General features: G+C 40.8%; 3 protein-coding genes across 9 annotated transcripts; 1 reads left to right on the top strand and 2 right to left on the bottom strand.

The window, feature by feature from the left end:
* Window positions 1-11,395: 11,395 nt before the first annotated feature.
* On the bottom strand, window positions 11,396-48,247 carry TGFBRAP1 (transforming growth factor beta receptor associated protein 1). Of its 3 annotated transcripts, XR_004060588.1 has the most exons (13): window positions 48,191-48,247; window positions 44,355-45,056; window positions 37,492-37,686; window positions 36,371-36,525; window positions 30,943-31,025; window positions 24,626-24,967; window positions 23,266-23,323; window positions 21,838-21,981; window positions 20,731-20,877; window positions 19,275-19,434; window positions 17,232-17,665; window positions 15,739-16,615; window positions 11,396-12,907 (listed from the first exon to the last, which is right to left on the bottom strand). XR_004060588.1 is itself a non-coding variant. In XM_030945023.1 (12 exons), exons 2-12 carry the CDS (start codon window positions 45,037-45,039, stop codon window positions 16,427-16,429), a joined length of 2,592 nt encoding a protein of 863 aa, XP_030800883.1. In that variant the 5' UTR covers window positions 45,040-45,056; window positions 48,191-48,247; the 3' UTR covers window positions 15,196-16,426. The 3 variants fall into 3 exon arrangements, 2 of the variants coding, with proteins under 2 accessions (XP_030800883.1, XP_030800892.1); XM_030945023.1 differs by lacking the exon at window positions 11,396-12,907 and having other exon boundaries at window positions 15,196-16,615; XM_030945032.1 differs by lacking the exons at window positions 11,396-12,907; window positions 48,191-48,247 and adding an exon at window positions 47,983-48,131 and having other exon boundaries at window positions 15,196-16,615.
* A 3,630-nt stretch (window positions 48,248-51,877) lies between these two features.
* Window positions 51,878-60,574, top strand: C1H2orf49 (chromosome 1 C2orf49 homolog). Its single transcript, XM_030961237.1, has 4 exons — window positions 51,878-52,033; window positions 53,893-54,059; window positions 56,370-56,742; window positions 59,024-60,574. The coding sequence occupies exons 1-4, from the start codon at window positions 51,896-51,898 to the stop codon at window positions 59,078-59,080; spliced, it is 735 nt and encodes a 244-aa protein (XP_030817097.1). The 5' UTR covers window positions 51,878-51,895; the 3' UTR covers window positions 59,081-60,574.
* A 2,061-nt stretch (window positions 60,575-62,635) lies between these two features.
* On the bottom strand, window positions 62,636-88,023 carry FHL2 (four and a half LIM domains 2). 5 transcript variants are annotated; one of them, XM_030955689.1, is made up of 7 exons: window positions 87,824-88,023; window positions 81,825-81,964; window positions 77,419-77,598; window positions 69,969-70,143; window positions 65,050-65,219; window positions 64,227-64,413; window positions 62,636-63,506 (listed from the first exon to the last, which is right to left on the bottom strand). In XM_030955689.1, the coding sequence occupies exons 2-7, from the start codon at window positions 81,840-81,842 to the stop codon at window positions 63,355-63,357; spliced, it is 882 nt and encodes a 293-aa protein (XP_030811549.1). In that variant the 5' UTR covers window positions 81,843-81,964; window positions 87,824-88,023; the 3' UTR covers window positions 62,636-63,354. The 5 variants fall into 5 exon arrangements, with proteins under 5 accessions (XP_030811549.1, XP_030811556.1, XP_030811575.1 ...); XM_030955696.1 differs by lacking the exon at window positions 81,825-81,964; XM_030955715.1 differs by lacking the exon at window positions 81,825-81,964 and having other exon boundaries at window positions 77,529-77,598.
* Between the last annotated feature and the right edge of the window lie 33,892 nt (window positions 88,024-121,915).

Genomic DNA, 121,915 nt, shown 5'->3' with positions numbered 1-121,915 from the left:
TGAAATATCTGACCTTGCCCAGAGCAATATCATTAAATCCAAGCAAGATAACACTTGTACTGTGTCTTGGTCAGGAGCTGTCTAAAGCACTTCCTGAGTTCTTGTGGAACAAGAAGAAAAATTCAGGCAGTTGAAGCACATGTGGTGACAGAAAACTAATATTTCTTATTTTAACGCAAGCAATTATAATTATATATATATATATATATATATATATATATAAATACACGTGTTTAAAACAAAGAAATGGGGTGTTTTATAGCCCAGGAGCTCATCTTGAAGTCTTTTTTATCATACAGTAAATGAAATTCAGACCTAGGTATTTTGAAGGACTTTTGTTTGAGGACCTACTAATGTGCTCTGGGCTAACATCAGGTGACCAGCAGAGGTCTGTCAGGATGTTTTTTACCTCATGTCAAACATAGGAGAAGATATGAAGCCCAGCTGACTTTATCTACCAACTGACAATTGCACATCAGTCAGGGTGGCTGGGGGGCCAGGAGGGGCTAAGGAAGTGAGAGCCAGCGGGTAATGAGGGTACACAACAATTTTCTGCACTGAACACAAGAAAACAAAAATTAATTTTTGACAGACAGTAAATGTACTCTTCCTTTTTTCCTGTACTTGGAGAGGAACTCAAAACACTTTATATATAGGTCCCATTCATGCAGCTTTTTCGTCCACATACTTAACTGGGCAAATATTTTAAAATCATCATTCTCTTCCCCTTTTTTTTCCCCAGCTTCAAGGGAAATCAGTGCCTCAGGGGCACATGCAAGCCCTGTCTCTGGTATGATGCTTGTGCCATCCAGTGACCTGGTGGATGGCAGCTGCCATTGTCAGGAATGAGATGATGCAGCCTGCTGGGGAAGCCCTGGGGGTGTCACAGGCAGGGCTCTGCTTTGGGCAGGGCTTTTTCCTTGCTTACCCAGCAGCCACATGCAGCTCCTTTATTTCAGTTCTCCTTTGTGCTTGCACAGGATCAGTAGCACTGAGGAGGGAGAGTAGCCTCATGAAGAGGATTATTCTCCTTTCTGGATCACCTTTTCCCCTGCTGTACTGGCTGCTGTGTACTTTTCCCCAGTACAGTAGAGTTTTGCTAGGCCGGAGTGCCATTCACAGCACACTTCCCATCCTGGAGATTCTAGTCAGCGGTGATGGCTCTTTGTTGCTGAGTATATGTGAGAGCTAAATTGAATGTGAGCTCTTGTCTAATATTTAACAAAGCACATATTGAGTTAATGACTAATGTGTCATTATTGCAGGAAGCTTTTAGTTCCAAAAGGTTAAGTGGTTCATTTGAATATTGCCCAAGTATCTTTGCCCTGTCAGGGTGTTTTTTCCCCTAAAATTAATTTGCTATTGTTGTGATCATGTCTGACAAGTGGTGGGTAAAAGCAAAGGCAGGTTATGGGGGTCTGTTTCCACGACATTGTTTTACTGGTTGGATTTATTTAGCTGAGCATCTCATTTGCATGGGCCCTTATTCAGGGAATAAAAGCTGTTTGTGATCATAGGGCATCTTCCACTGAGAATTATTTGCATCAGAGGCAAAGGACTTGGGGAGAAGTGATGGGAAAGTGGGCAAAGTTAATGGATCCAAAAGAAGTTACCAGAGCTACAAGATGAGACTTGCTGTGTTTTCACAGGTAGAAGTAGGCTTAGGAATTATTGTTAAATATAAAATGGTAGTGGTTGAGTACTAGTAAAGCACCATAGAAACAAGTTTCTCCTACACTGATATTAATCATATGAACTGTCAATGACAAGTGATCTTGAAAATGGAAAAAAAAATATTTCTCCATGTTATATTGCTTGTGTTGAGCTTTCCTCTATTTGAATGAATTTTTCAGTGAAGAGCAGATTCCTCTTAAATTGGTTTAGCACATATTTTTCTATTAATTTGTTGAGAAGGGGATCACACATGCACATCAAATGCACAATGTCCTGCTTTGCTGCTTCCAGCCCAGGAGCAGTGTGTGAAGCTGTCATCTGAAGCTTGCAGGAAAACCACACCTGTTGCAGTTTATCAGTCCTTTTTTGCCCCTTTTATGGTCACTGTAGCAACTGCCGCCCTACAACAGAGTGGAACACCAAAGGTTCCTCTTTGGCTTTGTAACAATGGCATTTTTAGCATAGCTGCTTCACAGGTCTGCATGATCCAGCTGTATTTTGAATAGATTATGGATTTTCTTTATTCTGAATCTTCAGTCTTTTAAAACTATTAATTACCAATGACCTCCAATGGTTCCACCTCTCTGGAAAGGAGAACCAGCTTAGCACAGCAATGTTAATACAGAGGAAAAAACAATCTTACTTTCAAGGTAGTGGGCTTGCTTTTTTTTTTTATTAGTTAATTTATTAGAGTTTCTACATCAACTCCTTGAATTAGGCAAGCTTCTTTGTTTTAAATCATCTGAACTATTTTTTCTAAATCATTTCTCTAATGTCATCTGAATTAAGGTGACTGTTTAATTAAGACTTGCTTGCAACTGAAGGTGAAATGTAGATAAATTGAGGTACCTCCTGGTTACATATTGTTTTTTAATTTGTTAGATAAAAATGAAGCTTCTTTTCAGCTTTTAATTCAATAATAAGATTTGCCTTAAGCATTGATAGGGAGAATATTCAGGAGCTAGACTGAGAACAGATATGTCTTTGTGCTAGTAGAGGGATCTAAATTAGCAGTCATCAATTAATTTGATACACTTTCAGGCTTCTTAGTCCAAACACCAAAAAGCTTGGACTTTAAAGTATTTTTTAAAAAGCTTCTTTAAAAAAATTTTTAAGATATTTCTGTGGGCCTTTGAGTAGCCTGGTATGTGTTCTTGCAGTGGAGTGGTCCTGTCCTGGAGCTCGTCTGTGCAGTTAGAATTACAGGACAATTACTAAATTCCTTCTTCCTCAAGAAACAAACCCATTTCCTCTTTGTTTATTTTATAGTCTAAGCTCAAAATGTTCTTTCAGATGGTTCTCAATGGCTCCCTGGGCACATTTTCAGCCCAATAACTTGTATGAAACTCAGCTTCACATTTTTAACTTTCAGGAGTCCAGAGAATTTTGATGAAAAAAATATTTTATTCTGCATTGTTTAGAGTACTCAAAGGAGCTATTTTCTGCAGGAAAAAAAACCCCACTTGCCAGTGTGCTCTTGTGCCAAAGACCTTTGCTTCCCAAGTCCAGATCTTTACCTCTGGCTGAGAAAAATCTCCATGGTGGTTATCAAAGCACTGTAAAATCGTATTGATTTTCCATGCAAGTAAGCTTTGCTAAACCAGGCTCCTCTGGGCACCTCAGCATTGCAATTCTATGAAAGGATCAGCCTTCTTACTGTGAGTTTGGTCCAAAAATGAGCACAAGGAAGTATTTTTTGTAAATGTGCTCTAATTCATGCAAAGGCATTATCCTCTAAGAGCTAGTGAACAAGATCTTACGGGAATTACCTGATTTCAATCCTTGTTCACTATCATCCTTCTTGGTAACATTTTTTCCTGCCCTACTGCATCAGTAGGTCGCTGCTTGTGGTGATATCTCATCCCTTCTGACACCCAAAAGTGAAACACATGATCTGCAAACCTCCTCAGAGCAAGGTGTGTCACAGTTGGTTGGGCTGCCAGGGAAAGCACTGAGCACAAAGCAAAATGAGCATCACAGGAATTCCATACCTTGGGCCAAGACATGGAGTTATTCAAATGACCAGGGAACAAATGTTCCTTCACAACCTCAGGACCACTTCAGGAGAGACACCAGGGAAGGGTGACCAAAAGATACACCCACATTAGAACATCTCCTGCTTCAGAGCAGAGTAAGATAAAGTGGCTCTCATTTCAACAGACATCTCACATTTCAATAGAGTCTGTAACAGACACAGAACCCTGGGGGTCACCACTCAGGGATGCAGTAATGTGGGAACCAGAGCAGCAGCTGTTCCCAGATGTGGGAAGTGAGTTGTGTGGGAGCCTCATTTTTGTGCCCATCCCTGCCTGTGCTGTGGGGCCAGACAATGCTGTGCTGAGGCATGAAGCAGCGTGGAGTCTGTTTTCCTTCATGGATTTGGAAAGGTTTGCCTGTTGGCACCACTCTGCATGAGGTGTCAGGGGTCATTAATGGGTTTTATAGACCTAAACCCCAAATGTATCCAAAGAAAATGCAGCAAGCTGCCAGCCTCAGTGAAAAGACAACATCCTTCTTTTTCATGCATGTCAGAGACCCGAAATTGTTTTTGCAGGAAGGAAGCTGAAGGAGGTGAGTGGCAGAGTGAAGCTGCCATGTCCATGGTTAAAGGCTGGCTAACACTCCTTTGCCTACAGCCTTCTCCATTGCATCACTCGTGATTTTCCAGAGGTATCTGTCCAGCCGCAGCCTGCTGAGTTTTGCCTCTGACCATGTGCATCTCCCCTGTAAGCGCAGCAATTCCCACTGGAGCCGTTCCTACTGCCTGCTTCTAATGGCTCTGTTCCTCTCCCCCTAGCAGGCGGTGCTCCCGGCGCTGCCGGAGCCTCGCTGGGTGCTCTGGGTGCGCGGGATGCGCTGGGTGCGCTGGATGCGCTGGGTGCTCGGGATGTGCGGAGTGCGCTGGGAGAGCTGGATGCGCTGGGAGCGCTGGGAGCTCTGGATGCGCTGGGAGCGCTGGGAGCTCTGGATGCGCTGGGAGCGCTGGGAGCGCTGGATGCGCTGGGTGCGCTGGGAGCGCTGGGAGCGCTGGGTGTGCTGGGCGCGCTGGGGGCTCTGGGTGCGCTGGAAGAACTGGGTGCGCGGGATGCGCTGGATGCGCTGGGGGCTCTGGGTGCACTGGGTGCTCTGGGTGCACTGGGTGCTCTGGGTGCGTGGGATGCGCTGGGTGCGCTGGTTGCACTGGGAGAGCTGGATGCGCTGGGAGCGCTGGGAGCTCTGGATGCGCTGGGAGCGCTGGGAGCTCTGGATGCGCTGGGAGTGCTGGGAGCGCTGGATGCGCTGGGTGCGGTGGGAGCGCTGGGTGCGGTGGATGCGGTGGGTGCCCTGGGTGCAGTGGATGCGCTGGATGCTGCCGGGCACCGCCCCGCTGCTCCGCAGCCCGATCACCCCGCCCCGCAGCTCCTGCATCCTGCTGGCTCAGTCGCTTGGGCAGATGTGCATGATTAATGGATTATTTACCTTTTGCTGCCTGATTATTATTTTTCTGCCTTCTAACCTTTTCACTTTTACAAATATATTTTGACTTTGAAATTCTGGGGATTCCACTTATAACCTTTATGTTTATTGGTGAAGTAGCTATTATTAGACTGTTTTTCCTGTTCTTTCTAATTCTGGGGTTTAATTATATTTTTCCTTCTGCCTTTTCATACAGGTGCAGTAATTAAATGGCATTAAATCTGTTTCATGATCATTAAGTAGGCTCGTTATTGTCCTTTTTGTATATAAAGTTGTAAATAAGTCAACTTTCTAGTGAATCTGCTTGGTATAATAACTTTGTCATCTCACTGAGACGGTGATGCTGTGGTTGTGCACAAATATCATGAGTCAGGTATGGTCTCTGTCCCTTCCCAGCCACCAGCACAGAGAGGTCAGGGTGACAGGAGGATCACTGTGTTTGAGAGTGCAGCCCAAGGCTTGCAGATGGGATGAGCCAAGGGGAGCAGAGGAGACAAAGAGGGGAGAGATTTTATTTGGCTGTTTGGACCACCATTCTCCATGCCCTGGTGCCATATGTGTGTGCCTCCAGCCCTGAAGGTAGTCCCAAAAGCTGAGTGGGCACTGAGGGAACCTTATTTTTCCCCTGCATTTTCTTTCTCTTGCTCTGTTGTGGCTGTTCTCCTCTATTCTCTTTTTTAAAAACATCCTGAATTGTGCTGAACCTTAAATAATAAATGTAACTACTTAAAGCACTGACAACTGCTCAGGTACAAGTTAATTTTTAAACTCAGGCTTGTAAGCTCAGGGCACTTGGATGAGACCCCTGACATTTTCTGTGGGCATGGAGTTTTTTCAGAGTTACTAAAGTACTGTTGATGGGAGAATGTAGTGTGACCTTTTTCTAAAACACTGTCTAAGGGGTGAAACACTGTATTGTTGCAGTGTGCATAATTTCAGAAAGGCTGAATTAATCAGCTTTGTGTGTTGGCTGTGCGGGAATGGAACTTGCATTATTACAAGACCACACACTTTAAAATATGGTTGTGGAGACAGCAAATGGAATAGCAATGCCCAAAAGGTGACTAGGGTAAGGAGCAGGGAGCAAGAAGAGGGACTTCTTGCCAGCTTAACTCCACAGTGTTAGAGCTCTTTTCCAGCTAAGGCTGGAAATTTATTTTCCATGATTATATGAGAGGAAAAATGTACTCATCTTTTGGGGCATGTATTCAGGTTTTAAAATTTTCTGGTATGAATCGACAGAGAGTGACAAGCATGACCTGAATAAACATTGTCTCTGCATGGTACTTGGTTCCTTATGCTGTGAAAGATAAAGCTGCCAATCTTTTTTATTGTGTGGATTTGTTTGGGGACTTTCACTGGTGCTATTAGCACATGCTGCTTCTAAGGCCAGGTTGGGTCATTTGATGGAGGAAGAGCTCAAGTGCAAGAGTAGTTGTCTGGGGCATCACCAAGTCAGCTGAATGCTGTGAGTCCATCTTTCTCTTTTTTTATAATATTGTTATTTTTCCGCTGTAGGGTGTGTGGCAATAAAGTTGGTACCCATCTTTGATGCATCTCTTTGCCCCTGCACTTCAGGAAGAGCAGTGTGGGTACTGTAGATGTCTCCTTCTGGCTGCCCAGCCTCCCACCTGCTGCTGGGCCTGGCTCAAAAAAAGCCTCCATCAGAAAAGGATGAGTAAAGGACAGCCTTGGAACCAGCTGGTTTTGCTGCACAGCTTGGCATGTTTGCCTCTGACTTTTGTGCCCACCACAGTGCTGGAGCTGCTTCTCTCCCTCCACAACACCCAGCATCTGCTGGGAGCAAAGTTATGCTGGAGAAGACTGGTTATAATGGCCGGGGCTGGTTATACTGGTGAGAACTCCCACTTGTGCTGGTGCTGCCTGCTCTCTTTACATTGTGGTTATATCACCTACTGGAAAGTACAATCAGTGAGAGCACAGTTCTAGAACCACCACTATCACTTCACAGGTAAGGCATGACAGTATTCAAGGAGAAATGAGGTCATTTTCTACCTTGGGTACAGTTTTCTCCCCCTTAAATGTTACAAAGAGCAGGAAAAATCTTTGTATGTCAGAGCATTCCCAGTGCTCTGAAGCAGGAGGACAGTTGTGTAAAACTATAGCAGGCAGTGATGCATAAAATAAGCATATCAAAGCTGCTAGGTTTTTCATGATTTTCATTGCTGAGACTACCTGAACAAGGCATTTTATGAGTTTTCTGGGATGGATCTGACCTGATGCTGCAGGTAGCACACAACACTTAGGTGCTGGGTTATGCAGCACTCGAATACCTGGACAAGACATGAAGAATAAATATGGACAGGGCTCATCCTTTCCTCCACGTCCCCCAGCCTACCCCCACCAGATTGTGTGATGCAAGTCCACAGGCAGCAGGGCTGTCCCCTTGGCTTCCACAGACCTCTGCAGAGCTGGACAGAATGTGACAGGACTCTTTTTGGCATTAAAACAGCAAGTCAATGTATGAAAGTGTATGAAAACATTTAACACAAAAAGATATTGCTACCAAGTTAACAGACCATGAATTGTTTTAGAGCACAGTTCTGCTTTTATTTAATGCAACATTGTTTAATAAAGTCAGGAATCTCTGTTTAGTTTTCCCTCATTTTTATCTTCTAGCATTTGACTAAAGCCTAATATCAAAGTGTGTGAAGTTGATACAAGACTGGAGGGAAGAGTCATTGAGCCCAGGCAGAGGGAGTGCCCCAGGCAGGGCCCAGCCTGCACTGCCCCAGGAGCCACACAGCTCTGCAGCAGGGAGGACATGGAACAACAAGGTGTAGCCAAGCAAGGGAAGGTGGCCAGGGACCCACAGAAGCCTGGGGACAGAGCAGCCTGGCAGCCCCTGAGAGCTGGAGGAGTGTGGTCCATTCCAAGGCAGAGAAGGGGCTGGGTAGAAGGAGCTCTGCAGCTTAGGAAGTCATTGATGTTTGTTCTGCTTTGACAGAAGTCAAAACCTGACTTGACAAGACACAAGGTGGGGAATTTGTTTGCAAACCTCTAAAACTTTCTCCTTGCTCAACTCCTGAGCTTTTTCCATTTGAAAATGGTTCTGGTTCATGATTTCATGAGGCCTGGCTTTTGCAGTCAGAGCCCACTTGGTGCTTTTAAGGGCATTTGCTTTGAAGAAAGGCCCTGTCAGGTCTTCTCTTTGGCTGCCTTCAAATCTTGCCATGGCATGGCTTCAATCAAGAAAATCTTCCCCTTTTCCTGTCCACAGGGAGGAAAGTTATCAGCAGAAGTGATTATTTGTATGAAACACTGCACACTCTTGTGATTTGATATCAGGCAGATGGGAAAAGCAAAAGTGTAGGGTATTGAGGCATTGATAATTAACAGCAGCTTAACAAGAGACTCCTCCCTCCTCTGGGATTGAGATTTCTTTGGTTTGTAGTTTTTAGTTTTGACCATCTGTGCTGGTTTTGGATGGGATAGAGCTGATTTTCTTCACAGTGGCTGGTTTGGGGCTGTGTTTTGGGTTTGTGTTGAACACAGGGTTGGCAATATAGAGATGTTTTTGTTATTGGTGAGCAGGGCTTACATAGGGCTGTGTGGGGCTTGGCTGCTGGTTGGGGTTAAACCATGACACCAGCACAGCTGTAAGGCCATTCACATTACAGAACCAGCAACTGTGAGGAGAAGTACTCCTGACACACTGACTGGAGTATCTGGAGGGGATGTACTGAGTGGCTGCTACCCAGAACAAGAGATTTCAGGAAGGTTTTGAAGCAGGAACACTAAAACTTCTGCTTGACAAATCAGCATGTCACAAAAGGCCACAGAGATGCTTTGAAATGAGATATGACAAGTTAAAACCTAAAGATGGATCAAAAAAGGACAGGAATGAAAACCTTCTTTTGCTTTGCAAATACAAATCCCCAGTGAATGACATCTTTTAAAAAAGCAGATACAAATCCATGCTGTACTCCTCCCTCCCCATCTTCAACTGCTTGTGATTCAAGTAGAAAAACCCCTACTTCTGTCACACTCTGGGAGCTTTCTGGCATGACACTGCAGAGTAACCTTGTATGTTAGAGGGACTAAAAGGATTGAAACATCTTTGCATGCCGTCTGTGACTTTCAAACAGATATAAAGAACTTGCGTTTTATTTGAATATACTTCTCCAGGTTAGAGAGGCACAAAGTACATAATCTTGAAGCTGTCACCAGTAACTTGCTAATTTTCAGAAATCCCCTGCTTATTTAGTCTTTCTGTAATATTTGCAAAAAACAACAGAAAAACCAAAACAAACAAAAAAGAAAACAAACAAAAAACCAACCAACCAACCAACCAAAAAACCCAAAAAACCAAACCACAAAACAAACTAAACTATTTATTCAAGACAAATGTACCCTTTTGTCACCTTGGTTTTTTAAGATTTTCTAAGCCTTTTGATGTTGACATTCTTGTAGTGAGCTTTCTCACACACTTGCTGTAAATAACTCATTGTTTTGCATTCCTTTACGGAGGAGGAGTTGATAGACTGTTGGTTTGACCAGTGTCATTGGAGAGGTGTCACTGTCACCCTCCAATCCGCTGTCACTTTTGTAAAACTATAAATACTGGAGTCAGAAATAAAACTTCCCTTTTTTCCTTCACCTTGAGAACAGTGTTGTGTTTGTGTTCTTTCGTGTCCTATAGCGACACCCTTTAGCCTTTTACCTTTCTTTAACAAAGAGTATTTTGGGTGTTTAAACAATACATGCCTCTGGCAAAGACATGCCAAGACACTTGGACCCCTGCCAATCTGGTTTCAAGCTTGTCAGCACTGGTTTAAAACAAGACAAGTAACCTGACACAATATGACCCTGCATCAAGTTGGGCTTGGACAACACCATCTCCAAAGAACCCAACCAGCCTAGATTTTTCTAGAATTTAACTTGCACTGGGATGGTCAGGCCCCAGTCAATGCAAATAACATGTTGACAAGGTGGTCATGGGACAATATCTTCAGGGGATTATTGGCAATTATAGGCATTGGTAATGATGCTCATGACTGCTATTGGATTTTGAGACACTGCAATCAGCCTTGTTATCTACTGAAAACCTGCCATGTGTTCAGCCATCAGCCCTCTTCTGGCAGCCCTGGCCTCTGACCCCATGCTGTCCTGTAGCTACAGTTGTTGCAGTGAACTGGACCTTTGGGACTCATTTCTGCCTAAATTCAGCTATACTCTATTGATTACTTGTCTTGGAAGGGGTTGCCATCTGGATGATTAGCATGAACCATTTTCTAACCACTGTCTAGAGGCAAAACTAGCTGAAATCCCACAGGGCTGGAGTCACAACTGGGTTTGGGGCTTAATGCTTTCTGAGTTACCTTTCTATGGATGGATGGATGGATGGATGGATGGATGGATGGATGGATGGATGGATGGGGCAATGCAAACCAGGGCTCTCCAGAGTGTATTTCCTGCTGGCTGAGCTAATAAAATCATGCTTGTTGTGTTAGTTGTTCATTCCTTCCAGCATCATGCTACACTCAATATTTGTATCCCTAACACCCTCTGTAAGAGCACCCTGAGCACCCACCAACGTTCCCACAGCCTTCACTTCAGCCAAAGGAACAAACTTTACCTGATAGGGCTGTAGAAACCTTGCCAAGGGATCACAGACCTGAACTTCAAAACAAGAGCCCTTCCCTGAAACTCTGACTGTTGGATTTTAGCCCCTCTGGATCCCCAGTTAAGCTGTGCACACAACCTGCCCTCAGCATCCAGGGGATGCCTGCAGCCTTGCCAGTGCCTGCACTGCCTGGCAGAGTGGGGCTGGAGAGCAGCTGAACTAGGTCACACCTGCATGCCCCTGAACACTCCTTTTCTGCACTTCTCCTTTGCATTCCTCTCTCAGTCCCCTTAGAGATCATACCAGCTTCCTTGGCTTACCACAGACTCTTTACCAGCCCTCACCACCCATCCTTTCCTGGGGCTTCCTTGTCCTACAGTGCCACTGTGGTGGCGCTGGGCAGCAGCTGGTCCTTTGGGCCTGAAGCCAGGGCCATTAGTCCTGAGCAGGGAGGAGGAAGATGAGGAACACCAATACCTCTGCCTTCTGCAGAGTATGTAAGCACCAGCCTCACTTCCACGTGTCAGGGATCTGGCCCCTCCGTCAGTGACCCTGATGAATCCTCTATTCATCAATAGATAATCTCCCTTCACGTGGACACTCACATTCCAGGGTTTATGTATCTATGAATCCGTGACAAATGTAATTAAAAGATTTTATTTTATTAAAAATTGACATATTTATACATTTGTACATTCTACATACTGCTGTGTATGTTCACCAATATAACCACTAAGTCCAAAAGCCTTAATGGTACAAACTTCCATCTGAACAAATTTACTGCAGGGGAACTTCAATTTAGAAATCAATCATACATTACAGAATGTTATTAACTTTTCTTCTTTTTCCTTACAAAGTAGCAGCACATTTAACTACCAGTGTTCACAAGGCATAAGCCCCAAAGTGTTGTACAGCAAGAGAAAAATTAATTAGCTAATACAGGCAATAGGAAGAGAGCTCACAATGAAAATGTATTAGCTGCTGCCTGTTATGAACAGCAGGATGTTAATAAAACACTTAGAGCCATGCTGAATAGAGACTGCAGCAAACCAGGAAGAGTTATAAAATAAAAAATTACTTCTTGATAGAACTGTATAAAACAAAATATTTTTAATGTCATTCAGGATGGGAGTCCTGTGAAGAACTGATGTCGTTATAAAGACTCAGCAGTCAGGATAATGCTTGTGTGTTTAAACAAGTAATAAAGTTCTCAGAAAACATACTCACACTCAATCCCTACCACCACCTTTCCACAGCTCACATCAGTAGGGCTTCATGTGGCTGAGTAATGAAGTGACATTTTACTGAAGACAGATCTGCTCAGGAGTCCCCCAGACCTCTCAAGATTTGTACCCATGTCAGTTAAGTGCTACAAGAGTGACATTAATCAGGTAACAAAGGCTGGAAAGTTTCTGGAGACTGGGAGCAAGGGGAGCAAAGAGAGAAATTCTCACTGCAACATGGACTCCTGTGCAACCTGAGCCACCTCGGGATGGGCTGCCTGAACAAGTCAGCTCATAGGTATCTCTGGTGTGCCCTGTGTAACAAACCCCAAAGGCTCCTTTTCCCCTGCCTTTGACAATATTACAAGAATACTGATCTCAATGTGACAACTTATCCACTAAAACAAAAAAAATGAAGATGTAACTGAACTCTCTCATGAATATACAGGCATGAATATAATTTTGAGCAGAATGCCAGATTCTGAGCAATTTTTTTTGATTAGGATTTTTCCTCTTATTGACTGAAAGAGAGAAAAACTGCATATGATGACATACACACATCATAGGTAATTTTTACATGAGGAAGTGTGGAGATATGAAAGTGTAGAGGAAAGTTTAACAAGTGCTTTCTGTATGTACCATCGTCTGCAGCAGTGAATGCCCGAAAAAAAGGTCAGAGCTGCAATATTTCAGTAACTGGAGGTTCCATGTTAGACCAACATGTCTTGATATCTGCAGAGGCATCAGTGTGAGAGAGTAATCTCATTTATTATGTCCTGAATCACAGACACAATGTCACATTAAAAAAAATCTGCACTACTGTTTCGGTTTTGACACGAAGTTGGAGGAGACTCATTGGAAAAAGTGAGGGAGATGAATTTCAAATAATTTAGCAACAGCTAAATTAAGGATAAATATTCTGGCAGAATCTCCACTCTCCAAGGGCAGGTCTTAGACTCCACATTCCCTAGTTGGAGATAAAAAGATCACATCAAGCCTTGTTTCTAAACTAGAAGAATGGTCAGAGAAATATTCCTCTTTCCTGCCTCTCCTCCTCCACATATGCATTCAGCAACTAATACCCAAATCTGGTTCCTTCCCTACTCACTCCCTCTGTGCTGCTGCAGCCATAACTTACCAGAGTAGCAATGCTGGCCCAGCATTTCAGGTACATAAACCAAGAATCACCAAACCAACAGTGCCAAAACAAAAGAAGGATCGAACTCAGGTTCCTCAGGATGAAGCTCTCTTACCCAAGGGGTGTTCAGCTGTCCCACTTAATGAAATTTGAATGCAGAACTTTCATAAATTTCCTGGTGACAAAGCCCAGAGCACCACCCAGCACTCTGATGTGGGCTGACATCTCTTCTAGTTGGGAATATTCCCAGTTGCTCACGTGCTGGACACACACAGGAAGAGCACTGCCCACCTGCCCTGCTGAGCTCTTGCTCTACCTCAGCCTCCCACTGGCTTTCTTTGCTTTTTCCTTTAGTTATTGTGGGATTTCCACATTAATGCATTCAAATAAGTTCTAGTATAAAATTTAACAAAGCAACAGGGAACAATGTATCAATTTTTCCAGTCCACATTTTTGGGGGACCGGGTTTCAAAGAACTAGATGCCTCCAATTTAAGTATCAATCCCATTTTTGATTGCAGAAATACTGGCTTCCATTATTCTGATTTCTGTATTTGTTCTGTATGTACAATTATTGGTTTTGCTGCATTTTAGCCAAAGTACATATCTGCAAAAAGATACTGACTATTAATAAAGGGTTATTTAATCTTGTATAGACATACTTTTTCTTGCAATAGCAACTGAGAACTTTCCTGAGGTCTGGAATGATATGATTTTTATTCCATTGCAGCAGTAGTTCATTACTAAGTGGGTAAAATTACTCTAAATCATGGAGAAGGGTCTGTTTTAGTACCTCCTTAATAAACAGAAAAAAAGAGCATACTCAGGATGCTGGAAGCAAAAGAAAGTATTTCTTTAGAAATGCATGCTAGTGTTCACAAAAGGGTCTTTGTAAAAATCACTTCCACTCTTATCAGCAAGTATTTTGAGGACAGGGGACTACAAACTTTTGTATAGCATTAGTGCCAGTTGTATACACAATGTTCAAAAGCCATGACTACAAGATAGAGACTCTGCTTGTACCAGTGCCACAGCAGAATCACTCATGCCAGAATTGAGTCAGAAATGCCCACACTTGACTTCTTTTGAAGTGCCTCTCACTAAATGTGACTTGCATGTCTTAGTACAAAGCACTACAAAATTCCTTACTCGGGCTTTCAAAAATAAATAAAATTCAGCACAACGGTTATACTTTCCTAATTTCAAAATTAGGAGAAGATTCAAAGGTTTTTTGCTTTAAAGCAAAGTACTCCACACCTCGAGTACAGCTCTGGGACCCACAATACAAGAAAGATGTTGAACTGTTGGAAGGAGTCAAGAGTAAGGCCTCAGTGATGATCACAGGGCTGGAGCATCTCTCCTATGAACACAGGCTGAGAGCTGGGGCTGTTCAGCCTGGAGAGAAGCTCTTGGAAGACCTTACAGCACCTTCCAGAACCTGAAGGGAGACACCAAGGGAGCTGAGGAGGGACTTTGTACAGATGCATGTAGTGATAGGGCAAAGGGGAATGGCCTTAAGCTGAAGGAGGGCAAATTTAGATCAGATATCAGGAAGAAATTCTTTACTGTGAGGGTGGCGGGGCTCAGGCACAGGCTGCTCAGGGAAGTTGTGGACAACCCATCCTTGGAAGTGTGCAAGGCCAGGCTGGATGAGGCTTTGAAGAACCTGGTCTAGTGGAAGGTATCCCTGCCTATGGAATAGATCTTTAAGGTCCCTTTCACCCCAAACTAGTGCCTGTTTCTGTGAGAAGAGATGGATATCCTCTTCCCCTGGGTGAGGTCTGGCTGCCCCTTCTTGGAGGCTGCACTGCACACAGAAAGCAGCTTCCTGAGCCAGCCTTTCTGTACAAGGAGGCTGCGTCAGGACAACACTGAGGCCCATGGTGTGACTCTGGGCATCCTGTGTGGGGCCAGGACCTAGACTCCATGATCCCATTGCATCCCTTCCAACTCAGCTTATTCTGTGATTCTAGAAAGAACCAAGCAGATGCTCCATTTTGCTGAAAGCCTCCACTGCTTTGGAATTCTGAAACAGGGAGAAGCCATTCCAACTCAGCTGCATGGGGGTCAGTAAGCCTGGTATTTATTAGAGCTTTACAGAATTCAAAGAAATGCTTTCAGTTTGCAGTACTTAAGTTTATTTAAAGTTGTCATTTTTTAACCTCTCTTGGGGGAAGCTACATCTCTTAAATCAAATTCTTTAAAATGGTTAAATAGCAATGTGAATACATATGAGGGCAGTTAAGTAAGGGGTTTGTGTTATTTGAAAAATTTTAGTTCACAGAATATTTAGTAGAATATAAAAAACCCAGTACCCCTGTAGTGCACTTTTGTAGATTTTTTACAATTTTATACCTTCTCTCTGTGGTTTTGATTGCACAAAGTCATCCATAAGCACTAAAACCTATTTTTGTGGAGTTCCAACCTGCCTAAGTTATGTTATAGCAAACACTTAGCACATCATCTGTACATTTATGTATCAGCTACATCTTAATCCTCCAAAGAAATGCTAGAATGATAAGATCAATTTATTCAACTGTATGTACAGCATATTTGCATATTAATAAATAAATCAGTATTAAAGTCAGGGCCTCTTTCCCCATATAAAAGTGACTACAGTCTGACCAGACAAACTTACTTTCTTTTTTCTTCCAAGCTCACCTGTGTGATTGAGGTTATTGGTTTCCACTCAGTACATTATAGTAACTGCAGGAGCAGAAACCTAACAGAACAGTGCTTACATTTAAATTCCATATAGAAGATGGATGGGAAGGAGGTACTAAAAAGTGCACCAAAAGCCAACATTTTGTAGAGCAAAAAAATTGAAGTTGAGAATGTGATCCTGTGGAAGATAATCCAGCCCAAAAGAAGACATGCTGCAGCAAGCACTAAAATCGATGCACATCTCCATCTTCATAGTAAGCTGCACGATGCCAATCTTGTCCCATCACTCTTCAAGAATTCCAACTCCAACAAATGCCATCTTCCCCTCCACAAATTTATCAACACCACAGTCTGTGTAAAGTGACAATTCTTAAAATGACTGTTTGCCTTCACTCAGTAACATTCATCCTCATTGTGAAGAAAAGGCTCCTTTTCTTTTAAGTGTTTACTCCTATTCACAGAAGAGCCCATATTTGCACCTCTCCATGTGTGGTAGTGAATTTTCTTTTCTATCTACATTCATTAGAAATCAAAAAGATAAGTAGCAGTATTTTATATTTACTGGAAGTCTTCCCATTAACCCAAAAACTAGCTGTCCACCTTGATTTATACTTAAAGTAGCTGCACTTTTTTCTTTCCAGCCCACTTTCAATGGGGTATAAGTCATGGGAACTGTAGGAATATTTCAAGTCTGATTGCTGGAGCTGGGAGAATGAGGAGTCACATTGGAATTGAGATGTCTGTTTGCAGCACAGTGCGTGTGGGCCATGCTCCCATTGGGGTATCTTACAAACACAGGCTCACAGAAAGGATTTTGGCACACCTGACAAACCTTTTTGTCTGAAAGAAGAATCGGGGCTCCTTTTTGTTTAACCTAAAAGAGAAGGGGGGAAAAATTCCAAATGTGAATGTAGCAAGAAAGGAAGGGAAATGATGGAGCATAATTGCAACTATACCAAATGGATAAAACAAAAACAATTTGAAGAATCTGCTATAAACTCTACACAACATTGTCCTAGCTAGAAGAAAGCTTCACAACTGAATTTACCATTAACAAAATCTATGAACAAGCTTCAATTAATACTAAGCGCTGGAGAATTTTTTTAAACAAACTTTGACAGATGACACTGTAAAAAATTGAACTGGAAATTCTGACAATCCCTCCTAGTGAAAGAAATGTTAACTGACACTTGTTAAAGTTTCTGCAAGAACTTTGTTAATCTGCAAATCCCAGACTCACTTCATATTCATCCCAGAAGCTCACCAAGGTTATTCCTATTTCAAGGGCCCTAGTTACCTTTTTGTTTTACAGAGAAAACATACAATTAATTTTGAATCTAGTAGTCACGGCAAAAAAAAACCTGATAAATGCCAAAGACATGAAGACAGTTTTTGTATTAATTCTTCAAACTGATTTTGATTACTGTATATCAAAGGACTCAACCGTAAAGCTTCAAATGCATTTATTTAAAAACACCCCAGTAACCTACCTTCTCATGCTTGTAGATTAAGTTTTCAGCTTGTGCTAACCCAAGTGCCACCTGAGTCATTCTTTTTGTGTGAATGCTTTGTCTCACTGCTCCAGCCAGGAATGGAGAGAGGAGCTGCACTGACCAGCTGTCAGGCACCACCTGCAAAACCAGACCTGCATCGAATTCCGCAGCATGGTTATTCAGGAGATCCACGGCGGCCATGACGAGCGTGCAGTCCGAGGTGCCCGGGGTTAAATACACGGACAGCAGCAGGTGGAACAGCCTCCGCCTGTACTGCAAGTCTCTGCTCTCAGAGTTCCACATGCAGTACTCTTCAGCAGCATGGAAGTCCTTTAACTCATGGACAAGGATATGCAAAGCCTTCTCGTGTTCTTCTAGTTTCCCATATAAAATTGCACTTTCCATATGAAGGTCTGTGCCCTGGATTTTGTCTGTTAAATGAGAAACAAGGCAATATTTGCTCAGTGGAGGAGACAACTGCTCCCTCTCCCAGCCAGTGCAACTGTAGAGAAGGCAGATGTTTGTAAGCACAGGAATGCTCAGATGTATGGAAACATCTCTAACAAAAGAACACCACAAAATATGGGACAAAGAAATTAATATATGATCAACCACAGTCATTGACACCTTTTCAATTCTAGCAGACACTACTGTAAGATGAAGCTGCAATATTTTTAACCTCTGCTTCTCCCACTATTATAGGAGGTCACAGAATAAACTCCATAAAAGACAATAAAAATCCAATAGTACTTCCCATTAAGAAAAGGACACTACAAACCCTTAATCCAGTTTAAAGTTGAAGTGTCAGCAATAGGCAGTAAGAATAGTAAGTTCATCTGGCATTTCAAAATAAAGTAGAAAATAATCTAATTATTGTAAAAGTGATAAAGATTTGGCATAGGCCTATGCATGGAAAATACAACGTGTAAAATGCATGGAAATACAATGTTTTTCTCACCAAAATGTTTTGGTTATCAGGAAGGAACAGACAAGCTTGCACTGATCTCACCTTCATGTAATGTAAGAATTGTCATGTAAGAAATCTTTTATTTTGAAGCACATGGATTTCAAGAGAATAATCCATTTTGTAACTCTTGCCTGGAAAAAACAGTTTAAAAACTGACTAAAAGACAAAAAAACCCAAGAGTTTCAATGACTGTGCTCCATTTATACGGTATCCATCACATAACATTTTGCTGCCTGAAAAGGCAAGGAAACATTAAACTTTGGTAAATTATTTTAGTTGCTACTCCAATAAATGTTGCATTTTTTATTTCCACTTACACTGGATTTTTTCCCACTGAATTCCAAAAAATCATTCCACATCTTTCAGTTCAATAACAAGTCACTTCTCTTTCATCCACTATTCCATCATTCTTCAGCCATAATCCTCCATACCACAGAAGATTTAAACACTTGGCTTGCTTAATTGCACTGTATGTTTGCATTCCAGTGGATGAAACATTGAAGATTACCAAATAAGCATTGACCAAGGAAAATATTTAGCTCAACTGCTGCTTGCCTTATACCAACAGTAACATGTAAGTTGCACTTTTCACCTTAAAAGGTGCTCATATTTTTATTTAACATGAACCCCAGAGCGAGTTTCAGGGTTATGGGTAACAAGCCCTTGGCAATTAGATTCCTTAAAGTTTCACTTCCACTCACTAGAAGCAGACCTCTTAAAAAATAAAGTTGCAGGTCTTTCATTTGCAAAAGGTTGTCATGTCAAGTCATGCAAAAGTTCCATGATCATTTATAAGAAGGTGACTATTAAGAAAATTGTATGCAGATATTTGTTCTGGCCAATTGGCATTTTGTCTCTGGTGCAGTGGCAAACATACCATTGGAGCTAGGAGACCAAGGACAACACCACACACATGCTTTCTAAATTAACCTGTGTTTGTTAGAAATACAGCCTATCAAACAAAAACACAGAGAAACTTTAGATCTTTTAATTTTCTAACCTTGAAAGGACTATTATTTTGTGTCCAGCTGGGAATCACAGACAGCATTTATAACAGATAACATGCAACCTACCTAAAATAAAGCGAATTCTATAAAGATCAGATTTCTGAAGCAGACTGCGAAGTTTCAACAGCAGCTCAGTTGTTTCTGTACAATTATCTGTGGTCACAGATTTTAGCTGAAGTATTGCCTCCAAGTACAAGACAGCTAGATGAGTATGGTACTTCTCTTTCTACAGATGAATAGAACAATGTTAGCTCAGTTTACAAATCTCTTGGCCCCAGCAATAAGAGTGATGAATTACATACATACTTAATTACATACAAACGTGTTTTAACTTATTTAATTTGAATTAATCACAAAGGTTTTTGTCCATACAGACAGGTAACTTAATTCAGAGCAGCCTCACAAACTACACTGTAAATACAGGATTCCTCATATTCAGATATGTTCTTTGACCTTTTCTATTTATGCAATAAAATCTAACAAAGCCACCAGAGACAGAAAAGCACTGTGAAGGCACAGTGCTTTTTCTGTTATCCACAATCCAATATTCATCCAAATAAGATGATGAGTTGATGGTTTTAAACATTCTCACTAAATCATTCATTCACAAATAATCTAGTAATTTTTAAAGACCAAACTGATTTATAATCCAGCATTTACTAGCAGGTAGATTTAATTGTAAAGTATTTTCACAAATATTTTACAAGGCACTATGTTTAACTCAAAAAGTTTGTTTGGAAACATCCATGACATCAGAGACAAGTACATTCATCAGTCATGGTGTAACAAACCTGCAACACCAGTAAGGGAAAACCACTGATCTGATGTGCATTTAAAGAATGTGAATTAATGCACTGACCATCAGCTCTGCAGAGTTCACCTCCTTGCTTTATTTCCGGGTTAAAGAACCTCTCCTGTGCTTAAAATGTTTCATAGCCAAATACAACATTTGGCTGCTTTTGTATTGAGCTAAAGCTCCCAAAAGTGTAATACACTGTCACTTAGGACTTGTGAATGCATCTTTTGAGCACTCAAAATCAAGAGTGGTTTGGAATTCTAGTAAGGCGTGCATGGTTTATTTTGATGCTCAAAGCTCTCTAGAACAACAGAATAAAACATTCTCACTTGTAAAAACTGAATCAGCAATTTTAATATATTGCTGCCACAGTGCAGTAGGATCAACCTGTTGCTGATCATTTTCTATGATCTTACCAGAAGAAGATTTGAGCTCCATCAAGTGAGTGAAATAGGAAAGTATGCAACAACCAGACGTAACCCCTTAAGTCTGAGGGGACATAAGCAATTGTTTTGCTATCACAAGCACTGCAAAATTCAAAATAATGAAGGTATCCACTCCTCATCTTTTACTTTAATCTTAAAAACACTCCTACACTACTCTGAGTACACTTGAAAGACTTCATATTACACCTATTTCTTCCGGACATTGCCTATTTTCAGCCTTGTTGATCATAATCTGCAATCTGAATCCTATGCCTACTTTTACCATTCTCACAGAACTCACCTGTATTTTTCTTTCCAGTACTAGATGTTCTAGATATTTGACACGTGCTTTAGGATATTTGTTAAGGCAACTAATGATATCATCTGGATTAATGTTGTTTTTCTCCTGTTCTTCCAAGGGCCTTTTAGTGAAAATCTGTACACCAACCTAGAAAGAGTTTATTGCATTTAGGAACTCAATGGCAACTATTTTATTAAATAAATATTTAAAAGAAAAAAGGAATAGCACTATTGTTAATACATTATTCAGGAAGATAAACACAAAACCTTGCTCAGCACCACAGGATTACACTACCCTGTGTTTATCTTGACCTCACTCACTCCTATCTGCATACCTCAATTTGTAGCGTATACACTGTCCAGCCTATAAACCTTGGCTTGGGCACAACTTCCACAAAAAATACTGAATGGATTTGCACAACAGAACAAGAGACTTCAGCCTTTGCAGCAGGATAGCTCAAATTAGAGACCAGAATGTTCTAAGCCTTTTCACATGTGATGATATACACAGAGCAAGAGACTTCAGTAATTACCAAACCAAAAGCTTAGAAATGTGCCACTGCACAAAATAGCTATGCTTAAATTAATATAAATCAGGGAGTGACAAGTTCCAACAGCACAGACTGTCTGATACAGCACCAAACATCACACTTTTTTTTTATTTTGGCAGATGAAGTTAATACTTCTAGCAATGAAATCTTGTCTTGAATGGAGGCTATTTATTCCATGTCCTGGTGTACTCAGATGCCATCCATCCTCTTTAAAATAAGAGGCAGCAGCAACAGCTAATCTGCCAGATGATTTATTTATTTTAAGATTCAAAAATTATCTTACTTAATATGAAGAAAATCAAAGACATGCTGTATTTTTCATGCCCTAAACTTTATTTTCAGAATAAAAAGAGGCAATTATCACTAGCACTTGCTAATAGAGGGACTTGGATGAATTGAGAAACTTGCACGTTTTCTTCTGATGATCACTGTTTAACTGGCATTAAACATTCTGCACAAGGTCCAATCAGCTATCAAGAAAAACCAACATTAAGGAAAACCCAAACACCACTGCAGGAAAATACTGATATTCTGTTAAAAGTGTATCAATCACAAACCTCTTCATTTTTTTGTAAAATCCATTCAGAGTACTTCCACACTAGCTCTTGGTCTGAGCAGAATGTAAGGAAGTCTACTATGTAGTCATAGAGATCTGAACGTGTAGAATCTTGAATGTCTCCATCAACTATTTTCACCCATAACTGCAACAAAAACACACAGATTAAAGTGCTTAAAACATGCACCAGCTCTTCCGCTCAAAATTTATGTCAGCTATTAAAAGACTTAGTCCAAGACTTGTGGAATTAGAAAGAGTTGACAAGAACACCAATTGCAAGGAACATTGCTGGTCACTCACTTTCGCCATCACGCCCTTCTCTTGCATCTGGCACATTCACCCAACTCAGACCTCATATCATGTGGGCTCTCATTCTGAGAGTGACTAAAGGAGGTACACTAATCACAAAGAAAGCTTTTATCAAAAGTCCTTTTCTCCAACACATGGTATATTTCTCATGTGTTCTGCGTGTGCAAGATGAAAAGCAAATGATACAAACAATTTAGAAGAAAAACTGGTGTTCTGCTTTTCTTTTGTTTTGACTGAAGAACTACAAGTACCAGGTGATATTATTTTTATATACATTTTAATTGGAATTAAATGTACTACACCTAGCAGACCAGTTTACCAATAAACCTTGTTTTTTGCAGCACCAAAATTCTTCCAAGATTTCTTGCACATGACAGATGTGTTTTTGTTGCCCTTACCTGTTTTCTTTTCAGGCCATTCTTATTATATAACTGACCTGAATGCATTTGATTGGATTACAGTGTTTAATGTGCTCAAAAAGCTGCACAATAAGGCAAACTTAATATACTGGATATTGTCTGAGACACATCAAGTACATTCTAATTTCTCTAGATGGAGTTTTTCAGATAGGAAGAACAGAATTATTTAATCTGCAGTGTACAGGCCACAGATAGAAGGTCCCCAAAGGGATTACTAACCCATCTGAAACCCACAGATCTTGCAGAATGTGTTCACTCTTCCTCACCAGGTAAGCAAATAAACCCTCAGTTGCTGTCAGTGTCTGCCATGAGAATACAATGCTGTTTTGCTGCATGTATACAAATCAATCAGCACAGGGCATGCTGCTTGAGTCCCATAAATATATTTAAAAGTGATTGCTTGATTGTTTTAGCACTTTTGTCCATCTTTTATGAGTATAAACATATGCTCTGGTATGTACAGTTTTGCTTTAACAAGACCATACAAGCATCTAAGTAGCTGTTAACTTCAGTAAGCTCTTCAGACTTTTCACATCTAGCATATTAATATATTCAAGGAAGTCTTAGCATAAGTTTCAAGTTTCTTATAAACACACACCACAACTTTTCAAACAGATAAATTACGACCTTGGATTTTTATCTCAGAGATAAAACAGTATTTTGGAACGGTTTTCAGGTGACACTAAAAGCTTTATTCTAACCTGAAGTGCTGCAGCATCCTGACCATTGTAGTGATACAGGAGACCAAGTGCAAAATACCTGTAAAGAAAGAGAAGATAATATTAAAATTGCTAGAACATTATGGACTGATTAGCACAGAGTACCACAAATAATGGCTTACAATGACATGTACATGGCCTTGTCTACACTTCAACAAGTCTCTCTAGGCTGTTTATATGAATCAAAAGAGAGAAGTTCTGCCCTAAAACTGTCTCCATCACTCCTGTCCCCAAGACAGTTTGTAGTTACCAGATCCAACTTATATCAAGTATGTGCCCAATTAGAGATGCTTCCCATGCCGTTCTGTCAATTTTATGTACAGACATTACACACACCTCCAAGAACTATTCCTCCAATAGTTCATCAGCTGTCATTAAATCATATTTTATTATGTGTTTATTTAAAACTCTGTTTTACTGTCAGAAACAGTTTTCTTTACTGTGGTATGGAGTCAGGTCAGGCAAAGAAGAGCTTTGTACAGTGCAAATTCATTCAATGAATAAATGAATGCATGAATTCATTCAATTCATACTTGCAAAGGTATGCCTTGCAAACAACACTTACCAAAAGGTTTTAACAAAACACCTGAAATAAATGAAATCACCCCAAATATAACCACAATTAAAGACTCTTCCTCACCACTATAGTTGCTACTACTGCACCAGACAGTTTAAAGCTAAAGAAATGAAAACCAAAATAGACATACTACATAAGGCTGGAGTTTGCATTATACACATTTACTATCTAACGTTTCCTGCTTAATGATTAATTCTCTGGCTGCTGGCATTTCTGGTTTGAAGTCATTTGCAGTCATCTTAAGGAACCTCTTTCTGGTCAATCAGTGAAATATAGAAAGTTTGCAATTCAGAAGTAAGAGCTCTTTCCCTGAACAAGCAACTACAATTTTAAAGCCACTAACTGGTTAAAAGCTTTTACCTAAGGTAGTGCATGCTTTAGGGCATCTTTTCATTCTGTCTGTGTACAACTACTGCAGCCATTCCACTCTTCCATTATCTCAAGGGCAAACATTTAACTTTTTTCTCCCAAACTTGTACCAGTTCTTTATTTTTGTGTTGGATACAGAAACTTTCACGTAGAATTCTGCATTTACCAGGGTAAGACAATGCATTTCCTTTACCTTAGACTGTCAAGTAATAGCTTTTCACCAACATTTTTAAATGCTAACAATGTTAATTCACACTGAGTTGTCTTTTGGACAAGTGTAAGCACAGGAACTACAAGTGCTTAAGCATATTGTTCATATTGTTCAATAAGCCAAGAGCATCTAAGGCAATTTTCCCTCTGGTCTAGAAGGTGCAATTATAAAAAAAATCCACTTACTTTTTGTGTTTTTCCAGCCAGGCAGCACTATCTGTTAAAAGACAGAAGTTCTCTGAAACTAGGAGATCCAGCAGGCTCTCATGATTTGCCTCTGCATACAGTTTGAGTAAAGCAGTGTCAATATCCTCCTTGTAGCCATTTGCAACCTCAGTGCTGCGGACTTCATTCAAGTAACTCATGAGGAATCGTTTGCATTTTGTCATCTTCTCCTGGTCCCCTTGGGTCAGCTGGTTCAGGTCGGCGTACTCGTGCAGAGGGGGATGAGACCGGATAAATGAAGAGGAAGTAGGCAACAGGAAGGGGTACAGAGAGATCAGCTCCCGGACATCAAGCTGGCCGCTTCTGCAATTACAGTGTCAAACTAGATGAAGCAAAAAGAAAGAAAAAGTATACATAGGCACAAAAAAAAAGTGTGCTCACATATGCTTAGTCAGGACACTAGCATGTAGGCAGTTTCTGGAATAGTGTGGGTTTGCTTTCTGGAGGGGCCCCCTTTGGAGGTTTTCTCCCAAATTTGCCCTAAACCAGGACAAAAATGCCCTAGGTTGACGTTATGAGGCTTGCATCCCCAGTTGTCTCTTCTGTTTATGCTATATATTATGTTCTGTGCCTTCAAGACTGGCTCTGAAAAGCAAAGTTTTGTTTTGCTATCAGCCTGCTCACTCCCCCACTGTCAGCGGGACACAGACAGCACAGTACATAGTGCTGCTTTTGCTTTTTGCTCTTGCTTTTGCTCCTGATTTAGCTTGTTAGTTAGTTTAGCTAGGCAGTCCGAATTTTCTTCTTCCTCCTCCAGACACTGAAAGCCCTGAGAATTCAGAGACTGGCCAGCCTTTTGCTTTTAAGCTTCCACAGCTGTTCTCTGGCACATACAAAATCAGCTGAACAGCCCTACAGAAGTCCTAGGACTACCCTAGACTTCATCCATACATTATGGGAGCTAGTCTTCTGTTGGCAAAAAAAAAAAAAGCAAAAGTGAACCCTTTCAGGTAAGCCACAAAGACTTTGTCAGTGTAATTCTGGAGACAACAGCAGCTTCCTGTACAAAACTAAAGCTTTCAGAACATGTGTATGCATGATGAAAACATTTTCCCCAATCCTGAAAAGCACCAGATTCCCCACTTGGCTCTCTTCTTACAGAGGTTCTGTAAGCAAACCACGGATACTGATTATGCATCCATTTAACCAGTAAGTCTGTTGAACATGCAGAGGCCTTGGGTGGACATCTATGGGGGCTCCTCTGGAGTGGCTTTTCCACTTCAGGTGTGAAGGACACCCTATACTTCTATTCAGCAGCACGTTGTAACATAGATATGTCACACAAAACATTTTTCTTTCAGCCTAGATTGAAATTCCTCAAGCTTTTAAAGAATGCATGTTATGACAGAAGAATTTTTTTTCCCACACATGGCAAACAATCCCTAATTTTCACTGCTAGAGTGAACTCTCTTTCCAGGCCTTGCTTTAGAAGAACAGCAAGCAAATATCCTGATGTTTTAAAATAAAATATCCTGATATTATGAAATATCAGGATATTTTATAATATTTTATTTCACTGTCAAAGATTTTATTCAGAATTCACGTTTAAAAATTAGCATTACTGAAGTGCAGGAAATATTGTTGCTGGAAAAAAAAATCAAAATTAACTTGACAGTTCTCTAAAAGAAGTCCTGTTTAGTTATTTTGCTGCAAATAGAACTTTTTAAAAATAATTCTTATCTACCTGGTGATCAGCCAACTCAAAGACTTTCTCTTCACAACTTTGATTGGAATGAATTCCAAAAAGAAACAAATGATAACACAGAATTAGAAAAGCAGCAGATTTCTACAGGTAATAAAGTGTGAAAGGTCATCATAAATAGGCTCTTCCCTTCACTACAGGCATGCCCTGCATTGTTCACTTCTTGACAGAGACACAATTCCACAACCATCCAGGAAATATGAACTAGTAGGAGCCATCACCATGACAATCTCCATTTAGAACTTTGCTTTCAAGTTAATACAGTCCCTTGGCTACATAAATCCATACCAGAAGAAGGAAATTCTGGGAGAAAGCAGCAACAGCAAATTTAACAGCAGCATCCTCTCTTCTAGAACCTAGTGACTGCAAAGCACAGGAGTAGCAACACAGACAATAGAGAAGAACCACAACAGACAAAACTGGGGAGCTTTCCCTTGAAGAGAGGTTTGAACAGCAGGTTTTCCCAATTCCTATAGAGAACTCCTACTGCCTAAAGCCCACCTCCACACTAGAAAGACCCACCTTTAACAGAGGGTAAAGCATTCAGGTCTACTTCACAGATTTCTTCAGCTGAAATTTCTTTTAATCCTTCTTTTGGGATTTGGCTTTGAAATTCTTAGATCTACATTATGATAAGAGGCAGAATAACCCAGAAGTAGCAAGTTCTGTCAGTGGCATGACCTGATGGTTCCAAGAATACTTGAGTTTTCAGTAGGAACTTACCACAGTAACAAAACTGCAGTTTTAGCTACTGCAATTACTCTGAAATTTCAAGTCCTGAGATTAAATATATTATATGAGATTCATTACACTAGAAAATGAATCCTATTTGAAGAAAGAGATTTTTTTCCTCTCCAATCTAAATGAATCTTTCCCGATTTGTTTGAGAACAAAAGTCAACTCATAATTTGAATAACACCCACAGGCTGCTCAAAATTTGTGCAGAAAAAAAGGCGTCTTAAGAAATCTAGATAAATTCAAATACAAACATCGATTCCCTTTCTAGCTATGCTGTCAAATATTTGGAGATGGCCCTAAGCTTGAGTTGGAGACTATGACCATTGAAACAAATGATGTTAAAAAATGTTATATTTAATATGCCACTTTTAATAAGTTTCAAAAACATTTTCCAACTTCTACAGTACCTTCTGAGTCCTTTAATCTTACCACCCAAGTTTTCCTAGACAAGGAAGTAGTCATCTACCTTACCTCCGACTTCACAGATTCTGGCCTCAATGATGATCTGTTTCCAAAAGGAGAATCCACTTTAAACTTTAACTAGCCCAGAGCCTGGGCTGTGAATCACCTGTGGTTCTCTCAGCAGGTCTGACTCAAGTTTAGCTGTACAGTTTTGTTCTCCCCACAAGAGTGGCAAGCAGCAATCAAGCAGCCTCCTTAAAAGCACTACATTATCCACAAGCTTCTTCAGAAAAATACCAAATACTAAGCAATGACCCCACCTGCACAAATGGCTAACATTCAGCTCAAGGTTTATGGCCTCTGGGATTTGTGGATGTCTTGTGGATCTTTCCATCACATCTGGACAAAACTCTTTTAGAGCAATTAGAAAGGATCTCATCTCTTTCAAAAGACACATCTGAGCTTTCAGCTTCTAGCATTTCAGGCTGAGCAAAACATAGATCACACAGTAGAACACAAACTCTTGAGACATCAGTGTTGTGAGGCACTTGCCTTTGAGCAATTCTGCATTAATTCTCTTTGGGCTTCATATATATAAACAATGCAATAGGAAGAATCTACAAGTTTTCAGGAAACTTGACCTAAATTCAGACCTTTATATCTACAGGTATCAGAGACGCCAAAGAAACCTACAGTGTTAACTGCTTTGCCTAAATCCCACTGGCTGTATTGGAAGCTTATATTCTTGAATCACATTTAAGATGCAAAACTCATATCATTCCTATTTTTTATTTTTCCAGGTACAAGTACCAGCAATTTTTTTAACCTTTTCAGTGTAGGAGAGACTTATACCTAAATTATCTCTATAGGTTTTCCAAGGTGAGAAATACTGTGCAAAGAGTGAACATTTTTATTTGTTAGAAAGAGTAAAGTTTAGAAAAATTCCAGTATCCAGTGGGTCAGAGGGCAAGCAGTATCTAACCAGTAAACACTGAAGAGAACTGGTTTCCCTATGACAGCTACCAAACATGGTAGCTGTAAGGCATGGAAAATTCAGCAAATGACCTCCTATAAAGCACTGTTTGGTATAACCCTAATGACAGCAACACAAAATAGCATAACTATAAATCACAACTGCAAAACACAATCACAATTCTGTTACTGCTTTATAGCAGAATTTGTCAGACCAAAGAAGCCCTACTGTTACTTTTCACTCAGTTTTAAGGCTAATGAATCCAGCTGAAGAAAATTATCCTCCTTATGTTGAACTATTTGAGTTTCAATAAAGCTACCACATTCTTCCTTTTTGTCAACCTTCTTCAGTATTCAGAAGCATCAGCATTAACTAAGAAGAACGTGGCAAATTATTACTATTAGAAGTTCCAGTCTTTAAGAACTATGAATTTATGCATAAGATAGAACTGTTTCTTGACAAGGTTATCCAAGAAGGGTAATAATGCAAGAAAATGAAGATCTTTAATCCAATATAATTCCCCCTGCTAAACTGTAACTGTCAAATGTTTTCCAAGTAGTGAGACAATCTCACTTCATATTTAGCCAGGAGCAGGCCCACATATCACACCAAGATCTCTGAGGTACTGCTGCTACCCTGTTTCACTGCTTAACACCCTCTTTCCTCAGGTAGGTACCAAGTTTCCCTTTGACATTAAGATTGAAGTGATTTCTAAGACAAGGTTGAAACATTTGCAGAGTAACACACTGGGATGGGAGGAAGTGCTTGCATAGACTGCCACTATCTTTCCCATTTTGCTTGTGAGCATCAGTAAGTTTAAAATGAACAAGATTGATTGAGACTGTATCAGGGCATACGCAACTGTTACTCTAACTCAGTGTACCCACCAGAGCTGAAAATCAAGGAAGCTGATTACCATAGCAAATGTTTTCAGAATCACCAAAATACTCTGCTTAGCTTATGTATGGCTGGACAGAAGAAAAGCACAGAAACTTTTTCTGGCCTTCTTCCCTGAGCAGACATCAGCAATTCATTCATCAGCAAAACTGTTCTTCTCCTTTGGAGTGGCAGCTTTCAGAGGAACGGAACACCCTGGGATGCTGCCTGAGCTGTACAATTTGTGGCTGGACAGCACATTTTCTCATGAAGCATGTTTGTTTCTACAGAGGAGCTCTCTCAATTCTATTCATTAAAGCTTATTTGTCAGATGGACTGATAGTTGGATGGAAGATGCATAAGCAATCCTGGCTCCTTCCACAAGGTGGTAGAACCCCTGAAAGGATACATTTCTCTCTTTTCATTGCTCTTAAAATATTCTTAACTATGCACCACTTGTACTTCTGCTTCAGATACACAACCCAGAGGTCAGACATACAAATGTCTGAAAGATAAGGGTGGAGAAAGACTGCAAGTTTCTTACTAATGACAACAGTTACTAGGTGATAGAGGAAGTGGTTGTGGCCAGAACAAATTGTCTCTGAATGCTGTTCAGCCTTTCCTGTCATTCCCTCATCTTCACTCAGTGTACACTGTTCATCCAAGCCCAGTGTCTCTCATCATACTGGTGAGCAGGAAATAAACTGGCAAAGTCCCTCACCAACAGCAACATTCCTCAAAGCATTTCCATAAATCCAAGGACAACTTTTTTCCTACACTGTAAATATGCTTACGGTATATTGAAAATTGTCTAACCTTAATCCTATTCCATAGACTCTAAACTGATTTAAAGTGAATTTCAGCAGATAACAAGGAGAGTTATTTTATGTGGTCAGCATGCATTCCACTAACTACAGACAGCGCTGCATCACAGAATGAGGCATGGCTAGCAGAAATTAAATTATCAGGTAGAATAAAGATAACAAGCAGCATTTTCTGAATGAAAGTGGAATATCAAGGTCAATTTATAAACAAGTGACTGCTGAAATGGCTAAATTGGCAAGGTTACTACAGACTTCAAGAACAAATCTGTCTTCTGGAAAAGGTCTAGCAGAACAAGTGCTAAAAAATTCACTACCAACATCCTCATAAAAAATAGTGCAATTGTGTCAATAATATTTAAATTGTAAGTAATGTTTAAGTTATACCTTTTGTTAAAAGTATTAAAAAAAAAAACAAAGCAATGTTCATGCTGTAAATCACAGCACAGACTCAGTGATAAAGCCTTGACCTTCATGGGCATAAAGTAAAAAAACTCCATACATACAAATATATATTCAAATATACTCCATACTCAAATTCGTAGTGCTACTGTGTGTTAGCATCCCAAAATAAATCAGTTGCATTAACTCTTCAGCTAAAAAGTTTTTTCAGTGTTACTCTGTTCCTAACCCCAACAAAACCATTTTATTACAGTGAACTCACGCCTACATCAAAAAACATTCAAGGAACTAAGTTTTTCAAACCAAGAACACTAACTCCTTATTTAAAGAAGGTAAATGAATAAATTTCTTGTCACACAATTACCTGAAGAGTTCTTTTGCTTCAAGGAACTGAAGCTGTGCAAACTGTATAAAACCTGCTTGCTGCAGGATTCTTTTGTACATTACCTATAAAAAAGAAGGAGGGGAAAAAAAAAGGTTTATTATATTTGTATTTATGTAGTGCTAGTTACTACTGCAATAGCTACCTGCCAAAAAACACCAAACAAATCATCTTCAGCCACATCTGACAAGTCACAAGCAAAATAAACCTTGATCCTCTACATTTTAAATTATGTACCTGAATATATAGAATCTGCTGCCCAGACTCATTTCTTACACAAATGTGTGTGAACACAACACTGCTCATGAGTACTTATTGAAAGCAAAGTCAAACAGCAAGTTTAAGTTTTCTTGTTCAAACAATGACTTATCTGACATCACATCGACTTGCTGCAAGTTTTTTGAGCTATTTGCAAACATAAAAGCCAATGGTTATCTTTGAAGTTCCCCACAATTCAGTAAGTGCAAAAAATAAAGATGGTCCCACTTGACCACACACTTCCTTCCTGTCTCATCTCTCTGCTGCAAAACAAAAAAACTACTTTAAATGATAGGTGGTTATTAAATCTGAATGGTCAACCAACTACCAATTATAAGGTTAAATGAAATCCTTGTGCTCAGAATATTTCCAACAGCAAAAGAGAAGTACTAAAAGCAAGGAACTTAAACTGTGCTGTGCAGAGCATTCCCATTCGTGACAACAGTGGTACTTTGGCAAATACACCCAGCTACCTTCTCATGTCCTCAATTTTTCCCTTCAGTTTGCTCATGAATACACAGCTTTCTAGTGTTTCACACTGTATATGAAGGCTGGTACTTATATCAGACTTAAAAAAATATTTTCAATAAAAATACCCAGAGAAACTACAATACAATGGGAATATATTCCAGGAAGGAATTGCTGAAGAGCACCAGGCCTCAAGTACAGTGGACTGATACTCTGACTGATGATTTTTCACCCTGATTAAAGGTTATGGATTTACCAACAAAAAAGCTTGGTTTCAGTCCACTTAGTTTGTGCATGCTTTACTTATGGTTTGTCTAATGGAAATATTTAATCTCTGTTGTTAGCAAGTCTCTAAAATGCTTTGTCAGGTTGTGGACCTTTTCTTGCCTCCCCAGTGCATAGGAGAAAAGGGGAAACAGAGTAATGTTATCAGGCACAGTTTTTCAGATAAATGTAACAATATAAAATTAAACAAACAATATTTCATGGCATCTTTATACTAACTAATGCTTTACATTCAATGTAATGATTAAAAATAGAGTTAACTAAAGCTAAAAGAGAATTCAATTAGCTACAAAGTAAAACTTCTTTGGGGGATTGACTCACAAAACACCCAGAATATTTTGGATTTCTGACAGTGTTATTACACCACTACACAGTAACCTGTGAATCAATGAATACCTACCTGGTCACCTTCCTAATGACACCACTGAAGGATTAAATTCTGCAAATATTTGCATCTCATGGCAGCAGAAAAACGTTAAAATCCATCCTGACTTTCCAGGGAAAGACTTCTCACCCCACTGACTAGTATCAAAAGTAGATAGGCTGCCGTTTTTCCCCCCACAAAGCCTGTTTTCAATTTTTGCAATAGAGCGATCACTAAAATTTACATATTTAGTTGATTATGATTTTGTAATAAAGTTTGAATTAATTTCACTGAAAGCACTGCTTGAATTGCAGAGCAATTCTGTACAGCATCTGTACAGCATCTTTTTGACAAAAAGTGGAAGAGTTCATTGATAGTGTAACTATAGGCTGAAGAAACCAGTTTTAAATTTGAACTGATAAAGTGGTATTCACTTTCATTTAAATGTTGACATAGCTTCAATTCTCCCTTAAAGACATGCAACAAAAAATTACAGAATATCTACCAATAGACACTTTCTGAACTTTTTTAAGATGCAATGATGAGATAGGCAGCATCCAGGTAGATTTTTAGCTGACAATATAAACACTAGATATTAAAATGTTCTAGGGTAAAGAATATGAAGGAAAACAGAGCAGATTATGGAAAATCCAATATTCCCTTTCTCACAGATTTTTAAAAATGGCCTAGACCCTACATGTCAAACACAAAGAGTTAAATTCTGTTTATGACAGAAAAAAACCTTCAGTTCTTACAGATAATTTTGTCAGATCTGGAACAGGCTTCTTTTAAAAAGGTACTAAGCTACACCCAGTCAAAATTCAACACATTGTTTAGTCCTTTATAATTTCTGAAGAACCACCATAGGACTTGCAATTCTTTAGGCAAATTCTGCACTGTTGATTAAATTCACATAAAAAACAGGCTACAAAAACATTACAAGTTTTGTATTAATTCATATCTGAAAAAGCAACAGGAAAAAGAAAGATGACTGCTGAAGCCATGATTGCTGTAGTGAAGTCTTAATTCTCTCAACTGCTAAAAAAATCCTTTCTAAAATGGTCAGAATTACCAACTACATTGTCCAAAGGAATTTTTCTAGAAAGTCATTTTATCTTTTGGTCAGATTTGGGTGCAGCTAATATGTTTTTTAAACTAAAAAGAATTAGGAAGGGCAAAAAAAAAAAAGAGAGAGATACCTATGCAAGATGTGTGTCAATCTAACCAAGGTCTTCACTACCATCAACCATGATTTCTGCAAACGTCAGCTGTCCTGAAAAATTAATAAGTAGTATTCAGTTATTTCATGGTAGCATGGTAGAAAGGCCTTTGTATTCTATCAAAAATTATATCCAGCAGAGATATACATCTCCTCGGAGCACTTTTGCTTAGCATTTTTTATCTAGCAGGAATTCCTGATGCTCAAAAACAAAGAAATTTTCATCTGTTATGGCAGAGCTAAATTCGCAGTCTGCGGGAACCACAAGTCAAATAACAGGTTAGAGCTTCTAAGAAGACCTGCTACTTTTCAATAACTAAATATTGACTGTACAAATCATTCTGAGAGTACAGGACTTCACTGCTGCTATTCCACCACCATTCTGCATTACCAGCATATATAGATATATGTTTATGCTGTTATACAGAGGGAGAGCATACCCATGTATGCATGCAGTGACAAAGTACTGAACTGCAGGGAAAAATCCCAATGGCCTCAAGATCTGCCTTACAGTGCCCTGGGTTCAAGTGACACATAAGATGGCAACAGCCATTGAAAACTGCATTATGTGACAAAGAGAACACCGTACTTCACAAACCACACAATAATAATCACTATCATGTATGGATAGATTGTAGTGGCTGGATCAAGTGCCTTAATGCCAACCCTATTAACTCCATCCTACTGCTCGTACAAAATGGCAAAATGAGGCCTCTGAAGGGTCAGCTGCTCAGGATTCAGTAATGCTTGCAAACAGATACCAGAAGATACCTATTAGAAAATACAAATTTTCTAATAGATATGATAGCTATCCGAGGATAGCTCTCAAAAAGCAGTTAGAAATGAGTGCTGTGTGGTCAGTTAAAGTATGTCAAAGAAATATTGCAAAAACGTATTTAAGGTGTGTAATTTGATTGAGGTCCATCAGATTTACATTACACAAGACTACAGCAAAGAAAGACTGATGTGCCTGTAACAAAGCTGTAATGAAAATATCAGGTATAGAGTCCCCTTGGAAAGCAAACTCAACATGTTACATTTCCAGCTATAGACAAGCTCTGAAAAACTGAAGTAATGTCTCAACAACTAGGCCAAGCTGAGTCACTTTAGTAGGAGTCAGTGGGAAACTCCATCAATTCAAGAATTTGATAATTGGTTAATATCAATTTACCAATACAATCCAGAAATAGAACAGCTATTTTGCTGGCAAGAACTATGTTTTCTGGTTTTCAGCTGCAGCATTGAGTTAAAATAAGTGAATACCTTAAAAGCCCACTAAGTTAGAAAGAACTTAAAATATTCTAGGAAACTAATTTCAGGAAGACCAACCCTGCACCCTTAAGATATTTGTGAAAAGAAAGTAACATATTTTAAAAGCTGAAAAATTCTTAATGCAAGAAAACTGAGGAGGAATAAGATTCTACATTTTAGATAATGAACTGTAGTTCATCCAGTGGCAAAACACAGAAAGGCATTCCCACACTAAACATACATGAAATGTAAAGAAATAACTAGAAAATTATAGGTCATCGCACATCGAAGACTGATTAGATTATGTATCCTACCCTCACCGTGAGATTTTTGTTTGCTTCTTTAAACAGATTGGAAGGGAAAAGTAGGAAGTGAAGATGCAAAGCAAAACATGCTGGAAACTGAATTCTGTAGCTGCCTAAATACTTTTAAGCTTCAAGTACTTTCAGGTAGTTAGACCTTCACGAAAGGATGGGAACACTTTTCTCAACGAGCTTTTTAGTTCCAGTAGTCTCCCAACTACTCATTTAAGAGAGGAGTTAAGGATCAAAATGAAAGCTGATACAAGTTTCATTTAATGATTGCCTTTTGGGCCTTGACTGAAACTGAAATGAAAAGGAATTAGAAGCTTCTTGAAATTTAAAAAACAAAAAAGATCCTGACAACCAGAATAGTTTTGAACCATTGCAATCCTGTATCTTCCAGAGTCATGTATACCTTTCTAAACAAACCAAAAGTAACACAACTGTTTTAAAGGCAACAAAATGCTCCAAAGTATATTAAAAAAAGAAAAACCACAGATTTTATACAGTTTACAGATCAAACTTTGCTTTTACAATAAGAAAGAAACTGAGTCAAACATTCATTCAGCTACACCATGAGTAGAGATGTCATGCTGCTTTTTACAAGTCTCTAAATAGGACAAAATACAGTAGAATATGTATGGCAATATAAATCAGGGGTAGAAGGGAATGAGTACAAATCTTTAATCAACACTGTAATCAAAGAGTTTAAGACACAAAAACCTTTAAATCTGAGTTACACAGCAGTACAAGCACTACTTGTAAGAGCTTGGAAGTAAGATGTATTTGCTTAAGATTTCCCATCACCTAACTTTGAAGTTAAGTGCTACTGTGGAGTTTAGTATATGGTGAGAATCTTCAATAAAAAAGTAAAATTTCAAAATTCTAATTTGAACTAAAGAATACATTTTTAAACAGCAATAGCAAATAATAACTGAATCTAGCATCAAAGAAGCATCCACTGGATTTTCTGCCACTAGATTTCTGGTTATGCTTTGTTTTCAATTCTCTCAAGTTACAAAGTTGAAAAAATTCAACAAAATCCCAGAAGAACAACAGCATTCAACCCTGCCAGAGTCACAGCTTCTACAAGTACAAAACAGTTTAGCAGAATACTTATTTCCTCAGGCTGAAATCATAAAAGGTGTTACAACTTCTCTACAATGTAAATTCCTCCCACACATTCTCCAATCACTTGACCAATGGAATACATGACCCCACTGTAAAATTTCTGTTATCATGAAAATTAAAGGAAGGACAAACCTGAAATTTCTCTTTTGGAATATTCCTTCGAGCTCCTTTGGCTAGAACAAGGGCTTCTTCCACCCTGTGGCTAGCTAAAAGATCCTGAATCTGTTTTTCCAAAGGTAGTGGCACCAAGATATATACACCCTTGTTAGTAGCAACAATCACCTTTCCTGGACAGAACAAACAGATATATTCAATTTACAGCCTCTACAGGAAAAAGCAATTTCAGAAATAAGCTTTAAAATAAACAGTTTAAGATATAAGAACTTAAACAGGGTTAAAGTCCCCAAAGGGACCTTTGCTGCTACCACATTTACTTGATAGTACAGTTTACCAATGAATTCCACCTCAGAATTAGAGAAGTATTGGTAAATTTATTTAGTTACAGCAGATATTGTTCCACTCAAAGGAAGAGAAATTGGCTAGAGTCATTCAAGATGAACTAAGCTGGTAAGGCCACTGAAATTATTGTCCAGATTACAGAGAGTATGAACTTTTAACTAACAGGTATTTCCTCAGGCTTATGTTTGAAAATTTTAAGCCATACATCAAATCTAACAAGAAATATACAGTTCACAGTGCTAGAGTTTGTAGTTTTTCTGGAAAAAGAATTAGTAGCATAGTATATTCCACACTTAAGAGTTCTCAATTGAAGAACAGATCAACAGAAATTTTTGCATTTTTTCAGTTACCAATTCTATGTGAAATACCCAATTTTAAACCTCTTATACAGATATTTTAAAAGATATTTTTCTTTTGCATTCCCTTCTAATATGTAAGAATTTTGTCAGGATAGTCAATGGACAAATACCTGTAGATCACAATTACTGAGTTGTAGCATGAAATTAACATTGCTCCTTTGAAAGAAATAATCAAGTTAGAAGAAAAAGCTCTAACTCCATAGACTCCTACCCAACAATTAACTTGACAATTACAGCACATTTAATGAGCATACATTTTGTTAGAAGTGCAGAATTTTGAATTACTGAAGTCTGAAAGGAATCTAATGAGCATAGCACTTGCAACAAAAGTTTCAACAGTCAACACACTTGTTATATACTTTGTTTTAAAAACAAACCCAAGTGACTTCAGTGGTTGTTCCAGAATTACTGATGCAACAGTGTTCTTTTTAATACCTTCAAAGTCCTGTAGAATGTGACCTTCTTTAAAGGGCAGGGTTTGCTTTTGCTGCTGGTCCAGCATGCTGTGCACCGTAATGAACTCATCATCGAGAGCAACCACGTAAGGAAAGCACAGAGCTGCCCCAATCACGTTCTCTGACCAGTGCACTGGGGCGCGCTGTGAAATCCCATCTACAGTAGCAAACATGCCTAAAAAAGGGAAAAACAAAGCCTGAGGCTCATGCTAGTTGAGGATTGAAGACTGTTCTTCCCAACACAAAGCAGGGTACCAAGGTACAGCAATGGAAAGTCTCAGAGCAGGTGCAGTATCAAGGCAGCATGATGACAACACAACACACCTCCCTGGACCTGACAGAGATGTTGGTTAATTCAGTTCAATTTTTTTTTTATTCTTCTTCAGCACAGGAGGAGACAATGCCAAAAACAGATAAGAGATGAATACTGAAACAAACTAGCAAGAATTATTCAAGTTTAGTACATTTAAGAGCTTTCTTAAAGGAATTATGCCATGTAGTTTGAATTCATACTAGAACAGTAACATTTGTTGAGACTCAGCTTTCAAACAATCTTGCCTTAGTAGGAGCTGCAGACCTGCACCACCTGACCTATCTGGCAATGCAGATGTGTTTGTTCTTGTAGTGTCCAATGACTACAGAGCATTTTAACAATTTAAACAATACAGAGCATTTAAACAATTGTTTACTTACACTTTTTCACTTTTGCTACAGCCAACCTTTTCAGAGAACAAGGGCCCAGCTCCTTGGGGTGAGTCACTTCCTGTGAAGCATCTGCATTTTCAATCATTTGAAAAAATGCAGAGGCTGTGTATAAAGCAGCAGAGTAAAGACTTTCTGTTATTACAGTGATAACTCCTATGCTGTCTTCAGAATAACCAGATTAAAGCTTCAGTTAATTTGCAGGGTGTTTTTTCACAATGAAAAAACCTTTCCTCATGTCTATTCTATCCTCCATTCTTCTCCTAGCTTAATAAACTTTTAAATTTTAAATTGCTTTAGGACCACATGCCACTGGTTCTATTCATATAGATATTTCCCAATTCTGAGACATTAACTGAAGAGAAATTTCAGTCACAATTTTCAGGCCTAGTTCCATAAATATTTACCAGCACAGTGTAAACTTCTGTTCTAAATACGAGTTCATATCCTTTAAACCAAGAATTCTCAGGCCATTAAAAAGACATGCCCATGAAAATTGATCTTTGGCAGCAGTGAGCCACTTGACAGCTGGCAGAATAAGTCTGAGCTCTAAAGAACAGAAGAGATTAAAAGATTATGTTATTCAATTTACAAAATCTCTTCCAAACAGAGGATAATGAGGCAAGGCGAGCTGGGTACAAGTACCTTCTTGGAATGAAAGAGAAAAAAAAAAAGTAAAACAGAGAAAACAAAACAGAAGAATGTAAACTTTTACAGAACTCCAGTATAGAGACCAAGCTTTTGGATCCCTTACAGTGGCTTTCAAATGATCAGCCCTTTCCCCTTGACTAAGGGTTCTTTTTCACTACAATGATCAGCTTTTCAACCAGAGCACCTTGCAGAAAATTTCTAAGTTGTAATATACAATTCCTAATTTACTCTACAGATCTTGATATTCTTAGGACTCAGCAGTAAAATTTTATGTCAGGCAAAATGTGCTGTCCAGTTTTAAAGGCTTTCAGTTGTTATTCCATTATATGATCCCACTTCAAAACATGGGAGAAAACCTGCTCTAAACATATGCTAACCAGTAGTAAACTTAGGGCTTACTATATTTGAAAGACTAATTCTTAGGCTTTTCTATTTCTGTGATGTTCTAACACAAATTAGAACTTTTTTTTTTAATGAGAAAGCTCTTTTTAAGGTAATTTTAAAAATCCTTGGTGGAAGTGAAAAGGTATGCATTCCAGTCAATGTCTCTCTACATCCCTCTGCCTTCAATAGCTAGAGCTTCTGTGGCAGAACTATGCGTTTTCTGTCTTCATCCAACTCTCACCTAAGGATAACAATAAACATAACTACAACCAGGAACCACAGCCTTTATAGTACAGGAATGCATCTGATGAAACTTGAGATGAGGCCAGCAGCCAATTCCATATTAAAAATTGCATAGTCTACCCACGGATTACAAGAGTTACCTGAAACAAAGCTACACTGTTTTCAGCACCAAGAGATACAGAAATATTTTGTATCATCTGCAAACTGTTGAAGGTGTGCCCTTCCCTACCAGTCATGTTGTTAAAATGATGTTAGTATTGATCTCACATTGGCCCCCTGGGCTACAAGACTAGTGGCTGGCCTCCACCTGCACTCTGCATTACTAACTACAAATCTTTCAGCTGCGCTTTCAATCCACCTCAGCTGTTTCTCCAGCTCATTCTTCATCTGTTTGTCTACAAAGGATGTCACGGGAGAGAGCATCAAAGCCTCGCTAAACTTCACAGGATCACAGCTCCCCTCATTCGCCAAGCCGGCCTCTAATCACAGAAGACAGTCTGGTAAAGCAATTTCCCCTTTTTAAATCCACATGGATTACTTCAAATCACATTCTTGCTCTTTGTATATTTGGAAACAGCTTCCAGGATTTTCTCAGATCGCCTTCCTGAGGGATCAGGGTAGGGCTGGCTGCACTTCCCTGGTTCCTTTCTCTTGATCACCTAAGGCAGGAGTGAAAACATTTGTTTTCTTCCAGTTCTGAGGAACATCCTCTGATGATCACGATCTTTCAAAGATAATAAATTGGCCTCAAAATGACATTGACCATCACCCTCAAGCATTCATGAGAACATCCCATCAGGTCCCACGGATTTGTCTGCTCAGTTTATTTACATGTTCCATAACCTGATCCCTCTCTGCTGAGGGCAGATTTTCCCATTGTTCCTAAGGGCTGATGATTCCTGAAAGAAGGTCATACCAGTAGACTGACATAAAGAAGGCATTAAGCACCTCAGTCTTTTCCATGCCCTTTAGCATCAGGCCCTCCACCTCATTTAACAGTGGGCTTCTACTAGCCTTCCTGTGCTGCTGATATGCCTGTAGAAGCTCCTTTTGTTGCCTTTCATGGTGTTCAGCACAGTCAATGCCAGATGGACATTGACCTCTGCCCTGGGTTTGCACAGAGTTAATTTTCTTCTTAGTAGCTGTTTTGGATTGAGATGTTTTGGTGTTTTGGATGGAGTAGAACAGTGCTGATAACACACTGATGTTCAACAGAGCACACCCCTTCATCATCTCCTTGGTCACTATCAGTGCACTCTGGAAAACTCCTGGCCTCCTTGTCTGCTGCTGTGCTGCCCCTTCAGAAGGTTAACTCCCATCTCAGCTGTTAAAACACAGCTGTGCTGATTTCCCAGAAAATGTGAGAGCTTCCACTACCATAATGTTCTGTAAAGACTTCTTTCTCTGCATATGCCTGAAGCAGAACTTCTTCAGCTCTGTTTGCTGCTTATGAAGTCTCTTATCACACCACCCTGCACTGATTTGTTTGCCAACACAGCCTACCACCATGCCTAACCTAAATCCAACTCACCATGTTCCTCAGTCAAGATGGCAAAACCACTTTTGCCTCACTTGACCTGGTGGATTCCATCTCTTCCTTATTTAAGGATCCATAGTCCTAAAAGACAAAACCCATCACCACAAACTGTACAATCCATTGGTGATTGGTACAATCCAGGTACTCCTCCTCAATCCTTCCTTACCAGCAGGATTGATGAGAAAACCCCCATCTCCAATATCAGTGAGCTTCCCACTATTATTATTTGCTAATTCCTCCTGGTGCTACTGCATTGTACAGGCTCAGATGATTTGTTGGACAGAACTTCCTGCTTTTCATCTGCTACTGTAAGCACTGAGCATATTATATGGATGTAGATCAGCAAGAAGAGAAAGAGAATTCTTCCCATTATCAGAAGTCATGAGTTTCCTGTGTCAGCCACCACAGAACAGCAGAGACCCAGCCTGTCCTTCCCCTCTGTACAGCTGGAGGTTGAAGCCTCAAGCCTGGGTCCTGGAGAAGATTCAATTTCCTTTTTGCCATCTCTGGTGCCATGCACTCTGCTGACCTCCAACTGCATCTCATTTACTCGGCAACAGAAATCCTCAACCAAGCACACATACAGGCAAGGCCAATATTTTTCCCTGGTCCAGTCTCAGCATGAGGCAGGAGGCACTCTGCTCAGCTCAGGGTGTGAGGAGATGCACCCTCCACTGGGAGCTCAGCCTGAGTCAACACCTCAGACCTTCTGGGGCAGTTGCTCCAGCTGGTGCTGGGAAACATATCCTGTGCCAATATCAAGAAGTGTCTGCTGTAATTTTAAACACTTAAAGCCTCTGTACAGAAGGAAATCTGATTAAAAACATGCAACAAGAGCTTCACAAACTAAAAAACTTAATTTTAGTAAGCAGTTTCATACATATCAGAAAGGATTTCTTATTTTCAACTGTAAATTAACTAATTAGTGAAGAAGCACCAAAAATGAAGTTCCTCCTGCTTTTGAAAGAAAGAGCTAAATACTAACTGCAAGTAAAGACAACAAAGTGCCAAATGGCTAAGGATCTGCTATGAACAATTCTAACAATCAGTTTAAAACCCAGTGTACAGATAAAGAAAAAGGTTACATAGACAAACTCATAGATGTTTTACATTGATTATCATTTTAAGCACTTGTTTTTTGCCAATCTAAATTCCAGTCTTAACTCAAAAGAAAATTAATACAAATAAGTGTCACTTCAAGCACTCTAAAGCCAAATACATTAATGCAGAACATCTCCACCTCTGTAAAAGAGGTTGAACTTAGCACAGATGCTCTACCAACTGCCAAACCAGCATGCCTTGATCAATGAGACATATGAAAGCAAACAAAATTAGAACTGAAGATTTACATCAAACCTTTTCAAGTCCATGCATTCCACAGCACAGGCCCACCTGAGACACCAAGATACACAATGCTTATCTACTATAAAGGTGCCAAATCATCTTCATAACTTCAAAGAGACAAGTGTTAAATACACTAGGAATTGTACCAAGGAGGAACAGCAAGATGGATAATACTTAGTCAAAACATCACTGGGGAGGGAATAGAGAACAGGAAATAGAAAAAAGGTGAATTAACCAAAGAAAAACTATACAGTTGATAGCAAATAAGGTCTCTGAGGCAGTACAAGAAAGACCTTGCCCATATCATGAGGAAAAGAGTGGTTTATAGCATATTTACAGCAGCACAAGTGTACTTGCTTAAGATCTCCCATACCTGACATTCTACTTACACAAGGATGTTGTACTTTATAAGTAACCTCCTCTTCTTGTATCTCTCTTACAGTAGACATGTATCTCTCTTACACCAGAGACACGTATCTCTCTTACACCAGACAACAGCAAAAGTCAGACTAAATAAAATTCTGATTCCTAACTAAATACAATTATGTTTTTGAAATTATATTCTTAAAGACAAAAAAAGAGAAATTACTTGAACAGAATCTAGTTTGACATGTCTAAAAAATTCTTAAAAATTAAAGAAAGAAAGGAATCTTCTCAGAAAATCAGCTAATTGACAAATTTTAACTTCCCTAGCACTACTAAAACAGTTAATGTCCAAAAATGCAGGTCCATATTTAAAAGAACCAAGAGCTTTAATAGGAAGTGGGCAGCCAAATGACTTAGAAAAGCACTGTATCTGAAAAAAACCCCAAGTTCATCTGGGAACATCTTTAACTCACATAAACTCAAATTCTACTGAGAGTCTACTTCTTTAGAGAAAAACTGGTGAGTTGATGTACATCTTGCATTCTGGTCACAAAGCAAAATTTCAATATAAGCAATGATTTTCTTTGGAATTTATATGGTACATTTGATTTTCTTTGGAATTTATATTAAAAAACCAAAACCCAAATTAAGAACCTAAATGGCTGTGAAATTTGTGCCATGCTATTCCTAATGTTTCAGGGAAAATACATAAACAGTGTCTCCTGAAAGGAGAGTCATATGGCAAACAGCATGAAAGCATTCTGCCTGTGGTCTGTCAGCTCTGGGATCTTGCAGCTTTTCCAAAAAAAGCTCAAGATTACTGACTTCACAGCATATTGTCCATTTAGACAGATTACCATAGTCCTTACAGTCATCTCTTAGACAAGAGCATGATTTCACACGATTTAACTTTGGTTTTGCAAACTTAAACTATCATTTTCTGTTAACACAGAGCTGAAAAATACTACTAAAAATATTGAGCAAATGAGAGCATAAAACTGGGTAGAATCTGATAACACCTACAGTTAGGACAGCATTTACTTTTATAGGAGGTAGGATGCAACTAACTTCCACTAAAATTTCTTACTAATACTATAGCACAACATACCTTCTTGTGAATCTGTTAAAATCTATAAAATGGACTTCATATGAGCTCCTCTGAATAGCAAGTGAGGAAAAAATTAATTCACCTACACTAACTGAGCAATTTTGTAGCAACGTCCACAAACCCAGTCTCCCTCATTACTACACACTGTCTATCAATCTCTGAAATTTCACTTGATACCCAACAATTTTTTTTGCTAGGGGTTGCAAGGTACAATGAAACGAAGCTTTGATTGAAATAAAACACATAATGAGAATAAAAATAATCACAAAATCTTGTGCATTAACAAAAAAACACTTAGTGTGGTTTTTTACACGTATTATAGAGTTATAATAGTACTAAGAATCAAAAATTTACCATCCCCCTTTCTATCTCAGCATTCCAATAGAGACCTGTGAAGGAAATCATCATTATTATGCATAACACTTAATTTGTAAAGCTTTGCTTCAGAAATTCAGAGAAATAAAGAGAAGTTATAAAAATTGCAAAAAATTAAAATCCTTAGTCTCACCTAGGCCTCCAGGGCCAGCCAACAGAAACTCTTGTCTGCCTATTCTTTTCACAATTGGCCGTTTCTCATCACTGCAATAAGGAAATAGGTCCTGGGAGACGCCAGTATTGTAATTCAAAATTATATACTGTGTAGTAAGGGCAAGGCATAAGTAGTAACCATCTACAGCCACAGCACAGGGTTGTTCTGGAGTAAACACCTCCTTCACTATCTGGACTCTGTCTTCAAACACCATGAACATTTGAATGGTCCGGCGCTTGACCGAAATAATGCAAACTTCAACGCAGAAAGGATCCCCACTCACAGGGTTTTCATTCAGGGTGAATGTCACAGCTCCTTTGATCCTAGCACCAGTGGGGACAGGCTCCAAGTTGATCATGTTCACTAGTGTTATTGTGTTGTCACAGAGCACAAGCAGTCTTGTGAGGGCAGAGGCTGCTTTCAACTCGCTCACAGGCTTCTTCAAACCCAGGTATTTGTGTAGTTGCTTGGTGGCAGCAAAAGTTATTTTTCCAGCTGTGGATACCTTTTCATCCAACAGGAAGTGATAGATAAAGCAGTCATTGGTTCCAATATAGAGGTTCTTCCCACAACACTCAATGCACTCGATGTTGATGTAATTTTTGTCTCCCATTAACATCTCCCGCTCAACAGCAGAAACGAGCTTGAAAGCTTTAACGCTCATTGTGTCTTCTGGGTGATCTAATTAAAGAGAAAAAACCACTACTATTTACCTCTGCACATAGAATCAAGTATCAGAGAAAGCAATTTAACATCCACTTATACAAAAACTTAACTACTGCATTTTTAATAGTCTATACTCTATTTCTAACCCAACTACACAAGCCAGAGCAAGCACATTAATAACAACAGAAATTAATCAAGTTGTATGCTTCCACTTCTAACCTATTCTTAAACAGATTCACAACAGCACCCAGCTATTCTGAAGTGATGCTTTGTCCACAAGTAACCAGCATGTTATTGGCTCTCTCAGGCATTGGCACTACAGGAGGTTATTGCCAGTACTTAGTTACTTACAAACCTGTCATAGACAGGTTTCTATCATCTGTACACAAAAACAGACAAGTTTCAGGTCTTAGATTTCCTGAGAGGCTGCAAGGCCTCTCAGGAAATTTAGTGCTACTATTTAACATGTCATGCTGCTTTACACTCCACTGTAGGCCTATTAATACACAGCCCCTTCACAAAATATCACAGGTATATTCCATTTTAACCCATATTTTACATTCCTTAGTCTCCAGCAATAGAAATACATACTTTCCAAGCCAGTTCAATAATAACTTACAGAAGGTATCATACAACTCTTAATAAAAGTTGTTGGTTTGGGCCTGCAGCTTGTTGATTTTGTTAATACATGCAGAGTGCATGACCCATAAAGCCTTCATTAAGCTCAAGACTCAATATCACAGAAATTCAGAGGGTTTCTGTTCTCCACTACCATAATAATTCCAAAAGCTTGTCTTTAAGTGCTAAACAGCACTTCTAATATTTATTCTACAAACTATACCTACCCCTCTCCAATCAAGCATTGTCAAGGGACAGATGCAATTTATGAAGCAGATAATACTGTTTTAAAAACAATCCATGTGTCATTCCATCCTTTTCACTAAAATCCTTTCTTTAGGATTTTTTCCTTCTGGGAAGCTGAAGCCCCAGAAACAAGATGTAAACAATAGATTGTCTGCTGCTGTAGAATGCAACAGGTGGGTCTGTGATTGGTCTCCTGTGGAAGTTTTAGTTCAGTGACCAGTCACAGCAGAGCTGGCTTGCAGAGTCTCTCAAGGCCAGCTTGTGCGTTATCATACTTTACTTTTCTTAGCTTAGCTTTAGCAGCTTCTGGAAACTCTCCCTTTCTTTTTCTTTTTAGTACAGTTTAAATAGATGTATATATCATAGAATAATAAATCAAGCCTTCTGATCATGAGTCAAAGATCTCGTCTCTTCCTTCATCCCAAACACCCTTGTGACCACCGTCACATCCATGCAATTTTATTATACTCCAGACTTGTGTTATTGTTGTAAGAAACCAGCAGACAACTGTGTTCAACACTCCAAAGAAGAGCAAATGAGAAACTGCTGGCTTTGTTTAATCACTTTTTAATTTGTCATGACTGGTCTGTAATGCTCACTGAGCCAACGAAGGCACAACACTAAACATCTCAAACACACACAATTACTTCTGCTCCATATGTACAGTGGTGGTGCAAAACATCAAATGAAATCTCTGTGGACCAACAGAGAAACCAACATCAACAAACTAGTCCTGTAAACAAAATTGAAACTAAACAGAGACAAAACAAATTTAGTTTCCAATTACTACATCTAACAAAACCCTTTGTTTTTGCAAGAGAACACTAAAAACTATGGTCAAAAATTTCTGCAACTGAGTTAGAAAAGATAAGGTACACAACTTGCAAGTAATCATGAAATAAAATTATATAAAACTAAGATTATGGCTAAAAGCAAACCATACTCCCAAGATACAGTAGTAAGCGTTAGTGCCAAATCCTTCAGAGTTCATTTTTTGGGTTTTTATAAGAAGTTAAAAAGATTTTAGTTTGGGCTTCCATGACATTTTCAAGTTCTATCTTCAGCTGGTGTGCAAATTAGTGTTATGATCTTCAACAAAAAAACCAAACAAACAAACAACCAAACAAACCCAGGAAGCACTAGAGAAATAGCTGAGGGTAAAATGACAATGCAAGTCTGGCAACACAGCCACCCTATTCTCCAACATGATTAAAAGAAACACAGCATTTTAAGTTAGAGAGGACTGCCCAGAGGTTGACTGCCAAAACAACCCCAACAGTTCTTAAGAGCCTGTTTGTAGCCTGAAGTGATAAACTACCGTCTGCAGAGGTCAGGCAGCTTTCACACCTGAAGCTGCCAAGGGCTCAGCTAATGTTCCTGTAGCCCAAAGTAAAAATGTGAATATGTGCCACTGAGAAAAATGCAGAATTCTACTCCTGACCTAGATGTGTTAAAAAGTCCAAAAGAATTTCCTAAATCAAAGTTGATGCAAATTAAAAGTATGAAAGAAATCTTAACAGATATATGACTCTTGAACAGAAAGAACAAAAAATCCATAGTGCTACATAAGTCTGGTAACAAAGAAATGAAAACATCTGTTCTAGAATAAAAAAAGATGTGAGAAAAACCTTTTAGGAACAAACAGTGCCAACATGCATGACCTGGACATAACCTCTTTTTTAGCATTTCTTTTGTTCTCATTAATGAAACCTTAGGGGCCAGTGAGCACTGCAAAGGAACAGGTTCCACAGAACATGCTGTTCTTTTGAAGTGCAAGAGGCCACCCCATAGTTACAGATAGTATTTCTTATACTACATTTAGATGTAAGAAGCCCGGAAACAAGATAATGGGGATGTTTTCCTGTCAGAGAAAAATAAAGCAACAGTCAAGAAAACTATCAGTCTAGTAGGCACTGATTTTTAAGCGCAATAATAACCCCGCACGCACTCATTTCCTGCAAGAAGTGGGAAGCAGCTCTCCCCCGCTCCAGTTAAGCAATAACCTTGCATTACATTGTGCTCTCCCCGCCTCGGAGAGCAACACCCTGCCTCCCTCACCTCCGCTCCGCTCCCTCACCTGCGCGCACTCCTGCACCGTGCGCGGGCTCCGATTAACCTGTGGCTACAACTCTCGGGAGCCGCGGAGCCCCGGGAGGGCAGGGATGCGCTGCCCGTCCCCTCACACACACCGCGCGCAGCCAGGCCCGCCGCCGGCCGGCCCCGGTGCGCCCGCCTCCGCCCGCCCGCCCGCGCACGGAGCCTCTCCCGCCGCCCTCCCGCAGCACCTGCCGGCGCACAGCGGAGCCGGGCCCGCCGCTCCGGGGCCTCGCGGTGCGGTGGCGGCGGCCGCGGCCGCCTCGGGGCGCGCTGGGATCCGCCGGCGGCGGGCGGGGGACGCGCCGCTTCCGGTGCGGTGCCGGCCCCGCCCCGGCCGCGTCACCGGGCACGGGCAGCGGCGGCAGGCGCGTCCGGTCACGTGCGGGAAAGCCGGGCTGCACCGGCCGGGAGCGTTCCCCTGGTGCGCCCCGGGGAGCTCCGCAACGCTGCAGCCGAGAGAAGAGACTGCATTTATTTTTCATCTCTCTCTCTCTCTCTCCCTCTCTCTCTCCCGCTCTCTCTCGCTCTCTCTCTCTCTCTCTCTCTACCTATCTACCTATCTACCTATCTACCTATCTACCTATCTATCTCTCTCTCTCTATATTCTAATATTTATATGCATATATTTATTTGTATATATATTAAAATAGATACATAAGAGAGTCCAAAGCCTTGGGATATGCACACACACACACATATATATATGGGAGATGCTTTTTTCAGGTTCCCAGAAAGTGCCCTCACTCAAATTTGATTTAATAATAATAAAAGTCTCATATCTATTCTGAGACTTACAATAACGCTGTTTGTATATGGTATTTTATATATTATATGTCTCATATATTATAAGAGACTTATACTACTACTATTATTTATATAAATAAATATATATATATATATGTATAAAACTCTCAATTATTAAATGTTAGCAAGATAAATTACTTATCGGTAGAATTGCCTTGTTAAAGTTTAGGGCTTGACATGCCTCAGTGACCTAGGAGGAGGTTAACACAGCTTGGCGAGAAGGGTGTGCTCCTGATAGTGGACACAAAGAATGCAGACTTTGTGGGCCACAAATACATCTGGCAGAATTCCCAAGATAAGGAAGAAACTAACAAAGCCTGCTTATCAACTCTGCTGGAATCAGCTCCGACTGGGTAAAAGGTAATTCCGGCAGGGGGAGAGCTACAATCACTGACTCACGGCCCAAGAAAGCCACCGGCTCAAGAGAAGAGGAAGACTGTGCAGGTTAATCAGCATGAGAAACGAGGGAATCATTGACCAATAGAAGATTAATTAATAAAAGAGCTATGGAATTTGTAGCCAATGAACATTAATGCCTTTGTTTGCTAAAATATGTAAATGGTAAGTTTTGATGGTCATCATGCTGGCTTTGTGGGTTTGCTGCCCAGCACATCTTTCTGCACAGAACTGTAAATAATTTAAATTTCTCAATTCTCTGTGTGGATTGACCTCTTGCTCACTGAGTGAAAGAAGCTATTTTGGGACAACACATTCACCTAATGAACAAAGTAAAGAGCAAGGATCAGAACAGATGCAAAGCATTTTTTTTTCTAATTGTAAAATCTTAAAAAGAAAAATAATAGAAAATGGTACCTGGTATCATTTATTTAAAATTACCCTATTGCATTAACAAAAAAATACAAAAACTAACTCTACTATGAAATGCAATAGGATCACTCAACAAATCTATGAAGACAATATAGCGCATTAAAATTCTATTATTTTTACAGCAATTGGAAAACAAGCATTATATTTTTATCAGACTGTTTGCATTTCATCTCTTTCAGAACTTTATTGTGAGAGGACATGCTTTGGTTAGTCAAAGAGAAACTATAATTTTGGATACAAATGCCTACAAAGTAAATAGTAACTTAAGAAAATCACAGAGTAAAATTCTTGATCAGCACAATGAATTCAGTTAGCAAGGATATGTTTCTGTGAGGCAGAACTTACAAGTTCTTTAGGAAGAGGGAGATGATCCATGTAATTTACAAGAAAGTAATTTCATTCATTGAAATAAGCACCAAAATCCAGGCTGAACATTCACCCTAAAAGTTATATTCATTTACAAGATTACTTGAGTTCAGTTGATTTTGTGACATAATTGGCTGAAGTGAGAAATGAATGAGAAAATGAAAATAGAATAGTCTATAGCTGTGTGCCTGCTGGGCACAGAACTATGAAGTTGGGCTTTGGGCAGCCCTGGCACCCAGCCTGTGCTTCCCCTTGGATGCAGCTTCCCCGAAGAGAAAAAGCACAAGGGAACAAATTGTATATACTGCCAGAAGACACTTTTGAGGAAGCCATATGATATAATGTTACTATTTACTTGTACACTTAAATAATTTTTAAATATTGAAAATTTGAATTTATGCCTTTTGAAGTGCTGCATATATGAAGGCTCTAAAGCGACATACATAAACATGGTATCTTCAACTCCTTCCACGTGGATGTACTTTTATTGTGTTACATTGTTGTCTGTGCCTTGCAATTCTGTAAAATGCATCAAGTACTTCAAATTACCTTGTAATTTTATGTTGTAAAAACGACATGGTTATTTACACATGTAACCATTTGTAATTCTCTATTCTGCTTTTAAACATGCAAGCGGGTGACAAACTCCAATGGGCAGGCAGCTATTGTACTTCGGAATTGCCAAGCAGCTTTTGTTGTTGCCTATCAAGCAGCATTAACCAGTGGGTGTCACAACTATGGGCAGGACAGAGATCGTGTTTAACTCCATAGCAAAGATCCGGCGTTCATATTCTGGTATGCTGACAGAATGACAATAAAAGAGATGTTCTCCCCGTTGGTTCCATGCTATCAGCTGGGTGGTGACCTCACCTTATCAGCAACACCTAACTCCCTCAAGGGCAGAGAGGCCTTGCAGAGAAACCCAGACAAATTGGAGCTGTGCAATCACCAGCTGTATGATGTTTAACAAGGGCGAGTGCTGGATTCTGCACCTGGGATGGGAGAACCCTGGATCTATGGAGAGCAAGTTGAACACAAGCCAGCAGTGCCAGCCAGGAGGGCCAACCCTGTCTGGGGGCCATCAGGGGTGCCAAAGCCAGCTGGGCAAGGGAGGGGATTGTCCTGCTCTGCTCTGAGCTGGGGCAGCCTCACCTCGAGGGCTGGGGCAGTTTTGGGTGTCACAGTATAAAAAAAGACATAAAGCTATTGGAAAGCATCCAAAGTAGGGCCACGAAGGTGAAGGGCCTTGAGGGGAAGCCGTGTGAGGAGCAGCTGAGGACACTTTGTTCAGCCTGGAGGAGACTGAGAAAAGACATTATCATGGTTCTACAGGCTCCTCATGAGGGGCAGGCACTGATCTCTTCTCTCTGGTGACCAGTGACAGGACCCAAGGGAATGGCCTGAAGCCATACCAGGGGAAGCTTAAGTTGGATATCAGAAAAAGGTTCCTCACCAAAGGGTGGTCAGGCACTGAACACATTCCCCAGGGAAGTGGTCACAGAACTAAGCCTGACAGAGTTCAAGCATTTGGAAAACACTCTAAGACACGGGGCGTAATACTTGGGGCTGTCCTGCGTAGGGGCCGGAGCTGCACTTCGGTGATTCTTGTGGGCCTCTTCCAACTCAGGATATTCTGTGACCTGTATGTTTCCCCTGACCCGGCTGCCCCGCGGAGCGGTGCCGACCCGGCAGGGTGCACCCCCGGCTGCCCCGCGGAGCGGTGCTGACCCGGCAGGGTGCACCCCCGGCTCCCGCTGTCCCTCCCCGCCACGCTCCGGCGCCGCTCCGGCCCCGCTCCGGCCGTGACGCCACCGCGGCGCGCGGCTGCTCCGGAGACGCGTTTCCCTCCGCGCGCGGGATTGTGGGAGTCCGGGAAGGGGCCGCGGGGGAAGAAGATGGCGGCGCAGGGAAGGGCCCGGGCGGGCGGCGGCGGTGGCGAGGAGGAGTGCGGGTCTGGGCGTTCGGAGTCGGAGCTGCTGTTGCTGCATCCGGAGCTGCTCTCGGAGGAATTCCTGCGGCTCACCCTGGAGCAGGTGCGTCCGGGGAGCCGGGCCGGGCGGAGCGGCGGCCCCTGAGGCGGGGCGAAGAGAGTCACGGCGCTCAGGGAAGAGCAGGCACCAAGTCGGTGCTCTGGACACCCTGAACTCGCAGAGAGGAGCCTCTGGCGCGGGAGATGTCTCCGTGTTTGCAAAGGGGCTGTGCTTGAACACCGAGGGTGCTAAAAAGCAATTTGCCCAAATCGAGACAGTGTTTGCATACAGTAAAAGTGGCTGTGGAAGGATGAGGTTTACACTGTTAAAGTTGCCACGTCCATACCCAGTGTGTCCTGCTCTAGGTGACCCTGCCTGGGCAGGTCGGTTGGACCAGATCATCTCCGGAGCGCCTTTCCAACCCTAACAGTCTGTGAGATAAAGAAATGCAGCCTGTGTAATCCATCAAGCTAATGCTTTAATGCGTAAATATTGATACTTGATAGTTGGAAAATAATTGAGTTTGAAAGTGGGTTATAAACAGTTTAGGACCATAAAAAGGTTTATTTGATGTTGTTTGGAATACTAGTTACTACCTTGGCTGAAAATTTCAGGTGCATGAAACAACAGTAATTAAAGTTTCAGGGTGTTGTATAAGCTGAAAGAATTTTCATATACTTTTGTCCATGCAGCCTATACAGGCAGGTTTCAGGCCAACATCAGAAGTCATGGAATGTGGCCAGAATCAGTAGTGGCAGAGGCTTGACCTGCTCTTGATGACCTCAATTTGTAGGATGTTAGTGGAGTCTTTTTCACACCCCATAAATTTAGCATGAGGTACCAAGAAATGTTCACAACCCAATACACAATTAGAAAGAAAACTGGTGTTCTAACTGGTGGTTCCTAGAATCACAGTTAGGGTTGGAAGGGACCTCTGGAGATCATCTTGTCCAAACCCTCTGCCAAGGAAGGGTCACCTAGAGCAGGTGACACAGGAACACATCCAGGTGGGTTTTGAATGTCTCCAGAGAGGGAGAGTACATGACCTCCCTGGGGAGCTTGTTCCAGTGCTCTGCCATCTTTAATCTAAGGAACTTCTTCCTCATGTTGGGATGAAACTTATCTCCATTATTCTTGGGGATTTGGGGAAAATAACACAGTTCTACATCCAAAAGTTCAACTTGCATTACATTCTAGTTGTCTGTTTTCTAGTCATGTGAGAAAGAGCTCTGGTATTGTAGTTGGATTCAGGGAAGCATGTTTAAGAGTGCATGAAAACATCAGCCATCAACAGTATGTCTATCATAACTTTTCCCTTTTTTGGCTGCTGTTTTCCTTGGGAAAACTTGCAGTATTTTGGGTAGAGAGAGGCTACAGGGTTGACCTGTGTGGGCAAAGGTGAATGACTGCCCAGTGTTGGTCACAGCTGGGTCCATGTCTCTCACACTGTTGAAGAAAGCAGCCCATCACACCCCTGAATTTGAAGCAGAGGAGCTCATGGCACTTGTGCTCAAATGCACTTAAGGAGCAACAGACACTGGGGGCAGGAAACTCTAAAGGACACACAGGAAGGGGCACATGAGGAGACATGTGAAAGAAATACACTGGCAGGTGGTGGAAAAAGAAACCACTGTGCACTGACCAAAACATCCTGTGTTTCCCATTGCCTCACTGAAGGGACAGGATGAGTGTAATCCACACAGAAAATGAAGGAAGCTGACAGTAGGAAGGGAGGAGACCAGGCTGTTCTTGGCACTGAGCAGTTCATGGCCCCTCCAAACTGATCATCCTAGCCACCCCTTTACTTCTGGAACCTTGGCCCAATACAATACAGTGGATTTTGAATTAAGAAATTATGCCACTCAGATGGCTGAATGTTGAATTTGTCATAAAAATAACAATTCTTTTTCTGTTCCCCACAGAAAAATATATTAGGTGAGAATGATGTAAAGATGGACAAAGATGGGCTCACTGATCTCTATATTCAGCATGCCATTCCCCTGCCTCAGCGTGACTTGCCAAAAAGTAGATGGGGGAGAATGATGGAAAAGAAAAGACAGCAAAATGACTTGAAAAGTGAGAAGAAAAGGTAATTCAGCTTTATTGGGCTGGACTTGGACAATTTAGGACAATGCATTTTGTTTAATCTTTGCCTGATTAGGGAAGCTTGTACAGCTTTTGGATATTGTTACAGTTTACAGAGAATGCTGTGTTGGCTTGCCTGTGTCAGAAGTGTTAGATTCTACTACTGCAAAAATAGAAAAAAGGAGAAGATAATTTTTTTTCTTTTGTTATTTAAATGTTATTAATGCTATCTAGCTTATAGTGCTTCTTTTCACAGAATTGTCTCTTATACTTCCCCTTTAAGTCCTGAAAGGCTGCAATAAGGTCTTCCTGGAGCCTTCTCCAGGATGAGCAGCCTCTACTCTCTCAAACCTTTCCTTATGATCATTTTACAACCCTCCTCTGGAGCTGCTCCATGTCCTTCTTGCAGAAGCTCCAGATTCCTGGTGAGGTCTCACCTGAGCAGAGTAGGGGGTGCAGAATCACTTCCTTTGACCTGCTGGCCACGCTGCTTTGGACATGTTTGGCTTTCTGGGCTGTGAGCACACGTTGCTGACTCGTGTCCAGCCTCTCATCCACCAGTATCCCCAAGTCCTTCTCAGGAGGGCTATTCTCAATCTCTTCACCCCCAGTCTGTATTGATCCAGAGAACTGGTATCATTCCTTCATCGCCCAGAGTGTGTTTATAATGAGTTATTGGTGCATTTCAAGGTACTTTATAATGAGGAGAAAGGAAATATTTTTTGTTTCACTGTATAATTGCTAATTAATAATTGTGTTTGCAGTGTTTAAGGAAAGTGCTGAAAGCATATTTAACCATGCTTTCTTCTGGACAGGGGGGGCCCACTCTGTCTAGAGTGAGGAGTGCATGCTGCAGCAATTTTGTGTGTCTGTTTCAAAAATAACATTTCCTTTCTGAAATAAATATTGTCTCATTTTAAAAATCTTTCTGTTTGTATTTGCTCAGAAACAAAATCTTCTTCAAAAGTTTGTTTTACTGAATCTTTTCTCTCAACCTTCCACCTGCCCAAGACTTTGACATGTGATATGCATGAGTGGTATTCTGATATGTTCAGCAGTAAATCTTGAGGAAAGGTGGATGGAAATTCCTGTAGTTTTTCTGTATTACAGCTTGTTAATGTCTTGAGTCTCTTTTAGCTTTGCTGAGGTTTCTAACTGTGAAGAGCTAAACAAATTCTGTCAAGTGATTTGGGGTTTTTTAGATGTTTTTTTCAGATTTTAGGTGTCTTTTAAAATTGTAGCAGTGGCTAAAACACTGAGCTGCCTTTTGTCCGGTTTATTTTCCATGTGCATAAGAGGTTAGAGTACCTCAGTTTGTTTACATCTGTGGACTTGAGGATGAAAGTGTGAGGTTAAGTGTTTGGGCAGGAAACTGTTAGTGTGCTGAAATAGATGCAAAAAAGTTTTTTTATCCAAACTGAAAATTGAAGTTTTTAAACATATGTCTTGATGGTGGTTTGGGTTTTTTATTTGTTAAATCTGCACTTTCCAAACACTTTCTCTTTGTCATTTTTGAGCATCGCATTTTTAAAACTCTGAATTCATATAGTGTGAGTTATGTTGACTTTGTACTTTATTTTTTTCTCAGTCAACATATTTTCTGATAATAGTGTTTTGATATGACCTTGATAATATTCCTTTTAATGAATCCGTGATTACTGAACTGGCCTGCTCTGACTACACATAGGTTCAAAGGCACAAACTATTAAAATAATTTCATTAAATCCACTTAAGGTTCCTATTCAAAGAAGACTTATTTTAAAAAGGTGTGGTTTTTTCCCTTAGTGTTTTTGTTTCTTAGCTAACAATCTTTTGGATTTACCTTAACATTATGATTTTGAATAAGAGTGGAAACAGGGAATTTTAGAAGTATCAGAATATGAGATGCTGTTCCTGCAGGTAAAGCAGCACACTGTTCCTTAAGTACTCATCTTTTGAAATACTTCACATCTATTATCTCTGTAGTTACTCTAGAGTAACTGCAGTGGTAGAAGCATGGTGACTTTGGTTGTACAGCTATAATTGTCTGCTTAGACAGTTCCTCACACAACCCTTCTTGCTGAGAAGCACTGCTCCTCACACCTTTAATTTTTGGAAGTGATTTTTATTGCTTTTTATTTTTATTTCAGTATCTGTAAGTGTATATAAGTATATTTATTTAAGTTTGGAGTATCTCAGAGTTTAATATTAATATTTTGGGATGTATGTTTTCTTCAGGGAGGATAAAATTAATTTTCACTACTCATGTCATGGATATGCTATTTTTTGATCATCTAACCTACCTTTCTGTGAATTTTATGATTTGTATTTTCAGTGTTCAGACAGTGGAAGGTTTAAGGAAACGGCCATTGATTGTATTTGATGGCAATTCGACAAGTACAAGCATAAAGGTGAAAAAGACGGAGAACGGAGCTGCCGATCGCCTGAAGCCTCCTCCAGCTGGCAGCACTACCAACACAGTTAGGAGATTATCAGTTCCTTCCAATGCCTCCACATACCTTTCTGCCTCCAGTTTGTCAGAGGACGCTAAGCTGGGAATAAGGAATAAGGAGGCTCAGCAGAACAGTGTTTCAAAGACTGACAGCAATGTGTTGACTGGTCTGAAGGTTTACCCTTTGTCTCCAATAGCAGGAACTACTGTTGTGAAGTTAAAGAGGTCTGTTCCAAAAGAGGAATCTGATTTGCCGGTATGTTTGTGCGGTATCTCATTTTGCAGCTTTTTTTAAATTGAGATTTAAAGAATCTAAAGTTAGAACCTTGCAAGAGTTTTCAGGATGATTTTGTTTTGGAGTCATAGTAGAGTGTTGGCATCTTACTGCAGGGGTTCCATACTGTTGTCTCCTTATCACAAAAGTTTCATACCCTCTTGGTGTTTCTCATGGGCAGCTCCTCAGAGCACTGACTCTTTCTTCTTCACAAAGTAGCCAACTGGCTCCATTTCCCTTCTCAACCAACCAACCCACTCTTTTATAGCACTCTTCTTCTCATTGGTTATGGCTATGGCCTGTTAAAGTCAGGCCTGTCCTAATCTTTGATAATTGGCCAAGCTGCAACTCCGTCCCTTACTCTCTACACTATCTTTGTTTTCTTATATTCTATCCCCCTCCAGTAGAGTATTTAGAAACAGTGAGTATTAGTAAAGTGTAGCTAGTTTGGGAAGTATCAGAATGAAGGAAGTTTGTACTTGTCAGTAGGAAGCTTCTGTGTAGGTAATGGTGCTGAGTGTAGCTGCCAGATGGGACAAAGAGCAGTGGTTAGTTTTGGCAATGGTGTGATTACAGGGCTTGTCAATGAGCAAGGAGCACTGGGCTATCTCTTAAAAACATGCCACAATACAGACATAGGTCTTAACACTTGTGTTGTATTCCTTCATGATACAAATGAAGGAGTTTTCACATTTCCACTGGAATGCGGAAATATCTGGAATAAATCTGGGCTTCAAAGGAAGAAATAGAAATATCTATTGAACTGCAGGGGGAGCTTTAGATATACAGTGTGCAGCTACGTTGATTAGAATTTTCCTAAGACATGATACTGAACTTTGTTTTCTCAATATTGCATCATGAGATGCAATAAAACATTCATATTGATAATAATATATGAAAATATTAATGTATTTTTTAAAAATCCTTTAATGAAAGAATGCAGGTAATATTCTGCTGCATGGATTGGTACATTTCATCAGACTTCTGTTAAACATGAGTACCAAAACAACATGGCTGTTGTGAAAGACAGCTTTAGCAGCTTTTAAAAGAATCATGGCTAAGGCTCTGAATGGAATTTATGCTTGAGAGGTGTGTTTCCTACTACCAGTATTACTAACTTCTTTCAGTATTTAGAACTCTTCCAAATATTGGTCAGATGTAAACCTACAGAGCTTTTGAAGCTTGTTTAGTATACACCTGACAGCTTCTTTGCATTTAATTTAAATGTGCTGTTGAATAGAAAGTGATGCTGTCAGGAAGAATCAGTCTACTTGGCAGATAGCTGTAAAGCCTGATCTATTTTTAGTGTAATGACAGTAAAGGCAACTGTGTCTCCAAGCAAGTGACTGTTCCTTGATGTTCAAGAAAAATTTAATGAATAGCACAGAACTGTCCCTATTATCTTTGGGTCTAATTCCCTTAAACCTTTCAATGGTTGCAGTCCACAGGATTCCTGTAAATAAACTAACACTGAAAGTATTTTAAAGAGAAGAGCGATTGATCTCCAGATTGTGCTTCCTGAACCAGTGTGTTGCAGTATGCTCTTGAAAACTCATATACCTGTATTTTCTCTGCTTATATGAACCTTTAAAGCTCTAATTTCTCAGATTTTTTTTTATTATTACCTTAGACGATGAAAGGGAATTATTTTACCACTTCATCTGCCATTTCTTTGCTTTGGGCTTTCCTGATTTTTACAGGTTTCTTTGGGCAGGGGGCCTTGAAAGATGAGTTCATCTGAGGCTTTGGCAATTATTTCTCTTCTTTTTATCCAGGTCATTACAAAGGAAGACCAGATTTTCTTTTTCTTCTTATTAATGTTTTTTACTATTTGATGAAAGTAAATTGGTTTCCTAGTTGTGTATTTGGGGAATTTTCCCTATACAAATCCATTTCAAAAAGTATTTTAAGAAGACAACCTGAAATAACTTCAGAAGTATGTTTTGAGACTCCAGTATGTACCTGCTTCTAAGCTGCATAACTGAAAGAATTTTTTGAATATTTAAGAATATTTAATTGTAGGTTGCTGAAAACCAAAACACATGTATGATTTGCAGGTACTTAAATTCATTGGCTCTATTTTTATCTTCACCAGAGAAATTCTGTGATATTTAGCTTTCTCCACAAGATGGCAATAGAAAGCTGTTGTGGTAGCCTGTAGCTGAACACTGTAATAGTACCAGATTGAAATATGCCAGATTAATGACTGACTCCTGTTTGGACAGTATCTCTAAGAGTAATTATATATTTTCTTGTATTCCAGAATGACCTAAAGCCTTCAGAAGCAAAGAAGAAAATCCAGCATGTTACATGGCCATGAAGTAGCTAATGGTGCTCGAAACATGAATATTACTTCCATATTTTCAAATAGATAGGTCATATTTAAACAGTTGAAATAAAATTATTTTAAAATTTACAGACTTACAGAGATTCAGATTGCTGTGAAGTTTTAACAAGTTTAACAACTCCCTGTTGTAAAGCTGGAGTCGCTATCACCAGTCACCTTAAAAGTATCCACTCTTGTACACCAAGTAGTTAATTACTTCTTTAAAAGGTGGTGATATTACACTATACTAAGCCCTCCACTCTTAGTTTTCAGGATTATTATAGTTCATCTCCTCCATGTCACTGTGATTCACACATTGTTTCACTAAGATTCAGTTTTATTCCACATCTGATTAAATATTAAAATAGCTGTTGAAATTTAGAGTGATCCCTAGAGCCTTCTTGGCTTTAAAAAGGTAATTAATTTAGGTGATAAAACTGACCATTCTGCTGATAAGATAGTCTACAGACATTTTTTTTCCTTTTTGTTGCACAGGAGTGTAGAATTTGCAGTGCAAGTTAGATTGGTAATAAGAGATGAACTATTTTAACAGCATTACTTCAAATTGAAGTTTCTCTTGATATATGAAACAAGGAATGCACAGATGGAAATACATGACTAGACTGATATGAAACTTCGAGAGGAAGTAGTGAATGGATTAGTGCCACGTTCTCTTAAGTACACTGGCATAGTTTTTACATGCTAAATGTAAAAATGTGCTAGTGTAGGAAATTTGATTGTTTTCCTGGTTACAATCATGCTTATTGATAAAATATTGGGGAAAACCAATGGAATGCAGGCCAGTGCTTTCTCAGCCTACAGACAGTTGAAGAGAGATGTGGATAGGAAGACAGAAGTACCTTGAGAGCATTAACACATGTAATTGCACTTTAAAAAAAACCCCACAAACCTGTTTTCCCTTCCTGTGATAATTTAAGATGGATTTTGGTTTTCTGTGAAATTTGGTGTTTCATCTGGATTATTGGTAGTGCCTCACAGGGCAAAAATCCAATTAAGTTGGTGGAAACATTTTTATTAAAACTCAGTGGCTCAGGGTGAAGCCAATTTAGATCAGTTTTAGATATGGATAGTAAATAAGAATAATAAGAATGCTCCCAGATTTGGTAAAACAAAAAAAGAATCAACTTCTGAATCCACTTAGTTAACCCAGTAAAAGAAGTTTGGTAGTGGTCTGAAAGCTTGTTTACATTTTTAACATTGTTTTATATTGAAACCAAAAACTGTAGCTTAGTTCTCTGCTTTACAGAAGTTCTTCATTCACTCTTACAATGTAAAAGGCACCTCTTGAATGCTGTAAAATGGTAAGAATGTGTGTTTTGAAATGGTGTGCTCTCTCCCTTTTACTAAACACTTGTGCAGTTTTTGTACTTGAGTACAGCAAACTTTAACGTAATGTACATTTTTTTATGTAAAGACTTGTCTTTTAAGTAGCCTTATCCTATTTAAATAAATTAAATTAAAAGCAAACAAAATAGTGCTGCCTTGTTTTTGTGATGTAATTAAGCTTATTAATTTTATACAGTTATACTTCAGTGGACTTGATGTAATCAGCATTTTAAGGGTAAAAGGGTCAGTAGCTGCTTTGCAGCTGTAGCAGCAGTTAGTATCACATGAAGTGCTGGTTTTTGCACATGTGTAACAGTCTGATGGGAATTTTGTTTTGTGGCTGGCTTCCTGTCAGTGGTCTAGGATGTATTTTGTGTGGTCCCAGTTGCTAGGAGCATGTGTGTGTTGGTATGTGTTAAGGAGGGATATGCAGAACTGCACTGGAATAATAGCATCATGCTGCTCTTGCATGGTAGCAGTCCTGTTTCCAGGCTGGGATGCTTTCCAGCCTTGCATGTTTCACCTACCTTTCCCCAAAGCTGGGGCCATTTTGCTACCTGTTGTAGCAGTTGGGAGGCAAGGTGCAAGCTGTGCTGCTCCTACTGCCTTAGAATCATCAGTGTTGGGAAAAACTTCCCAAGGTCATCAAGTCCAACCTTCAACTGAATTCCACGTGCACACTAACTGTATCACAAAGCACCATGTCTGTGTTTTTTGAACACTTCCAGGGATGGTGGGTGACTCCACTATTCCCTGGGAGTCTGTTCCACTGCTTTACCACATCCAGTCAAGAAAATTTTCCTAATATGTGGCCTGAACTTCCCTTGTCAAAATTGGAGGCTTTCTCCTTATCACAAGCTGCCTGAGAGAAGAGGCCAAGCCCCACCTTGGTATGATCTCCTTTCAGGCAGTTGTAGAGAGCAGTAAGGTCTCACCTCAGCCTTCTTTTCTCCAGGCTAAGCAACTCCCAGCTTCAGCACCTTCCATTGCCCTTCAGCTCCATTGCCCTTCTCTGGACACACTCCAGCACCTCTGTCCTGCTTGTAATGAGGGGCCTAAAACTGAGCACATGACTCAAGATGTGGGTTTTCATCAGTGCCAAGTACAGGGGCACTACCCCTTTAGCTCAAAGGAATCTTTCTTCTCTCTGCAAAGCACTAGAGCAGAGCTGCAGTGTGCTGGGGATTGGCAGACCCCTGAGGAGAGAGTGAGGAGTTTGCTCACCTTTCAGAGGTGTGGATAAAGAGGGATTTTTGTGGCTATTGCTACAGCTTTCATCATAGAATGAAATCACCAAGGAATAGAATTTAATCATTCACTGAGTTCTGATTAGCACAGTGTGCACTTCAAAAATGTCAGCCAGCCAAGTTCTTCAAATGGTGTGCAATAAACTAAATCTGATCTGATACATCTATTTAGATGGTTGAATTAATGAGGGGAATGACCTGTGAGCACTTTGCACTTGGTACTAAGAGACAAACTCAAGGAGCAAACTTTCCCTACCCAGTAGCACACAGAGTAAGTATATTCCTAAATATTGATTTCACATCTGAAGATTCCTGTTGGAGGTGTGACATATTTCTTTGCTCCTTTTTCTGAACACAAATGAATTCCATCTGGAAGGTGTACTGGGACTGTGCATCATAACATGGCCATATTTCTTGCAGTTTGCTTTGGGAAAGGGTTTATCTTCCTTTGTATTATTTCCTTTTGATGTTACTGTCTTGCTAGCACACTGTTGCTGACAGTTGCTGCTATGGCAAACATAGCAGAAATTATGCTATAACAAAAAGTATTATGTATCCCAATAGAGAACAAAATTAAAGCGTGCCCTACTATAGAAGTTAAACTTCTGACTTTTGCAAAGATAGATGGATGTCTTTTGAGTTGTCTTGACCTCCTTGCTTGCTGAGAAGAAAAATATCCTGGGCTTGAGTTTAGAGCCTATGAACACATTTTTATCAGCTGCAGTCAGTACAGTGTGTGTTTTCACACACTTGTTCATTTTTGCTGGTAGTTTTCCCACTGACTTCAATTAGTAAAAGACTATGTTGTACAGCAGGGCCCTTCTGAGAACTGTCTAAACTTCACACTCCCAAAAATTGGGTGCAAAAAGGGTTGTGTTTGTATGCATTGTGTTTCTTCAGAATGTGAAATCATTTTTGTAAATATTATGTAAATACAATTAAGCCACAATCACAGTTTTGTTTTAAACAGTTTTATTTTAAACAGTTTTATTTTGAAAAATACAATGTGCAGTGTAATGTCAACTAACTGTAATACTGACACTGTCAATCAGAACTTGTACTTCACACAATGATCGCCTAGACATGCAATAAAATATGTACCTGTCATGAAGCACTCCCACTTCCACTGTTTCATCATTATCTTTTTATGGCATGTCACAAATCCATGTACATTGAAACATGCTCTACTTTTGCAGTCTTTCTACAGACTTGACAGCACACTCTTGTCACATAGCTCAAGAACACCAGCCTTATTGGAATTGAATGGCCTTTGCCATTGATTTCAGCGGGCAGAAGGCTTCTGGATATCCACCTATTAATGTATTGTGTGTGGCCATTGTTATCCTTGAACTGTATCACTTGCTTGTAACTGGAATATTTTTAGGAAAAAATCTTAAAAATGGTACGTTATGTCAAAAACAGCCAACTAGTTTTACATCATGGGTTTTGCATTCGTTTTTGTTATTGGTAGAAATCTTAAACACCAACACTGCTATTAGAGATTCTCAAGATGTTTTCCCTCCAGATTTGGAGAGTATAAAGAAAAAGGTTAAGAAATGTTAATAGTACAGTGAGACACAGAGTGGCAAAGCTAGCTCTGAACATCCACGTGTTTCAGACTATATATTGCAAGCACGGCTTTCCTCCCTTCTTCCTCACCCCTTAGTTTGAGCTTTAAATATCCTTTCCACATTCAGGGCAAAGGATGTCATCCCTTTCTGTGAGGAAGCCACGACCCACCAATGAAAGGGAGCACTTCTTACAGTTAAAGCAATCATTATGCCACTGCCGTTCTTCAAAAGAGATGTACTTGGTTCCTCCGAGTCCTGTTTGAAAAGCAAAATCATTCTGTTACAAGAAAACAATGGCAGGTCAGCCATCAGGTCATGCAGACTGACATGGAGATCTGACACACAGCAGTGAAAAGATGCCATTGTGGCAATTCTGTTTGTTGCTGTGCTAATTTTGCCATCCTTATTCTGTAGTGACTAACATTTTCGTTCTCAAATACTTCTGTTTCTTTCAGCAAAGTTAATGAGCAAGGCTGTTATCCCTAGTGATAATGGCAGAAATTAACTTCCAAGGAATGGCCCTGCAACATGCAGCAGAAGAAAAGCAAAGCACCTGACTCTGAACAGAATTCTGGTAGTTTTTTACAGAATGTTTTATGGCACCTGAGTATGTTAATTTATGTCTTGTAGAGGTGCATTTTAGATAATTAAAAAAGAAGTCTGTCATGTGTCATGACTTGATTCATAGTTCTGAAGGAAATATGAGGTTAGTAAAAAAGCATTCCAGAATTTGAGGCTATGGCAGTTATCATCAGGTGTATTGAAGCTGTACAAAAGAAAAAAAAAATGGGAAAAATGTCTCAGTAGTAATTGTCTTTTGCTTAACCTCAAAAATGGCTAGTTGGAGTTCCATGAAAAGATTTAGTTGGGAATCTCTCGTACCAGGTCAGACTTTTTGTTTAGTTTTGCCTTTAGTAGCAACTCAACACACACAACAGCCACAAAATGTAAAAGCACCAGCCACGAGAGACTTACCACTGATTGGGTTTGTGCATCCAGCACACTTTTTGGCGTAGAGGTTGCAGAAGCAGCTCAAGCAGTATGCAAACTCATCCCTGGAGGTGAAGCGCTGTCCAGACAGCTGCTTCTTGCACGCAGTACACACGAAACACTCCTTATGCCATGGTTGCTCCCGGTAGGTAACGCCTCCTGTGGTGATAGCCTGTTTTAGGAAAAAAACAAAGACAAGAAAGTGTTTTCTTAAGAGTGGCAAGTTTGTCTTTTGATTTGGTAAAGAGGAAGGTTGATGAGATTTTTGCAGGTGGGAGGAGGGGAAGGAGCCTTAGCAACAGCAAGATTACAATTTTGCTTGGAGTTGACCTTGAGAAAATCATGCAAGTGCTTTATTGTAATTCCTCATTTATAAAAAGAAACCCCATGCTAAAAGTACTTTATTCTGCATATATTGTAAAATCTCACTCTCAACTGGACTCTGTTTTTCAAGCTACTCTTTGTATGTTGCTTTTTGTATGTGTTTACCAGAGTTTGTCTCATCACTGTTCCTTCACCTGTCCCTTTCTTCATGGTGGAGGAATTACCTGATGTGTTTCAAATTCCTTCCTTTGGGAAAGACTGGTTTATTTCATATTTTAGATGAAGTATTTACTTTCTGCTTCTCCTGACTTTGTCACGGAGTTTTCTTTTACAAGTAAGTGGAACTGTAATGACATAATCTCTTAAAACCAGTTAATTCTTAATCTTTTCACACATACAAAAATGAGATATTCTGCCTACTTGGATATAAAATGGGATGGACTTCAATCCCTTAGGTTTCACATAAGCAAAATAAGAGCACTACCTTCTTGCACTGGACACATTGCATGGCAAACTGCATTTCATAGCAGGGTACACAAAAGTTTTGATTGTCCTTAGGGATGAAGCTCTTTGTCCCAATAGGCTGCTGGCAGCGGCAGCAGATAAAGCAGGTCTCGTGCCAGCTGTTGCCCTTGTATTCCATCTTCCGAGTGCCTGTAATGAGAGCAGAGCACCAAGTGAACTTCTGGAAACCAGAGCAGTTTGTAGCTCTGGTTTGCCTGGCAGCTGTCTGTCAGTCCAGAAGCATTGCAGCTGTGAGCTAGAGGCTATTTAATGTTTCTACCAGCCTTGCATGACATTTGGTACCACTTTAGGTTTTCGGAGATCTCTTCTCCTGCAAAGAAGAGAAACATCTATTGCAAATAGCTACAGCCTAGAACAGCTTTTTGTGGTCTTATTAGGCAAATAATGAATTCCACTGCACAGGAAGATTCAAGAGAATTGGACAGACACCAATATAAGTTGCTGTTAGTGCTGAGTGGAGGTCAGGCCATTCCTCATTAAAGACTGACTTCATTCATTCCACATCTGTTTTGTGTCTTTCTCATATAGCAGCAAGGTGCCTGGTTAATTACAGACTCATAGAATGATTTGGGCTGAAAAACACCTTAAAGATCATCTACTTTTAAACTCCCTGCCATGGACAGGGACACCTTTCACTAGACCAGGTTCTCAGGGCCTTATCCAACCTGGCTTTGAACACTGTCAACGATGGGGCATGCAATTCCTGTCAAGCACCTTGCCTCCCTTTCCCAATGAAATACAGGCTCTGTCTGAGACAAAGGATTATTTCATATCTGCTCAGGAGCCTTTTTCTTGTTCTCATTGAGATTGTATTATAAGTTTGCAATTGTTTCCAGCTCAACAGAAACTATCCTAAATGTTTTTCTGTCTCTTGAACCTTACAATAAGAAAAAAGCTTTCTCTCTGTTTTCAGTTGAATTGAAAATATGGTTGAAATGTGGAATTTAAACAATCCTTTTATTGAAAAGCAGAAAAGTGGTATGGTAGTTAGGAAATAAATGCACTTCTCTTGAACAAAGTTTTAGGGTTCAGATAGTGTTCTTTGCAGATTCAGTGCACTGTATGGCAGGTGGACTCTGAGCTATTCCAGGAAATTGGAGATGCCCTATTAGATAGATAAATTTATTCGCACACAGTGTGATTTCTATGTACCAGTTTGAGTCAGAATATTTGATACTGGCCAGAAGGGTAAACAACCAAATGCAGTTCCTGCAGTTCTGCATCACTCCTGGAGTCTGTAACAGCAAACATGAAGTCAAATACTTGGAAGACTGACAAGCTGATCGAGTTGGCTAATGATAAAGAACCACACTAATGCCTTTGATGCCAATTCTCTCTGCCTCTATTACTGCAGGCTGAAGTTTAACCATTTTCCCTTTCTCAAGCATTAATTCATCTTTGTTTACTAGTTACATATTTTTCTTCTTTTATGATCTCATTAAATTCTTCTGAGAGGCATACTTCAGGACTTATTTGGTGGATATTTTTGGTTTTTAAATTGACTTGCATCAGTAGTAAGTGAACTTTCTGCTACTTACATTCTTGAATATTTCTGTTCCTTTTTATTAACAGACACCTTCTAAAAATTATGCCCTCTCTATGCTGGTAACTTCCTATATCATGTCAAGGAGCAGATAAATCAGTCCTTGAAAGAATAATAATTTGGAGAAAGAAGATGTGGATTTTTTTTAATAGTCTAGAATTTTATTTTTACATTTGCAGCTGTGCTCTCTTCGGGATGGTGTTGTCATTGGAACTCAAAGAGGGGAGAGCACTGTTTTGTTAGCTACTAGACTGAAGTCAGTGTGAGTTGGGCTTGCAGAAGGACTGAAAGAACAAGCTTGTAATCATTTAAATGGACACCTCATGGTAAAGTTTCCATAGCTTGGACAGGAGCACTCTGTGCTGGGTTCAGAACTGGCTGGATGGCCAGGTCCAGAGAGTGATGGTGAATGGTGCTGCATCCAGCTGGTGGCCAGTCACCAGTGGTGTCCCTCAGGGCTCTGTGCTGGGGCCAGTTCTGTTCAATATTTTTATTTATGACATGGATTATTGATGAGGGGATTGAGTCTTTTATTAGTAAATTTGCAGACAACACTAAGCTGGGATCATGTGTTGATCTGTTGGAAGGTAGGAGGGCTCTGCAGAGAGACTTGGAATGCTGGATGGATGGGCAGAGCCAAATAAGATGAAGTTTAATAAATCCAAGTCCCAAGTCCTGCATTGTGGCCACAATAACCCCCTGCAGCGTTACAGGCTGGGAAGGATGTGGCTGGACAGTGCCCAGGCAGAAAGGGACCTGGGGGTGCTGGTTGACAGCTGCTGAACATGAGCCAGCAGTGAGCCCTGGTGGCCAAGAAGGCCAAGGGCTCCTGGCCTAGAATAGTGTGACCAGCAGGAGCAGGGAGGTCATTCTCCCCCTGTACTGGGCACTGGTGAGGCCACAACCTGAGTGCTGTGTCCAGTTCTGGCCCCTCAGTTTGGGAAGGACATTGAGACACTTGGGTGTGTCCAGAGGAGGCAACAAGGCTGGTGAGGGGCTTGGAACACAAACCCTGTGAGGAACAACTGAGGGAGCTGGGGGTGTTTAGCCTGGAGAAAAGGAGACTCAGGGGTGACCTTACCACTCTCTACAGCTCCCTGAAAGGTGGCTGTAGTCAGGTGGGGGTTGGTCTCTTTCTCCAGGCAGCAGCTGACAGAACCAGAGTACACAGCCTTAAGCTTCGCCAAGGGAAATACAGGTTGGATATTAGGAAAAGTTTTTTACAGAAAGAGTGATAAAGTACTGGAATGGTCTGCCCAGGAAGGTGGTACAGTCATCATCCCAGGATGTGTTTAAAAGAAGACTGGATGTGGCACTCAGTGCCATGGTGTTAGGGCATGGGTTGGACTTGATTATCTTTAAGGTCTCTTCCAACCTAGTCATTCTGTGATTCTGTGATCTACATTTTGCTTTTAGTGGCTCAAAGCAAAGGGCAAGTTTAGCACTAACAGTCTCCACGAAAGATATCCAATCACATGCTGGTTCTTTCAAAATAAATTATGCTTTCACTGGTGACCATACTCCTCTGCTGTAGCTCCTGTGCTACGGCAGTGTGCTGTGTAAGCAGAAAAAGCATGGTGAGTGTACTGCTCTCCCAGTGTGGTGACATCTCAGCTATCTTGGGTAAGCATCTAGAGACCAGTGGGTAATTGCAAAGCTTACAAAAATTAATTTCTTCTCTTCTGGGTTATAAGAGAAGCAGTGATTCCGTGTCACTGAATCCAGCTTCCATTACTACGTATACATATACATATACATATACATATACATATACATATACATATACATATACATATACATATACATATACATATACATATACATATACATATACATATACATATACATATACAATGTATAACTGGCACAATAGACAAAAAGTGATCCACCCAGTAAATCACTGATAATGGCAATGAATCTGATGAGCAGTACTAAAAGTATATACACATAACATTATAGAATCATAGATTTATAGAACAGTTTTGGTTGAAAGGATCATCTAGTCCAAGGCCCTGGCAGTAAGCCCAAGGCCCTTGCAGTAAGCAGGATCATCTTCAACTTGATCAGGTTGCTCAGAACCCCATCCAAACTGACCTTGAATTTTTCCAGGCATGGAGCATCCACCACCTCTCTGGGCAACCTGTTTCAGTGTTTTACCTTACCCCCTCATTGCAGAAAACTTATTCCTTATACTAATCTAAATCAAGTCTCTTTAATTTAAAAAAAGTTACACTTTGTTCTATTGCAACAGGCCCTGCTGAAAAGTTTGTCCCCACCTTTGTTACAGGTTTGTTACAGGTCCCCTTTCAGTACTGAAAGGCTGCCCCAGAGCCTTCTCCAGGCTGAACAATCCCAGCTCCCTCAGCTTGTCTTTATAAGCAAAGTGTTTCAGCTCTCTTTGTGGCCCTCTTTTGGACCTCCTCCAACTGTTCCATGTTCTTCTTATGCTGGGGCTCCCAGAGCTGGATGCAGCACTCCAGGTGGGATCTCTCAACAGCAAAGTTAAGGGGCAGAACCACCTCCCTTGCCCTGCTCCCCACAGTGCTTTAGGTGCAGCCCAGGATACAACTAGTATTCTGGGATGTGAATGGACTTCCTGTGTCATGGAGTTCCAGCTTTAAAACTGCACTGGCTATTCCCAAGCATGTCAATTTTTATTTCTGTGTCAGCAAAATGGGTGCACATGGAATAATAGATGTTTAAACTCATAATAGATAGGGTAGTCTGCTTTTAAATATTGTCGATCTATTTTATCATCAAGCCTTCATTTTTACACCTGAGGAGCAAAAGGTTGCGGTTTCCTCTTTTTATCTGAGATGACCAATGTCAGAACGAGCTGACAAAGTAACTAGTAATCACTATGGAGCGTGTATGAGGATTCTTCAAACTGCCTTTTAATATTTTATTTCTGCACTGATAGCACTTCAACATTAAGGCCTTCAAATCATCACAGAATGCTATAGTATTGTTGTAAGAACAGGTTTTAGCAATCTAATACTATAACCTCAAGTTTCATGTTAAAAAAAATAGCTCTTTCCTCTTCCTTCATATCTTTGTGCTCAAGAAAGACTTCAGAGGCACTTTGATCAATTTTCCATCTGTCTGAGAGAAGCTAAATTTTGAGTAATTAGACCAAATTTTCACATGAATAAAAGTTCTTCCATGAGCCATTATGGACATTACATGTTCTAGTCATGGAAGTGGACTAAAATGCACCATCACCAGTTTTTTACATAGTTCAGCATGACCTAGTAGAGATAGTCAAGGAGAAATATTTCTCACAAATATTGCTGAGTTTGGGCTTGATATTTAGTCCAAAAAGTGAACATCCTAACCTGGCATAATTGTCTTCTTGCACTCATTACATTTGGAAGAGTATTCATTGGAGTAGCAGTCAGTACAAAGTAGATGTTCCTCTTTTGCAGCAAAAGGTTTGTCCACCAAGGAATTCTTGCACTGGAAGCAGTGGAAGCAGGTTTCATGCCAGTGGCGGTCCTTATAAGACAGATCCTGTAGAAATCCAAAACCACAGAGTAAGTGGAATGAATAGTTTGCACAACTGGAAGCTCAGAGAATGCAAACACATCCAAATCTGAACTCCAGCCAGGAGCTGGGGCTGCTTTGAGGAAAACAAAATGTTCTGACAAAGGTGAACTTATTTTGCTGTGATAACAAAGAGCAGCTCATGACAACTATCAACCCTTTTTCAGTTCAAGGTACCCTTTTTGTTTGTGACAGAGGAGCAGCTAATTTCACTTAGGTATTTCCTTTGAGAATAAAGCCCAGCCTTTGAGTTAACTTGTTAACCTGACAAGTATGATAGACTTCCCCTATTTGCCTTATCTATTGCTGATTTCTAGTTCATTTCATGGATATTTACTCCTGAACAGAAATATTTTTTCCCAATTGCATTCTGGTTTTTTTTTTTGACAAGTTTACACCAAGAGTGGAATGAGTCTGATCTGTTTTGGGTTTTTTCCACTACAAAAAATTTTTACTGACTCTTGTGTTTTGGTTTACCTATATTTCAGATGTGGATTGTACTGAAAGGTACAAGACCACATTGTACCTGCATCCCGTGATCCAGAGTACTGGCCAAGGGATTAGTGTGGGCATGTTAGTATTTAAAATACTCTTCACAGTGGTTCCTTTGGTTACTTAAAAGAAACAGTCCTTCTCAAAATTGTGACCTAAAACAGTGGATTGTGCTTTTTAAAATTTAAGTTAAAGTGGCCTGTACATGTAACACTTGAACAGTGTCTTTGGACTTCAAACAAAATAGAGCTTGGATGATTACAAGAGCGGTGTCTACCCCAAAATATGGAGGCTCTGGTTTGGGTTGGGAGTGTGAAAGGCTAGAATTGTCATGAATAGAGAGTATAAAAGTTCAGCTGAAATAAGTTCTCAGGTTCTAGCTCAAGATCTACTCTGTATTTATTGCAGGCACTAAACTAATCAGGGTAATTGAAGGAAAAGAGCGAGTGGTAGAATAATGAATTCAAATTTTGCAGTTGTGTGAAGCATCACAAAGGGTACGTACCTGATCTGGCATAAGCTGTACTATGTCAGTCAGTACAGTCACAGGTAACTCCAAATGTGCAATCTTAGGCCAGAGCAAGATACCACAGATTTGGGTTAACCTAAAATAACAGTTTGTCTTTGGGAGCCTTGTTCTCATAAACAGCTAGCTGGAAACACTGAAACAGTTTCATCTAGCTCAGCTGATATGTGGTAGCTTGTTAAACTTTAGTAATTTGTGTCAAAATTTGACTATGAAATTAAACCTTTCTGTTTGGACATCTGTGCCACTCACCTAAATTTTGAATCATGGTGAGCAACAGTTTTCATCTCTGAGATTGCGCTCTGTGGTAGAATATCTTAGACTTCCACTTTACATCTTTCAGACAGTTGTTTATTCAGCTTATCTATTCATTTCAGCTAAATCCTTTTGAAACAACACAAATTTCTGACTGTAATATTTTAATATTTTCTAATAGCAAATGAAAACCAATCTTCTTTGGAAGTTACTTACATTTTTTTCTTCTCTTTGGGGGAAGTTTAACAGCCTAAATCTGGTCTCATATTATATTTTCAACAGAAAAAATACAATATGCAGTGTTTTCCAAAATAACTAAAATTTGTCTTTTAGAAAGTAGAACATCAGATCTGATCTTCTTTCTCTTGTAACATGATGTATTCAATTATTTTTCCTCATTACCTGTCATTTCCTGGTTTTGCAATTTTCAGCAAGCTATTTTTTAATATCCAAAATTCATGTGGTGATGTATGCATATTTTATTAATTAAATGATACCCTGAAGATGGCACATGCCTTTTAGAAGAAGAGTAATGAAGACAAAGATTAGGTGTCAAAGATGAAAGATTTGATCCCTGAGTCAGTTATGATGGCAAGATTTTATAGGCAGTTGCTGGGTAGGTGACAGTAGCAGATATTTCATCATGATGAAGTCATGAAGCAAAACTAAACAAAAAGTACCCCAGATAAAAAGTGGATTGAATAATCTTTAGCTTCTCTGGATTACTATACATTGAATGTAGAGAGAGTCTAAATGTCTGACTTTGACAGTAGAATATTAGACTGATGAAATGGATATTGCTTTCTTTCTCTGAATCTGTCACATCTGAAAGCAAGCTAGTCCAAGGTACTGGTGAAACCATTTATGCATCATGAGTGTTCTTAGGTCACTGAAAAGGAGGTTTGGTCTATTGCAGCATGTTGTATATTTTACTGGAGGCTTTGACTTGTTCATAAGCTATGGATGTATTGATCTGGAACAAAATCTACACTGAAATCTACACTTTTTCAGTGCAAAAACTGACTGAAAGCATTCTGAATGTCAGGCTGCTCCTCTGTTAAGCTGAAAGAACATCAGATTTAGTCTAGGCATATGAATTCTAGTTTATGCTAGCTGATTGTAACCCAAATAAATCTGTTCCAGCAGAAGGTACAAGTGATATACAACTAATTCCTGTTGTGTTTTCCCTTATTTTCATTATGACACCCACAAAGAAAACTTTGACAAGATAACTGTTAACATTGGCAAGATCAAGTTTTACAGCTTCTCCCCAGCTCTCTATAGTTTTGCTCCAGCATGGTTCATTTGGCCTCTAGGGTGGGACTGCGTGTGACTTAGAAAAGTGTGTTTTTAAAAAAAAACAGAAGACCGCCTTAGACTAGGGTTAGCAGTTAACTGGGTTAAGCTTGGGCTCCTCATACCCTGCATTTTTACTGTCTTCTCCTCAGGCTTTTTAAGTCTAAGCAAACTGAAGCCATTATGCAGTACCATTTCTCTTGAACAACAGGGTTTGAACTCCTCTGGGTTTCAATAGGGGCCCAGTAGGAAGAAGGAGATTAGAGAGTTTATTACCAGAACAGTAACTGTATAAGTTGTTCATGGCTTTTTTTACCACAGTGGTCTTTTCAGAAGGTTTAATGTAGGAAATGGGCTACGCCAACTAAATGCTGTGCAGATTTTAGCTACACATACCCTGTAGCAAAACCCTTAAGTACTTTAGACTGGCACATACCTATAAAAGTATGTGGAGAAAAGGTAAAAACAAGTGATATTGTGCTGTACTCAGCCCCTTATATGTGTGAGAAATATTAAGGTAATCATCTCTTTTACCATTTCACTTCACAAAAACTAGCCTGAGATTCAATAATGAGCTGAAAAAGTGTTGCATGCTGGGACAGGGTTTAAATATTAAAAATGAGAAAAATAATTATTTTTTCTCTTTCCTGATCCTCATTGCTGGAGGTTTTATTTCTTGTTTAGTTTATGTGTGAGAATGACCCTTTTGAGGCATTTTTGGCCTGCGTGCTGACACAGTAGCTGTATCTCACAATCCACTCAAAATTTAATTTGCACATTTCACAGAGAGAGTTTTCACCCCCTTCTGCTTGGCAAAGCCAACTTGTGGACTGCATTAAACACAGGATTACTGAAGGTATTTCCAGTATTTGCAAGGTTTCCATATCATAGGATCTGCAAGGAAAGTATTAAAAAAGCCAAAGTCAACCAAAAGTAACCCTTCAGCAGTTAAGCAAATGTGTGCAAGATGTATGGATTTCCAGAAATAAGCATGAAACTGTAGGTGTGGTGAGCATTCACCAGGGACTTAGCCATTAAAATGACAATTTTTTTCTAGAAAAGTAAATTTCTCCTGTAACCTGTTGGCATATGGATAATGTGTAATAGGTATGAGAGAAATAACGTTGTATTTTCATACTGCCTGCTGGTGCCTCCTACCAGTCAGTATATGAAGCTTTTAATTTGTCTGTGAAAGTTTTGTAAGCATCAGCTAGAAGTGTTTACAGTTAATGAAATGGCTTATGCCCAAAGGTGTCATTCAGACATATGTTGTCATTCTGAGATCTTCTGGTGGCAAGACTTGTTCTTTTAAAACAAGGAACAAATTAGTTATTACTCAGTTAAGTTCACAGTTACCCATAAACTACCTGAAAAATTAGAAAGATAGTGAAGAAATTTCTCCCCTGACTTGAATTCACGGTAAGTTTCTCTACAGCATTGCTGCCTTGTGGGCTCTCTGTGCTATAGCTAATACACAATGTGAAAATTCAGCATCAATTTCATCCTCTCAGGGTCCAGTGCTGTCAGAATTTGAGTATTACAAGTGTCCTCTTCTCAGCACCTGTGTTTTCACTTTGTTGTAACCCTGTCAGTTATAGGAGGTTTGATTGTAATTGGGAGGGTGGGAAAGAAGGAAATTAAGAGTATCTGGTTCTTGTTGGTGAGGAAGGAACAGGGAAGTTTATAAATATGATTGTTTAGTGAAAGATTTTGAGAATATAGAAAAAGTAGACGAGATTGAAATGAAGGCAATTTTTGAGATTTCTTAGCTAATGAACAACGGGAAAACAATAGTGTAGCTGAGCAAGTAATCTCTTTCTTGATGAAACAATACTTTCTTTAAGTAAGCAAGTCTAAAAGTCAGAAGAAGACCTTGACTGCTTGGCAGGAGAGGTCTAAAGAGTAGTTTTTAGAGTTTAAAATGTAACACAATATAGTAATGTAGTGATTCTTATAAGCTGTATGTAAATGCTATAAGATTTGTATCTTGTATTAGATTAGTTAGTGAGAATCAGAATATTCAACACAGAACATGATTTAATCTATTGTAACGAGAACTTCGCTCTCTTACTCTTCTCTTGTTTTTACTTGCTCACTCTTCTATGCTCTAAGCTTCTCTCACTCTTGCTTTCTTTTTTTTGCTCTTCTTCGCTTTCTTTCAGCTTTGCTCTGAGCTGCAGCTGGCAGCTCCCAGGAAAGCTCTGCACTCACGCCTTTGCAATAAATTGCATGTCTACGACTTAGCTTCAGAGATCTCTGTCTCCGTCCATCCCGACCGTGCAAGAGACCCCGACCCACTCCTACAGTTGTCTGTGTAGCTTTTCTTAGTGAAGAGAAATAATGGTGGCCAAGAAGGCACTTGTGAAGGAAAATCTGATGTGAGAACTTTGTGGGACTTTCCATGTTGTAATGTGGATGTAAGTGTGGACACTGCTGCCAGATGCAGAGGCCTGGATGTGACCTTTTCTCATGACACTGTCACTCCATTAAATTTTTTATTCCAAATGTTACAGTTTTGGGTTATGTCAAGCATACAAACAAATTGGAGTCAATTCCGTCTATACAATAAACACACTGGTTTCATTCCCAAATGTAGTACAATTTCTCTTCTTTGTTCAGATGAAAAAGTATGTGTAAAAAGATTTATGTAAAAATGCATATATATAGGTGTGTGTATGTGTATTTCTTTTTTACTTATATACCTGCATATTCATACAGTTTAATGAGGAGAAGCCTGATTTTTTTTGTGACTGTTTGATGGCTGAATTATGCTCAGTCACAGTGTACACACTTCATCTGAAACTTATCTTGTGGCTGAGGCGCATGTAAGGGCTCTCTCAAATGTGTTCTCTAGTGTCTATTACTGTCATTGAAAAACTACTTCAGTTTTCTTCTCAATGAGAACATTCATAGGATCTCTTTTTCTACCCAAACACAGGTTTTTTTCAGAAAACTTGCAGGAATTTAAGTTTCAACTTTTATCCATTTATCAGAATTTACTAAAATTGATCAACAGCTTCAAAAACTACAGCATGAACAGGCACAAACAGCAGTCACAGAAACAACAAAAGGACATGTTTGTTTCTGGCACGCTTTTTAGATCTTTAAGAAATCTTTATTTACTATCTCTTAGTTGTGTTTTCCACATATAGTTCTGGTTTTTACATAGATAAAATATTCTTAGATTGCAGACAGTGGGGTTTTTTTTTTTTTTTTTCAATCTGTTATTAGAGTGTGCTTCACTTGAAAGTAAAGAAAAGCAGTATATCGGATAACACCCACACTCCCTAAATACATAAATCTGGGTTGAAAAGTTCAGCCTGATTAATTCCTGAATACTTTGACCAAGATTTGTTGAAGCTGGTCCAAGTTTTTAAATTCTTGACTATCAACACATGGAAATATCTTCTCAGGGGATTAGAAAGAGACCTTAAAACAAAAGCACATTCTGGAACACGGCAGGAATATTTTGCTTTTTCAGGTCAGGCCAGGCCAGCTGTATCTCATCTCTAACCTGAATATTTATGAGCTGTAGGAAAGCTGGCAATTTTATACCTTCTTACAGATTATTGCCAGTTCCCTGTCTTGGTGGTGAAAAATTTTTTACCTTTTTAAGGCTTCTGAAAAGGACTTTCCTACTGATTTGCCAATAGGGTGTTGTAGATCAATTTGGAAGGTATGAGGCATTTATTTTTTCCAGTGTGAGTAAGCATATATTTTTTTATCTCTGAAATAGTGATTGGGTGGTAGTATCACTAATGGGAATTAGTTCATTTTTGTAGAGGAATGGATCAGCAATGGGAAATCAAAAATCAGATATCCTTGGGTTGTGAAGAATCCTATGGGCATGCAATACAAATTGCAGTTCTATTGCAATCTTGCTCTGTCAGTGAAAATCTTGCCCAACTTCGAACAGGCCAATTTTATGCAAGGAGGATGCATATCAGATGAAGTCTGTTGGTAGCTGTGTAACAGACACTTCACTGGATGGCTCCTCTGTCCTCATTCAGGCAGGCTGAAACTGGCATGAACTCCAGTTGTTTAAATTTATTTAAAAGAAATACAGGTGGTCACAACTATTCTGTTCCAGGCAGGTGTTTCCATGTCTTGTAGCAGTGCATAACTCAAGAAGGCAAGGCCTCTGCTCTGTCCATCCCATAGACTCCACTATCATCATTCTGTATTTAAAAGGTTAATTTTTCTATCTCTATCTGATTTGTTATTTGAGTCAGCATTAGCTGGATTTCTGTGAGCTCCAAGTTAGCACCTTTGCTTGAGTGTGTGTCTCTTGATGACCTCAGAAGTGTGGTCACTGCAAAGCCAGCAGTGGATTAGCTCCCTCTGACCCAAAAGCAGGCCCAACCAGCTTCAGTCACCCTTTCAGATCCCAGCTAGCCCTGAGGAAAGGCTCACCCAATGAATCAAAGAGAATTTCTTACATCAGAGCATCGGATCATTCTGCGCTTTACAGGAGTGCATTTCTATTACCATGCTGGGTAAAGAGGGGTTTGCCAAGTGAAACAATAGAAAACAGATACTGGGGTCCAGAAAACATGCTCTGCCATCAAAAGAAACCCCTGTGTAGTTGTTAGGCTGGATCCTTCCAGATCTCAGAGCTCTGTATCCAGGCTGCTCTCTCAAGATTTCTGTAACAAGACACAAATCCAACATACCTTGCAGTCAGCGCCAATAGGTTTTTGGCACTCCTCACAGGTGTTGGAATAAAGATTTTCATAACATTTCACACAGAAGGGGCTGTCCTCCTTCAGGATGTACTTCTTACCAAATAGAGACTCTTTGCAGTAGTGGCAATCAAAGCGTTCAGTCATGTTGGTGTCTGGAGCCCAGCTATCCTGCCACAAAGACAGGAACAAGCACATGTCAGACAGAGCTACACTTGACCCAATCCCCCAAGAGATGTTTATTAATTGTTTTTCACATTGTACCTCAATTTTAATCCGACTTTCAGTCAAATAATTGAACACAATAGGAAAAATCTGGGCTATAAATTTTGCAGTGCAGCCCATCTAAATTAGCCATCTGTTGATCCATCTTTGGCCAGACCTAGTGCTAGAGATGAGAGGAAAGATTAAACCCTGAGTGTGAAGAATTCTTGTGGGATTTGTAAATGGAATTTGACCTATAGGTCTGCAACCAGAAGGTGTTTCTCTAGGGGATGGAGGGAGTCAAGTCCATTAAGAGGATGAGCCAGCTAATCTTCCTTCAGAAGCAACATCTCCTGGATAAGGCAAGAGAAAGGTTTACATTGCTAGTAAACTTGAGTCATGCACAGACTATCAGGCACCACAGTTATGTGCTTCTGCACCTTCCTTCTCTGCATTCTCAGTGGGCCAATGTCTGGCAATCATTTCTCCACAGGCAGACACCAGCCCTCCATCTCTGCTAGTGCATGGACTGTGGGGGCGGAAGGTGTAGGATTGGTGACTGTGTATCTGATTCTCCTCTGATGCACCTGAAGAAGTTGTCCAATAGCTGTAGTGTATTGGGACACAAATGGGAGCTGGCTCCTGGGTTTTCTGGCTCAGACAAATGTAAAAAAAATTACTAGGAAAGGGAAAAATCAAGTAGAAGAAACTGTATATAATGTTTCAGCTTGTCTGAATTAGGGGCAATTGATGTTTGCTCCTCAAGTCTTGTTACAGCTCTATCATTTTCTGGATGCACACGCAAGCAAAGATGACACAAATGTCTTTGATGAATATTTATTATTGCCTGGGACAATTTATTTTGGGTTTCATGACAGTCATCACCTTCTTTCTTAACCTGAGGCTTGCAGCATGTGTTGCACCTGAAATCTGGAGGGTACATCTGGAGGAGGGCATAGCTGCCTGCTTAGGAAAGGCAATTTCCCAAGTAGAAAGTACATGCCACCTGGACTGCATGATCTTAACTGCCTGCCAGGCTGCACCTCCTCTTTAAGGCACATCTGATCTATAAATCCTTAAATGTTTTGAGTACTAATAGCTTAAGTGGCTACCTCTGTCTTTCATGTGCAAGTGACATTTACAGCACCTGCAGTCCTTTTGCCAGCTTCAGCTCTCAGTTTTAAACAAAATGTTACTTGCTTAGTGCTCTTGGCACAGGTTGCTGATTTCTGGAGTTTGTCCTCTCCCTCTGGCAGTGGGAGCCACCCATAGGGCATTCTGAAATCCTGAGTTCTTCTCCAGGATTTCAGTTTTTATTATTATCTTTCATTCTGTCTCGCTGGGATATGATTAAGGTTTTAGAGCTGTCTGAATGGACTAATTTTATTTTTAAATGGCCAATACACTGCTGAATTTTGTGGTGACTAGCCCAGACTGAGGGGTGAGTGCTTTTACTCATGTGAAGTAGGTAAGTGATGTCTCCAGTGCTGGAAAGTCTTACGAATACTAAGTAACTACTAAAGAAGAGAGACAAACTAGCAAGCCCCAAAATATGCCTGGAAGGAAGCACAAATCCTGGCAGCTGGTCTTCTGTGCTTCTGACAACCCAGGACTAGCAGGGCAACTGCTTTGGCCTTCAAAATGGTCTAGGAACTAAGTAACTTTCTTATCCCAGAGGGGAACTGGGAGTATGTAGGGTGCTCTTTGTCCTTAAGGAGCAGAGAGGATCATAGGACTGATAAGAAGACAGAAAGTAAGAAGATGTGCTGGAGAGAGAAGTGCAATGACCACCCAAAGCTCCCCTGTAGCCCATTTCCAGCAGCAGCAGCTAGCAATGGAAGTATAAGGCAGGAGAACAGGGACAATACATAGGGACATTTCCGTAACAATTGCTTCCAGCAAGTTAGTCTTCTCTTGAAATACACCTGCAGTCTTTACCAGAACATTTAATAGATGATAATGGATTTTCCTCCCTGTTTTGAGCCTGTTTACACCCCTAACCTGCATAATAGGTTTGGACTTTCCCAGGAAAGAACTAGTCAGGACCTAATTTCCTTCTGGAGTAATCTCAGCAAAATGCAGTCAGGCCAATGTACACTGAGATATATGTGCAGATGTATGACTAAGACTGAGAGGATTGCTAGCTTTTGTTCAAATAGCCTGTATTTAGGACAGAAATATGTACTTTTTACCTATATTAGGTATTTTTTTCCAAATGATAGGATTTTGTTGCCCATTCAGTGTGCATTATTGCTAAGTTAAAATGTGAGCAGAAACCACTTATGAATTTGCATTTGTCACCCTTCTTCAGAATTATTTCTTTCTAACCCTGATTTAAAAGTAGATGTGTGATACTGAAGAGTGAAAAATTTCTCTGCAGTCCTGATGTGTAAAAGCAAAAACTATAGAGTGTGATTCCTTTACAGGTTTATACCATTTCATCCAAAGCTACTAAATGTTAAATATTTGTGACTTGTGCTTTGTGACTGGAAGAAGGACTGTTCCCTTAGAAGTGGACGTTCCTGTCTCTTGGTCACAGGACTTTCCCTCTTGAGTGCTGAATTGTCTTCTGGGTGGATTTCACTGGAGCAGAGGCAAGCATAATATAATAGATGTATTTAATAATTCATATAATAATGTAATAATTCAACAATTCAAAATAATTCAGCAATTATTTAATACTTGCTTCCATGATTTCAGAAAATACCTGGGCACAGCCCTGCAATCCTGAAAGAGATCTAGTTTTGTTAAATGTGTTTTAAGATTGTCCCAGGGGATTGTCCCCCTCACCCTGAGCAGGGAGAGGCAGTCCTCATTTCTACATCTCAAACAGATTTAGGGATGAACTCTGCTCTGTGAAGACAATGCAGGGACAGCTCTGGATGAGATTTGAGGAGCAGCTGTAGAGATCTGGGAAACTGAAAGACAAGATCTGCATTTTGGCTTTAGTTTTGTGAATCTTTTATTGGATCTGGGAGCAATTTTGGATCCAATATATTTTAAAGTTAGGAATTCAGGTTCATGTGGTTTCATTCAGTAAGCTGGAATTAAGGTTGAAGCATCCCAAAATTCCAGGCTGTTTAAATCCAGGTCTTGGACTGAATCTCATGATCTACTCTGTGCTATTTTGAGCATATTGTACAGAGTTTTTTCTGCTCCAGAGAGAATTAAGTGTGAGGTAATAATGGGTCCTATCTAGTAAATACTATAAGGAATTTCAAACAAATAATTTCGCTGTTGTCTTACAATCAAGGAACCTAAAATCACACTGAGCAATATTTTTGCCTGTCACTTTGTACACATGGTCCTTTACATTGCCAGTCCATTAATTCCTGTTATATAAAATCCCCTCATGTTTAGCTTAGTGCAGGGTATATGCACAGTTTTGGACTTTAAGGGGAAAAAAAACAAAACAGGAAACTTGGATGGCTGTAGATGAACACAAATTGCAATTCAACCTCCTTGCCATTGATCTATTTCTTTCTCTTGTGTTTGATACTTGTTGACCATAAAGAGCTGTGGGACAGAGGCTCATCATTATTACAGCACTTTGTGGTTAAAGATCTTTAGATTTTATTACTGTAGTCATTCTATACTTATGCTTTTTCAGATTCCTCTCAACATAATCATGATGAAGAAATTGATTTTTTCTGCCATTCAGTCTCCCTCCTACAGCATCAGACATAGCAAGTACATCTCCGAAAGGAAAAGAGCTTTCAGTTGTCTGCCCAAAAGAGAAGCTACAGCTTATGCCAAATGTTAGTACTACCCACACTGTGTCTCACAGGAAGAAAGAATTGGCAGGAAAATTAACAAAAAGTTAGTAGACTGACTCAAAATCTATGCTTCTTTCCTCTTCTTTCCCCGTTGGCTCAGTCTCATTTTACTGGCAGTAATTCCTAAAGTTGTCATATTACTGCATAAATATTAGGGCTCATCATGTCATTAAGAAATAATCCAGTGTTCCCCCATCCCATGACACTACTGACTACTGAAAAAGCAGACCTTGCCTGCTTCTTCAGCTGTGTCTGCAAGCCTAATAAATGCTGTTCTGTCCATCTCTTGTTTCAACTTTTCATAGGGGGTGATGAGCACTGAGAGGTGCAGATGCACAGCACAAGAGAGAGAAAGAGGCCAAGGGGAACAATCTAAACCATGTAGGAGTTGTTTAGTTTATTCAGTGAAGTTCTGACCTCTTGTTGTAACAGCATCTGGAGACACAGAATGAAGCCCCTGTAGATGCCAAAGGAGGACTTGCTGTTGACTGAATTAGCTGAGTAGCGTTGGGGCTTTCTCTCCCCATGCCCCTGGATCAGTATGTTGTGTTAGCCATCTGCATAGGAAACAGAAGGTCTTCCTTCAAGATGTACAGGAATTTCTCCCACCTGACTATTTTTCCAGAAGAACAGTACACATGGAGAATTTTCTATTTGTTTATTTCTCTTCCCCTGATGAAGGAAGATTTGTGTCTGGCAACTCCAGTGACATGAGCCATGCAGGTTTGGAGCATTTGGAAACAATTTATGTTAATGCTCCAAAGGCTAAAATGAAAAGATTTATTTACAACCATGAACTGACAGTTCAAACGACGCTGGTCTTTCTGGCAAGAAGTGATTTTTTTCCTTGCAATTTAGCCACATTCATTATCTGTCATCTTGTTTCAGCAACAGGAAAACACTTGGAAGATCTAAGCATCTTTCCAAACCAAACCATAGGGCCATGCGAGGGGAAAAGAGGGCAATCAAATTTTATTTATTTTTAATTTACTTTAGAAAAATCAGGAATGACCATTTTCTCTTCATCAAAAACCAGGAAAATTGGTTTAATATTTGAAAACAATAGTAATAATAACATAAAATAATAAAAAAATTGACCCCAAGTAAAATATCCCAGTCATGCCTTTAGATGCTAAATTTTAAAAGCTACTTAAAGAAAAAAAATCATTTTTAATAAAGTTACCTTGCAATATCCTTCAAAATTACATTTTTTCCAAGGTTTTCCAAGGGTTTTTCCAAGGACTCACCTTCCTTGGAAATGGCTGACTTATTTTGTGTATGGTATAACATTCTGATCTGTTTTTTAGAGGTTTTTTTAATCTCTGTAGTGCAATTTTCTGACCAGACTGCATTAACCTATGTAGATAACCAAAGCATACCTGGTTCCTGTCTGGATTGCACAGTCAGCTTGTCATGAACTGGAAAGTGGATAGTGTGCTGGGTAAGATTGTATCCTTAGCAGAACATAAATAATTTTAAAAAAATGAAATAGAAAATGTTTCTTGTGTGGCAAGGCTCCTCATGCATCTGGCTAAAGTAATCCCAGTTACAGCAGCGGAGAAGGAGCTCTCCACTTGTGGTTCCTGTGTGGTTTATTGTGTTTAGCAGTCAATAAAGATCTGCTCCAGTCTAGAGCCACTCCAGCAGTGGTAGAGCAAGAGCCAGTAGTAATATCTACAAATGCCACAGAAGAACTGAGCACTGACACTTTGAAATGGTACCCCACAGATTTTGCTCTATGGTCTATCATTTCAGTATCTCAGGCTGATACTGAAATGACTGGAGGGTCTATGCTCTTACCCATATTCCTGCACACAATTCAGTTACAAAAGAAGAGTGTTGAAATAACCTGGAACATGAAGACTTAAATCTGCCACAGCAAGGAGGAGCACAGTTCAAGTGGAAAGGCTTGCTTTTATTTTGTATTTTAAAGCCTTTTGAAATTGCTGTCCTCCTTCTTTCTCTTGCAAAATAAGCAAATGCTTGTTCAGAGGAAAGGTCAAGTACTTGATCCTGCTTAGGCATAAAAAATTGTATTTCTAATAACAGCATTTAAGCAGATAACAGAACATTATAGTGGAGAAAAACAGTATAAGATTAATAAACTTTTTTATTATTTCTGGCACTATCCTGCAGAAGTAGTGTATAAGCTAAATGTCTGCAGACACTAAACTCCAACAAAGGTTTGTTTTTCCAGAAAAGGATTGCTTTCTTTTATTGTCAGGAACACTGACTGCTAATCTCAGAGAAATTAGACTTTAAGATAAAAATGCCCAGAAATGCCATGTGCTGCCATGCAGTCATGTTTCCAAATTTTTCTGTATTTTTTAAATCCTCCTTACTACTACCCAGGGCACAAAACCAGAATAATGTCCCAAATAGCCTGTGTTTCCCTCTTTAAAGAAAGGATAGAAGAAAAGTTGGGATGATTCTGTGGAAGAAGAATGCTTTGTTTTTTGTCCTGTCCTCTAGCAGCACGGCTGTGGTTGTTTACTGAGGTAAGACCACAAAGCCCCTTGTGTCTAAGATAATTGGCAAGCCTGGTTTGGGGGATTGGTTAATGCACCTCTCACAGCTGCTGGATAAAACTGCTGTGGCAGGGAATGCCTCAGGGCTGTGAGGTACCCACACTTCCCTGCCCAGCTGCCATGCCCACGGCCTTACAAAATGTGACAAAGGAGGCTACATAAACCTTGGGGCATCCCTTCAGCTGGGCACATCTTAGAAAACCAGATGGATTGCACCTGTGTGAAACCAGTTAGGCCCAGCTTGGGGGGGTTGTGGCTGAAGACTGGACCCAGAGAGCAGAGAGAACATCTACTGACGTTGAGCCAAAGTACCTGTGGTGTGTGAAAGGTACAGAAGAAAGCGCAAAGACATAGAGAGCCTGATGGCATGGACATAGGCAATCTTCTTGTGGGCAAGATTATTTCCAGCTGAAGAAGGAAGATGTTGAATCCACCATGGAGAGCTGCACAGCATAGTAGGGAAAGGTGGAATTCATCAAAGGCAAGATCCTGGTCTCTGAAGACACTTCTGCTCTAAATCCCATGGGTGCTTCAGAGCAATGACAAAACACAGCTATGTAAATGATTGCAGGTATTTCATGGCTTTATGCAATTTGCTGCTTTTATTATGCAAAATGAAGTGAAGAAACAGTGGTGGGTTTTGACCCCTTACATTTATGCTTGCTGGGGGTCAAGAACAAACACCATCAGAGTGATGCCTTAGAACTTTCTCTGTGGTGGTGGATATATTTGAAACTTTAAATTCAGGAATTTTCTGTGAAAGGGAATGGTGAATATGCTTATGTCAGTGTTATGCTCACCTGCATTCCTCTTATGGCATATCATAATATGTACAGTTACCATTCAGCATCCTAGTTGATATAATTCAGCATAATATGGAAGGGTATGTGAAAAGGAACAAAATTAACTTTATCACCATGAGTATGAGTTACTGGCATGAGTATTTTGATATTTATCCTTCGGAAAAGGCTCTACTGGTTTATAATCAAATTCTATCTATATATAGCTAATTAATATTGTTGAAATGTTAATGCTTCAGTGGCTGTCAATGTATCCAAGATTTATTTTCATGAAACCTGTCATTACCCTGCCATTTCACACTCTCACTTGTGGTGAATCTGTATCACAAATAAGTGTGCATATGTAAATTAAATATTAAAACTACACCATTAGAATTAATCAGTCTAAAAATGCAAATTATGAGATTCCCCCAGTCTCTGAAGCAGTACCCAAGTGAGGGAAGATGATTGCCTACAACACTACACCATTCAGAGTTTGTCCAGAGATGCTCAGGACAGATTTATCCATCAGAGAAACATGGATGAGACCTAGACTTGAATGTTCCTGGTCCCTGGGGACCCTGAAAGACTGTGAGCATGCTGGCCAGCAGCAACAGGAATTGCTTGTGGGTGATGATGTTAACACTTATCTGACCTTCCCTTAACTCTGAATATCCTGGCCCCGGTGAGATGAGGCAAGGCAAGGAGGTACATCAGCAAGTAACACATTGCTTGAGCTCAATGCCCTGGAGAACTGAACCAGGGGTCTCTTGTGAATATAGGTCTTTGCAGCCCTCCTTATCCTTTTCTTTTGGAATGAAAGATTGAATTTGCAGTGCAGTGCAGCAGAAACTGTCATTAACCCTTACAATTATAGGAGCTCTACTTTGTCACCAATGTTTTGAGGTTGTTTTCTATTTTTGGCTTCTGACATTCAAAGCATGATGGAATCCTGGCAGACTGTGTTGTGTGTGATCAAAGGAGCTATCTGATCTCTTTTCTAATGCAAGGTGTGCCATCAGGGAGAGCTGATGCCTGTATGGACAGGAAAGATGTGATTTCAGGGAAAGTGCTATCCCTGGACTTCTCTAAGGAGTGGGAAACAGATCATTATTTGCTCCTGAGTTCTTCAGTTGGGAATCACCATTACATGCTCTGTGTGGTAGGAACTTCACATGGACAAACAGTATCTGACACAATGTAGCCACTGCTGGGAGATAACAGTGATTTCACAAAAACTAGTAGTATTTCCCTGTAAATCCAAACCACCTGGAAGTGACTATTTGATGCTTGCATATGTAGCACTACCACTTTCTGTGGGAGCCCATTTGGCAGAATGGTGAGAACCAAAATTAACTATATTTTATCCCAGCACTTTTGCTGTCCTGGGCTTTTTCAAAAGACCACAAGAACTGGTTCACCCCCTAGCCTCAGTTGTACTAGTTAGATGGAGATGTCAGGTGGGAACCCAAGGTAACTTTTAGGAATTTGATTGCTTAACAACATCATTTTATGTCTTTTCAGCTGCCCCATTCACCTCAACCACATGTTAGTTCACAAGCCAGAGGTCATTTTACCCTATGGCTAGGGTAAAAGAGAGTTTTATTGGTTCTCTGATCAGATTTTGATAGTAATGTTAGGCTGTGTCAGGAACTGAGTTTTCAATACAGCAACTCATATACTTTAAAAAAAAATTCTGCATATGTCACCAAGAATTGGCCAGCTTTTATTGAAAAAGAGCAACCTTTAGAATCCATCCTTTCCCAGTTATGTTTACAGGTGCACAAAACAGACCTACATTTTTGTAAAATAAACAAACACATGGGTTTTTTTGGTGAGTTGGTTTTTTATTTTTTTGCCTTCCATAGCCAAATGCCTGAAGCAATAATGTTCAAAGTTTACCATCTGGCTGATAAAAGGCACAGAAGATTTTGTTGAGAAAGCTGGGAGTCCAATAAATTTATGAACTGATGAAAATAGGGTTCACAGCAAAAACCCCAGAGACAACCATAACTGAAGCATTCTTTCACATTTAATGGATTTGTGTATCTAATAACATAGATGGGACCAACAGAGGGATGTTGGTCCCTTTTAGAACAATTCCTATTCAAGACAACATATAAATACACCTAACCATCAATAAATGTTACAGCTACTGACCCTGACAATCTCAATGTCAATTAGCAATCTTAGTTAATATACCTCTAGATTGGAGTCAGGGGAGTGGCAATTACAGACTGACTTGCTGGTATCTATATTTTTATAACATTTGCTGTACTCAGCAAAGCTGTGTGTCTCCATACAGAGCCTAGCTGTAATATGCAGGTATTTGGTCAACTAAATAAAAGCCATATCCCTTGGGGGAAGTAAAAAGTTTGGAACAGCCATCAATGCAGACAAAGTTAGTATTTCCTTTATTACATACACAGAGAAATCCACGTTAGCATACAGTAAGGACTGGGTTATTGTGGCTGCACACACATGCACACAGAGAGAAGCACAAAAAGAAGGAATGCAGAGCTAATACTTGGGATTTGTATTCTAATTTATTCTCTCCACATAAAAAAGAAGAAATACAATGCTGATGGCTCCCGTTTTTCCCATACACGATCTATCCACGCCGTTTGCCGGCAAAGAGGAGAGGCTACCTTTGTTTCATGTGCATCTGTTCTTGCTACAGTACCAAAATGCTCCTTTGTTGAGCCCGGCAGCAGGAGTGCACGGAGGTGTAAGGAATCTAAGACCCCATCTTCTACTTTTTATCACCTTCCCGGTGGATTACACAGGCAGCACAATACAGTCATTAAAAATAGTTACACATGAAAAGACCCGGTGCCTCATCAGCTCGCTGATGTGTCACTTTGCTGACGGACATGCAGCAGTAATTGCTGCAATAAGAAATTTGTCTTTTTGTCCTCCCCACACCCCTGCCCGTGCACTTGGGAGAAAGGGGGACCGGCAATCTCTCTCCTTGCATCCTTCCTCAATAACCCACAGGGATATTAAACAACCCTCTCCTCCTCTCTGCCCTCTTTGTTTAAAGCGACACCTCCAAAGATGTGTTCTGTGGGTAGTGGGGGGGAAGGGGAAAAAAGGGATATTTACTTACAGAGCAGTAGCGGGCAGTTAATGCCACCTCCTGGACCGGGGACAGGGGGTCACATCCATTAACAAAAGTGCCAAGAGCACCCTGGCCTGCCTGCAGCCGGGAGCTGTGCAGCCAGCTGGGGCTTCCCACTGCCTGCAAAGAGCGGCTCCGCCGAGTGCAGCTCTGCAGTCAGCGAGTGTGGAAAGAGGCTGCTGCCTTCCCCAGCCTAGTGAAACCCCTCGCTATCATTTTACCATATAAGGAGACAAAAGCATAGGAGACTCTCATGCTTTGAGGCGCTCTGCAGCTGGCATTCGACACTTTCTCTATTCCAAGGGTGTCAATACTTCCCCCTCCTAAACATCTTGTCTTTCTTGGCCTCCTTCCTAAAATAAGGCTCCCTCTCCCCTCCTCCAGCCTTTGTTTCTCTAAACCTCTGATGCTTATTAATAACATGGCTTTGCTGAATCCAAGAGCTCGCTCTTTGCAGAAGGAGAGGTTTTACAGCAACTCAAGCCCCAACATTTGTAAGGCTCTTCACCTGGCTGAGATAATAAAGTCCTCGGTTAAAATTGGTATGAGGCTTTATTTGCGTTGGTCATTTTGCCTGCTGAGTGTCTTGCCAAAGAAGACTGAAACAACCTGTCTCTCTCATTCTTTGTGGAGAGGTGCACATTTTTACAAAGACCACGTGTCCAAGCATTTCTTTATGACCATTTAGACCCCAGTCTAATTTCTCTCCACCCTTCTGTCTTGACAAGCTTCCCCATAATCAGGAGGAAAACGAACAAAAGCTGGGGAAATCAGTGAAACAAAACCAACCATCTTTTTCTAAGAGAAAGCCAAAGGAACAGATTGTCTCAGCACAAGCTCACTACCCAGTCGAGAGCCTTGCCAGTGTGCACACGGTAAGAAGAGGGGAAACTATTAATCCTACTATATCAGGAACTATTTTTTCTGCTACAAAATCCAATTTCATTTATCAACCACTCTAGCAGAGACACATTCTGCCAATCAAAACAATAAGGGTCCTGGGAAGAATTTGGATAAGAAGCACATGGGAAAGCTGCTCTCTGCAGCTTGAGGGGTAGGCTGGGGAGGCATTTCAGGGCAATTCTTCAGTAATGACTGGTGCTTGCCAAAGAGAGGTGTTTTAATATGAATGCTTTCAACCTTAAGAGAAACTGGAAGGATAAATATGTGAAGCCCATTGTCCCAAGAGAGTCTTGCTGTTTTGCATCCAGAAGATGCCAGGCAGTCCAGCTTTGGGTACTGGGTTCTGGCACGTGCCTGAGCAGTGGTGTAGATGCTCACATGGGTTAGATCACAGTTTCTCCTGCAAGACAAACTTGTGCCAGAACCCTGCCCTGTACTTGCTCTCCTCTTATGCACCCAGATGTAGTCAGATTTGGAATGGGGGTGAAATGTGTTAGTTGGTCTCAGTGTTACTGCAAATCTAGAAAAGCAATGGTTTTAAAATGGTGGGGAAGGGCCATTCCTGGTTCTTCTATCAGAAGGCAGCTCTCCTTTGCAGATGTGAGTTATTTTGATGGCCAGCAATGATCTGTTTGTCAGTTGATCCAGCCTTTGCTGTTGAGTTTTCAAAACAGGCATCATGCCCTGGAGGGCTGACAGCAGGCATACAGGATTAAGAATGCCATGGCAATTAAATCTGATTTAAATCAAAGCTGCTGCACTCCCCAGCCACATGGGGAGTCCCTGACTCTTCCCTTGAATTTGCAGTGGCACTGTAAAATGAATTAAACCAGGGAGTGAAAAATTTTCATTGAACCCATGAGCTAGCTTGGAGCTGCACCTATATCTTGGGAGAGCTCCTGGTTGGCTTTCCAGCCCTATCCGTGACTTCCTGGATGCCCTTGGACAGGAGATTTCATCTCTCTATTTGTTAGCTCCACTGCCTGTAAATATAAAGCTCAGGACAGCCAAACTCATGTGTAAGTTGCTAGGAAATTTACAAAGGACTAGCGAGAGCATAAATAAAATAGGAGTAATAGTTTCTCTCTTTTAGGTTAAACTATTGCACAGTGGCAACAATAATAATTTGTTTCCATCTTAGTTACTGTTCTTAGTTCTGATTTAGTAGCGTACATAAAAAAGGAAAAAGGCCTTCCAGGTAATTAGAATTGGGCTATTTGGTTCCAAACTTTTCTAAACAAACTAAACATTTGGAATGTGTTGATTTTTTTCAATTTCCATGATATTCTCAGTTCCCCATCTGTCCATTGACAGCTACTGCAGCAAGTCTGACAGAGATTTCTTTGATGATCCCTGTGGTCATACAAGACAAGTGTTTCTCACAATTATAAGTTTAAATATATACTGGCTACAGCTGAAATGATTTAGTTTATCTGTTGTAGGTCTGGATTGACTTAAGGAAGATAAGGGAATTTTTGCATATTTTAATATAACGCCTGTTAATCCTTGAAGACAGAAGAGCCTCTGGTGATTTAAAACCCATTGACTTATGGGTTCCCTATGGGACTGGACCCTCAACAGCCACATGAAGACTGTGTGGGGCTGTGAAAGGGATGAGGAAGGTGACTGCCAGTACCTTCCCTTATCCCAGGATGAGGTGCATGCACTCCATAAAACACTACTAGGGAAAGTGCAGGGAATTCAGACCCCTTGCACCCCTTCAGGACCACTCACTCCACAATTATCTGGCAAATAAATATTCATCAGGGATTGGCAGCCCTCCCCAGCCTCTTTCCCGCCAGACTCAATTCCAACAGGTGTGGGTGGGTGGGAGAGGCACAAATTTCATTAATTTTCAGAGAGATGGGGAGGAAAGGGCAGAGGCCCTTTCATTAACATATTTATTATGTAACCCACTTCTTCTTTTTCAATAGATATATTTTATATTTTATTTTTACTTCATTGGTTCTCTGAAGAACCCATCAGAGATCAGGCATCTTCAAGGCTTCAGAGGAGTCATGGCCATGAAAACAGGGGCAGTGCTTCCAATAGGGGGCCTAAATCAAGAGTGGAAATGCAAGTTCTGTACAGTGATTTAGAGGCTTATGTGGTTTATATTTTCCTCATGTGTATAGCATTTACATAGCATATATGGCTTGTTCTTCAGTGGTCTGTGTGTTTAACAGGTTAATTCTATGTGTAGAATGCTGTACCTCCATATGGGTAAAAAAAGTGGAAATAGTACCATTCTCATAGCAGGATTTCTCAATGATTTTACTAAGCCCCCATAAGTCTCACTTCAGCTACTGGGCTGATGCTGGAATAACTAAAATTTCAGCACTTGTCTCCTTTTCTGGCTGAAAAGAATGAACAAAGAAAAGTAGTGGAAAGAGACAGCTGAAAGTGGAATATTTTTATTTCCCCCAGTTTGAGACATGAGAAATACAATGTCTCTGAGAGAGCAGGGGAGGGGAAAATATACACTTTTAGGTTTGAAAATGGCCAAGCTACTGGCTGATTCCTTACTCCACCAATTTATCCTGGAAACTGTTAAGTTCCTTTATCAGAATTCAACTAATCCCCTTTTTGATGCTTGAATCTGTATAACACAAGCTTCAATTGAATATGAGAGGGTGCATTTAGGAGAGCTGCTATTTTTGGCACTAGGACTTAGGAAGGACTGTAGACTAGTGCAGAGGTTGCATTTTAGTTCATTAAACCTAAAATAACAGCTAGGCAATATTAAATATTCCTGAAATTTCATACTCATAAAATGCTCACAGATATGTATTTTCCCTAAGATTATGAGGAATTTGCAAAGGATAAAAAGATATTTTCAGCATGTATTTTCTTTCCCAATTCAGTTTCCAAGTCACAAGATTTTGTGCAATATTCTGTTCTTCCTTTCTTCCCCTAGGAGACTCGAACCTCAAGTAGAAAGACACATCAGGTAAGAAGTATCAGAGTTTCACAGATTCTAATGAGGGAATTACAGACATCTTTGGACAACCCATTAAAACCACCCCAGCCAAGGCAGATAGAGAAAGTGTGTCTGCTTTGGGATGGTATAAGACTTCTATTATTGATGTTTAGCCTGAATTGATGAGGAAACTTTAATGATTTAGAAACTCCAATCTAACCTGTAAAAAAAAATACTTCCACATTTACTTTCTTAATATGTTATAGTTTTCACATGCAGTGTTAAACAATTTTCTTCAGTAACTTAGAGAAAGGTGCCATGGTTCAATAGCATCAAAGAACTTCTGTTTTTCATAGGAAAAGTTATCTTTAGAAGGATGATATGATGCTATGAGACTCAAATACAAGTGTGTCTCTGTGATCGCAGGGTCTGACATAGAGATGAAAGCATTTTTGACCATTATGGTCAGTTTGGACAAAGATTTCACTAATTTTTTAAAGTTAGTCAGGACTTTTGAGCCAATTAGCCCCAGTTTCATTCAGGAAAATCTGTCTCCTGAAAGAGATGTCCCAAAGTGAATATGGCAGTGAGGCACCTGTGCTCTGTCACTTTCTGTGTAATTGCTCCCATACCCTGTGGACAATTGAGATATAGGAGAGGGCTTGCAATGGATGACCCAAGCAGAAAGACAGCTGTGTCCCTTTTTCTGCTGCTTTCCCCTCTCCCAGCTGAGTACAAACAGCTTTTATCACTGATGTGCAGAGGAATACAATTTGATCACAGAGGAGTAGTGCAGTGGTGCTTGAAGAAGCAGACAGAATACCAGAGGAAGCTTCAAGAATCAACCCAGGGCTTAAAGGAATGGTATCCACTAAGGAAAATCCCTCTTGTTGACAGATGAGTTTCCAAAAGCTTGGAAAGCTGAGGCACCACATTACAGCACTGACAGGTCATTCAGTGGACAAGCAGCATTGTCAGAAAATCTATCCCAGGACCTCATGGACTAAAAAAAAGCCATACAGGCCACTGCAGGATAAGGGCAGCTGCCTGTACCATGTGGGGCAGCCACCCTGAACAGCCCTCACCAGGCTGTGAACTGTGTGAAGAAATAATGAAGATTTGCCACAAAGAGAGTGGAAAACAACAATTCTTATGGAATACAGTCTTTCCCCTACTCTCCCTAGCATTTTTTATCATTCTTTCCCCTCACTAAGGAATGGATGGTGCCTTTACTTCTAAGGAAACTACAGTGAAACATTCTGGTCTTTGCCATCTTCACACTTTGGCTTCTAAGTGTTCACTAACAGCTCCATGGTTTGTTCATTTGTAACCAAGGGTAGAGACCTTGGTGGCATGTCTGCAAAAGTGCTTTGGGATAGAGAGATCACCTCAACAACAGGTGAGGAGTCTTCATATGACTCTAAATGATAATAGTGCAGGGACCTATGCAGAGGAGCTCTTGCTTCTTTCCTTTCCCCTGGATTCAACTTGACTGCCATGTGGGATCTGAATATGACTGATGGGAAGAGCCTTTTTGGTTTCCTACCCCTGCAGATGGAATCTGGGATGTCAGATTACTCCACAGGTTGCAGTAATTGCTGGTCTTCTGAGCTGGCAAATACTACCCCTTAATTCAGGATTTATTAATTTTCATATAATCATTATTTATCTTTCCCTGTTCTAGATGCATGAAACAAACACACTGTGATTGTTCCAAGAAATTAATGACTCTGTGTTTCTGAGAGCACCAGAGACCTGCTATTCTGTAAAAAATAGCTCCCATTACCTGTGGTGTTCCCAGCAGCACACTTCTGCATTTTTAGGGAAAATCCCCTTTCAAAGTCTTTCTCCCTCCCACTGCTCCACTGCTCATGGCTTCTTCTCCAAAACCTTACTTCTGGGGGTATCATTTGCTTCTGCTCCCCTTAGCACTTTTTCTGCCTGCACTCCTGATCACCCTGCACTGTTATCACCCTCTGGAAATAACCAACAGCAACATTTGAGACTACCATTTCCCTTTATCAGACAGCCAGAGGCCTCAGGAACTTCTGAGCAAAGACAGGTTTGAAAAACTGAGCAGCTGGCAGACGCCTTAAGAACTTGCCTAACTAATTTCCAAGGCAGAAGTGACAATGTCATCCCTGGCAGATCTCTGTCTAATTTGCCCTTAAAGAAAGATTAACAGTAGGAATCTACAACCTCCAAAGTGGGAGGGAGGGAGGGAGGGAGGGAGGGAGGGAGGGAAGGGAGGGAAGGGAGGGAGGGAGGGAGGGAGGAAGGAAGGAAGGAAGGAAGGAAGGAAGGAAGGAAGGAAGGAAGGAAGGAAGGAAGGAAGGAAGGAAGGAAGGAAGGAAGGAAGGAAGGAAGGAACTGAAGGTTTCAGTCTAATATTCGTGCCTGTAAAGGATGAATAGTGTCAGGAGAACTCGTCATTTGTAGTTATTCAGATCACACCATAGCAATATGAGAATCACTGAAAGAAGGGTTCCTCCAATTTGTTATGCTGCTCTTGGGAAATATCTTGGGAAGAAAGTGAAAAAAGAATGTAATGATATCTCTTTATAATACTCTACCAGCCTCCAGCAACTTTTGGCTTGGGGATTTCTTAACCTGGAGGCAATATTCATACTGCATATCACTTTCATGAACTTACAGTTCCCTCCTGATTGCCTGAAAGGAAATTCACAGTTTCCAGCAGGCTAAGATCAAAGTTGATGAGTAGGTAGCTCTACTCTGTGTAGCTGAAGAACAATCTTCCTTGTGTTAATTTTAAACGTATTACCTACTAGTTTCATTAGAGGCCTCCTAGGTCTTACCTTTGGAGATATAATGAGAAACTTTATTTGTATGCTACAGGCTGTTCATGTCTTTGTCAATCTTTATCATATTTCCCCTCAGCCATGTCTCCTAGGCCAGGGAGTCCCAGTCTGCCTGTTCAGTCTGTATGAAAGTTACTTGTGTTTTATCACTCCTCCTCAAACTTTTTCAATATGACAATTTAGTTGTTCAGGTCATGTGGCCAAAACTTCAACGTTCTGTTTGCATTTTGGCTGTGTGTGTTCTGTTTATTTTGGGTTTTTTTGTAAACCTACATAACCTCTAAATTTCACACCCAGCTAAACATCTCAGAACCATTACTTTATAGCTGAAGTTCCATTTCTTCCCCCATCTTCACTGTTTTATGCTCATGTACATACAGTATGAGATGCTGTTCTAGTGCCCACTCATCCTTTTGCCTAAGATCCTTTTCTCTCATCTGGTTTCTCAGTCTTAGAAGAACTCCTACTAATAATGTCTTATTAATCTCTTTACTGTAAAACCTATCTTTCAATTCGTTTTATGCCATACATGCAAATATCTTCCCTCTTATCCTATTACTGCTTAGGTGTTTTTAAGGTTTTGTGTTGAGGGCCCTTATTAAATACATGGAAAAGGACAAACAGGCAGATGCTCTCAACCTGTATCTCCATGCTGTTTATCATCTTACAGGAACCTGATGGATTTGAAGAACATGATTTCTCCTTACCAAGGTATATTGAATTTCTCCCAATGTATCATATTTACCCATCTTCTCTACCTTAGTAGTGATTTCTATTAAATTTGTCAGTCTTACCAGGCTCTTTTTCTCCCATTTTCTCTTGGAAGAATTAGAAAAGGCTGATGCTGCATTGGATACATTCAGGTGCTCAGTTCTACATCTTTTTTAAATAAGAGGCCATGGACTGTTATTATTATTTCAGCTAATTAATCCTTCAGTCCCTTTAAATCTGTTGGCTGAACACCATCTGGTTCTAAAATTTTCTTCCAATTAATTTTGCTTATTTGCTCCATATCTCTTCTGCAGACACTTCAGCTTGAAATAGATCCTCTGGAAATATCCATAAGGAAGCATTCTGCTGCAGGAAGCTCCCCAGGTTCATCACAATGAACACAGGAACAAAAAATGAGTTCATTTTGCCTCTTCTGGTCCAGCCATCTCTTGCTCAAGGACTGGTTATCTCTTGGCCCTATCATTCCTCAAACCCTTCCACTTGCCTAATATTCAAAAGAAGCATACAGTTGCAAATCACTTCCCAAATTACTTCAGACTCATAATATTTTGATGTAAGTAGAAACAGTCACCCTCTCCATTCTGACCATGACTGGGGATGTCCTGTTTTGTAGAAAGATGCTTCTGTATGGCAACAATTGTTTTTCTTCTCAACTACTGTTTGTATATACTACAGATAAACTGAGAGGGTCTGAGATGTAGGCTCAGACATATATTATGATTGAGTACATGAGCTTAGATTGTGCACTTTGAAGTAGAGCCCTTGCTGTTGATCTTCTTAGGCCTGTGCTTACTTTGAACCCTATAAGTGCTCAGGCCCTTTAAATAATAGGATTAAAGTAAACCTTTGGTTGCTGATGTGAATTTCGTGTCTACCACTTCACACAGAGCTGAAAAAATATACCATCCATTGTCAGCCTGATAGCAATATGGATTGTATTTGTCCCTGCCAAGTTTATATTCCCATGGCTGTCTAGTGGAGTTGCTGTCTTAATGTGGTTGAAATTCAGATGTTGTGAGTAAAACGAAAGAAAAACTTGTACCAATGGCTTGTCTTGAAGATGAAGTGTCTCTTGGATCATTAGAGAAGAGTCAGAACTCACATTATGAAGCAGTCGTTATCCCTAATACTTATCCTTTTGCTTATCCCTAATGTCTAACCATTAGGTCCAGTGAGTCTTGGCTGGGTTGCTACAATGTAAATGCCTGGCATGACTGAGCACTATCCATCTGTCTGTCCCTGAAGAAACTGTCTGTAGGGGGATAGAATATAAGTAAATAAAGGTAGTATAGAAAGTAATCTTACCCTCCATAGAGTTGCAGCAGGGTTAATTATTAAAGATTAGGAGCAGGCCTGACTTTAACAGGCTGCAGCTGTAGCCAATGAGAAGAGTGTTATAAAAGAGTGGGTTGGTTGGCTGAGGGAACTGGAGTCAGTTGGTTACTGCAAGAAGAAGGAAGAGTCAGTGCTTGGAGGAGCTGCCTATGAGAAACATCAAGGAGGTATGAAACTCTTGCACTAAGGAGACAACAATATGAAACCTTTGCTATATAATAACACCTGTCCACAATGATGCTGACTCTTCCTTATATCTGGGAGAATTTCCAGGAACCCAGGCTCCTCATTTGCAAGGAATAGTTTCTAATACTTGGATATCCAGCAAAAAATGTGGGGTAGGGGTTGGCTTGTCTGGCAGCAAATGCAGCACTGGCAGGCAGTGGGAACTTCACTTGCAGGATAGGGCAGAGGAAGACCTGTGAGGAAGGCAGACTGCTCTGCCTGAGCGCCTACAGCATTTCCACAGCCATGCCCCCACTGCTTCTCCTGCCAGCTTTCTCTGTGAGCATGCCCTGGACCCAGAACTGTTTGCTTTTTCCTTTAGTAAGCCACAGATCCACCCTACATTTGCACTAATAAACACAGGGCAAAAAGGCAGGAAGGAAGCATGGCTGCCCTCAGCTCTGGTTCTTAGAAGACTCTCACTTCTTTTTTCTGAATTAGGAAAAAGTGCTATTTCTCTCCCCTAAAGGATGTTGAGAGAAGAAATACTTGCCAGTGAAATGCAGGCCATGCGAGCGCATGACACCCAACGTGTTCAACCTCTGCTCACACAAATTCCTGACTGGGGCTTATGTGCTGGAGCTGAAAAGTACAACAGAGTTTGCTCTGAGAACTTCCTCTCTACTATTGTTCTGTACCAAAAGTGCCATGCTGCATCTCTCTCTGTATTGTAATTACTGTTCTAAGCCCTGAGTGTCCTGCTGCCTTCTATACCCAGCACTGGAGGCAGGGCGATGTGTTGGAAACCATGTATAGGGAATTAGGATACCAAGCATTTAAAAATGGGATAAATAACAGAACAATGGGCTTCTGTGTGATGGCATCTATGGCTTGCAGGTATTTCTGTTTTCATATGGTAATCTCTAGGCATGTTGGGCTTTGCTTCCACAGACTACCAAAAAGGAGCACTAGTCAATGCTGTCAATGCTTCCCTCCTACAGAAAGCATGCAAATTTCTAGGAAGACCTTGGTGAAAATCGTTCAACTTGACAGGGAATATGCTGATCTGAAAGCCCATTAGCTTTGTTTATGGAGTGTGTGAGACATCTTCTGTCCCCACTTATGTGCCCATTTTATTCCCATGACAAAGCACTTATTTTCCTTTTTAAAGGAGAGTTTTACTCCAATTTGTTGTGATTTGGGAGTTCCACAGACACTGCAGGAAAAAGAAAGAATATTATAAAAGAGAACCTGCATAAATGGCTTCATAAAAAATATTATTGAGGATATGAAGTGAAATTGAGGGAAAATATTTGTTCTTCTAGCTCTTTCAGTGTCACTAATTCTTGGTAAGCATGTTTTAACAGTAGCCAGTAAATCAACCTGCAGCAGAAGCTTTTTGAGTTTTCTGAAGTTGATGGAACCCTTTGAAATATCTGTGGTAGTCCTCCTTCTATGTTTGTCAGAGAGAGTTGAGCAAAACCAGGCAAAATTTCTCCAGCTGCTTTTGAAAAAGCTAGGACTGTGCAATATGACCTATGCTTCTCAAAGCTGATCAGGGCTAGATGTTGAACATTGTTGAAACAGCCTGAGATTTATTAGCATGAAACTGTACTCACTGTGATATAAAGCCAAAGATAAAATATTGCAGTCAGTAATAATTCATCTCACTGAAAAACAACTGTGTCAGAGTGTCTGCGGTTTGGTTAGACAACATACAAAGAAGGAAAAATGATAAGAAAAAATACGCAAATGCAATTTTGTAGTACAAATCTACACAAGTTTGGTACTATTAAAATTAGGATGAAAAGAAAGAGATCTGGGTTTTGTTAAAATAGTGTGTGGATGCATCTGAGAGAACTCCCATTGATATCTGTGGGGCTAGGATTTCACTCCCAAGTCAGTATTCACATCCACTTCCTTCTCTGGTTTTTGTCTTTGTAAAATAGCCTTTTACATTTTCTGTATTAAAGGAGTGTTTGAATGAGGCTGCCCCCTCACAGCCTCTTGCCAGCTGCAGTCAAAGGTCTGCCTTGTTCTGATGGCTTGCTGTTTGCAAGGAAAAAGTAAAGTTATTCATCCATTAATCATATTTTTAAATGCTAGGTAAGAACAAAGTGTTATTGTTGGAGATTGCCTTTAGAATGGCTTCACTTTGGAAACAGGCTTTGGGTCTTTTTGTTTAATTTCACTTTTAAATTCAAATCCCGTGAAAAATCACAGCATTAGTATGTATGTTCCTGCATTTTGTTCTAGCTAAAGACTTTTGGCCAACAGAGTTTTTTAAAAAGCTAATGTTTTGCTGTACATGATTGGAATGCTGCTTCTGTTGCTTGTTTTTAAAAGGGAACGCTGTCGATACACCAGTGCTGCAATATTTTAACACTAAGTGCCCAACCAGGACAATTTTCTCATTTTTATTGTTTTAGCCTGAGGCTAGGAAGATAGGCAAAGAATTTGAGGACATGAGAAAATTTCTAGCATGTGAGAAGTGAGACTTCTCTATTAAAAAATACTAGTTTTGTACATGATTTCTTTACTGCACAATTTACTGTGGAAGCACATCTGTTTAGCTTAATAGCAAGTTCTTGTAATAACCAGATGAGTGAAGGCAGCTGCCATGTCCCACTGGTGTCCCTCTGAGACACTACAATCTCTGGTGGGACACGCTGCCTGTGGGCTCCAGGTAACAGGAAACTCATCTCCCCAGTGCTGGGGAGCAGAAGATGGAGCTCTGTGCAGATCTGACCAGACCATGGTGCAGTGGCCAGATGGTTATGGCTGGAGAACAGGGAAACATGTGAAGTGCTGGCTGCAGTGTCTGGAGCCTTCCGAGGCACCCACATGGGGAGAGTAAGCTCCAAGATAAGTGCATGTGCAGATAATTTGGTATTTTACATTACTTTATTCTTCCACTTAAGCTACGTGCTGCTCTTGACATGAAAGTGGGAGCAGACTTGTCCCTAAGCCTGTTGTCTCAGCACTATCTACACTGTCACAGCCCACACCAGCACAACCCTGGAAAGCTAAGCCAGGCATGACATATTACCTGAGGACATCAACCATGGCAGTGAATGCCTGTCACAGGTGAGGTTGGTGAGGACAACCCCAGAGGCCATGTCTTTACTCATAAATCAAATAGGACACCAGGGTGCTCCCAGGCACTGAGCTTCACTCACCCATGCTGGCCTGCTGACCAGACATGTAGGGCTCTCCCTCCTGGGCATGGCCTAAGAGCAAATCTTATCCCTAGGACGTGTTTGGATGTGTTCACTTGATTTGAGAGGCCATAGGTTATAATGGCCTGGGCACAGCCCCAGGGCTGCATTTCCCCCAGGACAGCCCTGGGACCAGACCAAAGTGCTGCACCAACGGCACCAATGTGAACACCACCTCTCATCTTCAGTCAGTGCATCTCCAGCAGCTTTAGACCAAGTAATCATCTGACCTCCTGCCTTTCAAATACTCACCTAGGATCTGACCTCAATCCCAAGCACTTTGAAGTGGGCTCTCCTTTCCTACAAGCACTGGCTTTGGGTCAGGTCTAAGGAATCCTGCTCCTCAGGGTCCCAGGGACCTGAGATCCTGTCAAAGCCCATGAAACACTCAGCATCTGAAAAAACCTTTCTTTCATTTAACTTCTTGAATAATGGAATAGTAAACAAACTCTAGTGCAATGTGTGATAGCTTTAGCTTTTAGGCTAAAAGTAAATTAGTAATTCTTACCTTTGTGTCATATTTTGTGATCCTTGCATTTAAAAGCTTTTGGTTATAAAAATATTTATAATAAAAATGTATCTGTAAATGCATCCAAACAAATGTATACACATGCACAAATAATCTTATTTTTCCGAAGAGGCATTCTTTCATTGGCTTCATTTGAAAATAAATGCTCTCATGAGATGAGGTTATAAGTAATTTAATATAACAATATCCCAATAATTGGCATTTGGCAGTTATTGCTACTGCTATTTTACAGGCTAGCTTTGATGAATTCCTGCTTTGACACACAGTTATGATTCAGTGCTTTGCTTTCTTTTTCCTTTTCCCTCAGCCGCTGTAATCCATAGCAAGTAATTGTTTAAAACATGAAATCAGCAAGCGTCACCTGCAATTTTCCTATTTTTCTTTCATGGCCACTAGAAAATGGTCTGAAAGGGGAAAAAAAGTAAAATGTTGCTTCTGCCTGGCCACTTTTTTTCCCCCACTATCTATTCACTTTCCAAACATACAACATAAAGAAGAAAATGCTGATAGAGGGGAAAAAGCCTCCAAAAACTAATGAAAAGCTTTCTGCCTGAAGCAATTCAGTTTGCTATACAAACCAGGGAAATGTCTCTAGTTAGATATGGTTGTGTTCCTTGAGAACACGAAAACATGACAGTGTATTATTAGTGAAGAAACTAAAGAGCAGCTGTTAGTTAGCACCTGGTTCCCAACAGCAGGCTGGGATTACAAAGAGAAACTCTCTGTGTGTGCCCTGGCAGCAAGAGAGGAGCAAACATCTTAAAGCCCACTCTTCCCCTGAGAAAGCAGCACTCCCCTCAAGAGGTCAACGCAGAGCCCTGAGTGAGAAGTGATGGCAAATTGCAGGTGGAAAGGAGAAAAGGGCTCGAAAAACAGCAAAAACTGAAACAAGGCGCTATCTTACCTTGCTGCAGCTCAGTGCTGCCTCTGCTCATGAGTCTGTGAACGAGAGGGGACAGGACAGCCTTGCCTCTTTATTGGATTGCCCAAACTGTATGTTTCGTAATTAGACAGTTGGGCATCCGTGCTGTGGGTGAGCTATAAATATAATATCTCCAAAGCAGCAGCCATGAGCAGGAGATAAGGACTGCAGCATTTCTGTGCTCACCAGCCTTTTAAGGCATCACAGCTAGAGCTGCATGAGGGCCCTGATGGAAAGGGCTGTTGTGCTCTTGAATAATGCCAGCCCATCACTTTGCTGCATTTGGGAGTGCCTTCAGGAGGTGCTGCAAGGCGCCCCAAGGAGATGGTGCTATTTCAGGGCTCAGTATTTTGGCTGAGACATGAGCAACTCTAATTTATCAATCAGATTATTTGTCAGGCCTTTGGGATTGACAGAAACACCTTAAGAAGTGCTGACTTCTCTGTGGATGTTACAAACTCCAACACTCCTTCATCTGTCCATCTGTCCACCCCAGGTGTGCAACCCTGTTGCAGGGTAGTTTGTGTCTTGTGTCCTGCCTTGTTTTTGCCCTGCTCCTCCTTGTGCATGAAGCTGTAATGCCACCTCACTACAAAAGACAACAGCATTAGAGATTAGCCTGAGATCACAAAGTAAGTCTGTGTTAGCAGCAGGACTGTAGCTCAGGGGTGAACTTTCTGCTCAGGGCTTGTCGTACCCTTCCTGCTGCAAGGTAACTGTGGTGCTGGGTGAAGGGGACGCTGGTACATTTGAAAAAAAAAAAAAAAGCAAGATGTTTGAGGTGGGGAAAAGCTCTTCTAGTAGCTCCCATAGGGTCAATCTTGCTGGCTGGGGAGGAAAACCTGTCCAAGCAAGGCTCACTGTAGAGGTGGGGTTACAACCTGTCTACCTCCTTGCCCATATTGTATCTATCTCTGCATTTCAATGTACTTCTGCAGAGAAAGGTGTAGCAAAGACATGGTCCTTGGTACAAAGTTGAACTATTTTAAGGGGAGGAAAAGGAAAACTTCTCTGTAAGATGGTGTGGTGAAGAAATAACAAAGAAATAACATCAGGCAGACTCTCTGTGCAGGCAAAGACTCTCTACAGCAACACACTCATCTGAAGAAGTGCTGTGCTGTTGAACGGAGATGGTGGGTAGTTCCTCCCCCTGGCTGAAGCAGCAGTACTTGACGAGGGATTCAACTCCCTTGCTGATTTATTTATTACTTCCACAGTCCTGAAGAACACTTCATTCCCATCATCTCCTGCTTCTCTCTGTTTCCTTCAGAACTCTGATTAAGCAATAGTCCTTAGGAGAGAGCATCCCCTCCCAGCTTGTCTCTGAGCAGTTTGGACAACAAGTGTAGGTCAAGCTGCAGAGGCTGGATACTAACACAAACTGTGTGCCAGGCTTTTTGGCATGACAAACTGATTTATGGCTTGACATGGAGCCCAGTTAAGTTTATGGTTTTAACTCCAAACCAATGAGAACTGGGCATCTGAGGCATTCATCCTACCATTATAAAGCTCGCAACAGCATGTCCTCAGCCTCTGCCAAGCAACATGATTTGAAAGCCAGATTCAAGCCTCTGGCAGAAAATGGCTTTCACACATCTCCTTTTATCCCTGCAGAAATGCCTAGCTTCCAAGCACCATGGGTGAGAAGCACGGCCTAGAGACTTGGGTTAGGGAGATAAGAGAAATATACCACAGAATTCCTGGGGAAAGTATTGTTCATCCTATTTGCCTCATATTTCTGTAGCTACAAGGTAAACAACCCTTTCACATTTCCCAGAACAATAAACACTTATGAAAAGCTGTTTAAGCAACAAAAATGGGGTAGTTAAGACATATGTTTTGACAGCTCTGGAAAGCCTCAACCTTTTCATGTTAGCCAATATTTTTGTTGCATGATTCAAAGGTATGGCTGATGTTGTAGAAAAAACCTGGGTAAATGATGGTTGTCCCCTGCCCCAGTCCAGGATGTTCTGGGCACTAATGACATCTCTAATCCCCAGGTGTCAGTCCAACTGCAGAACATTTTTGGATCTGGTATTCACATGCAGTAACCAGGGACCAGCTTGGGGTAAATGTTGCCTTCCAGAACACTTAGTCTAAAAACTTGAGAAGGTGGATTACAGATCTGCTAGTGCAAACTTTACTGGTTTTCTCTCTGAGAAGAGCAAATGTTCTCTAAAGCTGATTATCCCACATTGTCCTGCTGGTTAAACTGTCCCAGTTTCATTTTGGGTGCTGCTTTACTCTCGAGGACCCTCACCAGGGAATGGACTCCTTGAAAAAGGATGCTGCCAGAAAGCTAAATCATCAGCAACGTGTCAGGCCTTGATGCTGTGCTCCTGGCAGCAGGTAACAGCTGAGACGCTTCCTTGAGACAGGCAGGGGAATGCCCCCGCACTGAGGGGACCAGCGCTTCCAAGGCACAGAAGGGTGGCAGGCTAACAGGAGAGGTATTCCTGTGGATGTTGTCAGAAGCAGAGACATAGGCTTTATGAAAAGGGATGGGGGCTGAGGCTCTCTACCCCACAGCAGTGATGGCTTTGCTTGGCATAGATCCCCTTGTCATTTCCACAGGGCTGTAGCCCCAGAGCCAGCCCTGCTGCTTCCATGACTGAGGCACAGCAGGAAGCAAAGCAAGAATTTCAACCAGTCCCCTACTCCAAGGCAATGGGATGTGTATGTACAATAAGAACTGCTTTATAATCACAGAATCATTTTGATTGGAAAAGATCTTTAAGATCATTGAGTCTAAACGTGCTTTAGAAATGGAAAGGAAATGTTGCAAGCTGTAAAGCACAGCTCCCTTGGAAACCATACCAAGGTGCCATTAGCCAACCATTCCAGTGAGGTTAGAGGTTTTACCACTAATCCCCCACAGTCAGGATTTGCCCTGCCATTCTCTGCAAGTCACAGAAGATGCCAGAAATGTGGGCATCCAAGAAGAACATAAATGTTCAGGATAGGTTTAACAAACCAAAATCTAACCAGCTGTCCTGGGTTGACTATATGACGCTTTTATCCCCAAATCGTCTCATTGGTTTATGCTGAATAATAATAAGTTTTGCACCTTTAAGACTTGTTGCAGAGAGTGAAAGGGGGGAGAGAAGAATCGCACAGTTTTTTTTTCTTCGCTCAGACATTGCACGTACTCCCCCGCATTCCTGCTCCAGGACTGTGTTTTCTGCGGACAGACAGACGGCAGGACAGAGAGCTCTCCTTTTGCTTTTGGTTAGTTTTAGCTGGCTGAGGCAAAGAAGAGTCCCTGGACTGTGGTTTTTCTTTTCCTTTTCTTTGGACCTCTTGGAACCTGCTCTGGACTGAACACCCAGGGAAGCACCGGCAGCTCACACCTGTGGCCACCGGGCCAGGCCGGGCCTGGCCTGTGAGAATTCCAGCACCAGAAGGACTGATAAGAGACTGAGTGAGCTGGGCTGCAACCGGGGGGGGTTTTCTCAATTGGTCATCTCTTTTAGAGCGGCAAGGGGTTTTATTGTTTTAATATTGTTAGGTTCTATTGTTTAATAAACAGCTTTTTTCCACTTTTCTTCAAAGAGGTATTTTCTCCCGGACTGGTTGTGGGGGGGAGGGGCCGATTGAATTTATCCTCCTACTAGAGCCCCTCTGGGGACTCTCTCTCTCTCTCTCCCAAAATTTTGCTCTAAACCAAGACACCAGCTTGCACTGATAGTGTGTTTACTAAAAGAACTCTACTAACAGATATTCATGGGAATCTGTCCTTGCTGTTCTGACATTTTTGTTCATGGTAGGTAGCACAGTGATTAAAACTGTGTTATGATGTTGTTGAGCCTTTAATCTAATTTGGGGGATTTTGACCTGGGTTCTGTACATATGATACTGATTGCCAGAAACTTAGCAGCAGAGCCAGAGGGGAAGAGGGCACCTTCCCCTGGAGGTGGAGATTGTGCTGGTTGTCAATATTATGCCAACCCTTCAAAGTCAGGTTCTCACAGTGAGAAAGATGGGATTAGCATTTGCTGGTATGAGCAGGGGATTTGGCTGTGCTAGCAAGATGTCAGCCTGCTGGCTTCTTCTAGCCCTTTACAGGCACAGGTCACATCAGTGCCTCCCAAATTAAACACCTGCACATAAAACTCCACATTCAGCCCTCCCCAAACCTGGGGAATACCTGGAGGATCCCAGCCCCACCTCCCTCCTGGTGGGCAGCTGGCCTCACTGCCACCATTGTGCCCAGACTATGGAGCACAGGTGAGATGTAGGTGCTTTCATATGAAGCAGCAAAGCAGGATGATTTCCAAGGGCCTCCTCTCTGCCTGATTTCCCCTTCTGCTCTGTGTTTTGAGCTGAAGCTCCAAGAAGATGCCATTGCTGCAAAGATATGCTCAGGCTCGAGAGCAAGTTGAAGCACACAGAGACCTGGGCCCTGCATGTTTTCCATGGATGCTCTCACCAGCAGTTCACCCCTCACAGGTTTTGCCATCAAAAGCTGGCATCTGGTGTAAGCCAGTTATCTGTGTGCTTTCTATGGGGGCTGGAGATGCCTATCTCTTGCTGCTGACTCACTCTGTTGGGTGAGATGTAAGTTGACCTAGCCTATTTTCTTGCCCCTAGCCAGTAGTTTGTGCTTGTGAATATATATATATATCCCAGAACAGTTTTCTGAATTCCCACAGGCTTTGGGTTGGGAACTTTCTGAGACAGAAGCAAATTATATTTAATGACCTTGATGCATTTTTTTCTCTTTTCTTTCTGTGAATTTCCTGCTGTTTCAAATCCCAAGTGCTTGAGGTGTGTGTGTTCTTCCCATACCCAGTCTCCACAGCTTGTACCCCTTGGGCCTGGTGGCTGTCAGAGCTCAGAGCATAGGCAGGAGTTCTTCCCCTAGCAAACAATGTCAGATTTGGGTAAATGATGCAGATGAGCCTGAGTCTGAAAATTCAGACACCCAACTCTCTCCAAAACCTCCAAAACCAAATTTGCATGGAAAACTTAGGAAGATTTTCCATTTCTCCCCCTCTCCATCCTGTGTCCCACTCACACTGAGGGAGATGTACCCAGTCCCCAGGCTACCTTTCTGTGCCTACTTAATGCCCCCGTGTCTTAGGGTTCACTTTGCAGACCTGATGACACAGTACTGACAAATGAAGTGCCCTGAGTGAAGAGAAACTGAGTGGTGACTCTTAAGCCAGAGGGAGTGCTGGATGTATTTTCAGAGTACAAACAAAGTTGGAAAAGCAGAAATCATTTCTTCTTCACTCCTCCACTTATATGCCAAGCAAATATCACAGCTCACAAAGGGCCACTGCTCTTAGCAGCTGTTTCATGGCCCCATCTCTGCCCTTTCCCATTTTGGCTGAAATACTCATTCAGTATGCTTTAGCTGCTGGTTTTGGATCATGCTAAGGCTTCTTCAGTCCAAAACTAAATCTACCCTCATAATCCACCACAGTTAAGTCCTTTGAAAGCTAAGCAAGCTTCTCTTAACAACAATAAAACCTTTTGTGGTTTGTAGTGACAAAAGGATCCAAGTGATACACAGTCCTGGTAACACTGAATTTTGGTGCCCTGTTTGCCCACTTACCTGCCTGTTTGAACTAATGCCTTTACCCCACTCTACCTAACTCCACCAGTGAGTATATGTGCAAAAAAGTCTTTCAGGACTCCTTTTAGAAGAGAAGAATTTTCTCCTGAGTAATGCTTATCTCAGAGAAGTACAGTGCTGTGACCCCAGCAGCAGAAGTCAGGAGTTGCCTCTAGTAAAATGAAGAAATCAAGAGCCCAGCTTGCTTCACCTGCCTCCAAATAAGAGGCTGCTTGTATGGATCAGGAATTTTACACTAAGCAGTTTTATTTTGGCATGCACAAACACAGAAGCAGACTTTTGTAATAGAAACTGCAGATTGCCTTAAGCACAGGTGTAATCACCAGCCTGCCCATAATAAATAATAATAATCCCAGGTCTGGCATTAATTCATGGTGTGACCTTGGACATGACACCCATATCCATGTTTTCCAACCTGGCAAGTAAATGCAAGTCCCAGTGTCAGACAGAGATGGTGCAAGTGCCAAGTACTTTGAAAAAAAATCAAATTAAGCTCCCAAGGGCTCAGGTTTCCCACTTGTAGGGGAAACTATGAGAGAAATCATAGTTGCTCAAGAACAAGATCTGAAAAATACACTGAGATGATAAAAAAACCCAGCCCCCAGCAGACTTAGAGTTTTCTACACCTCCACAGCCAGTAAAAGGATCTTTCTCTCAGGAGCCCATTTCCCAGCAAAATCTCCCAAGGCTAGCTGTGATAGCTCTTTCCCCACATCTGACTCAAGTTTCATGCTGAGTGAGGGGTACATGGTTTTGAATAGAGGTGCTTCAGCACCTCACAATCATCCTCTCTGCACCCATTACTACATTGCAATCAATAAGCTGTTCTTAGGCTATATAAAGTAGGACTTCAGATGTAAAATTCTATGATATTTTACTACCTTCAAAGGCACTTCCCAAAACAGCATGCAAATAAAAACTAGCTTAATGCAGCTGGAAATGGTGATAAATCTAAAATCTTGCACAAAACTGTTTAAGCCTTGTATTGTGCCTGCACATTGTGGAGTAGGGCAGTAATCCCCTTTTTTGATAATGCCTTAATGCAAGCCTGGTAGCTCAGGTTAGCCTGCTGAAGGCCATCACGTGTGATTTGAAACAAGCCCAGTGATATTAAAAAGTTGTGTTTACAAGAGCAGCTGTTGTTGTTACAGAATATATTCTTCCCCTGGCCACATAATCAACAGGTAACTCAATCTTTGCTAGAGCTTTGCTGACAGAAGTGCAGCCTAGGGCTACCATGTACTTCTTAGGCTATTTAGCACAATGAGAGGAATTTCATTGTAGAGCCCAGATTAGCCTGGATGCAAGTGCTCAGATTAATGTCCAACTTGCCACCTGCCACTGCCCCTTACCCTGATCCTGTATGTGACTACTGTAAAACTCAAATGCTTCTTTTCTCTTTACATTGGGTCGCCCATTTTCTCCTCCATGACATCAAAACCTCTGAAGATGATTGACTTAATACTTCATCTGTCTCAGAGATGTCTTTTCTGAGAGCTCAGTGATTTCACTAGTGGATTGAAAAAGTTACATAAACTATAACTGCCATTAATTTTATGGTTGAATTTAAGAGAGAACATGACATTTGCCAGGAGGACAGTTCTTTATGGCGCCTGAGTTAGCTACTTCTGACATCATTGGGGCTGCTCAGATTTTTCAAAAACAATTCAAAGACAAATTAACAGCTCTATGGACATGCATTAATTTGAAAGACGTGACAGACACGTTCAGCTATTAAGTTGTTGGAGCGCAGAAATCAAAACCGTATCATGCTGAGCAAAGACATGACATGTCTCTGCTACATAGGTCTTCTCAGCCAAGACTAGCTACATTTTTACACACTGATCAAAATGCAGAAATAGTTCTCTGATATTAATTTTTTGGGGAAAAAAACCTACAGTGTCTTTTTTTATGCTTTGAAAAGATGTATTTATTTTCAGTATGACTGAAGGACAGTGAGATCACAGTCTTTATCATGCAAAATCTGCATTCTGTTTTTGTGCATATCCTGACTATGAATTTGCTGACCTTTTTCTGATGCTGCCTGTAGGCATACCTCAGAAAACCATCATCCAATGTAATGCCAGACCACCTTAGTATTACCATAATTTTTTGTGCATTTCATTCCATGTTCCACCATCTCTTTTCCTCTTACATGTTATGGCTGGCACACCACACGTCTCTCCTGCTTCCTTTCTGCCCCAGACATCTGCAGTATCAGCAGTCTGGTCTTCCAACCTCCCCTTTCCACTCAAGCTGTGAAAACTACAAGGTAATCCTTTGAATTGTTGCCTCCTTGTTACCACTTCTTTCCCCTCAAGGATTAACAGATGTTTCCTCAAAACATCTGCCATTTCTCACCTTCCCCTCACCTCCCCATTTAACCTTATTTCCCTAGAGCACTTTATGACTCTTTGTTTGCCATTGACAAATGTCCTTGTGGTATTCCTCACCTATCCAGCCCTGTACAAATGTCACGTCTGGCTCTGTTTTGGCAGGGTGTGCCAAACCAGGGCAGGAGCTGGGGCCATCCAGAACCTGTGGCCACCCAAACCAGGGCAGGAGCTGTGGCCATCTGTGGCAGCTGTTGTTTCACGGCTCCTTGCCGTGCTGGAGCAGCCCCAGCCTCTGAGGCAGGAGGGCTGCAGAGAGCAGTTGAAATCCATAAATCACGCAGACACGCCAGGTATGCCCAGCCACGGCAGTAAGGGCAGCTGCTGAGCGCAACCCCAGCGCCTCTTGGAAAACTCTTCTGTAAACAAATCTGCCATTGAATTTTTGGGTACAAATAATAAACATTGTGGACAGCACCCTGCAGAGATAGAGAGGAGAGGTTCACAGCTCTCTTTGATCTGTGATCATGCTAAACTTGGCTCCTGCTCAGCAGACAGCAATGCTTCTGTGTTTTAGGAAGAATCTGCTCTTTTGCTAGAGTGTATTGAGAAGGTGTTTTTCTGAGTCTCTGCATGACCCATGGGCATCACTTCTCAATTTAAATTGAACTTGGGCCTGAACAGATTCAATAGTTGCCAAATCCAAAGAAATATTAAAACAAAGACCTCCTGCCATTGAAGAGTCTAGAACTAAGAGAGATTAACAAGTAGAAAGAAAGAGAAGTTGTTTTCTATGCCTTGCATGCTGAAATGCATTTAGAGCATTCAGTTCTGCATATCATTTCAACAAACCCTAAAGTAAGACTGGATCCCTGACCTGAGGACTCTGACTCTGATCCTGCTCTGGTCTTGATCTTTTATGTCAGGAAGACAACTTTGCCTTCTGGAAACCAAATTTTAAGAAAAACAGATATCTACTATTGACAGGTGATGATGATGATGACATTGACGATGACGACAAGGAGAAGCAGGAAGAAGAGTAACAGGAGAAGGAGGAGAAAGTGTGGTAAGGAAAGGCCAGGGGATCCCAGAAATACAGCTTTCAAAGTATGCTTTCTGGTACAGTTGTGTTAGAGGACTGAATTGAGAAGCTTTTCCCATGTGGGACCTTTGCTGTCATGATGGAAAATTACTTGCATCATCTCTCAATGAGACTAGTGCAGTTCTGCTCCTTTTCAAACATGTCAGCAGCTCAAATCACCCACCTTTTTCTTGGTAGCTCTGTAAGTAGGAATGCCAGGATCTCATTGAGGACAACCATTCTGTATAATACTGTTCAGCCAGCATTACTTGTGGAAAAAAAAAAGTTATTTTCTAAGTCAAAACCATTTTTCACAGAGATGTGATCACATTAATGTCAAGCAGCCCAAGGTTATTCCTCCTGTTCATGCGACCATTGCAAAGGTATCTACAGTACTCACAAAAGAAGAAAAAACTTTTGCCATCAGAGACCAGTTTTGAAACTTTACAAATGAGGGTTTTCACCACTATCCCATATGAAAATTAAACACAGGGACTTCTTGATCCATTGGCTAATGTGAATCCAGGATTTTGGAGACCAGATGAAAAATAAAATTGTGTTAATAGAATATGGAGTATATGTAATATAAATTACTTTTGTTTTAATGTTTTCCAGAAGTCTCCCATCCAGTACATTGACACCTTTGAAGGAAGAGGATGCCATCTTGGGGTGTTGCATGGGCACAGTTCATGCCAAGCATGTTCATGTCATTTTCACCCCAAAATAATTAGATTGCCATTAATTCTTGTCTCAATACAGTCAAGATCTAATTAACTACATGTTTATATCTGCTATGATTTTTAGTTGATTCATATGTACTAGCTGGTGTTTTCACTTTATAAAAAATTAATACAAAGAGGCCTGAATCTCACTCTGCCTTTCAGGAGAAGCTCTCTTTCACAATCAGCATGCATGAAAATAAGCACCAAGATATTTTGTCTGGGCAGAATAACCCACCTATCCAGCAGGCACAAATGCTTCCCAGCTCAGGCAATGTGTGGGAGTGAAATAGCCCAGGGGAGAAAAGACGTGTGCAAGGACAAGCATACCCCTTAATAAACATCCCTTCAATGAACTACATGCTGTGGACCAGGTCTTGCTTAAAGACAAGTTTCAAGCTGAAAGGTATGTAAGCATGCTGATAGCATTTCAACAGCATAAAACAGATAACAGAATAATCTGTCTGCAGCTCTAAGTTTTATTTTCTTTATGCACAGCTGCCTCTAAATAAGGAGATTGTAATGCTGATCTTTGGATTCCTGAATAAATTCATTCCTTACTTTATCTTCAAGCCTGTCTGGCTGTAGGGGTGATTTAAGTGTAACTGGCAAGCCAGCATCATTCCATTCCCATATAAGCCACAATTCAGCAAAGGGGTGGACTGTTCTCCTATGAAACATACAAAGCCAGAAGTAGCCAGATGCTTCTTCACAAGTTACATGAGACATTGTAAAAGCTGATAATGAGGTTTGTAAAGGAAGTCTTCCTGGGACACAGTCTTTATCTCTGGAAAGCTGGAAAAGTGCCTCAGCAAGGATCTCCATCAAGGTCAGAGTGCTGGAGTTGGCTGAACTTCATGACCTTTAGGATGCAGGTGAGGCTGCTGCAGCCCTGTGTGCATGGGTCCAGCCTGTAGTGAGGCTGAGCATACATTCCTGATAGGCAAACACATACATGCACACAAAATGCACATTGCTGGTTACATGGAGCAGCACAAAAGGAAATACTTAAGCACAAAGGAATAGCTGGATCTCCAATTCTGCTTGCATGTGTAAGACCAGGTTTCCACAAGTAATCTTGGATTCCATCTTGGAATGTCCAACTTGAAATACATAAAAGAAGCATGATTTCTAGAGAATTCAAATACTGATTAAATTCAGTCCTCTGAAAGCTTCATATTCCCACAGAACAGAATCTCTCCACTCCCCTGGAAGCACAAGTGCTGTGTTTATCCACAGTATCTTTGCCTCACATACTCCTGGAACTGAAATAACCCTAATTGCCATAATTTAATTAAACTATGAGTTTGAAATATCTGTGTTGTATTGAGACTACATGGAAAATATGAGTGCAGGTAATTGTGTTGGCTAGGAATAATCAAACAGCTTGCAGAGTAAGAAGAGGCTGACATTAAGTGCTATCCAAGCTGACAAATCTTGAGGCTATGGCATTAGGCTGGTCCTCTTGTGGACTGCTGAAGAACTGAGGCTGTAAATGTTTATTTTAAAATGGGCATCTAAGGGTGTGTTTCAGAAGATTTGTTACTCCTTACTGAGGTTGTGTGTATTCCCTCAATAACCACTAAAGATATCAGCCCAGCCAGTGCTTGATACTGCATGAGCAAAGCCATTTCTCAGGAGGAAAGCACAAAACCTGGCTTTACTCTTGACAACATCTAGATCACAGAGATGCTTAGAGACTAACAACAGCTAGGGAGGCTTTGGACCTTTTAATTTATACTCAGATGGCCTTTTTTTTTTTTACTGGCATTATGTTTATTTTCACCTCACTCAAGCTGAAGAGCTATCCTGTGAGAAAGAGGAGAGCTGTAAGGGAGATGGCAGCAGTTGCACAACACTCTCCACCCTTTAAGGGAGGTTTATCAATCCCCTGTATTGAGCTGTGTGGTTTTCACTGGAGCTTTCCACTGTGCTTTAGCAGCAGAGAATTCTGTGACAGGGCTGTAACAATAACCTTCTGCTCCATCCTCCAAGGCCACTTCAGCCCTACCAAGTGCTCTCCTCATCCTCAGTGTCCAGGCAGGAGGGTGACACAGCAGATCTGATATTTGAAGTGGCACAGCTGGAGGTGGCTGTTAGTGGGGAGAAAGCAGCACCACTATTTTTGCTTATCCCTTATCAACAGACTTTAAATAAAAGACTGTAATCCTTGTTGATTATATTGACATACATTAAAAAGAGCTTCTACCAAGGGATTGGGAAGTCATGGCAGCTAATTAGTAGAAAAGCTATTAAAAGGCATTTTATCTTAAAAGTAGCAAGGTGTGAAAACTCGTTTTTGTTTTTAAGGCTGATCAGTTGTGTGTTGTCAGTTCTAAGGCAAGATCATAAAGCAGGCTGCTAGAGGCAATCATTAAAAAGTAAAAGTCTTGATTTTCCTACTCTTCTGAGGATTTTATTTTTAGAGTGTGTGTTAAGTGCATCTGTGTGCTTCTAAACTAAAAGATGTGAAAGGAAACAAACATGAGACTTGTTTCACATCAGCAGCTTGGCTCATAGGGCTTTCACAGTGGGAGGCTGCTCTTTGAGCTTTCTCAAAAATGGAAAAGCAAAGCTCAGTTCAGCCTGAACACAACCCAGATTATAAAAGACTGACTTTGGACCAGGCCCAGACTAAAACAAATCACAGGTCTCATTAGCCCAAATCAAACCATTGCCTTTCCTGGGATTTGCTCACCAGCTCCTGGGACAGTCACAAGGGCTGCCATGGGTTTGTAACCCCACTGTGAGTCTGTGGCCTCAAGGGTCACCCATTGCCTCGTGCTGCTGCACCAGTGCTGGTCACCTTCTGTCCCTCATGGCAGCATCTGCCCAGCGTGGCTCTGGGGAGGGGACATCTGAGACAGCCCTGCAACCTCATCCTGCCCCAGTGCTCCCTGTTTGCCCTGGCTCACAGCTGAGTCATGGACCTCATTTCTCTGCAGGAGCTCCTGCTGCTCCATTTCAGCTGCCTGATGGGCCTTGTAGCCAAAGGCCCTGAGGGCTGTCCTCCTTACAAATCAAAACAGGAAGAGAAAAGTAACAGCAGAAATAATCCAGGCATTAGACTATGAGCTGCTACGGGGAATTGAAATCCAACCAAACAACAAAAAACCCCAAAATTCCCTAAATGCCACAGTATCCTAATTATCTCTATTGAACTCTTTTCCTGGATTTCTCCAGCAGAAAGAGTCAGTTTATCTTTTTGCCCTTCCAGGCTGTTGGGTAGCTTTCAGACATGATACAAAGTCCCCTGAAGTCAGTGAAAAGTTTCCAAGGTCTCTGAATCAAGCCCCAGATGCAAGGTGGTAAAAAGTTTGAGTATCCTGTCTTATACTCCAGGTGAAAATACACATATTCTACAGGTGCCAAACATCAGAGGTCAGTAAATAATTCTTCCCCTTTCCCTATTTCTCCAGTGCATGAGCAAATGTCTCTGATACAGTAGATGAACCTCTTCTCAGAAAGGAGGACAGGACTGGCTCCCTTCTAGCAGTGAAATTGCTATTGGCATAATTTCACACAAAGCCCTGTTTCAGTGATTTTGATATGAGACACTTTACCTGGTAACACTGCAGGTCACTGAATAGTAACCCCCTGTTTCTGGTCAGGCTGCAGAATTGTGCACAATCTCTGAATAGTCACCAAACTGCCCATATGGCCCAGGCCATCCATGTTTTAAACAGCCAACCTTTAAGTTACATTCTCCAATCAGCAAACAACCTTAGATAGCTCAATTTCAGTGGCAGCCTAAGAGATGAGACACTTATTGATGCCACAAGCAGATAGACCTCTGCAGACCTGAGTGCCTACTGATCTGATCCCTTGTACCAAGGTTTTTAAAGAGTACAGATAAGGATCTGGCCATAAAAGTATTCCACAGGCAGAGAGACAGAGCAGTAGAGGATAAGGTGATGAGAAGCATTTTAAACCCTCTAGTTCATTCAAATTGCTCTGTATTAGACTGTGGCATTCACATTCTCTGAAAAAATTCCTTCGCCCAGGGTTTTTCTCCTGGGAAACTGAAAGGCAGTAAGAGAGGCCTCAGTGAAAAGGAAAATAATTCTCATCTCATTTGCTTCTCCTGTGTTGTGCTCATGTAGAATATTTGGAGATTGTTTACCCAAGGTGATTGCCTGATTGGATTCTGGTGTGGGTTGTTTTGACTCATTGGCCAATCAGTGCCAAGCTCTGTCAGGATTCTGAAAAGAGTCACAAGTTTTCATTATTATCTTTTTAGCATTCAGTAAGTATCTTTTCTGTATTCTTTAGTATAGCACAGTATAGTATTCTTTAATATAACATAGTATAATAAAGTAATAAATTAGCCTTCAGATAAGATGGAGTCAGGTGCATCATCTCTCCCCTCGTTGGTGGCCGTGCATTTACAATATTAGACCAACTCTGCTCACAAATAGCTGAGGTGAATGCAAAAAACTTACCTGTGACTTGATAAGCCCTGTTCAGTACAGTTTGTGCCAGGCACAAGGACAAGGTTTGACAAAGCCTCTCATGAGGGTCATATCATAAAGGCATTGAATTTCGTAGCAAAAATACACACTCCCCTCCTCACTTAGCACCATCTTCTAGTGAAAATGAACATCACAGAGATGTAAGAATAACCCCACATCAAGCCACTACTTGCTGTATCATCTTGGTTTTACCAGAAGTGATGCCTCAGGCAAGTTTCAAAATTTAAATTTCTGCTGCTCTTCACATTTTCCCAACGTTATCTTTTTTTTCCTAAACTGTTACAACTCCCTGAGAAATTCAGTTTCTGAGTTATTTCCTCCAGCTTTCCTCCTCCTGACCATGGGACTCATTGAACACTACAGATTCACAGAAAAACAAAGCTGGATCTTCTGCCCCTGGGCAAGATCAGCTGCAGACATACAATTTCTGACACATGTCCTGACAAAATGTTATCTTGTTCTTATTCAACAGCCTTTCTGAACTGTGTTAGCCTTTTCTGCTCATGTCTGACTCAGATCTTTAGCTCAATCCATGAATAAAACATCATGAGTCCTTCTGCAGTCAGTGCAGGCCTCCAGAAGGTGGCCAGAGGCAGCTCAAGTAGGGACACAGGTGCCTAGGGCAGGTTAAGTTAGACACCATGAACACCCTGCTATGTGCATTTCCATAGTGTGCCAGGCTAATTTGGAAAAAAAACTCTTGCAAGGTTTTCCTCTCAACCACTGTGTAGTGGTAAAGGCCAAAGTGGTGAAGAACATCTGGCCAGCTGTGTTGTAGGTACCCCAAGAGAACAACCAGTGGTGGCACCATAGGTGGGGACATACAAAGATAAGAAAGATTTATTTTTTTTCCCATGGAAGCTGGCAGCCATTGTCAAAATTCCTCTTCTTGGTACCAGTTATTTTGAAAGTTCACATACACACACAAGACAATGAGAGTGGTCTAGGGCTCATCCTCAATCATCTTACATCTTCATTTCCCTGCTGTGGGCAGCCCATCCCACATTGATTAATTATTGCTATTATTATTGTTATGATTATTGGTATTATTATAAAAACTGCTATCAGTGGTAATAAATATAACACCTGGTTTAGATTGGCTTCTATTAGCATCTCCCTTTTTAGTGGAGTAAGGTCCTTGCTGAAACTTCTTCCGGCCTACAAAATATTATTCTGAACCCTTTCTTCCATCATGCCCACAACAATTTCCAAATACTTTAGTTCACCAGTCACTCCTTGGAAATGTCAGATGTGTCTTTTGCGAAGAGCTCCTCTTTTTAATGATAGATTGCTATTTCAAACAAATACTTGGTGAGTGTCCAGGTTTTGCCAGTGGGTCCTGGCATCTTTGGAAAAACAAAGGATATTTATGAGCAGTGCTGGTGGGTGGAGGGGTGTACATCAGGCACGTAAAAATCATACCTTGTGGTTTTAGTGCTGCATGAACTGTAATCACTGAAGGTAGTGAGCTGCATTCCAGTCACTGTGACAAAGATAAAAGGCAAAGATTTGCCTTCATAATTATTTATGGAAGCTGGTCCTCAACTATGCAATGCTGTCATGGATAGATTTCCTTTCAGAAATGCACTGCAACATTAGCTGCCCCTCAACACATCCACTCAGTCATTTTTTCATAGCTGAATGATGAAATGACAGGAGTGCTATGTGCTGTGCAGGTGTGACTGGAGTGTAGGGCACTTGAGTGGCTCCCTGTGCTCCCCAGGTACATCATGTTATACCTCAGAGACTCCATAAAGCAGAAACATGTGTAGCTGCCCAAAAATGAGTGTCTCAGCCATCCTGGCTGAAACTCCAGACAGGTACAAATCTTCTCCCTCCTGCTCTTCCTTCTGGCTTTTCTCTCTTCCCTCTCTCTTCACTCTACATTATACTCCGGTCAGTTTTAACATGTCATCTGCCAGGCATCTTTTAGCTAACTATTATCAGATGGCTCAGATAAATACTGCCTTGTCCTGGTCTTGGCTGCTCATTCTTACCCACAAACTACCTCCCCCTGCTGGGCTGAAATAATTTTTTTTTTAAAAACGTGTCTGCTGTTTTGGTGAGTGAATCACCTTAGGCCCATGGAGCCCAAAGCACCATTCAGCTTACCTGAAAGCTCAGGGACAACCTCACTTTTTAAACATCCTCACTATTTTAGACAGTGAGCACTGCTAAAGAAAACAAGACAAAACATCCCAGATATAAACTATAATGACTACTTCAGGAAGTGTTGCTCCAAGTCAACTTTCAAGTGGAAACCATCCCTGGTGGAACAAGATTCAGAGAGGGAAAAGGGCAAGAGAGTCTATGATCCACAAATAACTTATAGTTTTCCCCTTTTGCCACTCAGTGCTTTTCACCCAGCTGTGGCAGCACAGCACTAAAGAAACTACAGCTCTGCTGCTAAAGTAAACTTAATCCATGCACATGCTGCTCTGAGCTGACATGGGATTGCAGCACGAGGTTTTAAAGGAGATCTGCTTAAAGCCTGCTAGCGGCTGGCAGGTCATTTGCATGTCAGAGAACACTCCCGATGGAAACAAGCAAGCATAAACACCTACCCTTTACAAGCCTACTTCCATGCTCAAAGAAACCTGATGCTCAGCCATGTGGAGAAATCATTTCTTTCCTCTCCACAGCATAAAGTTCACTGAAATGGAAAACAGCTCTTACAGCTGAGTGCTCCAACTGGAATTATTAAGTATTTTTAATAGCTAGCAAAATGATGCATTCACTTTATCTGTTACCATGCAAATACTCTGTACTGAATACACTAAACCATTTTTGCAAGATTAGTTTGGCTTAGACACATGCTATAATAATTTTAATGAAAATGTTTAGGTCTGAAAAAGGATTTAAATATTATTTCCTATCACTTTAGTGCCTTTGTATAAAGGTGGATGTGATCCTCTATGTTTAAATGGTTTAAAGCACCCAGCTTAAACTGCATTATGCAGGAACTTCTGTGTTGCCATTAATAGCCCACATTTAATTTGAAGTACAGAGAAAAATTAATAATCAAAACCTGAATTTCCAAGCATTATCTAGTTTGAACAAATCTCAATCTCACTTATAGTAAAAAAACATGATTTATTTGCTAAGTTAGGAGGATCTTAAAGAAAAGACACTAAAAGCAGAATTTATAAAGCATACAACTTACCTGAGCTGTCTCGAGGAGTCTCTCTACAACACACACTTGCCTGGGCTCATCCTTTAAAACTGAGTTAATAGGGATTTAGTGGGAAAACAGTGCCACACACTTACCTGACCGGCAGCCATGGCTCTCTGCAAGGATGGCCTCCTTCTGCATCCTTCTCACTGCTGTCCCTGCAGACAGTGGTGGCCTCTTTCCCCACATAAGGCTCACCCAGCACCAAAGCAGTACCAAGTGAGTGGGAGGAAATGTTTTCTGTCTGCAGGCCAAGAAGGCCACTATATTTTTAGCACCTGGATCCTTGCTTCTCCCACTGCCCCTCTGGGATCAGCTCCCTAGCTTGGATTTTGTGCCCGTGATCCAACAGTCCCAGGAAGAGACAAAAAACCTGTTCTCAGCGCTAAGAACTGTGCATGCTTATGGCATGTTTCAGCCAATGGGCATTCCACACCTTTAAATCTTTTTCTGGCCCGGGGTCTTAGGCACGTGCTAAGACTTTAGGAATTGGTTCCAGGGAAATCAGTTTCATAATTTGGAAGCCACTGCCCAGTAGAACTTGGACATTTGTTGTCCTTGAGCTATTGACACCCAGCCTGAGGACTCTCAGGTAAAAGTTTAGGGTGGTCTGAAAGATGAATCTGGGAGGGAACCACTGAGTTGTTCACATTTGGTCAGAGCTCTTCTCCTTTCAGGCCAGAGGCAGGTGGCTCTCCATAGTGAAGTTATAACCCCAGCAGGAGCTCTAGCACCCCTCACCTGTGGGGTGACAGGATTTAACAACCCTCAGGCCTCTGCTGGAGGTTTTAGTGTTTTACTGGGGATTCTTGTCACCCTTCAGTATATTTTATTCTGAAGTAAATTAAACTACTTCTATCTATATGCTTCAATTATTTTAAAATATGATTTTACGTTATCTGAATGGTTGGTTAATACTGTGCAAGACTTCATATCCTGGAAAAAAGTCTGCATTCCTCATCAGCCCTGCAATGACTAACACCTCAGAGCTGCTGAGACCATTCTATAGCCACACAGCAAGGTGATAGGTGTGGCTCTGGCAGCAGGATCCACCTGCATCCCTCTCTTCTGTAACCCTGTTAAGGCATGGCCAGCAGGGGACAAGCATTATGGCTGGGCCATCCCTGCTGAGTCTGCTGATGGCCCAGTCTGCCCTCACAATTCCTTCTCCTATATGATAAACAGCCCTCTGTTTGCAGTTCTCCTCTACTGGAGAAGATGATTCTTGTTCCATCACCTTAAGTCTTCTATTCAGGAATGGTACAGGAGAGCAGAAAACAAACTGTGTGAGTTGGCATGGGTTGCAGTGGCCACAACAGGGATGGAGGAGTGCCTGCTTCAGGAGCAGGAGTCAAGCATGTCTATCCTAAAAATAAACAACTTTGGGGCCCAGGCTTTCAGACACTCATATGTGTCACAGAAATGCCTGTTACTGCTCTTCAGCACTACAGAACTGAAGGTAATAGCTACAGGTACAAGATGGGGAGCCAGAGTATAGAAGACCTGAGATGTATAGCAGGTCACATATGACATTTGTAAATTATGATACAGCAACTTCACCCACACAGACAAATGAAAGAACTAGCGGGAGGTCACCTGTGTCCCATGTCTAACCTGCCAGGCTACAGCTGTCTTATTTTGGGCACACAGATACTGCCTCTTAAGGTGGTAGCTATAACCTAGGCTGCAGAAATCTGTCATACCTAGCTGCCTCAGTTTCCCTGCTTTCTGTACCCAGAATGCAGCCCTGAGCACTCCCAGTGACCACCACATTCCTGAGGGATCAGTCACTTTCCATGACTATCAGATAAAGAAAAAAGGATGGGTTAAATTGTCACTAAAAAAATGCAGCAAAGGGGTGGTTTTGTCATTTGTCAGCTCAGCCTTATGTGTGGAGACAAGCCTGAAGGTTAGAGGGTCTGCCAATGCTAATTTCTAGAGGGGTGTGCTCTAGATCAAGCTGTACTCTACATTACAATCTCCCTTGCCAATGTGTGAAAAGATATCCGGGTTAGGCCAGCCCAGGTATTCAGGCTCAGGTAAACCTCACACCTTCCCCTTGCATAAAATGAAAGAACTACTAGAGAGTGCTGCCTGAAAGTTTGCACATCTTACTTGTTCAAGCTTAGACAGAACCACGGAATGACAGAATCATCAAGGCTGGAAGGGATCTCCAAGATCAGCCAGTCCAACCATCCACCTAACATCACTATAATCACCCCTAAACCATATTGCCAAGTGCCACACCTCCTATTTAATGTATCTTGATATCAAAAAGAAAGGAAAGCTTTGAGAAATTTTTCCTGAAGAAATTACTTTGCCTTTTTCCAGTGGAAAAAGGAGTAAAGCTTTAGGAGTAAAGCCATTCCTATACTCACTGACAGATTCATTTCCCTTCACAAAGCAGCACTCATAGGTGGCAAATCTAGCTGGTCTTTTCAGTGTGTGATGCATGGACAACTCTCCCCACGGCTCCACCACTGTCAGCAAAACCCACTCCATCTCTCCAAAACTCTCCTCTTTCACAGGCTCCCAGATACCCACCTCTGCTACCACAACATGGGACAGAGCTGGCTCAGCGGAGTGAGTATTGTTGTCATTACATTGCAAGGGTTCCATGTTGCTAGAGTTTCATACCTCCTTGGTGTTTCTTGTAGGCAGCTCCCCATGGCACTTTTCCTTGTCCTCACGGTAGCCAACTAACTCCAGTGCCCCTCAGCCAACCAATCCACTCTTTTATAACACTCTTCTTATTGGCTACAGCTGTGGCCTGTTAACATCAGGCCTGCTCCTAATCCTTAATAATTGGCTCAGCTACAACTCCTTAAGGGATAAAATTGCTTGTTATACTACCTTTATTTTCTTATATTGTATCCCCCTACAGAGTACAGCTCTGCCTGGCTCTTCACTGAGACAACTAAGCCACCTCAAAATACTCCTTAAAAATCATAATATAACCCAGCTTGTTCCCCTGCTTGGTTCAGTGTGTGCTTCCCCCCCAAAAAATGTAGCAGCACAAGTGAAGTGGGAATGTTGCATTGGAAACTACTAAGGAAAGTGGGAAGGTTGGCAGAGGATCTTCTGGAGTCACCATAGAAAGAAAATCTATGGTATCACAGAAAGTTCCTCCACCACTGGAAGCTGTCATGGTCAGAAGGTTTCAGGCTAAGTCTCTGTGT

This window comes from Camarhynchus parvulus, chromosome 1 (genome assembly GCF_901933205.1).
Source record: "Camarhynchus parvulus chromosome 1, STF_HiC, whole genome shotgun sequence".
Taxonomy (NCBI): domain Eukaryota; kingdom Metazoa; phylum Chordata; class Aves; order Passeriformes; family Thraupidae; genus Camarhynchus; species Camarhynchus parvulus.
Note: the sequence above shows the minus strand (reverse complement) of the source record. Positions and strands in the feature narration are given on the sequence as shown.

Bases quoted from the DNA above. Each gene is read 5' to 3' on its own strand.
- TGFBRAP1 (XM_030945023.1), bottom strand. From the start codon at position 45,039: ATGAGCGTTAAAGCTTTCAAGCTCGTTTCTGCTGTTGAGCGGGAGATG. The intron at 23,324-24,625 runs GTAAGTGGATTT...CTTTCTTTACAG, and splicing joins TGGCTGGAAAAACACAAAAA to GTATTTTGCACTTGGTCTCC. The intron at 16,616-17,231 runs GTAGGTTACTGG...CTTCTCTTTTAG, and splicing joins TAATCTACAAGCATGAGAAG to GTTAAACAAAAAGGAGCCCC.
- FHL2 (XM_030955689.1), bottom strand. The intron at 70,144-77,418 runs GTATGTTGGATT...GGATTTCTACAG, and splicing joins CTATTGGCGCTGACTGCAAG to GATCTGTCTTATAAGGACCG. The intron at 63,507-64,226 runs GTAAGTCTCTCG...CTTTTCAAACAG, and splicing joins ATGCACAAACCCAATCAGTG to GACTCGGAGGAACCAAGTAC.
- C1H2orf49 (XM_030961237.1), top strand. From the start codon at position 51,896: ATGGCGGCGCAGGGAAGGGCCCGGGCGGGCGGCGGCGGTGGCGAGGAG. The intron at 52,034-53,892 runs GTGCGTCCGGGG...TGTTCCCCACAG, and splicing joins TGCGGCTCACCCTGGAGCAG to AAAAATATATTAGGTGAGAA. The intron at 54,060-56,369 runs GTAATTCAGCTT...TTGTATTTTCAG, and splicing joins TTGAAAAGTGAGAAGAAAAG to TGTTCAGACAGTGGAAGGTT.